General features: G+C 51.9%; 6 protein-coding genes across 15 annotated transcripts in view; 2 read left to right on the top strand and 4 right to left on the bottom strand.

The window, feature by feature from the left end:
- LOC148683731 (uncharacterized) overlaps positions 1-3,313 on the bottom strand; it is a 4,248-nt gene extending 935 nt beyond the window's left edge. Inside the window, exons 1-4 of the mRNA XM_088657272.1 lie at positions 3,247-3,313; positions 2,989-3,174; positions 2,756-2,884; positions 1,617-1,856 (exon numbers count right to left, since the gene is read on the bottom strand). Coding sequence (XP_088513398.1) covers positions 1,617-1,856; positions 2,756-2,884; positions 2,989-3,174; positions 3,247-3,313 — 622 coding nt within the window. The remainder of the gene's footprint in view (positions 1-1,616; positions 1,857-2,755; positions 2,885-2,988; positions 3,175-3,246) is intronic.
- A 14,411-nt stretch (positions 3,314-17,724) lies between these two features.
- Positions 17,725-85,949, top strand: CREBBP (CREB binding lysine acetyltransferase). Of its 7 annotated transcripts, none has more exons than XM_035130448.3 (31): positions 17,725-17,994; positions 20,639-21,354; positions 30,613-30,795; positions 37,242-37,491; positions 45,288-45,401; positions 46,893-47,135; positions 49,519-49,615; positions 50,265-50,387; positions 50,793-50,910; positions 51,441-51,633; positions 53,420-53,473; positions 54,643-54,737; positions 55,521-55,709; positions 57,404-57,817; positions 61,566-61,745; positions 62,156-62,330; positions 62,815-62,933; positions 64,370-64,609; positions 66,023-66,111; positions 68,790-68,870; positions 70,423-70,479; positions 71,811-71,888; positions 73,463-73,530; positions 75,728-75,878; positions 77,122-77,268; positions 78,267-78,380; positions 78,841-79,006; positions 79,620-79,787; positions 80,245-80,406; positions 80,579-80,860; positions 81,744-85,949. In XM_035130448.3, the coding sequence occupies exons 1-31, from the start codon at positions 17,910-17,912 to the stop codon at positions 83,982-83,984; spliced, it is 7,392 nt and encodes a 2,463-aa protein (XP_034986339.3). In that variant the 5' UTR covers positions 17,725-17,909; the 3' UTR covers positions 83,985-85,949. The 7 variants fall into 7 exon arrangements, with proteins under 7 accessions (XP_034986339.3, XP_034986337.3, XP_088513220.1 ...); XM_035130446.3 differs by having other exon boundaries at positions 17,740-17,994; positions 54,613-54,737; XM_088657094.1 differs by lacking the exon at positions 50,265-50,387 and having other exon boundaries at positions 17,740-17,994.
- A 1,472-nt stretch (positions 85,950-87,421) lies between these two features.
- Positions 87,422-98,510, bottom strand: SLX4 (SLX4 structure-specific endonuclease subunit). Of its 2 annotated transcripts, none has more exons than XM_035130450.3 (14): positions 98,258-98,510; positions 97,868-98,086; positions 97,408-97,549; positions 96,630-96,854; positions 95,600-95,805; positions 94,848-95,149; positions 93,255-93,471; positions 92,986-93,074; positions 92,393-92,539; positions 91,686-91,855; positions 89,970-91,531; positions 89,668-89,773; positions 89,124-89,561; positions 87,422-88,150 (listed from the first exon to the last, which is right to left on the bottom strand). In XM_035130450.3, the coding sequence occupies exons 1-14, from the start codon at positions 98,469-98,471 to the stop codon at positions 87,829-87,831; spliced, it is 4,359 nt and encodes a 1,452-aa protein (XP_034986341.3). In that variant the 5' UTR covers positions 98,472-98,510; the 3' UTR covers positions 87,422-87,828. The 2 variants fall into 2 exon arrangements, with proteins under 2 accessions (XP_034986341.3, XP_034986342.3); XM_035130451.3 differs by having other exon boundaries at positions 97,898-98,086.
- Positions 98,511-100,166: 1,656 nt separating this feature from the next.
- TRAP1 (TNF receptor associated protein 1) lies at positions 100,167-112,858 on the bottom strand. The gene is made up of 18 exons (XM_035131480.3): positions 112,744-112,858; positions 111,145-111,300; positions 110,933-111,015; positions 108,860-109,000; positions 108,389-108,460; positions 108,032-108,192; positions 107,531-107,640; positions 106,977-107,050; positions 105,997-106,152; positions 105,717-105,837; positions 105,537-105,606; positions 104,323-104,470; positions 103,927-104,112; positions 103,657-103,795; positions 103,343-103,428; positions 101,399-101,544; positions 101,029-101,101; positions 100,167-100,548 (listed from the first exon to the last, which is right to left on the bottom strand). The coding sequence occupies exons 1-18, from the start codon at positions 112,823-112,825 to the stop codon at positions 100,447-100,449; spliced, it is 2,106 nt and encodes a 701-aa protein (XP_034987371.3). The 5' UTR covers positions 112,826-112,858; the 3' UTR covers positions 100,167-100,446.
- Positions 112,859-112,929: 71 nt separating this feature from the next.
- Positions 112,930-123,267, top strand: FAM234A (family with sequence similarity 234 member A). 3 transcript variants are annotated; one of them, XM_088657092.1, is made up of 13 exons: positions 113,002-113,034; positions 114,161-114,329; positions 115,183-115,471; positions 115,565-115,684; positions 115,792-115,971; positions 117,317-117,447; positions 118,239-118,371; positions 118,526-118,667; positions 119,481-119,621; positions 120,045-120,120; positions 121,226-121,384; positions 121,986-122,091; positions 122,210-123,267. In XM_088657092.1, the coding sequence occupies exons 3-13, from the start codon at positions 115,216-115,218 to the stop codon at positions 122,419-122,421; spliced, it is 1,656 nt and encodes a 551-aa protein (XP_088513218.1). In that variant the 5' UTR covers positions 113,002-113,034; positions 114,161-114,329; positions 115,183-115,215; the 3' UTR covers positions 122,422-123,267. The 3 variants fall into 3 exon arrangements, with proteins under 3 accessions (XP_034987372.3, XP_034987373.3, XP_088513218.1); XM_035131481.3 differs by lacking the exon at positions 114,161-114,329 and having other exon boundaries at positions 112,930-113,034; positions 115,180-115,471; XM_035131482.3 differs by lacking the exon at positions 114,161-114,329 and having other exon boundaries at positions 112,933-113,034.
- Positions 123,268-125,659: 2,392 nt separating this feature from the next.
- RGS11 (regulator of G protein signaling 11) lies at positions 125,660-135,829 on the bottom strand. Its single transcript, XM_088657093.1, has 17 exons — positions 135,707-135,829; positions 135,427-135,523; positions 135,111-135,161; positions 134,853-134,959; positions 134,257-134,308; positions 134,065-134,123; positions 133,875-133,951; positions 133,690-133,771; positions 132,572-132,640; positions 130,858-130,887; positions 129,901-129,962; positions 128,461-128,574; positions 128,123-128,238; positions 127,531-127,618; positions 126,892-127,030; positions 126,699-126,781; positions 125,660-126,570 (listed from the first exon to the last, which is right to left on the bottom strand). The coding sequence occupies exons 1-17, from the start codon at positions 135,767-135,769 to the stop codon at positions 126,417-126,419; spliced, it is 1,443 nt and encodes a 480-aa protein (XP_088513219.1). The 5' UTR covers positions 135,770-135,829; the 3' UTR covers positions 125,660-126,416.
- Positions 135,830-137,038: the final 1,209 nt, after the last annotated feature.

Below are 137,038 nucleotides of genomic sequence, written 5' to 3'. Positions count from 1 at the left end.
CTTTTCCGTGTATAACACCCCACCCTCTTGCATAAGACGCCCCCTATTTCGGGGGGCCTCCAAATTAAGAAAATGGCCCACAGTTTTTTGAGAGGATGGCCAAAAGTTGTTGAACTTTTTGGGGGGAGGACTGGAGTTGTTGAGCTTCTTTTGGGGAGGATGACCCAAAGTTGTTGAGCTTTTTGAGAGGAAGTGCCACTCGCTAACAATCCCTCGTGTCTGCAAAACGTGTCTGTAAGATCACCAACAGCAGAAGGAAATCCCAAGCCCAATTGCAGCAGCAGCAGCAGCAAATCAACAACAGCCTTTGCCGCAGCCACCAATCACACCCCAACTCGCCAATGACAATCATCCTTCAGCGCCACCCACTGCCCATGTATAAAACGCCCCCAGTTTTTCGGCATTAAAAAGGTAAAGGTAAAGGGACCCCTGACCATTAGGTCCAGTCGTGACCGACTCTGGGGTTGCGCGCTCATCTCGCATTATTGGCCGAGGGAGCCGGCGTACAGCTTCCAGGTCATGTGGCTAGCATTACAAAGCCACTTCTGGCAAACCAGAGCAGCACATGGAAACGTTGTTTACCTTCCCGCTGTAGCGGTTCCTATTTATCTACTTGCATTTTTTGACGTGCTTTCGAACTGCTAGGTTGGCAGGAGCTGGGACCAAGCAACGGGAGCTCACCCCGTCACAGGGATTAGAACCGCCGACCTTCTGATCAGCAAGCCCTAGGCTCAGTGGTTTAACCACAGCGCCACCTGGGTCCCCTTTTCGGCATTATTTTAGAGTAAAAAAAACCTCGTCGTATACACGGAAAAGTATGGTAGCTATTAATGATAAATTAACATGTGCCATTAAGGTAAGATGGAGAATATGCAGGAGAAATGATTTTTAAGAGATATGCAGGGTGTTTGTAGAATTTGTACTGTTAAAACGGGAAGGGGTCAAACCATCGCAAGAGGTGCTGAAATTGTGGGAGGTTGGATAGTTACAATGGAATGGTCTTGGCGGGGCGGGGCACATTTTTATTCTTATTTATGTATGATTATTACTTTGTCAAAGTAAAGAAAAAAGAAAAATGTGCTATAGGGACTATGAGTTAGTGAGATAGCTTACCGAGGAAGGTGTCTGTGATCTGAAAGACCATCTCCATTGCTAGGACCTCATTGGGAGCGAAGTTCCGCAGGGGTGAAGCGGTCTTCCATGGTAGTTCCACTAGCCCTCAGAAGTATGGGGGAGTGTGGCCCAGAGGGCAAGAGAGAGTGGGGAGACAGGACCTTCTCTGTGGCGGCCCCCACATTGTGGAACTCCCTCCCTCCCTATGGAGATGCACCTGGCACCTTCATTGTGGGAGGTTTAATCTCTTTCACCTTAGCCTTTGCCATTTCTGTGGGACTCCTTTGGCTGAAATGTATGCTGTTCTCCACTGGGAACAGTTTTATCTGCCCAGCAAGGGTTGGACTGGATGAGCTCTGGGTTCCTTTCCGATTCTATGATTCTACACCTCTTTTTTATAACTGTATATTATAGGACTGTCACCGACCCTGGGGATAAGGCATCTTGTAAACGGAATCAAAGGGAAGAGCCACGGGAGGGAGAAGGTTCTGTCTGGTACTTACGCTCCTGCAGCTGGTGGGCCTCAATTTCGAGCAAAGTCTCCAACCCTTCTTGCAGGACCCTGATATCTGGCTGGAGGAGGGGCGGGGAGGGGGGAGGCGGGGAAAGCGGGTTGGCCGGGAGGGAGAAGCTGGAGGTGGTGGGGGTGATGGAGACCACCTCCCCAGAGCTGGAGGCGGAAGTTGACTCCAAAGTGGGCTTCAAAGAAGACAGGCTTGTGCCTGGGGAGCTTTGGCAGACACCTGCAAGAAACGAGAGGTTGGGGCAGTAGAAAGCATAAATTTGGCAGGCATGGAAGGCCAGCAGCCCCCACCATCCACCCGCTTGGCCCCTCCCTCCCGTTTATCATTTTAAGCTGTTTTCACACCACCAGAGGAACTTGGAGGCCAGCAAGACAGAAAGGAATGGGGCATTTCATCAGAGTCTAGCCAAGGATGTGTTAAGTATTGTTAAATTGTACATTGAAATGGAAAATTGCTCTGTGTGTCTATTGCTAAAGGTTTAACATTGGGAAATTCCATTGAGGTCAACTAGAGCTCTCAGAATGCCTAACAGGTTAATGGTTAGCTGCTGATGTATCTCTGCTGCTCTGACATGAGGTGTTTAACACAGATCACCTGAGAAAGGTATTCAGTTACAAATCTCCATTTCGGGTCTGTAAGTTAGGCTTTGTTTTCAGGCCACCAGAGAAAAGGGGTGTGCTTCGTCTCTCTTCAGGAACACAGCCTCCTGCTAAGGTAGTCCGTGTTTTGGAAACACAGAGCGTTGTTTTCAGTTCCAGGTGAAGTAATTTACTATTTCTAAGATGTTGTTCCTATGCTATGTTCCAAGCACATGATATTATGAAACTATCTGGATGTAACATTATTTGTTTTTTTTGTCTGTTTTACTAACAAGTTCTGTTAGTAAAGCTTTGGAACCATATTTTTGGACTGGACAGTTTTTATTTCAATAAGAGTGTGTTTTAGTTCATCCTATATATTTGAGTGTCAAAATGTGTGATTTGCAAAATAAGTGATTTGCAAAACAAAACAAAACAAACCCCCAAAAATGAAGCTACAATGTTAACATTATAAATCAAGAGGGTTAAAATCCATTTGGCAGATGATTGAAACCCGCAGCAGCTTCCGAAGAGGCTCACCGGGGCTGCTGGCTTGACGCTGCAGGCGGACCTCCGTGCGGATGAGCCTCCTCCGGGTGCGGCAGATCTGGAGGCTGGCAGCCCGCAGGGAGCGTGGGAACTGATGGCAAGCGCTGCGGATCTTCACTTCTGGAATTGGGGAGGGGGAAGGAGAGGAAAGGGATCAGGCCCCTGGCAAGCGGGTTCCCCGGTTGGGAGCTGAAGACCAGGAGGTACCCCTGTCCAAGACTTACCTGCCTGAAGGTACTGGCCCTGCATCTCCTTGAGGACCTGCAGATGCTTCTGCAGAAGCAACAGGGGGTCCCTGGTGGGGTCCAGGAGGGTCTCCGCAGGGGGGCTGGCCAGGAGCGGCTTGACTTCCTGCTGTTGTGGCTCTGGGTGCGGGGCAGGAGTCGTCGCAGGAGCAGCAGGGAGGGTTTCTGCAGGAGGCAAGAAAGGGGACTCGCAAGAAAGAGCAGGAGACAGCTAGCCCAGTGGGCTAAGGCCCTGACCTGCCTCCTCTGCAGCAGGGGGCAGGCTGGTGAGGGGCAGGCGGCATGTTTCCTTGGCAACCCCCATGGGGCAAATGTGGGCTGGGGCAGGGTCCCCAAGCAGAGCCCAGCATGTTGTTGGTGGGGTGGGGTATGAATTTGGGGGGGGTGATCTGGGTTGCTGTACTGGACACCCCCAGATCCCCACTCACCCCCTTCCTGTGGCTCCTCTTTCGTCTTAGGCAGCCTGGAAAGAGAGAGAAGCAAGGACTGCTCTTTGCAGCAGGAGGGCACCGGGAATGCCCCCCAGGATGCCAAGGGGAACAAGGCACCCCCTTGGGACATGCACAGCACCCCCCCCCAATGACCCCAGAGGTGGCCCTGGCTAGCTGGGGGTGCCTGCCAGCCTGCCCGCCCTTGACCTTCCAAGCGTGGGCAAGAGGAGCAGCTTCTCTTGCTGGACCCTCCAGAATCGGAAGCTGATACTTTCTTATCAAAGGCACATTCAAGGGTGTGAAAGAGCCACTCACTTTGTATCATTTTCAGATCTGCTCCTGTGGGAGGAGAAAGAGGAGGAAAAGGTTGAGGCAAATTTCTTGGAAGTAACTCTGGGGAATTTAATGCAGACAAATGCAGCTGTGCATTGGAATCGGGGCCGGATTGAGGTTTCCCCAGCCACTCTGGGCAGCTTCCAACAAAAGATTTAAAATACATTAAAACATCAGTCATTAAAAAGTTCCCTGAGCCTTCAGATGTCTTCTAAACGTCAGATAGTTTAGTTGTTTATTTCTTTGACATCTGGTGGGAGGGCATTCCACAGGGCAGGCGCCACTACCGAGAAGGCCCTCTCTGCCTGGTCATTGATGGACCTAATACAGTGATGGCGAACCTACGACATGCGTGTCAGATGTGACACGCAGAGCCCTCACTGCTGGCATGCGCCCCATCGGCCCATTCATGCTGTTGTTGTTCCCTCCCCCATTTGTTCTCCCGCTCCTCCTCATGCTACAGCTTGTCTCCGCTGTTAAAACCCGGATCCCTTTTTGTTGTTGCTGCTGCTGGTAGCCAGAGATTGGTTTTTAACCCTTTCTGTGCTGTTTTTTCTGGCGCTTTGGCAGATGATGATTGGGTGTAACAGCATTCATTTTTTAACCAGTTCTGTGCTGGGGTTTTTGGTGCTTTGGCAGACTATGTTGGTGTTGGTGTTAGTTCCAGCGAATGTATTATTTGTCATTTATTTCTGTTCTCTTTCCCCCCAAAAAGCACAGCAGCTTTGGGGCACCCCCCAAAAAAAGCAAAGCAACTTTTAAAAACCTCCAAAACTTTGGTCAACAGCCCCCCCAAAAAGCTCAACAACTCTGGGCACTTTGTGATAAATAAGGGGTTTTTGGTTTGGTTTGGTTAAATAATTAGTTTTGGTTTTATTAAATACCATTATATATTACAATTATACATTTTTGTTATTTAAACTATAAATATCGCAAAATTATGGTATATTTCTTGAAGTGACACACCACCCGAGTTATGCTCGTTTTTTTGGTGAATTATTTTGGACACACCAAGCTCAAAAGGTTGCCCATCACTGGCCTAATAGGTACCTAAAGCCATTTGCCCATGTTGCCCTGCAACCAGTCCATGCAGAATGTAGCCACCCTATATATAGAAATGAGCAAACCAGTGATATTTGAGGGAGCAGGCTAGCAAGCGGGGGCCATGACTTACATCACAGGAGCCTACACAACACAAAACACGGTTGCTGTAGGTAGGTTTTATTTTATTTGTTTTTTATCTTGTACTTTGGAAATGTACATCCAGTTTTTTTTCCTTTATTTTTTTTTGGGGGGGGCAAGAGAGTGGGGCCCTGAGCTAGAGCTTGTTTAGCTTATAGGTAAATCCGGCACTGGAGAACAACCAGAGCAGGGTCCCCAACCTAAGGCCCGGGGGCCAGATCCAGCCCAATTGCCTTCTAAATCCGGCCCACGGAGGGTCCGGCAATCAGCATGTTTTTACATGAGTAGAATGTGTCCTTTTATTTAAAATGCACCTCTGGGTTATTTGTGGGGCAAAGGAATTCGTTCATTTTTAAAATATATATATAGTCCGGCCCCCCACAAGGTCTGAGGGACAGTGGAGCGGCCCCCTGCTGAAAAAGTTTGCTGACCCCTGAAGTCTTTAAATCCTGGAGAAAGCTGCCAGGATGAGGGATCCGTGTGGTCGCGATCCCTCATCACTCCAGCAGGAGGAGTCAAAGGGTCCGTTTGCCTTTGCCAAGCAGTGCAATTTCTCTCTCCCTGAGCTCTGGAACCGAAGGGATGTCTGGCGGCTGCAGGCGCGCGCAAAGGACCTTCCAGCTGCTGCTAACATCTGTAATTTTGCTCTGAGTCGATCTCCTGTGCCTCGCTCTGCCTATATCCATACTGCACCGAAGGGCACAAGTTCCCTGTAAGTAAACCTTTCTCTTCTTACTTGAAAGGCCGCTCTGATTGTTTTGCAAGCGTCCGGAAAGAGGCTTCGCCGCCTGGTCCCTCCCTGCTGGATTGCTGGGCAAACGAGGAAACTCCGCGGCGAGAGGCTTTCAGGCGAGAGCCAAGTCTCGTGGATTTGAATGCAGGTCCCGGGGTTGTTGCAAATGCACGTGGGGGGGGGGGCAGCCGAGGTAGATTTAGGGGAGTGCAAGGGGCACGGAGCCTGGCCTGGGGGGCGCTGCTGCGGCGCCCCAGCTGTGCCTTCGAGAAGAATGCTGGATGCTGGCGCTGAAATTGGAGACCCTGGGATCCGCCGCTAGTAGCAGGGATCACTAGGAAAGCATTCAATATGTTGCTCAGTAACATCGGCCCATTTGCCCCGTTGAGGAAGGTCTGCCACTCCGTGGGGAGAGCATCGACTTTGCGTGCAGAAGGTTGCAGGAAAGGTTCCCCCTGGGAGAGAATCCTCCTCGCCTGAACCCCTGGACAGCGCCTGCCGGTCTGGCTTGAAAGGGCTGCGCTAGGGTAGAATTTATTCTAGATCTTTCAACATTTTTATTAAGTGCAATGGAATATTTATATCTTATAATATGTAGTTGAGGATCTATTCTTTTTATTTGTTCTTTGTAAACTTTTTAAATGAAATAAAGGGAAGGAAGGAAGGAAGGAAAGGAGGCTAGTGGATAGTGCCCATTACATCCTAGGAGCCTACACAACACAAAACACTCTTGCTGTATGTAGCTTTTATTTTATTTCTTTTTTATCTTATATTTTGGAAATGTGCATCCAGTTTTGTTTCCCTTTAAAAAAAATTGGGGCCCCCAAGAGAGTGGGGCCCTAAACTAGAGCTTGTCTGGCTTATTCGTAAATCCAGCACTGTTCAAGGGGACTGACAGCTCTTTGGTGCTTGTGTCACAGAGGACTAGCCCCTTGAATGCAATTTAAGACGCCGGAAATGCACCCGAGGAAGGAGCACCCAAGAGGGCAGCTGTGAGCCCTGCAGAGGTGGAGGGTGTATTTCAGGGCTGAGTGTAAGATGGGCTTCCAGGGTTTCTCATCCTATTTGGGGGTGGTGAAAGTGGGGGCAAGGGGGTGCATTTGTCTGAATATTTGCTGGGTTGGGTGGGGTTCTCCTGCAAATTGAACGGAGACGAGAAAGAAAACTCTCAGAATATTCACCAGGAAAACTTTTGTCTCCCGTAACAGCCAGCACAGGAGTTGTTGTTGTTTAGTCGTTTAGTCGTGTCCGACTCTTCGTGACCCCATGGACCATAGCACGCCAGGCACTGCCTCCCGCAGTTTGGTCAAACTCATGTTCGTAGCTTCGAGAACACTGTCCAACCATCTCGTCCTCTGTTGTCCCCTTCTCCTTGTGCCCTCCATCTTTCCCAACATCAGGGTCTTTTCCGGGGAGTCTTCTCTTCTCATGAGGTGGCCAAAGTATTGGAGCCTCAGCTTCAGGATCTGTCCTTCCAGTGAGCACTCAGGGCTGATTTCCTTCAGAATGGATAGGTTTGGTCTTATTGCAGTCCATGGGACTCTCAAGAGTCTCCTCCAGCACCATAATTCAAAAGCATCAATTCTTCAGTGATCAGCTTTCTTGATGGTCCAGCTCTCACTTCCATACATCACTGCTGGGAAAACCATAGCTTTAACTATACGGACCTTTGTCGGCAAGGTGATGTCTCTGCTTTTTAAGATGCTGTCTAGGTTTGTCATTGCTTTTCTCCCAAGAAGCAGGCGTCTTTTAATTTCGTGACTGCTGTCTCCATCTGCAGTGATCAAGGAGCCCAAGAAAGTAAAATCTCTCACTGCCTACATTTCTTCCCCTTCCATTTGCCAGGAGGTGATGGGACCAGTGGCCATGATTTTTTTTTTTTTTGATGTTGAGCTTCAGACCATATTTTGATGTTGAGCTTCAGACCATATCTGAGGTTGTTGATATTGTTGATATTTCTTCCGGCAATCTTAATTCCGGTTTGGGATTCATCCAGTCCAGCCTTTCACATGATGAATATAAGTTAAATAAGCAGGGAGACAATATACAACCTTGTCGTACTCCTTTCCCAATTTCGAACCAATCAGTTGTTCCATATCCAGTTCTAACTGTAGCTTCTTGTCCCACATAGAGATTTCTCAGGAGACAGATGAGGTGATCAGGCACTCCCATTTCTTTAAGAACTTGCCATAGTTTGCTGTGGTCGACACAGTCAAAGGCTTTTGCATAGTCAATGAAGCAGAAGTAGATATTTTTCTGGAACTCTCTAGCTTTCTCCATAATCCAGCGCATGTTTGCTATTTGGTCTCTGGTTCCTCTGCCCCTTCGAAATCCAGCTTGCACTTCTGGGAGTTCTCGGTCCACATCCTGCCTAAGCCTGCCTTGTAGAATTTTAAGCATAACCTTGCTAGCGTGTGAAATGACCACAATTGTGTGGTAGTTGGAGCATTCTTTGGCACTGCCCTTCTTTGGAATTGGGATGTAGACTGATCTTCTCCAATCCTCTGGCCATTGCTGAGTTTTCCAAACTTGCTGGCATATTGGGTGTAGCATCTTCATGGATCCTTCATGGATCACTGCCTTGTCGTGGTAAAGGGTTTGAATCACTCAGAGAGTTATGCCATGCAGGGCCACCCAAGATGGACAGTTCATAGTGGAGAGTTTTGACTAAATGTGATCCACCTGGAGAAGGAACTGGCAAGCCACTCCAGTATCCCTGCCAAGAAAACTCCATGGAGGAAGACAGCACAGGAGTTAGAGGAGTCAAATAACAATTCAAAGTGTTGGTGCTGAACTTGAAAGCCCTAAACGGCCCGGCCCAGTAGACCTGAAGGAGCATCTCCACCCCCATCGTTCTGCCCAGACACTGAGGTCCAGTGCTGAGGGCCTTCTGGCAGGTCCCTCCAGGGGCGGAGCAAGCGGGGGCGGGGGGCGGTCCGCCCCGGACACCGCCCTGGAGGGGGTGTGTCCATAAGCTTTAATTAGCTTGTGTTTAAGTAAACAACGTTACCGGTCCAGTCGCGCTTCCGGACGTAAATCTTCCCTTTCAGCAGAGCTTTTTTTAGCACAACGGCAAAGAGTAAGGTGAGTCAGCAAGAGTTAATTCAGGAACTCTGGAGCATGTTGCAAACTCAAAAGGCTTTATTTACAAAACGTAGCCAGGAGATAAGGCAGACATTCTTCATCTCTGGCCAAGTAAAAACTTAAACAAAACTGTGTCTCAGTGCACAAACTTGAGGCATCACTCCTACACACAGCAATCAAAACTAAGAGATAACGCTACTCAGAGAGAAAAAACGCTCCTAAGAGAAAGAACACATCAAGGAACTGACAATTTATACAGGCTGTCTTACATTCCCGGATGCTTAATTACCGGTAGGTTCAGCTGCTCAGTGTTTAGAGCGACTAGTGTAACTTAACCCTTTAATACCAACAGGGTGTCACTCGGGGCCATGCCCCCGCCCCTCGCCTCTGCACGGCAGCCTCAGGAAACAAACAAACAAAAAAGCTGCCGGCGCGGCCGAGCGATTGGCCGTCGCGTGGGTGCCTGCTGGAAGGGGAGGTGGCACTCAGGGCCGAGGCCCCACCCCGCAATCGGCACCTGAGCCTGGACGCTCTGTTTAGAAGTCGCAGGGGGCGCGATCCCCCTCTACCTAGCACACATGTGCAGCGGGATGCTGCACATGCATACAACGTACAGGGGATCGCATCCCCCCCCCATGACTTCAAAACGGAGCCTAAACGGAGCATTCAGGCTCTGTTTTGAATTCGCGGGGGGGGGTTGTGATCCTCCTCTACGTAGCGACCCATGCATCGTTACATAGCGGCGATGCCCCCCACCGGGGGGCATGGCAATTTGCGGCCCCCGGTGTTGCGGCGCCTCGCTACGTCCCTGGTTCCCTCCCTGTGAGAAGTGAGGTTACAGGGAACCAGGCAGAGGGCCTTCTCGGTAGTGGCGCCCGCCCTGTGGAACGCCCTCCCTCCCATCAGATGTCAAGGAAATAAACAACTATCTGAATTTTAGAAGACATTTGTTTAGGGATGTTTTTTCATGTTTGATGCTGTATTGTGCTTTTAATTCTGTTGGGAGCCGCCCAGAGTGGCTGGAGAAACCCTGCTAGATGGATGGGGTATAAATAATAAGTTGTTGTTGTTGTTGTTATATATATTATTATCAAAGATTGTCTTTAAAATCTTGCGGGGGGGGGGAACAAGGCTTCAGGATGTCTCCCCTCTCCCCCCTGACTTTACCTTCTCTGGCAGCAGGTGAAGCAGCCTGGCATGGTGCCACAGGGAGGCCGAAGCCCGTTCCCTTGGCTTTCAACAGATCCAAAGAAGACAGTTCTCCAAAGGAGACAGGTGTCAGAGATGTCAGCTGATCTAGGGGTCCTTTCAAACAACCCACCTGGTCTCCTGGGAAACAGGCTTCCGCAGCCTACTGTGAGGTCAGAGCCTGGCCAGGGATTGGCCCCGAGGGATGCTGGGCTCCCGGCCCGGGTCACCACTTGGTACCTTCAGGCCGGTGGATCTGGGCTCCCCTTTTAGCTATCTCCAAACGCCCCCAGCCTTGTGCCCCTCTGGGGCATAAAAGGAAATAAAGTAGACCACAACTGTTAGCCTCTGACCAGTGCCTCCTTAAAACTCACCTGTTCACCCAGATGTTGCCCGACTCATTTGTGTGCCAAAAAAATGGCTCCCTTCATTGAGAATGAAGTCTTATTCAACCTCTTTATCAATGACTTGGATGATGGGCTTGAGGGCAACCTGAGCAAGTCTGCAGATGACACCAAATTGGGAGGGGTGGCTAATACCCCAGAGGACAGGATCACACTTCAAAATGACCTTAGCAGATTGGACAACTGGGCCAAAGCAAACAAGATGAATTTTTAACAAGGAGAAATGTAAGGTACTACACTTGGGCAGAAAAAATGAAAGGCACAAATACAGGATGGGTGACACCTGGCTTGAGAGCAGTACATGTGAAAAGGATCTAGGAGTCTTGGTAGACCACAAACTTGACATGAGTCAGCAGTGTGATGCAGCAGCTAAAAAAGCCAATGCAATTCTGGGCTGCATCAATAGGAGTATAGCATCTAGATCTAGGGAAGTAATAGTACCACTGTATTCTGCTCTGGTCAGACCTCACCTGGAGTACTGTGTCCAGTTCTGGGCATCACAGTTCAAGAAGGATACTGACAAGCTGGAACGTGTCCAGAAGAGGGCAACCAAAATGGTCAAAGGCCTGGAAACGATGCCTTATGAGGAACGGCTTAGGGAGCTGGGTATGTTTAGCCTGGAGAAGAGAAGGTTAAGGGGTGATATGATAGCCATGTTCAAATATATAAAAGAATGTCATATAGAAGAGGGTGAAAGATGGTTTTCTGCTGCTCCAGAGAAGCGGACACGGAGCAATGGATTCAAACTACAAGAAAGAAGATTCCACCTCAACATTAGGAAGAACTTCCTGACAGTAAGAGCTGTTCGGCAGTGGAATTTGCTACCAAGGAGTGTGGTGGAGTCTCCCTCTTTGGAGGTCTTTAAGCAGAGGCTTGACAGGCATATGTCAAGAATGCTTTGATGGTGTTTCCTGCTTGGCAGGGGGTTGGACTGGATGGCCCTTGTGGTCTCTTCCAACTCTATGATTCTAGGATAGCATCCCACCAATGGGGCCACTGCAGAAAATCCTTCCCGTTCCAGCGGCAGAGGATGGGCTGACCCGTCTTACGGAGCCATCTTCTCTCTCCACCTGGGTGTGAACCTGCAGTCCCCACCTCCAAGGGAAAGTTTAGTTTCTGTTGGGCAGGTTGAGTCCCCAGGTGTTTTCTTTTCCTTTTTTCCCTCCCAGCAATTGATTAAGGTACGGCAGCCTCTGATTGGCTGAGGTTCCAGGAGGGGGAGTTGAAAAGGAGAGGATTTGGAGAGACAGAGTTAGTTGAGGGAGGAGGGTGGGATTGAGGTTGGGAGGATCGGGTAGGTCACAGGGGTCAGCAATCTTTTTCAGGAGGGAGACGGTCCACTGTCCCCCAGAGCTTGTGGGGGACCGGACTAGATTTAGAAAAGAAAAATGGAAAAATGCCCCACAAATAACCCAGAGATGCATTTTAAATAAAAGGACACATTCTACTCATGTAAAAACTCGCTGATTCCTGGACCGTCCGTTGGCCGGATTTAGAAGGCGATTTGGCCGGATCCGGCCCCTGGGCCTTAGTTTGCCTACCCATGGTATTTTAAAGGTTAAACCTGACCCTATATTCCACCGGGAGCCAGTGCAGCTGGTGTAGCACTGGATGAATGTGATCCCACGACGAGGACCCTGTAAGGAGCCTCGCTGCGGTTTCAGGGTCAGCTTCATGGGCAGCCCCGCGTAGAGCGAGTTACAATAATCAAGCCTGGAGGTGACCGTCACAAGGATCACAGTGGCGAGATCAGGGTGAGAAAGATAAGGAACCAACTGCTTAACACAGTGGGGGTGGGAAAATGCCACCTTTGCTGTAGCTGCAACCTGCGTCTCCATAGAGAGGGCGTCGTCGAGGGTTACACCCAGACTCTTGACAGAAGGTGCTGGCACGCATTGAGCCCCCGCAAGGGATGGGAGTTTACCCCCCAAATAGAGATGGGAAGGCCTGGGGGGAGACCTGGAAAAATGGGGGGCAGGTTTTTTTCTCCTGGAAAAATTGAAAAAAAATATTTGATATAGTTTGAATATTTCTCTTCTTCTTCTTCTTCTTCTTTCAAATTTCCTGAATTTTTTTTCCATCCGCCCCCCCCCCCCCCGGCTTCCGGGCACCCACACTTTGAAGCTCCCTTCCGACTGACACCAGGCAGGTGCTCTCACTGTCCTCTTTCCGGCAACTGCTCAAAACATTTTTGTTAGGGCAGCCCATCTGAACACGTAGAAGCTGCATGTGATTTACGTCCTTTTAACCCCTGCTGACTTTAATCATCTTTTGAATACTCTTAAATACCTGCCTTTAACTGTGTTTTAGCAATCATTTTAATGTTCTGCTGTATATTTTTGTAAACTGTTTAGAAGCTCTCTTACCATCATGTGGTTTATAATATATAATAACAAATTCAATTTAAAACACACACACACTCCTTTTCCTTTCAAACAGAGTTTGAGCCTGGGTGCTCAAATATAAATAAAATACCGGTATAAATAAAATATATAAATAAATATAAATAAATTATTATTATTAAACAACCTCAAGGGTTTGGGGATCTTTGAGAGAGGCCATTCTCGCAGTCCTGCCACCCTCAAAGGCACACTTGGTAAGGATGCAGGAGAAGGCCTTCTCGGTGGTGGCTCCTCCCAGACAACTTTGGAACTCCCTGCCTAGGGAAACCAGACTGGCTCCCTCCTTGCTGTCCTTGCGTTGGCAGACAGAGACCTTCTTGTTCAAACAGGCTTTGGGGATCTGACTGCTTTTAATGAAAGGGGTGGTCCCATGCTGCTTTTATTGTAATGATTGGTATGGGTTTAATATATTTTATATGCGTATATGTCACGGTCTGGTCGGTGGGCGTCAGGACCAGAGGCAAGATGGTGGTGAAGAAGCAGGAACAGGTGCAGGGCTGAGGGTCCAGCAGTAGGCAGTCGCAGGGTCAAGGAGCAAGGCAGAGGCGAGGGTCTGGGAGTCAAGGAGCAAGGTGTCGGCAAGGCGAAGGTCCAAGGAGCAAGGAGCAAGGAGCAAGGCGAAGGTCCAAGGGTCAAGGATCAAGGCGAAGGTCCAAGGGTCAAGGATCAAGGCGTCGGCAAGGCAAGGGTCCAAGGAGCAAGGTGTTGGCAAGGCAAGGGTCCACGTAGCAAGAATCAAGGCATCGGCAAGGCAAGGGTCCACGGAGCAAGAATCAAGGCGTCGGCAAGGCAAGGGTCCACGGAGCAAGGATCAAGACGTCGGCAAGGCAAGGGTCCAAGGAGCAAGGATCAAGAGGCCAGCTGCAACCAGGCAGAGATAGTGTTGCTGTGGCAAAGAGCTGAAGGGAAATGCTGAGCTTTTATCCCTCCCAGCTCCTGCCACCAGGTGCAGTGAGGTATCAAGTGGCCTCACCTGAGTGACCACTCCTTGCCTCTCCAGCACAAGCTGAGGTCTTCACCTGTGTGGCCACGCCTTGCTTCTCCAGCACAAGCTGAGGCAGGCCCCAGTCCTGCAAAGCACTACAGGCCCCAGAGCCTGACTCCTGCCCATACTCCTGACAGTATATAGTTTTAATTCTATCAACGTTTAATTGCTTTATGTCAGTGCTGGCAGGGCTGCCGCACACCCGGTACTTATCTCCACATGTGGTGGGAATGTACAAAAATCCAGCCTTTCTGGAATTTGATATTCCAATAAATTAACAAAATGAGAAAACTACCATTGGAAGTCAAACCAAATTTAGCTTTATGAAATATATTTCAAGACAACAATCTGGATTTACATAATAAAGAATTATTAACCATTTATTACAAGCAGTGAGAAGTAACATAACTAGACTGGAAAGACATTTCAGGGACGATGATAGACAATTGATACAAAACAGCTTGGGAAACAGCCCTTTTTGAGAGATTAGCAAATAGCCTACGGTTGACACACGGACAGATCAAGAAATATGGTTTTACTTTAAGATTTAATCAATAACATGCCAATATTCCAGAAAATGAACAATCCCTCTTCAGCATTTGGCTCAATCTAGTGGATCTAAATTTAAATTTAAACATAAATTATTATCTTCCCTTTGACCCCTGCTCCCACATTCATCAATATACCTTCATATTGATTCATTGGTAGCTTAAGAGGAAAAATGACTATTACTCACACTTCATCTAAGCACAACCGCAAGGGTTCCTGACTAGGCATTTAGCTATGCAATGCTGCATGTTATCTGTTAATTCTGTTCTATCCTGTTTCCCTTTTGGTTTTGTTTAAAACCAATTCACAAACCAAGAACTCACACATTGACCGCTAATAATGAGCCCTATGTTGCTGCAAATTTATCATGCTGTTTTTATGACACACAAACAACACAAGAAGACTTGGTCTATTAATTTGTGTCCTTTCTTATTCCTATGATCCTTGTTTATAAAACCCAACAAAAAGTTATTCAAAAAGGGGGGGACAAGAGGTCCTCAGGGTGACCCTTTCCCTAGTAGTATTCTCCATGTACTAGTTTGATTTTTAATTCCCTGCTTCTCTTGAGGATGATGAGATTTGCTCCATAGTTGTTCATTACAGAGCTCAGAGGGGGCAGGAAGAGATTCCTGGATGCTACCGAAATGCTGCAATGAAGTGTGGCTCTTTCGGATGCCCTGTTTTGGAGAGGGGCTTGCAAAGCGAATGTTTGGCTCTTGGAATGTAGTTTAGATTCTTAATTATATCCTTTTGTGTTAATATTCAGCAGAAGACAGTGGAGCAGCTTGCAGGACAGCAGGGGTACTGTGACCAAGAGAAGGCGAGAACTAGGAAGCATAAACAGCAGAGCAGCCGAGGAGTGTGAGGTTAGGAAAAGGTAAAGTTAGGTAAAGGTAAAGGGACCCCTGACCATTAGGTCCAGTCGTGACCGACTCTGGGGTTGCGCGCTCATCTCCTCGCATTATTGGCCGAGGGAGCCGGCGTATAGCTTCCAGGTCATGTGGCCAGCATGACAAAGCCGCTGCTGGCAAACCAGAGCAGCACATGGAAACGCCGTTTACCTTCCCGCTGTAGCGGTTCCTATTTATCTACTTGCATTTTGACGTGCTTTCGAACTGCTAAGTTGGCAGGAGCTGGGACCAAGCAACGGGAGCTCACCCCGTCACAGGGATTCGAACCGCCAACCTTCTGATCAGCAAGCCCTAGGCTCAGTGGTTTAACCCACAGCGCCACCTGGGTCCCTAAAAGTAAAGTTAAGTCCAGTCCAAGGTGACTCTTTATCTACTTGCACTGGCACGTACTTTCGAACTGCTAGGTTGGCAGGTGCTGGGACAGCAAGAGGAGCTCAACCCCTTGGAGGGGGGGCTGAAGGGTTTGGGCTCTACAAATGCACAAACTTTATGCCACCCTTCACCAATGGTCAGGTGAAAATAGCTGGAAGACATACAAAAGACAGTCCACAGCTGAACAAAGTGCCTAAACTATGGCAGTCACTCACTCCCATAAGAGCCACCAATTTGGATGGTTTTAGAAAAAGATTTGTCACGTTCGTGGAGGATGGGGAAGCTATCAGAGCCTCCTAGCCAGAGCCACGTTCTGCTTGGAGGCAGCGATGCTTCTGAGTCCCTGTTGCCAGAAACCGCAGGAGGGGAGAATTTGGATCTCAGGTAGGAACAAAGTTGACCAGGGGCTTCTGCAGAACAGCAAGAGCTGCAAACTGCACATTCAGGTCACAGGCCCAACTCTCCTGCAAGTCTTTGTGCCATTTGCACAAGTCTCAAACCCACTGCTCCCCTTAAAAAAACAACTGCCTTTTCTTCCTCCCAGAGCTCACCCCCTTGCCCGCTGACCTTCCGCAGCCCACTGCATCAAAGAGCGTCCAAGTGGTCCCTGCCTGCCTGCCTGCCACCTTGCCCAACAAAGTCCCAGGGTGGGGGGGGGGACCTTGCTGGCTACTTTCTGCTTCCCCTGGGAATCTGCTCGGCCACCAGGAGGTCAGGAAGTCTGGCCACATGGCCGGCTCCCCTGATGTTCTTAACCTCCATGTCTCTGGCCACCCCACAGCTTCCACACAATAACCACAACCAGCAGCTCTTTCCTCCTTCGAGGCCCCAGCCTTTGCCTGTTGCCTGGGTGGGCCTTGCGATGGATTGGCTGACTCTCCCAAGGCAAATCTGAAAAAATGTAGCATAATCACGACAACTGGGAAACACTGGCCTGCGAGCGCTCCGGTTGGAGAACAGCCTTGACCAAAGGTGTTATGGGCTTTGAAGACACTCGAACTCAGGACACAAGGGAGAAATGTGCTAAGAGGAAGTCACGCTTGGCAAATGTCCAGCTGTCCTTTGTCAACAACAAATTGTTGCTTTTTGTGTGTTGAATATAGTGTGCTTTATGTGGGGCCCATGACTTACATCCTAGGAGCCTACACAACACAAACACTGTTGCTGTAGGTAGGGTGTTTTTTTTTAATCTTGTATTTTGGAAGTGTACATCCAGTTGTTTTTTCCTTTACATTTTTTTTGGGAGGGGGGGCCAATAGAGTGGGGCCCTAAGCTAGAGCTTGTTTAGCTTATACGGTACGTCAATCTGGCCATGGCTGCCCCTCCAGTGGCAGAGAGTTCCGCCGGACTGGGCCGGGCGGTGTCTCTTGTCGACCAAGGAGCCTCACCAACTCGCTATGCCAGGAGCGGGACCCGACCCTGCCGGGCAGCCGGGGAACCAGCCACGCCCGCGACGGAGCCGCCCGTCCCTCGCCAGCCGCGGCTGCTCCCCGGCGGGCGCTCCTTCTTCTCCTGCCTCCCTCCCGCTGCTGCGCCTCTGCTCGCGCCTTTACGGCGGACGGCGGGGGCGTGTCCTGGCGCGCTGACGCCACCGCGCACGCCCCGCCCCTCCGTCTCTGGAAAAGAGAAGAGAAAAAACTTTTCTCTTTTTTTTTTAATTGAGGAATCAACAGCCGCCATCTTGTCGCGGAGCCGGAGCGCGTCGCGGGCGGGAGCCGGGCCGGGCCAGGCAGGCGAGCCAGCGAGCGAGCCAGGCGGGCCGGGGGGCGCGGGCACGTCGACGCGGACGCCGCCGCCGCAGGACACCACCCCGACGCCGGCCCTCGCCGAGCCCCAGCCGGGCCGGACGCCGCGCCGGGAAGGCGGCCAGAGACGCCGCCGCCGCTGAGGAGACGCCGCCCGGCCGCCCGCCCGCCTGCCTGTCCGGGGCCTGGTACCTGGCGGGCCGCCCGCCTGCCCGGCTCTCTCCCTCCGCTCGCCCGCCTGCCTCTGGGCCCGAGGCGAGGCCGCGCCGCTGGGAGGGGCGAGCGAGCGAGAGGGGGGGCCGGGGCGGCGGGGCGGGCGCCATCCGGGCACCTCCGGGGGGGCAGGGGGAGGGGCTCCCGGGCCTGCCTGCCTGCCTGCCTGCTTGCCGCCGGCCTGGGCCATGGGGGGGCAGCGGCGGCGGCGGCAGCAGCAGCAGCAGCGGGAGGCCCCTCCGCCCCCCGCGGCCGTGCAGCGCTGATCGCCGCCGGCGGCGCCGCCCCGAGGAGGAGCAGCTGCCTCCGGGCAGCTCCAGCGCCAGCGCTACGGGGACGCCGACGAGGAGCCGCCGCTGCTGCAGGCCATGGCGGAGAACTTGCTGGACGGGCCGCCCAACGCCAAACGGGCCAAGCTCAACTCGCCCGGCTTCTCCGCCGCCGACCCCGCAGGTGAGCCCGGCCCGACACATCCCACATCCCACATGGAAGGGATGCGGAAAGCCTCCCGGTTAGGGTTGGGCCACGGAGACCCGCCGGAGGGGGTGGCTCTGCCTGCTCGTCCTCCCTGGCCCCCCGGAGTAATGGGATGCTGCCCGGCCTCTCCCCTCGGGGATCCCGCGCAGGTGTGGGCAGCCGCCTGGCAGCCGCGCACATGGACTCACTCCCGGGTTCAGGGATGAAAGGAAGGCGGAGTTTCAGTGGGTGTCAGGAATGGATCGCCCTCGCTCTCCGCAGATCCCCCTGCAAGGGCAGAGCAGCGGTTCATTTGGTGGGGTTGCTCTGGCAGGTTCAAAGGGCACCGGGGCCGATCCAGCGTGGGGCTTGGGGATGCTGGGGAACTTCCCTTCTTTTCCAGCAGGTTGAGTCTTCTGGTATCTATTGAGGGGAAGTAACATTGTGGCCCTTCGAAGATGCTGAGCAAAGCTGTATCCTTTCGCCACAGCCGGATCGCTGTCCCTTGGAAGTTTTCTGTCCACACAATGTTGCGCTAATGCCAATGCTGCTATACAACTTCAAGGGTTGAGCATTAGATCTTACCGCCTGGGACAAAAGCTGGCTTGGTGTTGGAATACCAATTTTATGGTAGAAGGAGCTTCAGTAGGTGGTTTATCTGATGATGCCTATTCTTGCTGTATTTAGCTTTCAAATTACTAAATGTTTCCACAATTTGGACTGTACGTATTCCAATAGCTGTTTAACTCAGTGGAACGCCTCCATCAGAAATCAACTTTGTCTCAATGAAGGAGAGAGCTTGCTTGGCAATGTGGCACCCCAGCTATGGAATGCCCTCCCTAGAGAGGGACATCTGACGCCAACTTGGTTGTCTTTTAAGCGCTGGGCAAAATATTTTCTATTTATCCAGATGTTTAAAGCATTTCCACTGTTGTGACTATTTTAAACTGTCTCATCAGGTGGTGGCCTTGTATCTTTATTTTTGGTTTACTTGTTTATTGCTTTCAAACTGTTTGAAATATCGGATAAAATGTTCCATATTAATATTTTAAACAGATAATTTGGGCTTGAAATTATATAAAAATAAATATTTACGCTGATACCTAAATACTGAAACTATATGCATGCATTGTACACCCCAAACTCGGTTAAGGAGTTGGTTCATAGGTAATGCTTCGCCATGGTTTGGTCCTGTGCTCATGTGCCGCACTGTCTGGTTTTCAGCAAACTACTTTGCATGTAACAGCAAGCTAAACTATGGCATATTGGGACTATGCAAAGGTGCTGGCTCCCTGAGAGGAGCTTGGACCCTTTTATAGTCCTGTGCAGCATTGGCAGCAACGCCAAGGTATGCTTTAGCACATTGTTTGAAAACAGGATCATAATTAAGCGTTGTCTTCCTTAAACACCTTCCGCAGCAAAGAAAAAACCTCAGCTATAGATCATGGTTAGGGAAGAGAGAGCTTAACTACACTGCTGGGTCCAGACAACATGCTAAACCCTCCCTTGGCTTAGTTGCCACTGCCATGCCTGGCTGAGCTAAAAGGAGGAGCAAAGTGACTGGGATCTCCTCTTTGGGAGCCTTGTGTTTGTGCTAAGCCATGGTCTGCCTTAGTGTTCCATGTGAACGTGGCCATTATTTCCAACTGAGTTTGTGCAAGCCTTGGAAACTAGGCTTTGAAGTGGGTCTTCAAACCAAAAGTGGTGCTGAGTATGGCTTGGTGAGATACTACTAATAGGCTTCTACATGGAAAGGGTGTTGCAATATCTGATTCTAACATACTTTTCCATTGGCAATGTCTTGACATAAGCATCAGATTAGTTTATCCTAAATTTGTGTGTGCTGCTTCGTTCTTGATTGCTCTTTGTTTTGTTATGACGTGGAAGGTACATTAGTTCATTCCACATTTATCTCACCCTTCCTTCTAGACACTAAGGCAGGCATCCCCAAACTTGGTCCTCCAGATGTTTGGGCACTACTATTCCCATCATCCCTGACCACTGTTCCTGTTAGCTAGGGATGATGAGAGTTGTAGCCCCAAAACATCTGGAGGGCTGAGTTTGGGGGTGCCTGCACTAAGGTGTTGACAGGTCCCCACTCTCTCTCAAGGCTAACATACATGATTTGATTTAGATCTGAGTACTATCTTGAAGCAGTTCTACTGTGGAAAGAAGTTCATAAACCTCATGCATGTGGAAACTAGATTTAAAAAGAGAGGAAAGCGTTTGACAGATTGTTATTTGCTTAAAGATTTTGCTTCCCAGTCATACTTGAGTAGAGATAGTTGAGAGGACAACATTACATTCCCCCCCTTGCTCCTACATGCACCTAATTTACTGGTATTTTGCTTCTTGTGTACAAGGTATTTTTGCGTTATGCTAAAGTTAAGCCATATGGTGCTTTATACAACAATTTAAAACATGTTGGGCTGCTCAGCAAAGTATCAGAATACAGAATGGCTTCGCTTTTCTTTAGCAACTGCCTCTCAGTTATTTGGACGGGGAAGCTGTAACATGTAGGCATAGTTGCACACAGCAGAACTTGTCTTGAGCAGCGTTGCTGAGCAGCTGCATCAAGAAGGAAATCAACTGGGTGTGAATGTTCTGTCTCTTACACCAACCTCTTCTGTTCACCTTGCAGATTTTGAACCCCTGTTTGACTTGGAAAATGATCTTCCGGATGAGCTGATCCCTAATGGAGAGTTGAGTCTCTTAAGCAGCAGTGGGAACCTTATTCAAGATGCAGCTTCCAAACACAAGCAACTTTCTGAACTTCTGAGGGGAGGCAGTGGCTCTTCTCTTAATCCGGGAATTGGGGCCGTGAACTCCAGCAGCCCCTCCACGCCAGGAGTGAATAACCAAGTCCAGGGGCAGCCGAGCGGCGTCACCATTAGCAGCCTGGGGGTCCTGGGCAAGAACCCCTTAAGCCAGGTGGACGCTGCGGCATCGAGTCTGACCAAGCAGGCCGCCAGCACGTCTGGGCCTAGCACCCCAGCTGCTCCAGCCTTGAACTCCCAAGCCCAGAAGCAAGTGGGGATGGTGGCGAGCAGCCCAGCAGCCTCCCAGGCAGGAGCTGCGATGTGCCTGAACACTGGCTTCAACCAGGCTCACCCGGGTCTTCACAATAGTAACTCTGGCAGCCACACGTTAATGAACCAGGCCCAGCAAGGGCAAGGGCAGGTAATGAATGGATCCCTTGGAGCAGCTGGAAGAGGACGAGGTGCCGGAATGCAGTATTCTACCCCCGCCATGCAGGGAAATGCAAGCAGCGTGCTGGCAGAGACCTTGACGCAAGTGTCTCCTCAAATGACGGGTCATACAGGCCTGAACACAGCCCAGGCAGGAACCATGGCAAAAGTACGTGGCACTCGCTTTAGTTGTTTTTGTTATAGTGTCTCAGACTGATCTTACGGATGCTAAAGTTGAAGACGTTTGCTTCTGGCTTGGGTCCTATTTAAATGATTGGTCTCCGTGTGCAGCTATCAGAATTCTTGTAGGAATAAATACTACGGAATTGTCCTAAGCAGTCAAGGAATTAGCTGGGCCAGTTAAAGTATTGATTCTTTGTGTTTAGTGAGGAGGATAATGTTAAATCTTGCAAGTGTGCCTCTATAACCTTACTTTTAAATATGCGCCCATGTGTTATTGTTTCTCAAACACTGGTTTTCACAAGCAGCAGTTGTTGACAATTTCCAAGTAAGTCAGGATGCCACTTTTGTGGTACAGTCAAACCTTGGTTGTCGAACGTAATCCATTCCGGAAGCCCTTTCAGAAATGTCCGACAACCAAGGCGCAGCTTCCGGTGGGTTGCAGGAGCTTCCTGCACTCAAGCGGAAGCTACGTCGGACGTTTGGCTTCTGAAAAATGTTCGAATACCGGAACACTTCTGGGGTTTTGGTGTTTGGGAGCCGAAACATACCACCAAGGAGGCTTTCAGGAGCTGAGGTTTGAATGTACCTGGTAAACTTCATTTTTCTTGGAACTACACACTTACTTAGGGTTGTATCCAACTAAGCTCTACTCAGCATAGACCTTTAAAAATCAATGGATCTACTGGTAAGTTAATCATGTCCATTGCTTTAATGGGTCTTTCTTCTCTGAGTAGGACTAGCCTTGGATACAGCTCTTAATACTTTCAGGTAAATATTCTGTGTAAGGAGCCCTTTATTCTATTGCTGTTCAGGAAAGGATTTTGGTTGGACTTGAGCATCTCTACTAAATGCTGCCACCAGTTGCAGGGAAGAAGACAATGGAACAGAAAGCAGCCTTATATACCTGGGTGGGATAAAGGGGACAAGCAAGAGCAGCCCCCTCCCCAAAAACGTTCTGAGGGTCATATCATTAACTCAGCTTGCTTTACATTAACATTCAATGTTACGGTCTCGAACTTTGATCAACCTGAGGGCTGCTGTCCCCTGTGGAAGATCTGCTGGGGAGGGGGGCATGGCAGTGGTAGATGAGGCCAGAGGCAAAAAAGTTGGCAGAGCAATGGCTACGCAATCTTTTCACAGTAGAGTGTATTTCACCCTCACAAAGAAGCCGGGTTTATACACAAACAGCAACTGCACGTGAGGTGGATGTGGCCCAGCATAGGAGAGAGATGACCTGGGGAGATCCCAAGGGCCAGGCAGAGAAGCCTGAAGGTCCCTGCTTCTGCTATGGATCACAGATATTTTACAGTGTTGGATACCTCGTTTTCAGTGGAATTAAAAAATAGTTACATGTACATTTGTAACAGGGACCCAGGTGGCGCTGTGGTTAAACCACTGAGCCTAGGGCTTGCTGATCAGAAGGTCGGCGGTTCGAATCCCTGTGACGGGGTGAGCTCCCGTTGCTTGGTCCCAGCTCCTGCCAACCTAGCAGTTTGAAAGCACGTCAAAATGCAAGTAGATAAATAGGAACTGCTACAGCGGGAAAGTAAACGGCGTTTCCATGTGCTGCTCTGGTTTGCCAGAAGCGGCTTTGTCATGCTGGCCACATGACCTGGAAGCTGTACACCGGCTCCCTCGGCCAATAATGCGAGATGAGCGCGCAACCCCCGAGTTGGTCACAACTGGACCTAATGGTCAGGGGTCCCTTTACCTTTACATTTGTAACACTGAATTGTACTTAAAACCCAGAAGCCCAAATTAATCTCTTCTCCGCCTCAAAACGTCTGAGGGTCAAATACTGAAAATGTAATAGGCATGAGTTTCTGTATTCTAATTCCAGGTGAGAACAGCTCCTCCTCAGAGGGATTAGAATTGGAGGGTCTGCGGTGAATCACTAAAGTCTCTCCTACCTTGAGGAGTTGCATGCTCTTCCATCTCTCCATGGCAAAGCAGACTTTGCTGCCTTTTGCTTTTCATGCGAAATGTGAAGTTTTGACTTCAGGAGATAAAATTAGTGTGGCAAAAGAGTGTGTGTGTGTGTTTGTGTGTAGAGGTGATCTTTTCTCCCTTTGGACCTGGAAGCTTGTACTGTAATAGCTATTGTCCAGTTGTGGAAACCTTGTTTTTGGATGAGGAGCTGTAGAAGGTGGCGGAGATTCAGCTCCAAGTGCAGCTGGATATAGTGGGTTACCTGGGTCCATTTTAGTCCAGGTTCAGTGCTAGGTTTGATCCTGAGACAGTCTTGCCATGATGAATGACCATTGTTGGGGGAGAAATGGGAGATGTGTGACCCTGTTGATTCTCAGTGGCTTGGGCCATGTTATCCTGCTGTATCATCTCTGAGATGGGAGTCGGTGACTTTTTTTTTACTGGTTTGCTGCTTTTAACAAATATGTGATCTGGGGGTGCTTCTGCATCCAACATTGTTACTTATAGGTTCAGGTGGCCTTTTTCCATGTTCAGGTGGTTCATTGGCCATGACTGTCCCTAGGCAAGGATAGTCTCAGGTCGTAGTACCTTTGCTCTAGTATCCATCTGACTGCATTGCTGTGATGTGATGTGATGTGATGGATGTGGGGCTGCCCTTGAAGACGGTCAGAGAACATGAATTACCTGTCAGAATTGGTAGACTCAAACCAATTCTAAAAGAATTATATTGACTGCCTATTTGCTTTCAAGGCCAGTTAGAAATACTGTTGCTTACCTTTAAGAATCCTACATGTCTTGGGATCCAAATACTTTAAGGATTGCCTCTTCCATAGACCAGTCTGCCAGATTCTTGGGATCATCAAAAGAGGCTCCTCTTTGCATTCCACTGTTGGCAGCAGCTTGCTATGTGGTGATTTGGGATAAACCCTTCTCCTTGTTGGTGCCTTGTCTGGAATGACTGGTGCAAACTTTGCTATAACTTAAGTGGCATGTTAAGACTGACACATTTTCCCAGGCATTGTAAGTTGGTGAACATTTGGCCTGCTCTGCTGCTTTTAAGCTACATTTATTTGTTTTAATGGGTGTGTGTGTGTGTGTTGTTGTATGTTACATTATTTGCTTTGTATGTTCTGGTATCTCTGTAGATGAAGAGTTGGTTATAAATAGTTTAAAGAAGTAGCATTGGTCAGCAGCTAGTTTTGCTGGTGGGCCACTGAGATTGCATGTGATAAAGGACAACAGACCCAGGTGGCGCTAAGGGACCCAGGTGGCGCTGTGGGCTAAACCACTGAGCCTAGGGCTTGCTGATCAGAAGGTCGGCGGTTCGAATCCCTGCGATGGGGTGAGCTCCCATTGCTTGGTCCCAGCTCCTGCCAACCTAGCAGTTCAAAAGCACATCAAAATGCAAGTAGATAAATAGGAACCGCTACAGCGGGAAGGTAAACGGCGTTTCCATGTGCTGCTCTGGTTTGCCAAAAGCGGCTTTGTCATGCTGGCCACATGACTTGGAAGCTATACGCCGGCTTTCTCGGCCGAATAATGCGAGATGAGCGTGCAACCCCAGAGTCGGTCACGACTGGACCTAATGGTCAGGGGTCCCTTTACCTTTATCTCTGTAGATGAAGAGTTGGATATAAATAGTTTAAAGAAGTAGTATTGGTCAGCAGCTAGTTTTGCTGGTGGGCCACTGAGATTGCATGTGATAAAGGACAACAGACTTCCATAGGTATTAGAGAGAACTCCCATGGACTCCAGACTGTACTTGAGTCTCATGTACATTATCTAGGTGGCAGAAAGCCAAGATATCAGTTGTCCTTTTTACTTGGGTTAAGGTTTTGCAGCTGTTGCCCCACCCAGAAAGGATTTTAGGTCATTTAGCTTGGTGTTCTTGTGAATGGAAGTCATGTTGGCTCCAAATCCCTACCAGCAGTTAATGCAGGCTTCCTCAACCTCGGCCCTCCAGCTGTTTTGAGACTACAATTCCCATCATTCCTGACCACTGGTCTTGCTAGCTAGGAATGATGGGAATTGTAGTCTGAAAACAGCTGGAGGCACAAGGTTGGGAAACACGGCTCTACTCCACCTCCTGCAATGCAGGAATCTCAGCTAGGTCATAAATGACAAATCGCCATCCATCCTCTTCTTAAAAACCTCCAAGAAAGGAGAGTCCACAACCTTCCAAGGGAGACCGTTCCACTGTCGAACAGCTCTTACTGTCAGAAAGGTCTTCCTGATGTTGATTTGGAATCTCCTTTCTTGTAACTTGAAGCCATTTTATGACACTTTATTATTGTTTATTCAGTATTTTGCTGGAAGCTGCCCAGAGTGGCTGGGGAAACCCAGCCAGATGGGTGGGGTATAAACAATAAAATTATCATTATCATTATTGGTTCAAGCCCTACCCTCCAGAGCAGGAGGAAACAAGCTTGCTCCATCTTCCATGTGACAGCATTTAGATATTTGAAGAAGACCCTCATATCTCCTCTCAGTCTCCTCTTTTCCAGGCTAAACATACCCAGCTCCTTCAACCTTTCCAGACGCTTTATCATCTTGGTCACTCTCCTCTGCACACATTTCAGCTTGTCAATACCCTCCTTACATTGTTGTGTGCAGAACTGGGCACAGTACTCCAGGTGTGGTACAAGGCACAAGAGAGTGGTACTATTGCTTTCCTTGATCGGTTTTGCTGCTGCATCACACTGTTGACTTGTGTTCAGCTTGTGGTCTGCCTAGATCCTTTTCACATGTGCTACTGGCAAGCCAGGTGTCCCCCATCTTCTATTTGTGCAGCTGGTTATTCCTGCCTGTGTAGAATCTTACATTGTCTCTGCTGAAATTAATTTTCTTAGGTTGGGCCCAGTTCTCCAATCTGTTACGGCCATATTGAATCCCAATTCTGTTTTCTGCTGCATTAGCCACCTTCCGAATTTGGTGTCATCTGCCAATTGGATGAGCATCCCCTCAATACCTTCACTGAGGTTTATAAAGACATTGAACAACAACAGCCCCAGGCCAGACCTTCTACAAACATGGAACGGAATGGAAAACCCCAGGTTTCTTCCCCCCACTTTTCATTATATTCAGGGGGAATTGCAGTAAAGGATGTAATTTTAGACCTTTCCCAGTGTTGCTCCCAAACCGTTTCAGCACAAGGCCTTGTTACAGGCTGATCTGGTGTTTAATGGCACCACCACTAAACTAGAGGGCTCAGCAGATGAGCTACCAGGAACTTCCAGAGAAATGTGGGTTGAAACTGGGGGTGGGGACCAAACATCTGGGCCTCTGCCTGAGGTGGTAGTCAACTGCTCTGCTCAGACTGTACCTTCCGCTGAAATTGGGGTCATGTAAGCCCCTATGACACACACACCACACACACACACACACACACACGGGCAAATCATAACACCAGCACCACTAAGTGCAGCACAGAGATGATAAGCTTGCAACTAGCAGGAAGCACCCAGGTGGCGCTGTGGTTAAACCACAGAGTCTCTAGGGCTTGCCGATCAGAAGGTCGGCAGTTCGAATCCCTGCAACGGGGTGAGCTCCCATTGCTCGGTCCCAGCTCCTGCCCACCTAGCAGTTCGAAAGCACGTCAAAGTGCAAGTAGATAAATAGGGACCGCTCCGGCGGGAAGGTAAAGCGGTGTTTCCGTGCGCTGCTCTGGTTCGCCAGAAGCAGCTTTGTCATGCTGGCCACATGACCCGGAAGCTGTCTGCGGACAAATGCCGGCTCCCTCGGCCTATAGAGCGAGATGAGCGCCGCAACCCCAGAGTCGGACACGACTGGACCTGATGGTCAGGGGCCCCTTTAGCAGGAAGCACACCTTACACTGCCAGCTGGAAGACTGAAATGCCTTGGCCACACTTCTCCCCCTGCCTCCCACTCCTCAGGAGGAGCCCATCAAACCAAATCCTAACTGTCCTGTAAATCCCCCCAATGGCAATATCCTTTGGTCTCAGCCCTTTGGGGGATGACCTGACCACAGCCCCCCCTCCCACTGCTGGTAAGAGAGTTCTTACTACTCCTGCTTTGTTCACTCAGCCAGCAGTCAAATCTGCCACACTTTGCAGTCGGCCAGAAGACCCCTCTAACCTGCAGGCAAATACTAAGTGGGACAAGGCAACCAAGCAACTGAGGCCGACAAATACACACACTCACTCACTCTCCCCACCCCCACCCCCCTCTTTCTCTGGCCAGGAGAGCAGGCAGGCAGGGGCCAGGATAGTGCCAACCAGCCCCTTCACCTTCATCTTCCTGTGGGTCTGCTTCTTATAGCCAAGGCCAGGTTCTGGAATCTGGACCATGCCCACCCTCCAGCTGGGTTCATTCAGCCAGTGATCAAACAGTGCCACACTCTGCCCCTGTGGTTATAAAAACAAATAGCACCCTTGCAATTATAAAAACAAGTCAAGCCATTCTAAATGGAGCAGAATGGTACAAATTCAGCCAAGCAACTCTTGAGGGCCAGGGCAAAGAGGTGCGTCCTCAGCATGCTATGGAAACTGTACAGTGAAGGTGTTAGGAGGAGCACCTCGGGGGGGGGAGGGAGTTCCACAATTTAGGGGCTGCCATAATAATAATAATAATAATAATAATAATAATAATAATTTATTATTTATACCCTGCCCATCTGGCCAGGTTCCCCCAGCCACTCTGGGCAGCTTCCAACAAGATATTAAAATACAGAAATCCATCAAACATTAAAAGCTTCCCTAAACAGGGCTGCCTTAAGATGCCTTCTAAAGGTCTGGTAATTGTTATTCTCTTTGACCTCTGGTGGGAGGGCATTCCACAGGGTGGGTGCCACTACCAAGAAGGCCCTCTGCCTGGTTCCCTGTAACTTAGCTTCTCGTAGCGAGGGAACCGCCAGAAGGCCCTCGGTGCTGGAAAGCCCTCCCCCCCTGAGGGCCATTCCCCACACTTCTGAGCGTGGTGGAACTACCAAGAAACACAAACCCACCCACTCACCCAGAAAGAGAGCTAAACACCCATGAAGGTCAGTAGGGATGGAGGTGGTCAGATATTTGGGGCACAAGTCATGTACCTATTTTGAGTTTTTATCTTTTATCTTTATGTTATGAACCACCCTGAGATTTTCAGATGAAGCATGCTATACAAATTTAATAAACAAATAAGTAAAATGTAGGGCTTTAAGCAGTAATGGGAGCACCTTGACTTGGACTGTATAGGGTGTAGGGGACCACTGGCTCTCCAGATGTTGTTGAACTACAACTCCCATCACTGACATAGGCTCGTGTGCTAGGTCTGATGGGAGTTGTAGTTTGAAACTGTGGCTATCCTCAGGGTGTTGAGGGTGGGGATAGATGGAGGCACCTCTCTGCTCATAATGGACTTGGAGAACTCTTTGCTACAAGTAGCTTAGATGGGCTATAAGAAAATGATTGGACAAATTTGTGAGTGCTAGATGCAGGGTTCCTCTGCTTGCTAAATGTCAGGAACAAACAGCAGGCTTGGGAGTTCACATTGTGCCCTCCTTGTGAGCTGCTCAGATGTGTCTGGTGAGCCCCAGAACGGGAAACAAGGCTGGTGTTGATGGCCTTTGATTAGGTGAGATGCTGATGTAGCTTTTGATGTGGCCCAATCCTCAACACTTACAGGAGGGCGCAGTAAGTCTGATGATGTAAGGGCATTGCAAATAAAATGACAAAAAGGAAGAGAGAACCTCAAAAAGGTATGTCCCTTCCCACACCATGTGGGGGTGCGTATTCCATGTTGCAGGCACATGCTGCAACCCCCCCCCCTTTTCAGCAGATTGTAGCAGACAGTGCAATGAGGGCAAGGGCAGAGGCCAGCTTGGCTGTGTGGAACTGTGACCAGCATTTAAAGGCACGTCTTAACCCACACTGAAGCGAACAGAAGCATGTTTTTAATAATTGCTATTTAATTGACAGCAAAAGTGCTGGGCTTTAGTTAGAGGTTTGTCTAAGCTTTGCCCTTTGAAAGTTGCCTTAAGGCAACTTTGTTCAAGAATTTCACAGGGAAGGACTGCCACTCACTGGCAGAGCATGCTCTTTGCACACAGAAGGTCTCGCAGGCTCAGTTAAGACCCTGGAGGGCTGCTGCCTGCCAGAGTAGGCAGCATTGGTCTTAGGTGAACAAAGAGTCCGTCCTCTAGTGTAATGCAGCTTCTTATGTAAATCATTGTATTCAGCAACATAAGAATATTGGAGGAGCCTTGCTTGTCCAGACTAGTCACTTGAAGCTCTGCATGAAGACCAAGAGTCCTGTTCCACTCCTGTCTCCAGCAGCTGCTTTCCAGAGCCACGAAGGTGTGAGGTGTTGGGAGTGGAAAGTGAATATATAAAGTCTAATGCAAGCACACCAGCAGGGCCTAATATTGAAAAGGTGTAGAAAACTGACCGCCTACATTTTCAGATGCACTGACAATTTGTTTCAGGGAACAGGGCTAAAAAAGTTGAGGCTCAAGAATTGTTCCTTGGCACTGTCACTTTCCACAGTAGGATGCCTGGTAATGCCTCACACTTTGTATTTCTGCATAGCATTGTGCTCCCTCAGGACACAACTGAATCATGGCTTTCCTTTGCCACCGTTTGCTCCACTGGTGTCACAAACAGCAGAGAGTCTCAACTGGAGGAAAAATATGTTGGTGTTAAAAATGTGCATCCCATCTGATAATGAAAAAATTTGGTAGCTTGCTTAGAGAGAGCCATAAATCAGGAAATACAAGTTAAAAATACAGTACTCCTAAAGAGCATCACCTTTCGAGTGGCGAGGCAGCCACTGCAGCCTCCTGGACCTTGGTTGGCTGGTAGACTCAAGGGAGAGCAAAACAGCTGCCATTCTGCCCTTTTCCTTTGGCTTGAGGGGCAGGAGCTGCGCATTTTGAGCATCAGAACTGCAAACTCTTAAGCATTGCCTGTCAGAGTAGACAGAGAAGTTGCAATTTGCTCTTCTGCTTCCCACTTACAGGATGTGGTTGCAGCCCAAACTCTTTTGGGCAGAGCTTTAGCTATCCTTGGGCCATCACAATGAAGTGTTCTAAGCAGGAATAAAAAGGTAACAGGCAAGCAACTTCCCCTTTGTGGGTTGTGTGCTTAACCCCATGTTAAGTACGGTGGCAAATCTCATTTATTCAAAAGAAATATTTGCAGTTTGTGGCTGGGGTAAAGCAAAACCATACCTGTAGTTAGATCACTCACTTGTAAGATAGGGGCAGGTTATTCAGTCAGCTGAGACTCAGAGAAAGAGATAGCTTTCCTTACTGTCTGTACCCGCATTTGGTTGAATTCAAGGCACTAATGGTACCGTAATCCTGTTGCTTTCATTCCAGATGGGAATGGCCAGTAACCCAAGTCCCTTTGGGCAGCCATTTAGTCAAGCTGGAGGGCAGCAGCAGATGGGAGGAGCAGCAGGAGTCAACTCTCCATTACCAAATAAGCCAGGCATGGCAAATAGCTTGTCGCCTTTTCCTTCAGACATCAAGAGTGTTTCAGTTACCAGTGTGCCAAATATGGTGAGTTTTCTGCAGCTCACAGTTTTTCTCCATAGTTCTTGTATGTCTTGCATTGACACACAATTTCTAAGCCGGTAAAAATTGACCTGGAAAAGACAGCTTCTTATATTCAGTAGAAATTGTGTTGGATCTGTCATATGACACGGGGAAATGGGCACCCTGAGTAGCTTGGAGTCACAGCAGTCAGTTTTACCAGACTACCTGCTAAGATGCACATGTGCCAATCCTGCTTCTTAGCTGGATATTTGGCATCCTTGTGCACCATGCATTTCAGCCGTTTTCAGGAACAGCTCTGATGGTTTGTGCTGCTGGAGTTTCATTTGTTAAAATAAGGAAGCTAATGAGAAACATTAATTGTCATGCAACTTTTGGAAACATAACTATAAATGAAAGGGGTGTTTTTCAAACATATAATGCATATAATCTCTTCAGTCTCTACACCAAGGAAGGAATATACTTCTGTAAATGAGTTGGAGGGTTTTATCTGCTCATGCTTGGCATCTCAAAACCCTTTTTGCTTCTGAAAATATTGAGGTAGGTGGCAGTGCAAGACCATTCAGGATTTGGAAACCTCAGACTTTTAACCATAAATGCGAGTTGGGGTAATCTCTTGGAACAGTTTGCTATGATCTCTTCCTCTTCTAGCTGTCCCTACTAAGCTTTCCTCCTGTCTGCGTTGCTTGATGAATTGACCACCCTGCTGTCCTCCTCTAACCCTCCAGATGTGCCCACCTCATCCTGTCCTGTTTTCTGGGTTGCCATCTGTCCTGCCATTATTCTCCACACAATCAGACCCTTTGCTCCTTTTTCCAGCCCCATTTTGAATGTGTCAATACCTCCGTCCTCAAGAAACCATCTCTTGGTCCACCTTCCTTGTTTGGAGCGTGCTCCATCTGCCCAGGACTTTTCCTCCTCCAGCTTCTGCCCCCCCCCAGCATTCCCCTGCTTTCACAGAGACCACTGGCCCTCCACACTGCAAAATCTAAAACCTTCTTGGTACTTCAAACACCTTTGATACTTGATCACTCTTCCCTACTTGATTCCTTTTACACGTTAGGTTTCCATGATTCTCTTACTGAAGCATTCTTTCAGTTTTTGGGTAGGCATAAGCTCTTCCACTGTTTTTCTCCTCTTTCTGTCGGGATCTCTGCACACACTGTCCCTGGGTGACCTTATGTACTCCCCATGGCCTTTAGTACTCCCTGTGCAGAAGTGACCCAGCTCTGTGTGCTTCTGAACTGTCTCCCCTCGCACCAGTCTCACATCTCCAGCTGCTTTTCTGATGTTTCTGCTGGGATACATTGTTACTGTCTCCAACTCAACATGTCTCTGGCTGAACTTCTTATCTTTTCCCCCAAGCCCTCCTTGCTTCACATGTTTTCCTTCTCCAGTGGCAATGCTACCACCCACCCTCGTGAACGTGCACATAGCCTTGGCTTAGATCTTTGACTCTCTGTTCCCCATATTCAATCCATGGCCCGGTTGTGGCACTCCGCCCTTTTTGAAACGTTAGATCAATAGGGCTTTTCTAAGACCAGCCGTTGTGCCCTGCAGAAGCATGTCCAAAACAACCTGGAAAACTGAGGGAAGGCAAGCTTTTGAGAGGAAGCTATGTTATGCAAACAAGTTCACTCCCTAGAATTCCATTTGTGCCACAGAACCTGTTAGTGCCCAGGTCAAAATCAATAACCACATATTGACAAAAATAAAATTATTTATTCAGTTAAGACCAATATTAAGGCTCTGTTATGGATAAGGATAGGAAAATAATCTTTGGAGGGGAATCTTACATAATAAACATAGGTTTAGAAATTTGGGGTTGATATAAACAGTCTTTATCACCCAAAACATCCCCATTGGTTTCTTTATTGGAAGGTGAATGGTTTAATCTAAAACACCATTGAGCAAGTAAAAGCCAAAATGAAGATAGTCCCACCTAGATATCAGTATTTGCAAATTTTGACTTTGCTGAATAGGTGGTCTATTTGGAGGGATAACACTTGAGTTTGAAATAGGACTAGAGAGAAATAAACCAGGGTGTTTCTCAAAGATATATTGTTATTTTTTTAAAAAAAAGCATAGGAAACATAATTATATGATGAAATGCAATAAAGATCAAAATAGATGAATTCCAAGGGAAGTAAGGCAATTTTTGTTTCAATAGGCTCCAGTTTCTCAATTGGCACATCTTATAATGAAAACCATTTTAAAAAGGCAGTTAGGTAGTATTGGACTCCATGAAAAATAAAATGATCAGGAAAGAGAAAGTGTTGGATTTGTCATGAACCAGCACAGTCATTTTGGTGAATGGGCGTAGGAATACTTGGAGAATGGCTTTGGATGAAAGTAGATGCGGATCCATTGTTTTGCTTGTTGAATTGTACACATGCACAGGAGAGGGTTAAAAAGCATCAAAGACAAGTTTTTCATATAATGACCATTGTGAGGATACTGTGTGCTAAATGGGACACGAGTGGCGCTGTGGTCTAAACCACTGAGCCTCTTGGGCATGCCGATCAGAAGGTCAGCGATTCAGATCTGTCCCAGCTCCTGCCAACCTAGCAGTTCGAAAGCTCACCAGTGCAAGTAGATAAGAGAGTACTGCTGCAGCGGGAATGTAAACGGCGTTTCTTTTGCGCTTTGGCTTACATCACGGTGTCCCGTTGCGCCAGAAGCAGTTTAGTCCTGCTAGCCACATGACCTGGAAAGCTGTCTGTGGACAAACGGCAGCTCCCTCGGCCTGAAAAGCGAGATGAGCCCCTCACCCCATAGTCGCCTTTGACTGGACTTAACCATCTAGGGGTCCTTTACCCTTTTTACTGTGTGCTAAAACAGAATAGAGCACAAAATAACCCTGGACTTATAGGAAAATTTGGGCACAGTTAGAGACCACAAAACAAACACTGATAATGCACCCCTATAAAATTATTGTTATCATTTATTAATTAATTAAATTTGTATACCGCCCTATAGCTGTCGGCCTCAGGGCTGTTCACAACATTAGAGAGGAAATGGCTGAGTGGGTTGCGTGGGTCCCTGCATTAGTTTTGTTGAAAGAGAATTGGGTGTAATGACTGCAGGGGTAAATTACATGCTGCCATTAAGAATGTAAGCGACATGGAAAATGAGGAATCAGCTGTGTTCGTTTTTAAGATTGATATCTGCATATTTAATCCAGGGGTCAATTTTCCCATGCATGTATGTGTGTGTTATTGAATGTGAGCAAGTGGGGAAAAGATTTACGGATAGTTTTTTAAAAAAATTCAATAAATTTATATTTTTATCAGAAGAAAAACGTGGTGGGGAGGGGACCTTCCCTTTTTCATTGGTCTTCCGTTATCTTAAAATTATTCCTCGCCTCTCTTTATCACATGACCCCTGTCCTAAAATCCATTCCCAGATGTTGCTCCTCCCGCTCCTTGTCCTTGCCTTCAGAACCTTGCATGGCCTTTCTGCAGCTGTGATCTTTCCTTGCCCTTCTCCCTTGTGGCCACCAGGGCTTGGATTTCCTCGTGTTTTGCCACCTCTCGTCACTTAAACGCGTCTTCAAGACACATTTTCACTCCCTAGTTCCCATGCGCTGTGTGTCATCTTAAGCATGTGCAGCTGAAAGAACCACACATTGCTTCCCTCTTTTCTCGTGCCTCTCCTTGCCCTTTCTCTGCTTCTCTGCTTCTTTTTCTCAAATTTTAGAGGATTTGCTCCTGACCACAGGATGGCCTGTCCTCCTGTACTCTCTAAAGCAGATGAGCGCCGCAACCCCAGAGTCGTCCTCGACTGGACCTAATGGTCAGGGGTCCCTTTACCTTTATCCCTTGACCAACTACATTCTTTTTGCGGCGCCCGGAAATCCCAAATGTATGGCAACCCTGGCTTGGAAGCCCAATTATGTCACCCCAGTGCTGGCGCCTCCTCATACTGCCCCACAGGGGCCTGGGAAGAGGATGTCCCCAGCTTTACTGGTCCAGAGGTGAACATGAGGCCCTCACCTTGGGGGGGGGCGGCAGTGGGCGTTGCCAGGCCTACATGGCAGAAAGGCTCCCCTTCAGCATTGGGCACTCAGCTCCCAGGCAGGCCTTGCACACAGCAAGCACAAGAAAGGCCAGCGCACTGCCTTCCTACCTGCCGGATCTCCCACTAATCCAGGCATCCCCAAACTGCAGCCCTCCAGATGTTTTGGCCTACAACTCCCATGATTCCTAGCTAACAGGACCAGTGGTCGGGGAAGGTGGGAATTGTAGTCCAAAACATCTGGAGGGCCGAAGTTTGGGGATGCCTGCACTAGTCTGTCCCTCTCCAGCCACAAGGGCTGGTGGACTAGCTGGCTGGGCTCCCTGCCTTGCTTGCTTGCTTGCTTGCTTGCTTGCTCTGAGGCCGCCTCAGCTCCTGGCAACCAGCACCCCCTAGCCAGCCCCAGAGGCAGCACTCGCCTGCGGAGTTTGTAGCTGGGGCTGCTGCAATAAACAACTGTGCAAGCCTTTGGGAAGCAGAGACACAAGAGGACATCAGAGGAAGGAGGGAAGGAAAACGGGACAGAGGCCAGGGTTGCCCGTGGCACCCTTGACCATCATTCAAGGCACCCCAGGGTGCCACGACACACTGGTTGAAAGCCACTGCTCTAAAGCATCAGGCACACTGAAGGTGCTATATATGAACATAAATGATATTTGATGTTAAATCCAGTGCTGCTTTTGATTCAGCAGAAGGGCCTGCTGTCTGAGGAGGAGGCAGTGTTCTTCGTTTTCCTCTTCCTGATCCAGCCTCGCAGGCTTTCCCCTGCTGTTCTGCAGTGGCTCCCCATTTGTGGAATGCTCCCCCCAGGGAGGTTCTCCTGGCACATTCATTGCACACCTTCAGGCACCAGGTGAAAACGTTCCTCTTTGACCAGGCCTTTGGCTGATTGATACCCAATGCCCTCCTAAAATGTGTTCATAGAATCTCAGCGTTGGAAGAGGCCACAAGGGCCATCCAGTCCAACCCCCTGCCAAGCAGGAAACACCACCCAAGCATTCCTGATATATGGCCGCCAAGCCTCCGCTTAAAGACCTCCAAAGAAGGAGACTCCACTACACTCCTTGGCAGCAAATTCCACTGCTGGGGAGGGTGGAAGTTATTGGGTTGTGTTTGTTTTTGCTTTTATTATGTATCTTGTGCTTTTACACTGTAACCGGCCTGAGACCTGCAGGGAAAGGACGGTATACAAACTTAATAAAGAATAATTTAACAAGCAATAATAATAAAATAATGGCCAGGGCCTGAGGTTTTCCGAGACACTTGGCCTTATAAATGGAGCCAGTTCTGGTTGCTTGCAGGAGCCACCAATCCTTAAAGCCTTTTAAGCCACTGGGGAGCATTTTCCAAACCCAGGAGGAACCAGCTGCTGCTTTGGTAGAGTGAAGGAGAAATGTTGGGGTTCCCTGCCTTGTTCTTCTTCCACTTGCTAAGAAGGCAGGAGGTGGAGGCCCTAGCAGAGAAGAGCCCCGCATTGGTGGGGCTGCTGTGCTTGGCAGCTTCCCCATTGGGTCATTCCCACATTGGTCATGGGTTTGGGATGTGTCTTCAGAAGTGAAGGGGATGGGCTTCCTTCAGAAACCGCCTTGTATAAAAGAAGACCATGTTGGGCCAGTCAGTACCTGTTGATATGAGAGTGTACTGTTCTCTTTACCTGCAGAACATACTTAGCAAAGTCTGAGGAACAGTGCCTGCTTCTGTTAGGACATTTCTGTGCCAGCTATTGTTGGCCCAGGAAAAGCACTGCAGTTTTTGTTTGATATCTCTAATTCTTTGGGATGGCAGCGACTTTTTCTTTGCTGAATAAGCATGAATGCTTTGCCTGTTTCCCAAACTAAAAATGAAAGCTTTTTAAAATACCTGTTTTAAACTGACAAATGTGATCTGGAGAAGAGTGAATTGACCTCCAGGTATGTCTAAGGTGGTCCACATTGAACTGCTTGGAGTGCTAGTTATGATTTAGTGATAATTTAGCAAGAGAACATACTGCCTGCTGAAATATTACTAAAAAGGAAAGCAACAAATGTGGAAGGAGACAAGAACAGGTGCTTTCAGATGGAGGCAAAGTAGCTTAAACTGTCAGTCATTCTCATCTAATATCATGTGGATGGCAGCTGCATTGAAAGGAACGAGACTTGCATGCAACATGTTTAGAATCATGCACACATCTGATTCACAGCACACCTCAGGAGTTCCCATTGAATTTACTGGCACTTCTGAGTATTTATGTCCATAGTAGAGTGCATAAGCTATAAGTTCTCCCCCAAAGTAAATGCTAAAAATTGCATGGTGGAATCTTAGTGGCTGTTAGTTTTGGCAGATTAGTTTGAGATGGTGATCAAATGGATGCTCTTTAATAAGATTGCCTTGCAAGTTGTTCTGTCCTAAGTGAAGCTTTGTAAGGTGATACAACAATGTTTTGTCTTTCTTTTTAGTCTCAAATGCAAACCCAGGTACAGCAGGTGGGAATTGTACCAACGCAGGCGATGGCAGCCGGGCCAACAGCTGACCCCGAGAAACGCAAACTTATTCAGCAACAGTTGGTTCTGCTCCTTCATGCTCACAAGTGTCAGAGGCGAGAGCAAGCCAACGGAGAGGTGCGGCCATGTGCCCTCCCCCACTGCCGGACCATGAAAAATGTCCTCAATCATATGACACATTGTCAAGCTGGAAAGGCCTGTCAAGGTAAGAGCAAGGCTTTAAAACCATGCCAGGAGGTCTGCAGTATATGGTTCCCCAGTTGTTTGTCTTCTGCATGATTGTGTCCCTCTCTGGTTTGAGTGTCATGGCCAAGTTGACTTTATTGCAACAGGAGGCACTTCTCCAATTCCAGACCAGACCAGATACGGAGTTCAGGGCTTCTGGCATTGGGGGTTAATTCCCTCCCTTGTGATTTAGTCCTATGTTGTTTCTGAAACTGGCATCATGCCTCAGTTCACTTGGAAGCAGATGGGATAATAAGTAGAGATTGCCTCTAGAAGCACACCCGTTGGCCCCAGCAGAAGGTTCCAGGCTATTGCTGCTTTTCTCAGCAGTCCTCAAGGTCTTGCAACAAACCTGCAGCACAAGACGGGCAGGACACTCGGATCCTTTCAGAAGTACTTTGGCAGGCTGAGCACGTTGGGGTAGCAAGTCCCACCCTGGCCATGTAGGCATGTAGCTTGACCCCCTGCTAAAAGTTGGAGATCCAGAGCTAGAGTACTCCCCTCCCTACGCACGGCAAAGAGATGACTGCCCACCCTCTGCTGGAGGCCCCCTTTCCAGAAAACTGCTTCCATTGCTAAGCTGCTCTTACTCTTCTGAAGTGAAGCTGAAATCTACCCCATTGATCATAAACCTGTGTGTTCCCTCTTTGCTCTCTTCATGGGTTGGAAGAGGGCTGCTATGTCTCCTCTCAGTCTTCAACCTTTCCTGATAAGACTTGTTTCTCATACTACCGACCAACTTCATTCCCCTTCTGAATCTATCCCAGTTTGCCTGCATTCTTGGAAGTGTGGCACCCAGAGCTAGACTCAAGACTCCAGAACTCCAGATGCGGTCTTACTAATGCAGAATAAAGTGGACCTGTTAATTCTCACCCCTTAGAAACACTGGTTGCCATCTGTATGTCTCAGGAGACAGTGGAAGAGTATGCCTACAAGGGTGAAGTCAAACCACTGGAGAGTTACAGCACCTGCTGTGGCTGTAGAGGACAATATGGAGGGGAATATGTTTGGCTGTGGCTGGGGCAAATGAAGACATCTGCTTGTGCTGGTGCAGGTGTGCCATGATGTTTCTTCTGATAAACAGTGGTTCTACTAAAGCAGCCTAAACTTGTATTAGCCTATTTCTGTAGCTGCAGCAGACGACTCAGATGCTCTTTGCAAATTACCTCAATCCCAAGGTCCTTTTCATGTGTACTTCTGTCCGGCCTGGTATCCCCCACACTAGACCTGAGCAGCTAATGAATTTGACTATTTTGCTTGAATGCAGAACTCTGCATTTGTCTCTGCTGAATTTTATTTCGTTAGTTTCAGTCCAGTTTTCTACTCTTTATCAAGGTCATTTTGATCCCCGTCTTCTGAGGTTTGGTTATCCCTCCCAGTTTTGTTTCGGTTGAAAATTAGATAATGATTTCCTTCCTCTAAGTCAGACATGTCCAACCGGTCGACCGCAATCGAACAGTAGATTGCAGGAGTGATCCTGGTCGATTGCAGGATTAAATAAAGCAGCCAAGGAATGTTGCTGCCCCCAGCGCTGGGTCCCTCCGCTGCCGCAACAGCAGGGAAGGCTGGGACAGGCGGCAAGCACAAGGAATGTCACCCAGCCTGGCCTTCCCTGCTGCAGTGGTGGCCCTGGCGCTGGGGCCCTTGGCAAGGGGGGAGGAGGAGGGAGGGAGGGAAGGTGCAATTGGGATCTGCATCAACTGCACAGCTCCCTTTGACAGGGAGGGGGGAGAGAGAAAGGACTGGCTTGGTGTGGGGAGAGAGCTACTTGGGGGAGAGAGAGAGAGAAAGGGCTGGTTTGGGGGAGGAGAAGCTGACTGGCTTATCAAAGAGAGAACTTTTGCCTCTCTTCCCTTCCCCTCCACTTAAACTCCCCCCTCCCGTGTCCAGTTAGCCACCTCCTTCCACACACACACACCCATGCGCGCTCCTCGTCCCTCCAATGACAATGGGTAGATCACTGCCAGTTTTTTATACTGGGAGTAGATTGCAGTCTCTTGGAAGTTGGACATGCCTGGTCTAAGTCACTGATAAAAATGTTGCACAGCTGCTCCCAGGACAGCCCTGCAGCACCTCCTTGAAACTTCCCTCCGACATGATGCAGAGCCTTGATGGGCCTGCATCCCTCTGGAGTGCTCTCTTTTTTTTTTACCAGCTGTGAACCCACCGGGTGGTTTTCATCATCTACCCTGCCTTCAGTCCATGGCATGGAGATTTTTGTGTAATGCTTTGCTGAAACCAAGGTGAATTGCACTGAGAGCGTGATCACAATCCTTCAAAGGATACGAGAGCAAAAGGGGGAGAAGGCTGCTTTTCTGTGCCAGGAATGTGACTCTTGACTTCAAAAAGTTTGCCTACCAATAAGATGGTACGGTAGTCCAGGGTGAGGCCCCGGTCCCCGTTCGTGTGGTGGGCAAGGCTGGAACCTGCTGCTCTCTTATGAGTCCACCTGCAGAAGAGGAAACAGGGCAGGGCAGGCATTTCCCCCGCAGCTGACTAGTAACGAAAGGTTTGTAAGGCCCTCCTACAGCTGGATGCTGCCCCAGCAGACCCAACCTACCACTGTCCTCCCTCATAGGTTCATGGCAGCCAGAATTTGACCTACCTCTGAATTCTGCTTTTGCACAGGGACCTGTTTGGTTGCTCATTAAGGTTATCCATTGTTAGTTAAGCCTAGTAACTTTACTGTAATGGGTATAAATAAAAGAGCTCTGCAGAATCAGGCCAAAGACCCATGTGGTCCACCCCCCTGCTGTAATAGTTGCCAGTCAGATGCCTGTAGGAAGCCTGCAAGCAAGAGCAACTCTCCCCCCTCCTGTGGTTTTCAGCGACTGCTTTTCAGAGGCACATTGCCTCTCCCAGTGGAGGTCCAACAAAGTCACTGTGGCTGGTAGCCCTTGGCAGCCCTCTTCTCCTCCAGGAATCTGCTTAATCCTCTTTTGAAGGCCTCCACTCAAGTTCCTCCCTGCCTCTTGCAGGAGCAAATTCCATAGTCTTTCTTGTGCTGTGTGCAGAAGTCACTTCCTTTGTCTATCCTGAATCTTCCAACATTCAGCTTCATTAGTTGTCACTGAGCTCTAGTATTATGGAAGAGGAAGAAAAACATCTCTACTCATTTTCTCCACATCACAAAGTCCCCTCTCACTGGCCTTTTCTCTTAACGAAAAGATCCGATCCTCGCAGGGGAGCTGCTCCATTTCCTTCTTTGAACTCTTTCCAGTTCTCCTGTATCCTCCTTGAGATGAGGCAACCAAAACAGCACACAGTTCCAAGTTCCAATGAGAGCAGTAGGATACTGATAGTTTTATCCTTGGTTCCTTTCTTAATAATGATCCCTTGTATGAAATCCGCCTTTTTCACAGCTGCTGCAGACTGGGTCGACCTCTTCATTGAATGACCCACTTCTGGCCCCAAAGTCTCATTCCTGGTCAGTTGCTGCCAGCTGAGATCCTATAAACGTATATGCAGAGATTGTGCATTGCTTTGCATTTGCTTCCATCGAATGAGCATTGAAATGGCAACTGCAATCCACACAGTTTGGCAAGATCCTTTTGGTGCTACTCACCATCTCTTTGTTTTAACCACACTAAACAATTTTGTTATCATCAGTGAACTTTGCTACCTCACTGCTCACACCTAACTCTAGATCATTCATGACAGGTTAAAAAGCACGTCCCAGTAACAATAATTTGGGAACCCCATTTCTTACATCCCTCCATTGGGAGAGCTGTCTATTCATATTCCATGCTTCCCATTCCTTAACTAGTTACTGATCAATAAGAACAACTTTCCCTCTTATTCCTTGACTGCTGCGCTTACTCAGGAGTCTTTGGTAAGGTACTTTATCAAACCTGTTTTGGTTATGAATGTTGCATTGATTATGAAAGGCACAAATACAGGATGGGTGACACCTGGCTTGAGAGCAGTACATGTGAAAAGGACCACAAACTTGACATGAGTCAACAGTGTGATGCAGCAGCTAAAAAAGCCAATGCAATTCTGGGCTGCATCAATAGGAGTATAGCATCTAGGGAAGTAATAGTACCACTGTATTCCGCTCTGGTCAGACCTCACCTGGAATACTGTGCCCAGTTATGGCCACCACGGTTGAAGAAGGATACTGACAAGCTGGAATGTGTCCTGAAGAGGGCAACCAAAATGGTCAAAGGCCTGGAAACAATGCCTTATGAGGAACGGCTTAGGGAGCTGGGTATGTTTAGCCTGGAGAAGAGAAGGTTAAGGGGTGATATGATAGTAAAGGTAAAGGGACCCCTGACCATTAGGTCCAGTCGTGACCGACTCGGGTTGCGCGCTCATCTCGCATTATTGGCCAAGGGAGCCGGCGTATAGCTTCCAGGTCATGTGGCCAGCATGACAAAGCCGCTTCTGGCAAACCAGAGCAGCACATGGAAACGCCGTTTACCTTCCCGCTATAGCGGTTCCTATTTATCTACTTGCACTTTGACGTGCTTTCGAACTGCTAGGTTGGCAGGAGCTGGGACCAAGCAACGGGAGCTCACCCCGTCACAGGGATTCGAACTGCCGACCTTCTGATCAGCAAGCCCTAGGCTCAGTGGTTTAACCACAGCGCCACCTGGGTCCTGGTGATATGATAGCCATGTTCAAATATATAAAAGGATGTCATGTAGAGGAGGGAGAAAGATTGTTTTCTGCTGCTCCAGAGAAGCGGACACGGAGCAATGGATTCAAACTACAAGAAAGAAGCTTCCACCTCAACATTAGGAAGAACTTCCTGACAGTAAGAGCTGTTCGGCAGTGGAATTTGCTGCCAAGGAGTGTGGTGGAGTCTCCTTCTTTGGAGGTCTTTAAGCGGAGGCTTGACAGCCATCTGTCAGGAATGCTGTGATGGTGTTTCCTGCTTGGCAGGGGGTTGGACTGGATGGCCCTTGTGGTCTCTTCCAACTCTATGATTCTATGACAGTTGATAGGGCAATTGCAGTCTCCGCTCCGTTTTGCAAGTTAAGAAAGAAAAACATGTTCTCTATGTGCAGTGTGCATGTTGGAGTTGCACTCATTTTCAGAAAAGTCTGTCTGAAGAATTCCTCCAGTTCTTCTCCAAATGGATAACAGTCTTCCCAGAAAAGTTAATGCTCTGACTTCTGTACAGAAACCCATTGTGGTCCGCTTCCATTTTTCTGGCACCAGAGGAAGCTAAGCACCAGGCAGAAGGTGATAAGAAATGAGTACTAAGCAAGATGTCATTCACAGCAGCCTATCTTGCAAATGTCAATCTGTCAGGGACTGGCTGGACACTGAGGAATGGTGGGAAGCAGCAACTGGGGAAACCCCAAGGGAGGAAGGCTCAGAGTTTGGGGGTTGGTGGTGGGACGACAGGGAGTCATCAGAGGGAGAAGAGGGAGCAGAGATAGGCATGTCAGCGGAATCTCGGATTGGGGGTGGGGGGGAGACTGTGAGAAGGCAGGGACCTTCAACCTCCAGAATGCCTCTTAGGGGCAAGAACTGCTACGAAGAGTTGCTGGCCTCCTTAGGCCTGGCACTCCAGATCAGACCTTCTTTCTTCTAGCAAAGAGTTAACTTCACTTACTCCCTGACCCACTCTCTTATCTTATTCCTGACCTGCTCCTGACACAATCTCCCTTTGAGCAGAATTTCAGCTCAGGCCATTGCTATAGGCATGACAACTAGAGGGCATTTGTTGCTCCGACCGTGGAGCGCAGGCGCCTTGTGTGGTAGGCCTGCCTTGTCAATGGGCTCAGCAGCTGTGCTCAGTCACCTGCTCATTGAACTAGCAGGAGCCTGGAAAAGGTCTCCACCATCATCCATGCCAAAATCTAGCTTGATACTCCTCCCGGGGCTTTCTGCACTACCCTTCAGCTATCAGCTATGCCAACATGTGCCTGCAAAGAGTGGAAGAGGAAGAAGAAGAAGTTCCTTACCTGTAACTGATTATCTTCTAGTGGCTTCTCACAGGCACAACACAAAAGCACAGCTTCCCCATTGCAGGTGTCTTCATATTTTCTGTGTATATAATTTTTTACTAGTTGGGGAGTAAGAAAGTAGGGAGACACTTTCACATCCATTTTGGCATGTGGCCAGTACAGGAACCTTGAGGGACTGCCTGGTCCTGGGTTTTAGCTCTGGAAAGTTTCCCCAGCTGTGATCTGCCTAAGGACAGATCTCACGGGTATAGCTGGACCAATTGCCTCTTGGAACAGCATCCGTTTCTGTGGTTTATTCTGAAGGGTGGTAGCCTTTCTCCTTGGCAATATAAACAGGGAACTGGAGTTCGGTGCTTTATCTCTACAAAAGCAGGATGTGCATAATTTGTAAGGATAAGATGGCCCTTGAATCCGGCTCAGGCTTTCACCCCGTTGTGATTCCTGTTTCAGGGTTTGCAAGATCCAAAACCACAGGGAAGAAGTGTGGCACACAGCAGGTGTTTGGAGAGCATCTCCGGGATGAGTTCTCTTAGACCAGGCGTTGCTGGTGGGGGGGGGGGTCTTGAAAGGCTTGGAGAATTTCTGTATTAAACTGTCTCTCTAACCTTTGGGGCTTCCCGCTGTCCCAGTTCACTGTGATGGGGGGCCGGCAATGGAGGAGCCACTTCCTGGGCACTGCAACCCAAGGCCAACTTTGCAGGCCATGACACGGAGGGCTTTGACTTGTTCTATTATTGTTGTTGTTATTGTTTGTTTGTTTAAATTTGTATACCACCCTTCATGCAAAGCTCTCAGTGTAGTTCGTAACAAAAAAAAATACATAATAAGAATACATAATAAAACAAAAACTGCAGTCAGCCCAGGCCCTGCCCTCCTAGTCTAGGTGGAAGTATTGCCTGAGCGGGGGGGGGGGAGGGTGATGTCTGGACTTGAAAACATTGCCTGCTCTCGATTTCCCTGCTCTGGATCTATTTGCCCAGGAGAAATGGACTCGGGGCTCCAGTGGAGGAAGGAGAACTCCCTCTACAGTGTCTGTAGCCTTTTCCTTCACAATGTTCACATTGCATTTATTCAGGGATTAATGGCTAAAGTGGGGTGTGTTGTTGCTTTGGAAGAACTGTGGGAGGCTGAGGTTGCAGGATGGGGCATGGTCTTTTGAGGTGCAATCTCTACTCCCTTTTTGGAGCGTAGTTGCAAAAGCCCTAGGAGCGGATTTAAGTTCAGTTGGCCTTCTCTCGCTAAGAGTTCTGAGGTTTACTTTTTCTATTTCTGGTGGCGAAGCATCAGTGCTGAGCCCATGTCTTTGGGATATCAGCCACTGTGCAGTGGGTACAAATTGCATTTCTTGTCCTTTCCGTCAATTGTAATTGAGTGGCAGGTTGAGGGTTCTGTTATTACAGTCATGGAAGGTGGATTTAATGTTGGATAGTCTTATTTCAGTTTGCCATTTATGCATTTTTAGATATATCCTTTTACCTTCTGAGAACCTCTAAATTGCTTTAAATAGGCGAAGCATCTTTTAAATATTTCATTTTTATAAGTTTCTGTTAGTTACCTTTGGTAGGAGAGCATTTAGTTATGAAAGCCTTTTTTAAAAGATAAAATAGAATAAGGAAATGATTTGTGTCGCCCTTATCTTCATTAGTCTAGTAGATGACACTGTCAGCGTTCAGTTTCTACACCAATGTAGAATGTTCTCCTGCTGCATTGTCTGCTTTGCTTTTCCCAGTAATGCTCCTTGTTCATAGATGTGAACTTCTGCAGCATTTGCAGGAGAAAACAGGTGACCTCAGAGTGGAAATGAGATCCTTCGAACCTATGAAGGTGTTGCTTATGGCTTCTCTTCTTGTCCTAGTTGCCCACTGTGCATCGTCACGTCAGATCATATCCCACTGGAAGAATTGTACGCGGCACGATTGTCCTGTGTGTCTCCCGTTGAAAAATGCCAGTGACAAGAGAAACCAGCAACGTACGTATTCACCAGTGTTCAGAAAAGTCTGGTTTGGAATACATACTTAGGAGATTCTGCCCTGAAGAATTCCAGCGTAAATGTAATGCCAGCCTGATTCCCCTTCTGATTATTTTTGTGATTTGCTAGTTCACTAACTTGCGTCAGCAAGTTGAGATTCTTCTTCTTTGGCGATCCCTCGTAGCTGAGTAAGATTGTCTTCCATAAACACGGTTTTAACAATGAGTCCATAAGCGACTGTGGAGGCCAATTCTGGATCCACACGTCCTTCCACAGTGGGGACATTGGTTTCCAGGTGGGAGTTGATCACGGTGTGGATTTGCCAAGCGTGCCTTCCTCTTAGCACATTTCTCCCTTGCATCCTGAGTTTGAGTGTCTTCAAAGCCCATGACACCTTTGGGAAAGGCTGTTCTCCAACTGGAGCGTTTGCAGGCCAGTGTTTCCCAGTTGTCAGTGTTTATACTACATTTTTTTAGCAAAATAAAAAAATTCCTTCAGTAGCACCTTAAAGACCAACTAAGTTTTTATTATGGTATGAGCTTTTGTGTGCATGCACACTTCTTCAGATACACTTCTTCAGGTGTATCTGAAGAAGTGTGCATGCACACGAAAGCTCATACTATAATAAAAACTTAGTTGGTCTTTAAGGTGCTACTGAAGGAATTTTTTTATTTTGCTTCGACTCAGACCAACACGGCTACCTACCTGTAACTACATTTTTTTAGATTTGCCTTGCATAAAACTGTAAGGGTGTATCTCATGCTGTCTCTACATGAGAAGGTGCAATGGGATCTCTCCCCCTGCCTTCAGCACCCCCCCTCCAGCACCCCTTTACAATCTGCTGTGGCGGGTTGAGGGACCCCACCTCCCAAAAATGGTCTTTGCATGCTTGTAAGACTGCAATGGGGAGGGGAAAGGTGGGATCTCGTTGCACAAGTCCACTTCCACAATGTTGGATTTCACTCACAGCAGTTAGAAGAATCCCTAAAAAGATCTCTTTGTTGCCAGGCGTCTTGGATGACAACTATAGCAAACGAAACACAGGCTGAGCAAGGGTCAGTCAACGTGCCTGCTCCTCCGTCGTGTGGGGCAGTGGGGTGTAGTTCTTCGCCTTGGCCCAGGTCTCTCCAGTCTGTAAAAAGGCAGTTACAGTGGTACCTCGGTTTACAACCACAATTGGTTCCGGAACTCTGTACTTAACCTGAAGCGAACTTCCCATTGAAAGTAATGGAAAGTGGATTAATCCGTTCCAGACGGGTCCGCGGCGTTTGTAAACCGAGGTATGACTGTATTTCGAGCCCCTTGCCATCTCATCCTAACCTGCATCCCAGGGTTGTTGTGAGGATAAAGAGGGTGCAGTACACTGCCACAAGCTTCTTAGAGGAAAGGCCATTCAGGAAAGGTTTTAAGAATCCAACCCTAATTTGGCCAGGTTCCTCTGCTCTGTCCAAATGTATTTCATGCTTCTTCTTTTCTCCTCCTCTTTTGCAGCACTCCTTGGTTCCCCAGTTGGTGGCATCCAGAATTCTATTGCCTCTGGGACAGGACAGGCAACGACTCCTGCTTTGAGCAACCCAAACCCCATTGACCCCAGTTCCATGCAGCGAGCCTATGCAGCTCTTGGCCTGCCCTATGGCAACCAGGCCCAGCAGGCGCCCCTGCCGCCCCAAGTGCAAAGCCAGCCAGCCGCCCAGCCCCAGGCTCATCCGCAAATGAGAACCATGAATGCACTGGGTAGGTGGGGGCGCATGCAGGAGGGGGGCGGGGCGGGCTTCAGACAAATGTTAACTGCTTTAGGGAGGGCATGGAGGGGAAGGGGGAACAAATCTTAGTAGAAATACAACAGCAAATGTAACTGCAGCCTCATTCAGAAACTGCATAAAAGTGGAGTCTCCCCTTTTTGTGTTTGGTCTCTCTCTCTCTCTCTCTCTCTCTCTCTCTCTCTCTCTCTCTCTCTCTCTTGTCCTCCTTGACACCCACCCTTGTGCCACAGATTCCTCCTTCCTGGTGTAGAAATTGCGGGGGGGGGGGGGTGGAATAACAGTTAACAACGACAAGGGAAATATATGAGATGAAACGGGGTGGAATAAAAGGATATGCAGCAGAATACTGTTTGAGTAGAATGCCAAGACTGGGAAGTCCTGAGAGAGGTGATTTGTGAGGGAAAAGGCATAATGTATATACTATAACTTTGGGAAATGTATATATATATACCGTGTTTCCCCTATTTTAAGACGTAGTCATTTTATAAGACGTAGCAGGATTTTTACACTTTTGCGGAATTAAGCCATACCCCGAAAATAAGCCATACCCCGAGCCAGCAGAACCCAGCATGCTGGCCGCGGCAGGAAAAGGAGGGCTGCTGGGTTGGTGCCCGGAACTGGCTACTGCTGCTGCTGCTGCAGCGCCGCTTAGAATGAGACCGCCGAGCGCCCCAGCAGCGGGACCGACAAAGTGCCCAGCAACACAGCACGGAGCGCCCCAAGCGCCCCAAGCCACAACAGCAGGAGGAGGAGGTTTCAAAGGGCTATAGAGCACCGCTGGGTCCCGGAGACTCAGGGCGTTCCGCGCGCCGCCTCCTCTTTCTGCCGCGGCTCGGCACCTGGAACTGGTTGCTGCTGTTGCTGCTGCTGAAGCGCCGTGCAGCTCTCTATCCGTCCTCGCCCTCAACTGCTAATTTCTCCCTCACACACGGGCGGGGGGGGGAGAAACAGGAGGAGGCACAAGCACCGCGCGCTCGGCCCTCTTTCGGTGCTCGCGCTCGCCGAGCTGTTGACCTGAAGCACAGAGGAGGCATGCACACGCACGCAAGAAAGGATGGGTGGGGGGAGGAGGAGAGCGGTGTTTGTGACACGCTCGCGAAAGAATGGCTGAGCAGCCGTGCGCACGGAACGGTGTCTCTCCCTCTGTGTGTGTGTGAGAGAGAGAGAAAAGGCGGGGAGCGAGGAAAGGAGACAACTGGGGCGGGGAAGAGGAGGAGGAGGCTTTCCGCAAGGCGGAGGACTGAGAGACGCTACCAAACAGGAAGCGCTGCCACCAAGCCAGGAGCCGCTCCGCGCTTCCCTCGGCAAAAAAGGCGCGACCTGCAGCTGTCACAAAAGCCTCCCCGAGCCCAGCTGACTGGCGGCTGTCAGAGCGCAGACAAGGAAAAGCCTGGCGAACCGCTGACAAGCGGGTTCAAGCCGCTTGTCAATGGACTCAACAAAGGAGGGGGAGGGAGTGGAAGCCTCCGCACACAACAGCACCCCTCCAAAGGCGCCACAAGCCAGCCCTAAAACTGGACACGTGGCCTGAGGCGCGCGAAAATGGCACCCTGCCGCCCAAATACCGGTAGCTGGCGGCGGTTAGAGCGCTCCCGCTCAGAGCGCTAGCCTAGAGCACGGAAAACATGGCAAAAGCTTAAAATTAGCCCGGCCACTAAAGCGCTCTCGCTCCCAGCGCAAGCAAACGGAGCGTTCTGGACTGCTCCCCCTTCAAGCAGCTAAAAAGCCGCTCGACGAAGCCTATGCAACCGAAAAAATTACCCCCCCCAAGCCGCACCCCCCAGCAGGGAACACGCAGTGAAGGTATGGCTCTAGGAGGATGAGGGGGTGGGAGTGGGGGTGGGGAAGGGTTAGGGTGGGACAGGGCGGGGATAAGAAGGGATTAGGAAATCAAGGAAACACAAGGGAAACAACGATCCAGCAAGCCTCCTCCGGCTCCCAGAGGCTCGGGGCGCTCCGCGCGCGCTGCTGGGCGACAACCCGGCAAGCCGCCTCCTTGTGTTGTAAGAAGACTAGACTCAGCAGCAGAATAGAAATAAATGCAAAACTGCTTGCACACACCAAATATTTTCCTTATTTTGTGTATCACTTTGCATCTTACTTAAGACACCCACCGAAAATAAGCCACCCTGTGGTTTTTTTGAGGAAAAAAGTTATAAGACGGTGTCTTAAAAAAGGGGAAACACGGTATGTGTATATATATTTAAAATAGTGAATCTGGTAGGACCACTATTTATACAGTTAAAGATCTTGCTTGATTTATCTCACAGTACATATAAAAATGTTAGTGATTTAATGGTGTGAATTGACTGGTATTTCCTCTGAACTAAATGAGGGATCATCTTATTCCACAGGAACTAATCAAATGAATCTGACTGCTGGAGGAATAACAGACCAGCAACCGAGCCTGATCCCAGAAACCGCTCTTCCGACTTCACTTGGGGCAGCAAAGTAAGAAATGTTTTGGAAGGGTCATTGCGTGTTTACATGTGATTCCTATTTTCAGTTGTAGAAATAACTAGTCCTTAGTAACACTTTTTCTCACAGTTGTTTCATAGTCCCCTTTTCCAAACAACTCCTCCGTTCTTTGTTTTCTATTTTCCCTTCAAAAGCAAAATTGTACTTGTCACGGTCCTTGTTTGGCTACTTCTGAGAAACTCGTACCACAGCCATTCTGTCTTTAAGGCTTTTATTTTGCCTGATATTTACAATGTGATTCAGTATCAAGAATACATGTCCGATCAGTCTGACGAAGATTCCTGCCCTCCTCCCTTTGCGCCTGCGCACCTTGGAATGTCTTAAGTCAGGCATGAACTTAAAAGGGCGAGGCATCTCCCCGCTGGACACTTCCCCTGATCCCTCCCCCTGATATCCTGTCTGAGGTTGCAGTAAGGGCTCTAGGATGCTGCCTGAGCCAGGGTGCCTCTCTTCTGCAATTATCAGGGGATGCTCACTGCTAGAACAATCTCTGACAGTACTTGAATTTCATTACCTGCTTTGTTGTAGTCAGTTACTGGATAATTTCTTAGCCTTAAAAGCAAGACTTTTCTGGAATGCAACAGAGAGCTTCAAGAGTTTCCCTCGCTGCCTTTTCTTTTAGCTCCTTAATGAATGATGGCACAAATTCGATGCCCACAGCTGCACCACCTTCAAGCACTGGGGTGAGGAAAGCCTGGCACGAGCATGTCACTCAGGACCTGCGCAATCACTTAGTGCACAAACTGTAAGTGTGTCACGTGGGTGGACCCAGATTGCTGCGGGACAGGGCCAGAGTCTTGCCAGAGCTGCACCCCTGCTCCTTGCCTTTGGGGGGCTTCATGAGTCTGAAGGCTTCAGGAGGGGTTGGAGGGTAGCAGTCAGAACTGGTTTAAGAAGATTCTCCATTCTTTCCACTTCCATTTTTATTTTCAACAACCCGACCCTAGACCCACATTTCCCCCCAGGTAACTATCATCGATTTCAATTATGCCATCCTAGGGGAAGACTGAATCTCTCCCAATTACCTGAAAGCTGGGCTTTTGAAATCATTTTGCATGGTGTAGGGCACTGTAGGCAGAGAGGGGAAGGTAAGGTTTACCAGGTCTTCCAGCAGCATTCGTGATGGAATTTATGTCTCTTCTTTCTGCAGCGTGCAAGCCATCTTCCCAACTCCTGACCCAGCGGCGCTGAAAGATCGCCGGATGGAGAATCTGGTGGCTTACGCTAGGAAAGTAGAAGGGGATATGTATGAATCGGCTAACAGTAGGGTAGGTTCTGTGCTGGACAAGAGCTTGGTCTTGTGAAGTCCTGTGTGGCTGAAAGCGGCTCCTTTGGACTGTGCTCCTCAGTCCACTGCAAGGCATGCCAATGCTTCCATTGCAGGTTGTGTTGCTTTCTAGCAAGCAGCTCTGAAATAGACTGGGATTAGTACAGTGTATAATTCCTGAAATCTTGAGTGCTGCACCTCCTTTGTTCAACAAACCAAGGAGCGCCTCGAAGTGTTCCTAGTTAAAGAAAATACTGTAATCTTACTGGGGATAGCCTTCATAAATCGGCAAAAGCTGGACTGGCTGTGGCCCTTCCAGGCCTTGTTATTGCCAATTTAGCCATTGTTCCTTTTGTCAAAGAGTCTGCTTGTTGGTCAAGGTCTTCACAGCATAGGCACTCAAGTTATGAAGGAGAACTCTTCAGATCACTTTTCACACAAAATAAAATTTCAGCCAGTATTAACCAGTCATCCTTGCTGCTTTTTTCTAATATATTCTAAAACCTAATCCTAACATTTTCCCCCTTCTAGGATGAATATTACCATTTATTGGCAGAGAAAATATATAAAATACAAAAGGAGCTAGAAGAGAAGCGGAGGTCTCGTTTACATAAGCAAGGGATCTTGGGTAATCCGCCAGCCTTACAGGCTCCCGGGACTCAGCCTCCTGGCATTCCACAGGTGGCGGCAGCTGTGGGACAAGCCCAGCCTGTGAGACCTCCCAGTAAGTACTCCCCAAAGGAATGGACAAGTGAAGCAAGGAAGTCTTGGTCAGCTTCTGTCTCTATGGTGCACCATTCAGACTTTCATGAGACACAGAAAGTGGGTTACAATAAGAACACAAAAGGAAAAAGCAGTATTGAATAAAATCACCCCAGAAAGGAAAATACTGTGTCTATAAAGCCATGTTGAGCAGCAGCATGCTTGCATCCCCTAGAGCCCAAAGGCCCTCTCAGGCAGAAGTACTTTACCGCCTTCTAACAATCTGAAAAGAAGGTGCCACAAAGGAAAAGGCCCTGCTCCTTGCAGATGTACAGGTAGCTTCTGTGAAGGATGATATGTGGAGAAGGTGCTCTTTGAGGGGGCCTGAATTTAGGGTGGTTTGTTGTCAAGATCAAAAGCAACATATTGAATTGACCAAGATGCAAACTGTTAGCCGGTGAGCTTCTTGCAGGACTGGCATTGTCTTCCATACTTGTAGGTTCTCGCAGTAGGTTGAGGGGTTTTTTGCCATTCTGAGCTGTCATCAAGTACGCTGCCCCCCCCCCACATTACAGCAGTTCAGCTGAGACACTGTGGAAGGTGTGGTAGTGACAGGTTCCCGTCCACCAAGGAGAGAATGCCGTTGGTGCACCAGCCAAAACCGTGAGAATTATATCTAGGTCTCCGGGGGGCAGCAGCCCCAGAGAGATCACGGCCAAAATGAAGACGTCCTCCTTCAGAGGCCAATGTGAGCAGAAGCAGCTCACTAGCTCAAACCCTGACCATCCCCTCTTCCATGGATGGACCTGGTTTAGCATAAACCCCATTACTGTCTTCAGACATCATTTGGGAAACCGCTCACGGAGGAAAAGAGAAGTAAATAGGTGCCATCAACATCCAGAGACTTCCCTCAGCAGTTTCATGTACAGTGGTACCTCGGTTTACAAACACAATTGGCTCCGGAAGTCTGTACTTAACCTGAAGTATACTTAACCTGAAGCGAACTTCCCATTGAAAGTAATGGAAAGTGGATTAATCCGTTCCAGACGATCCGTGGAGTACTTAAATTGAAGCATACTTAACCTGAAGCAAACTTTTCCATTGAAAGTAATGGAAAGTGGATTAATCCGTTCCAGATGGGTCTGCAGAGTACTTAAACTGAAAATACTCAAACCAAGGCGTACTTAAACCGAGGTATGACTGTAGATGTTCAACAGTGTGGGAAACAAGATTGAACGCTGCAGCACCCCACAGGTTACTTTCCTTGGAGTGGAGCAACTATCTTCTCTCACATCCTTCTGGAACCATCATTCCCCCCCCTCCAAACTAGTAAGCCCAGGGCTGCCGTAATAGAATGGCCCCTCTCCACACCAGGCAGGTAAGGAGGACACCCTGGTTGGTGGCCTCGGAAGACAGTTACAACCCCAAAGCTCACCTGGAGCCCCAGTTGCAGGGCTGTTTGTTGATTAAAGACCTCTGAGTTGATTGTTCAGTGAGTTTTAATCATTTTAAATTGCCATATGCCTAAAATGCGTCTGTTGCACCATCTTGGAAGAGGCATCAGCTGTAGTTTTGATAGGCTCTGATATTAAAAATAGGGTTTGTTTTTGTTTGTTTGTTTTTTAAAAAACAATGCCTAACTTGGGTGACTTTCTATTTAATTGAAATCTATTTTAATCTACACATTCTTTGAAGTTTGCAGCCCTGTTGGTTTGATTTCTAGCATTTTGATTTGTCTGTTAAGTGAAGATTCTGCTGAATGAAGCCGCCAAGGGAGAACTGACCGTGCTGCTTTTGTCCTCTTGCAGGTGGGCCTCTGTCCATGCCGAATGGGCCTCTCAGCCGCATGCAGGGCTCTCAAGGTATTCCACTTGCGCTCACCTGCTCCTTTCCTTAGCCCCACTCTTGCGAGTCTCCTATTTTGGGGGGGATGAGGTTGTATCCTGCCTCCTCTGTGCCACACTTTCACCTGAGCCTTTGTTCCAAGGGAGCATGCCACAGGGGGAGGGCACGGCCATTGAGGCAGATACTTCCCCCAACCGACAGCAAACCAGGCTGCAACTTGGTAGCAGTCTTGGGGAGAAACACCAATCCTCTCTCAACATGGCACTACTGGATGGCCCAGTTGCTGGGAGTGGTAGAGGGGATGGAGGTCAGCTGTTAGTGGGGGTGGGGAGGGATGCCCAGGGCTGGGAGTGTCTGTGGCTAGACCTGCGCAGGACATATCCCATGTGGGGAAGACCACTAAGACATGCCCTAAACGGCCTTGGTCCAGTATACCTAAAGGAGCGTCTCCACCCCCATCGTTCTGCCCAGACACTGAGGTCCAGCTCCGAGGGCCTTCTGGCAGTTCCCTCATTGCGAGAAGCCAAGTTGCAGGGAACCAGGCAGAGGGCCTTTTTGGTGGTGGCACCTGCCCTGTGGAACGCCCTCCCATCAGATGTCAAAAAGGAAAACAGCTACCAGATTTTTAGAAGACATCTGAAGGCAGCCCTGTTTGGGGAGGCTTTTAATGTTTAAGAAATTAGTGTATTTTAATGTTTCTGTTGGAAGCCGCCCAGAGTGGCTGGGGAAACCCAGCCAGATGGGCGGGGTATAAATAATAAATTATTATTATTATTATTATTATTATTATTATTATTATTATATGCTTGGAGAACAGTGTTTGCTGACAGTAGCAACTCTTCTCCCATCCGGGCCCAGGCATCGCTCAAGAACAAGACAAGGGACAACGAATGTCCCTGTGCTGCCCTTTAAACAGAGTAAGAAGAAGAAGAGAGCTCTCCACATTTAGAGCTTTCTGTCTTTAGTCCCTCTGCTAAGTGTCTTCTGGCTGCATCTTGACTTCTGTGGGTTTCCTCCACAGTCACTACTGCAAAGAGGGCTTAGCTCTCCTCTGCTCAGCTGCCCTGCAGGCCAGGCTGGAATGGGGACAGGAACGGGGTGGGCTGATCTGTGTGTCGATCCTCCTAATGAGCTCTTCTGGGGGTGCATTTTGCAGGAGTGAATCAGTTTAACCCCATGTCCACAGGGAATGTCCAAATGTCCCAGGCATCGATAGGACCCCGCAGCACCCCTCCAATGAACCATCCTGTCCAGATGAACAACATGGGATCCATTTCGACGGTTTGTAGCGCTCTCTCTCTCTCTCTCTCTCTCTCTCTCTCTTCTTCCTGGCAATTTAAAGCTTAGGATACGTCGAGAGAAATAAATTCAGGTGCTGGTTACCTCATGTTGTTTCCGGTATTGCATCATTCCGTTTTGGATTAATTCGGTCACTTTATTTTATTTCATAAAATTTATGTACCGTAGGCCTGCAACTTGCATGGGAGTTGTGTTCCAGGGTTCTGCACGCAAAGTCAGGAAGGCCCTGGAACCAGTTCTCCATGTGATCCCTCGCTTACTGGGCTTTCTGGAAGGCTGTGGGTGGATCCTGCAAAATCTGGGGGGGGCGCCTTCCAACACTCCCCACTCCCCCATTCTCCATTTACTTATTTAGTTTCCCACCACCTCTGCAAATCTGTAAGTTGTGGGTGTACTGAACCCTCAAAGCAATTCAGAAAAAGAATAAAACAATGTTGTTTTTAGTTAAAAACAACTATTTAGAACGTTTAAAAAATAATTAAAATCAATGATAAGCTGGAAACCAGGTTAAAATACATGTCAGCTTTCTAAATTAGACATTGTCAGGGCAATTTTCTGTTTCAGTTAGAAATAGAAATCAAATAAATACATTGGATGATTCAGTGTAGTGAAAATGTAAGAGGGTAGCCTGGCGGGAGGGAAGAAGAGACTGCAGCTGGCGAGCCGCCTGGTGCCTGTTTTTCCTCTCTTCTGAAACGGATTCCGTGAGCACCGAACTCTCTTGTGGTCCAGACCCTTAATGCGCAGGGCCTGCTTTCTTTGCAGATGGCTCTGTCTCCCTCCCGGATGCCTCAGTCGCAGAACCTGATAGCAGCTCATTCCAACAGTCTGATGGGTCAGGCCTCCGCCCCAAGCCCCTTCCTGCCACAGAACCAGTTTTCTGCCTCCAGTGGAGCTTTGAATGTGAACAGCGTTGCTTTGGGGCCAGCAGCAGCGCAGGCAGGAGTAGCACAGGTATGGCTTGTGGTTTGCTTTCTCTTACTAGCCTTGGTATAATGTGGAATTCCAGGTTTTCATCAAAACGGTGAGGGCCATTCGCTCACTTCAGATATTTGTGTCTGCACCTTAGCATTCCTGTGGCTTCCACCATTTCCCTGAATGTCAGAGTCAAGGCCCTGTTTCGCTGTGGGCCTGCTGTGAATGTTTGTATGCAAGAGAACCCCAGCAATGCCGTCTTGTGACGGTGGTGGAGGAGCTGAGCTCTCAAGCCCAGCCATGACTCTGACATGGACCACAGCCACTTGCTTCCAGGCCTCATGAGTAAATTCTAACCTGGGTGATCTCAGGAGTTGTCTACCGAGCTTACCTAATGTGCACCTCTTCCCTCAGTCTGTTCTCCTGGCAGATGGTGAGCCAGCCCCTGTGGGCCACGTCATAGCCTGTTCCCCCAGCCCGCTGCAAAATCCTGGTGAATCTGCATATCCCCTTGCTCTGTGCCTTTGCAGACCTCTCCTTTCCTCCTCGGTCCTGCTTGTGCCGAGGTGTAGCAGTATCTCTCTTCCTCTCTTATGTGGTTCTTTCCTTGCCCTCCCATCTCCTGGGGGGACACCCCACTTTTGCATCTCCCCCTCCCACCTTTCCTCCTCTCCCCCAACCTCACTCTGGCTCCAAGGCAGCAGAATCCAATGCAGCCTCTTTCCTGGCCGCTCAGGCAGCTTCCCATGCAAAGCCCATGGGCAACATGGCTCAGCCTTCAGCTGCAGCATGCAGGGAGCAGCACACCATGCCTCCCTGGCCCAGCAATGCCTCCAGCCACATCTGGACGGGGTGGGGAACTCCCAAGCAAGAAGAGGGTGCAAATGTACCAGAAATGGCCTCAGCACACACCCGCAGGTTAGACAACTCCTGAGAGGAGCCCCTCTCCTCAGTCCGCCAACCACCCACACATTCACAGCCATGGAAAATACAGTCCTTCAAGCACTAGCACAGACTCCCTTGAACCTCTTAGGGCTGTGCTTCCTGCTGGTCATCCCAGCCAGGCGAGTTTTAGAGCTCAACACCCTCTCCGGAAGGAAGGAAGGAACTGTTTCTTCCACAAGCCCAGCATGACATTTGCATACAGACCTTGCCTTTATCCAAAAGGGAAGAGGGAATCCTGCTGTTCCCCCCCTTCCCATCCTATAGAGAGGACCAGGGAATCCCCTGGAGGTTAGAAGGGCACTTAGGAGTTCCATCAAGAGCACTGAAACAAACAGTGGCCTTCTCTGGCAGGCAAGGGAGCTGGCCACCACCCAGCCCTGCATAGCAGCTGCTCACCACAAGTCTCGCCAGGCCTCAGGATCCGTCCTTCTGCCACAGCTGTCTGTGTCCATCCACTGATCCATCTGTCAACTCAGGAACTGATCTGACCAAGCTTAGTCACAAACGGAAACTTGAAGGGGAGGCAGGAGGAGGAGGTTGGTGCAAATTAATTGAGTTTCCCATTTTAGTGAAACGCATATGATGTAACTCACAGTGGCTGGCTCACCTGCCTACCCAAAAAGCGTACTTTGTGCCACATGGGATATTTCCCGTTTGAGTACTGGTAACTCTTGGGGAAACGGTGTGGCAGAGGGACGCAGCCAGACTGGCGCTTGGTCTCCTTGTGTTGCCGACTTTTGCCCAGAGGAGTTTTTGAATGCAGCACTAACAGCGTCTCCTTCCGGCAGGGGCAAGTTCCTGGAGCTGCTCTTCCCAACTCCGTGGATATTCTGGGACCACAAAGCCAGCAGCTCTCATGTCCTCCCGCGACCCAACCAGCCCTTCACCAGCCCGTGGCTCCTCTCTTGTCCAGCGTGGCGGCTGGCATGCCGCCGGTCCAGCACCAGACGCCGCCAGGGATGACGCCTCCACAGCCTGCAGCGCCTGCCCAGCCATCCACACCGGTCTCCGCAGCGGGACAGGCGCCCACTCCAGCAGCCGGCTCCGTCCCCAATGCCACGCAGGTGCAGAGCACGCCTTCAGGGCAAGCTGCAGCCCAGTCGCAGATTCCACCGCAGCCTCTGACCCCAGTGCAGCCCCCACCTGTGCCAACCCCACAGCAGCAGCAGCAGCCAATGTCTGCCCAGGCCCCTGGCACTCCGGTGAGTATGTGGCCTTTTTGCATTACTGGGCGCAGCATTTGCACCCGGGAGCACTCTGTCATGAAGGACAGCGGTGCTCTCGCAGCCACCGTGCAGCAGAGGGGATGTTTCCTCACCTTCGGAGCAGCGTAGGAAGCCGCCTTGCCCTGAGACAGGCACCAAGCAGAATCTCTCCTAGTCAGGGACAGAACCGGGAGCCCTTTGTCTCTCCCACTGAACTAGGGCTTCTCTATAAGCTCTGCCTTCTCTAGAAGCATGGTGCGTAGTTTCAGAACTGAAGGAGATCCTGTTCCCAGGTTGCTTGCAATCCAGATTCCATCTAAGAGGATTAGGAGAAGAACAAAAAGAAGAGAAGATCCTAGGATGGGCTGGAGAAACTGTGGCCCTTCAGATATGCAGGCCAAATGGTCAGGGTGACAGGGGTTGTAGCCTAACAACATCTGGAGAGACGCAGGTTCTAACCAGGTGCTAGTTCGCAGCCCAGATGTTTCAATAGCACATGGTCTGGCTTAGAGTGGCTGCTGAAGAGCAGAAGTATCTCTCCCACCTGGGAGGGTAAGCCTGCCTGCCTGCCTTCCTGCCTACTCAGGAGACAGCTCAAGTCTTTTAAGCCTTCTGATGTTGGAAGATGGGCAGAAGAGCATGTCTTGTTCACATGTTCCCCTCAGGCTGCTCTTCCTTTGACGTTGGCGGAGTGTGGCTCTTACTGTGACACAATCATATCCCAGCCTTTCACCAGTTGGTGTGCTCTCAGCAAAAGGCAGCCCCCTATTTTTGTACCGCCAGGAGATGTTGATGTTGGTGTTGATGTAATAATTGTGTTTGTATAAGGGGAAAGGCCACAGCACCTCAGCAGGCAGCACTGGGTGGAGAGGTAAAGCAAGCTCTGAGGAGGAGGCCAAGACTAGTGGTGTTCATGTAGGTCAGCAGTGAGGAACCTTAGGCCTGAGGGCCTCAGGAGGCCCCACCCCACGAGGCCATTGTGGCCAAGAAGACATGAGCCCACCTGCCTACAAGGGGAGACAGGTAAAGAGCGGGCTGGAAGGGGGCATTGTGGGCAAAGTAGCAGCTTAGCAGGGGCACCTGCAGAACCCCACATCGAGCGCTTTGCAAGTTAGATAAGATAAGATAAGATATCTTTATTGTCGTTGTCCCCTTGCGGGAACAACGAAATTACTCTGTTGCTACATCCACTCAGATAAAGCATTCCGCATAATCCAAAATTACAAAAACCTGATTAAAAACAGTAAATATAGGGTGCGTTGGATCTCTTGATATATCTAGTGCTTTTCTATGGCACCTGGTGGTGTAAATTTGTTCTAAGGTGGTGAGTGAGCAGCCAATAATGCTCTCTGCTGTTTTAATAATTCTGCACAGCCCAGCTCTGTCCTGGGAAGTACAGCTTCCATACCACACACATAAACCGTACGTGAGCACGCTCTGTATGGCACAGTGATAGAAGGCCAAAATGGATCACCCAACATCATTGTGACCTCAGGAGGCCCTTAGGAAACTGAGCCGGCCTGACTAGGGGGAGGCCGGAAGGGACCACAGAATGAGCACAAAGATAGCAGAGACAACTCCTGGGAAGAAAAGGCTCCGTTTAGGAGGAACGGAATGGAATGTGTGCGCTTAGAGAGCACAATGTTAGGGCTGGCTGGAGAAGCTGCATGCGCCAGTGGAGTCCGGCAGAGGGGAGCTGAGGATGGCAAGAAGCAGCCTTGGGACATGGGGGGCCACTTTTGTTGGGCATTTTCAAGGAAGGGTTGCTTGGGTGAGCTTGAAGAAAATAGGGTGTTCCGTTAGGGCAGGAGCAATGGCATGGAGGCAACTGCAGAACAGGCAGGGTTCCGCTCTTGCTTCTAACTCTGGTGGGAATTGTAGTCCCCAAACATCTGGAGGGGCCGGTTTTGGAGATGCCTGTGTTAGCCTATCAAAACTAGGAGGAGGGTATGGAAAGGGTTGCAGTGCTTGAGGAGGGTCCCTGCTGCTCTTGTGTGCAGAGCAGAGGAATGTCCGAATCCCACCTCTGGCCCTGAGCTTCCCTCTCCTGACCAGTAAGTGCAGAGATCGGCCAGCTGAGGACACTCTTCAGGCCTCTGACAAAGTGGCCTCTAGGCAGGGAAAGCTTTGGCCACAATCAATGTTAATATTTAATACCAGTATCCTGTCCTCTGAAAACTTTTCCCAGGGCTGCTCACAGGCTCCTGGGTGTGTTGAGAAGTTGTTTGTTTTCTGTGCATTGGGATCCCTCTTAAGAGATCACAACCAAACTTTGAGGGGTGGTTGCTGAGATGATCGAGGAGCAGGTTTTTGACTGTTTGGATGTACAGCAAACTCAGCTCTTCCAAATCACTGGCTTTGTTGGTTTGTTTCTTAAAATTCCCGAGCAAAGCCGGGCTTGAGACAGCTATTGAAACATAAAGCAAAGTAGTGAGAGGGGAGAGGAACAATCCAAAATACAACTAAAAACCACCACCAAGAGTAATAACAGGCAGCAGACAAAGAGCAAGTGAAAAATAAAAGCCAGGCACCAGAATGAGGTTAACATGGGTGTCAGGGAAGCTCTCTTTGTGAGAAGCATTTCATATTCAGAACACCAGCACACCACTTGAAAGATTCTATCTCTGAGAAGTGGAGTCCCCAGAGAGTAGCCTCTTCACATGACTTTTCAGTTGCAGGGAGGCTCAGGTGGGGAAAGGGAACCGACCAGCACCCTGATCCTAAGCTGTGCAGGGTTGATCCAGCAAAATCATGGCGCTCCCAAAATCATTTGCACAGCAGAAGTCCCCACCCCTGCACCCCACTAAATCTGCCCCAGGGGGCTTGGGGTGCCTTCAGAGCAGATATTGGGGGGGGGGGGGTGAGAGGAAGTTCTGTTCCCTGAGCACAGCAAATGCACAACCCTTTTTGGACTGAGCTTGGAAATGGATCCTGCTCCTGGTCTCTGCACTCTCACAGCCATAGCTTGTTCTAGCTGCAGAATATTTTCCAGGGCAGCCTCAGGTATAATGCCTGACTATCCTCCAGCTTCCAGCACCATGCATAATGGATCCTAGGGTATTTTTCAAGACTTTCTTTATAGTTTGCTATAACACAGCTGCCCTTCCAGTATTTGCAGCCATGCTATGGGAGACACTTCTTGAGTATTCCCCATTTTAGACTATTAACAGTTATTTACTGATTAGATTTCTACACCACCCCTCAGATAAATTATCAGGGCAGCTTACAATAAGAAGCTTAGGAGGCGGATGATTCCCTGACGGTTATGCTATAACATCCTGTTAGGCCTCTTGTTATCAGATGTGAATTCTAGGCAGGGATAAACTAAATGGATTACTCATAGTATTATAGAAGGTACCCCCAAGGGTCACCTAGTCCAACCCCCTGCAATGCAGGAATCTCAACTTAAGCCTCCATGACTGATGGCCACCCGACCTCTGCTTAAGAACCTCCAAGGAAGGTGATCCCACTGTCGAATGGCTCTTACTGTCAGAAAGGTATTCCTGGTGTTTAGTCACAATCTCCTTTCTTGTCATTTGAATCAGTCGCTTTGGGTCTTGCCCTCGGGAACAGCAGAAAATAAGGTGGCTCCATCTTCCATGGGATAGCCTTTCAGGTGGCGTGCTGGGTGCTGTTGGTGATGCCCCTGTCTTCTGACCTGCCCTTTCCTCTTTTTTGGAGTTCTGCACTGGAACATGAGGCTTCCATGTCTTCAGTGTCTTTTTCCCCCCTCCCCCCCCACCAGCTATCCCAAGCAGCAGCAAGCATCGACAACAGGGTGCCCACACCAGGCTCTGCCGCCAGTGCCGACATGAATGCTCCGCAGCTGGGGCTGGAGACCCAAACGCAAGAGATTAAGCAGGAAGGGAAGGTGGAAAAAGCAGAGTCGGAATGTGGTGAAACTCAACTCGATCCAAAATCGGAGGTAAGCAAGGGCCCAAGGGATAGTGCTGTTCAGGGACACAGGGGGGAGGAGGAGTTTGGTGCCCACCAGATATTGTTGGGCTTCTTACCTCCAGCATAACCTGTAGTTGGGGCTTATGGGAATTCTAGCCCAGAAGCACCTGGTGGTTCCCCATATTGGGATTAGGCAGCAATTTCTAGCTTTCGGGAGGAAACGGTAAGGAAATAAAGCCTGCCCTTTGTGGGATAGAGCGGAGGAGACCCACTGCCTGGTAAACTAGAAGGAGAATTGACAGGGAAGGGAAATCATCCAGAATATTGGATGGATGGATATTAACATGTTAAATATTCCATTCTCTCTTGCTTTGCTGGGGGAGCTGACCTGCGTGGCTGCCGCGGTCGTGACTCCTCACTGTGCCATGTGCTTTTCAGGTGGAGGAGGACGTTCCAGGCCCCACACAAACCAAAGAAGAAACAAATGGGGTGGAGATCAAGCAGGAGCCCATGGAGATAGAAGGGAAGAAACCGGAGATAAAAGAGGAGGAGGACGGAGGCAGTAGCGGTGCCGCTTCCCAGTCCACGTCACCATCTCAGCCACGGAAAAAGAGTAAGTCTACATCTGTGTAGCCCTCAAGTCTGTCTGTCTGCCACTAGCTTGTGCTCCACTTTAATGTTCTCCCCGTCTTCTTAAATTCAAGTAGGAAGCTCAGAAGCATCTTGCTCAGTCGGGCTTCCCTAGGTTATCGATGGCAGTTTGCTGTCCCTCAGCCTCTCCTGAGCAAAGGCATTCTGTCTCTGAAGAGGGAGAGACTTCTTTTTTACCTGTCACAGTTCAAGACACTTCTTTCTTCCCTGTGAAGTGGTCCAAGTCTTCTAGTTGTTATTGTTATTTAAATTCATATACCGCCCTTCGCCTGTCGATCCCAGAGCGACTCCCTGCATAAAAACAAAGCGCCACATCTTATAGATTGAATTCCACCAGCTCTTTACGAATTGATGACGAAATGCTGCTTATTTCATGAATGAGATGACTGTAGATAGAATGGACCTGTGGTTTTATTTACGTTAACTCATTTGGATGTTTTCAACAGTCTTTAAGCCTGAAGAGCTGCGCCAAGCCCTCATGCCCACCCTGGAAGCTTTGTATCGCCAGGACCCAGAGTCCTTGCCCTTCCGGCAGCCTGTGGACCCTCAACTCCTGGGGATTCCGGTAAGTGAGAAGGTGGGCCTTCCCAGGAACCAGTGGGTCAGTCCTGGCACCATAGCCAAGTAACAATCTCAGGCAGATTGGATTGAAGCCAGTTGAGCAGCAGAGTGTTTTGCAAGCAGGTCACAGCCATCTCTCGCAGGGTGGGGGCCGTTGGGCAGTCCTTGGACTGGTGGCAATTCTTTTGGGTTGAGGTTCTCAAGTAGTCCATGTGGTCTTGCTGCCCAGGAACTCCTGTAGCTCCCAGAGCCAAGCACTTAGTTTATTAGTCTGCCCTGCAGCCAGAGTCGTCTTCCACGTCTGTCTCCAAGTAGACAAATACTGTACAGGAAATTAGAATTTCTTTCAAGTGGGGACTGTTTTCAAGATTTACTGTACCTTTCTGTCTAGGTCATTACAGTATTTTGTGTAGCACTGCTCAGAAGTTGGGAGAGTTGGCTTCAGTATGTGGGGCGAGGATGTGTGAGCTGCTTAATGGCTGCTGTTGCTAACGGAGATTTGGGCATCCGTTGATTCAGAGCTGTAGGAATCCAGAGGGTGGTGATGTCATCCCACCCAGAGGGCAGCTCAGCCCAACTCTCTCTAAACCCGGACAAGGGGTGATTTTTGCAAGAAACATCCACCTGTGACAGCACCCTAATTTCAGGTGCATCAGACTGGTCAATAGTCATTTTTGGGAAACTTTGAATTTGAGAGCTTGAGAGCAGTACATGTGAAAAGGATCTAGGAGTCTTGGTAGACCACAGACTTGACATGAGTCAACAGTGTGATGCAGCAGCTAAAAAAGCCAATGCAATTCTGGGCTGCTTCAATAGGAGTATAGCATCTAGATCAAGGGAAGTAATAGTACCACTGTATTCTGCTCTGGTCAGACCTCACCTGGAGTACTGTGTCCAGTTCTGGGCACCACAGTTCAAGAAGGATACTGACAAGCTGGAACGTGTCCAGAAGAGGGCAACCAAAATGGTAAAAGGCCTGGAAACAATGCCTTATGAGGAACGGCTTAGGGAGCTGGGTATGTTTAGCCTGGAGAAGAGAAGGTTAAGGGGCAATATGATAGCCATGTTCAAATATATGAAAGGACGTCATATGGAGGAAGGAGAAGGATTGTTTTCTGCTTCTCTAGAGAAGCGGACACGGAGCAATGGATTCAAACTACAAGAAAGAAGATTCCACCTAAACATTAGGAAGAACTTCCTGACAGTAAGAGCTGTTCAGCAGTGGAATTTGCTGCCAAGGAGTGTGGTGGAGTCTCCTTCTTTGGAGGTCTTTAAGCAGAGGCTTGACAGCCATCTGTCAGGAATGCTTTGATGGTGTTTCCTGCTTGGCAGGGGGTTGGACTGGATGGCCCTTGTGGTCTCTTCCAACTCTATGATTCTATTCTATCATTCTATGAATGCCCAGCTGACGCTGTGTTTCTTCTTTTTTCTAATTTGCAGGACTATTTTGACATCGTGAAGAATCCCATGGATCTTTCCACCATTAAGCGCAAGTTGGACACAGGGCAGTATCAAGAGCCCTGGCAGTACGTGGACGATGTCTGGCTAATGTTCAATAATGCCTGGCTTTATAATCGCAAGACGTCACGAGTCTATAAATTTTGCACTAAGCTGGCTGAGGTCTTTGAACAAGAAATCGACCCTGTTATGCAGTCCTTGGGATACTGTTGTGGACGCAAGGTATTCATGGTTTCTTCACAGCTCTGGTCTTTGAACATACAAAACCTGTGTGTTTCATATTCACAGTGTGCATTTATCAGAATACGTGCATTTATCAGAACTTTCTGTTTGAGAAGCTGCTTTTATGAGATTTACTTTAAATGTCATTGAAAAGAGGTTGTATCCATTAGGCATAATGACCCCCTGAAATTAGTGGACCCAAGTTAATCCTATTAATTTCAATGGATCTACTCTGAGTAGGGCCAGCAGATCCTTATTTTCAAAATCCCTGTGTTGAATTTTGACTAATTCTTATATTATACTTAAAAACTTTGACTCAGATATATGTGCAGATATGTGTTCCATTTGTTACAATTTGATGAGAACTAGATTGACTTCATATGCGCAGCACATCATGCTCTAGAACTAGTAGAATTGTGAAAGTGTGGGCTTCTTTTGTGGCTCCTCGCAACAGGGGCTGCATGCTTCCCTCAGAATGAGGCCGCAAAAGCCGCTGAGTATCAGTTGGGGCGGAGCAGCAGCAGGAGAGAGGGCTTGTGATCTCATGCCCTGCTTGCAGGCTTCCCCGATGCGCCTGGTTGGACACTGTGGGAAATGGGGTGTGAGACCAGAGGGACCACTTTGGTCTGATCCAGCAGTAGCCAGGCTTTTTTAATTCTTCCTAAAAAGTGCTCTTCAATTTTTAAAAAGATGAGCCGCTGTCATGTTTTTGGAACACATGGATCTTTCTCAGGGAGATCTGTGTGTGAACCTTCCTGCCTTGAGCATTTGGTTATTGATTTTAGGGTGCAGATCGTGAGAGCAAACATTTTAAGGTATTGTGCTTTGCCAATATGATGCAGAATGTTGCAGTTGTCTACTGTCTGTAATAAAGTGAGCCAGCAGCTAACACTATTTTAAATTCATACATAAAGGTCAGAACACAGAACATTCTGCTTAAAATATTTTTTTAATACTACAGATTTTAGTTAGATGTTGCATTATGCTCAATCTCTTACTGTTTTCTGTGAATTTCAAACTTTCTGGATTGATCTCTTTTAATGAGAGCAAGCGCAGCCCAGTGTGGCTGTGTCTCCTTCCTGCTCTTCCCAGAGGCAGCCCAGCTGTGCTCTTCAGCCGCCTGTCAGTTCCAGGGGCTCAAACCGGCCACTTTGCACCCACCCACTTTGCTTTTCCAATTGGCACATGGTATTCAGTGACTGCTGGCTATGCTCTCCATACAGGACTATTTGTTGAGGGGAAGGGGGTTGTCCGCTTGGAGAGAACAACAGTGAACAGTGAATTGAAACCCTAAAATGCTGAAACTAAAAAAAAGTGCTGCCTCTGCTGTAGAAGAAATTTGTGCCACACAAATGTGTGCCCATAGGTGTTGCATATAGTCATCTGTTCTCTCTGGCTTTTCTTCTTTTTCAGTACGAATTTTCTCCCCAGACCTTGTGCTGTTATGGGAAGCAGCTGTGTACTATTCCACGGGATGCCGCCTACTTCAGTTACCAGAACAGGTAAGTCTGGGCCTTCTTAGGACTCAGAGTGCCGTAGTATTTTCTTAGAGCAGGACCTGAGCTTAGAGGCGGCTCCTCGCCCCGCAAGAACACGGACAAGGAGTCCCTGGAAAGTTCCCACCAAGACTTACTGGCCCCCGAGGGGCTGCAAGTGGCATATTTTGATGTTTTCAGAAAAGCTCCCCAGCCCACTTCAGGCTTGGGCTATTGCGGTGATTTAGTGAAGGTACCCCCTGGCAAGGTCCTTGGCTGGTGGGCTGCATGTAGCTTGGAAGCTCATGAGTCAAAATAAAAGAGAGAGAGCGAAAATCAAGAGAAGGGGAAGGAAGGAGAGGTGGCAATTTCACGTTGGCTTATTTACAATACAGTGGGACCTTGGTTTAAGAACAGCTTATTTTATGAACAACTTGGATTAAGAACGCTGCAAACCCGGAAGTGCGTAGGTGTTTTGGTTTGTGAACTGTGTTCAGTGTGTTCCATTTGTAAATTCTGCTATGGGAAAGCACGCCTTGGTTTAAGAACAGCCATATGTCAAGAATGCTTTGATGGTGTCTCCTGCTTGGCAGGGGGTTGGACTGGATGGCCCTTGTGGTCTCTTCCAACTCTAGGATTCTATGGTTTAAGAACGGACTTCCGGAACGGTTTAAGTTCATAAACCAAGGTACCACTGTACCATATTGGGACTAGCAGGTTGTTCCAAAAAACTTCCAGGAAAGGTGGGTTTTTAGGTTGCAATCCTATAAATGCTTACCTAAACAGCCTCAATCCTGCATACCTGAAGGAGCGTCTCCACCCCCATCATTCAGCCCGGACACTGAGATCCAGGGCCGAGGGCCTTCTGGCGGTTCCCTCATTGCAAGAAGTGAGGTTACAGGGAACCAGACAGAGGGCCTTCTCGGTAGTGGCACCCGCCCTGTGGAACACCCTCCCAGCAGATGTCAAGGAAATAAGCAGCTATCCTATTTTTAAAAGACACCTGAAGGCAGCCTTGTTTAGGGAAGTTTTTAATATTTAATGCTGTATTGTTTAATATTCAATTAGGAGCCGCCCAGAGTGGCTGGGGAGACTCAGCCAGATGGGCGGGGTACAAATAATAAATTATTATTATTATTATTATTATTATTATTATTATTATTATTATATTACCTGGGAGCAAATCAGCTGAACTCAACGTGGATTACTTCTGAGCAGGATGTGCTCTTATATTGTCCAAGAATCATGGAGTTATATATTTTTTGTAGTTATTCAGTGACTGCACACATAGTCAGAATGTAAAAACGTCAACTACTGAATGGAGGCCTTGGGCAAAGTCCTGGTTTTAAAAATTCCTCCCTCTGGTTGCTGTCAGTTGTGCCCCCTGCTCTCGAGGCCACCCAGCCCTCCTCACTTGCTCACGGGGTCCCCTATGGAGGAGCGGGTGCCTGTTCTGCTGCCTGAACAGATGCTCCTTTCAGCACCGGCCCCTGATTTTATGAGTAGCTCTTGGTTGCGAGCTTGTCTTCCGGGAACAGACCTGCTCCCTTGAACGAGATAGTCCCAGGAGACTCTCGGCCTGTGGACATTGGTGTGCTTGTGTTTGTCAAGACCTCCCAGGAAACGGCTTTCTCACCTCCCCTTGGTTGGTTCATTGTGGTGACCAGAGTGGAGAGCGGTGGCGTTTGGACGGCGGAAGCTGCTGCCACGGCTGCTCCCACCTGCTTCCTCCCTTTGTGTCTCTATGGATTGCCCTAGCCTGTGTTTCTTACCTTCCTTGGTGTGTCAGTTCATACCCTTTCCAAACATTTAGTCAAGATTGCCTTAGAAGGGGATAGTTTGGCTTCCAGTTTACCCAAAGCAAAACAAGAAAGATGGACTTGGGCCTTATTCGAGCGCAGGTTGTGTCTGAAAGAGACCTTTGCTTTTAACCTCCTTGGATTACTTAAAAGCAGCAAGGGATGTGGAAGGCTGACCAGTTCAGTTTGGTTCACAAAATTTTTCACAAGTTCCTATTTCAGTTTGCAAAGTCTTGATCTATTTTTTATTTTTGGTCTATATTGTATTTAATTACAATATAAACGATGTAATTCATAAAGTTTACATACGTGACTGGAAACACAGTGATAGAAATGCATTTCTGTTAAATGTTTGTCTAGAGTATGAATTGGGTGTCATTTGTGTTCTACTACATTTTAATTGAGCAGCTGGTCACATTCGACGCAAGGTTATCAATCTTGGGTGCATGAATGCATTTGGCAATGTTAAAATTCTTCCTGCTTCTGTAGCTTTAATAAAATAATGGCAGTCTCATGATTCTGGCTACCGTAAGACTGCTTGCTTCTTTAAACCTGGCCTGAGAATTGGATCCAAATTCTGAAATGGATGCCCTTGGAAGTCTGCTCCAGAGCCTCTTCTGGTCACCGGCGGTGGCCTGTGGCGGCTGGAATGCGACCGAATGCTCCCCTGCGCTCTTGGCCGTGCCTGTCTGCTCTGCCGTGTCCTGGTGTTTGTCTCTTACTACTTCTGTCTGTGCTGTTTGTCCCTTTCCCTCCCCTCTGCTCCTCCTCAATCGACCAACCAACGACGCTCCCCCTCCTCTCGCCTTGGGGATCTCTGCCCTGCTCTGATTGGTGGCTCCCTTGCTGGGGTTGCTCTGTGTTTTGATGGACCAGTTCACCCAAATATGGCCTTCTTGCTGACAGGTATCACTTCTGTGAGAGATGTTTCACTGAAATCCAGGGGGAAAACGTTACCCTTGGGGATGACCCTGCCCAGCCACAAACGTAAGTCATTTCTTTTCTTTAAATGCTCGGTAAATGTCATGAGAGGACACGTTCCGTCGTGCCTCGGGTGAAGCGGGAAGAGATGTGCTCATCCCTCCAGGTGCAACTTCTGCTTGGCTGTGGAGTCTTGTTCACTCAAGGAAAGCGGCATCTCCCGGCCTTTGCCTGGAACAAAGGAGCATGGCGCTTAGAAGTTCCACAGGGTTCACGCGGAAGGGCCCCAGTTCACACACTCGGCGACCTCACTTGGGAAAACCCTTGTGCTTCAGCCTTCAGCCCTGTGTTCTGCAATTTGTGGTTAATAATCTAGGCTGGTTGAAAAGATTTCGAAAAGTGAATTAAGTGCAGATTTTCAATGCCCAGGCAAGATGCCCAAAACGTAGCTTTTGTGAATGTTGTTTATTCTCCGTAGGTGATGTGTTTGCTTAGGTGGCCCTCTGACCTGCAAGGCCCTTCCCTGCCATGTCCCTTGGCAGCTTGGAATGCAGCTATTGTGATTAACCTACATGATAGCCTAAGTGGTTTCTCAAATTGGGTTCAAGAATTGAATAGACTTGGGATCTGTTCTTACTCCCTGATAGTTAGCCTGCCATAGCTGGTGTGGCATATCTGGGCTGGCAATTATTTAGTTCAAAGGTTTGCTTGTTTAAAAAGTTTATGGCCCTCTCTTCCTTCAAATAATCCCAGAGCAAGGTACAATATAAAATAGAGACTCTAAATTATACACAGCAATAAAAGATGAATATGTCAATAGCACAAGTCACGTGGATCCAGTGGGAAGGCGTGCTGTCTCTACCCATAAAAATTAGCCAAGTCCAAAAGCTTGAGCGAATAAATGCTGCAAACACTCCAGGGTCAGCCACCCCCGAGAGAGGAGGGTGCCTCTATAATGGGGACACCAGCCCTGAGAATGCCTCTCCCAAGTTGCATCCTAACAGAGACTGCAAACACAGAGTCCTAGCAAATGAGCAGGTCCACATGGGAGCAAGTGAATCGTCAAATATCTAGGTCCTGAGCCGTGAGGGAGGGGCTTTGTGTGTTGGAACAAGCACCTTGAACTTGGTTGGGGAGCAAACCAGCCGCCTATGCAGCTCTTTCAGAATGGGTGTCCTGATTTCTTGGCGGGCTGCTGCTGCTGAGGCTTCTGGACCTGGTTCAAGGGATGCCCCACAGGGAGCACATTGCAGTAATCCAGACACGAGGTACCAGTGTGTGGATTGCCATAGCCAAGCTATCCCTGCCCAGGAATGTCAGCCAGAGCCGATAACAGGCCCTCCTTGCCTTGGAGCCCACTTTTACCTTCTTCAGACACCTTGGATCCAGGGGTGCCCCAGGCTATGACCCTCTTCCTCCAGGGGGTGTGTGACCCCGTCCCAAAGCAGCAAACTGCCCAGTTCCCAGACCTGGCAGGCAGCTGCCTTCTCCCCACATCCTTGCTCTTGGGAGTGTCCTGAAGGAGCCCGGCCTGCCTCAGCAGGTGCCTTTTTAGGAAGAGGATGAAGCCAAGCGAATTGCAAGACTTCCCTTCCTTACGCTGTGTCTCTTTCTGCAGAACAATATCAAAAGAACAGTTTGAGAAGAAGAAAAATGATACACTAGACCCAGAGCCGTAAGTATCAAGACATCTCCGCACGAAGCCCTTTTTCCTACTTTTTTAACGTCCTTGGCTAGAATTAGCATGAGCCAGTCAAAGGAATCGCAGAGGCAGGCAGGCAGTTTATTGTATCACATTAGCCTTTATTTCGTAAAGACGCATTAGCGCATGTGGCTCCATGGAGTGAGGTATTTCGATTCCAGCAGCTGTTGCTGTTCAGCTGCGGCCCTTCCCTAGCAGCCGTTGCTGCTTAAACCAAAACGAACTAATTCAATATAATTTTGCCTTTTGTGCTGCTGTTTCCCTATTGCATCCTCCCTGATTACTAGCCACACACAACTTTAGTATTTCCTCTTGTGGTCTGAGTAATGTCGCAGGTGTGGATGCTCATTACCCAGCCCAAACAGAGCTGCTGGGGGCCTGATCCTGATTCATTTGGGAGAGATCCCCGCCTGCATCATGTGTGCTTTTTGCCTGGTTAGCAAGTGCAGGACACCTGCACACAGCCTCTCTTGCCATCTGGGCCTAAGCGAGAACTGCTTCTGTTTCCGTTTGCCTCGTGGTGGCACTTTGTCCTCACGTAGCAGATCTGCTCTGCGCTCTTTGTGCCAAATCTGTTGTCTTTATACCATCTACTGATGGGTGCAAGTATTGCAGCTTCACTCCCAATGTTTCTGCAAGAGCCAGTTTCTAATTCAACTACTCCAGCAGTTTCCCAGGGAGTCAGTAAGAAATGATGCTCTAGGCTGCAAACAAGGGACAGATTTAATGGGGTTTCCATGAAATGCCCATTCCTGCCTACCACCTTTGAACTTTTTCTTCATGGCTTTAGGTATATAGTGCAAAACATAAGCTGGACATGATATAGTCGTCGTATTTCATATTTATTGTCCACTGAGGTTCCCCAACCCTTTAAAAATCCAAATTCCAAGAAAACTATATTTTTTAAAAAAAAAAATACTGGCAATATAAAATACTACACATTGCTCAAATCACCCTTTCTTATTCTTGGTCGTAGCATAGCATAGCATAGCATAGCACCATAGCATGGACCATAGACCTGCCTGGCGTGCTATGGTCCATGGGGTCACGAAGAGTCGGACACGACTAAATGACTAAACAACAACATTCTTGGTCGTTAAAACAAGTGAAAGGTTTTGCAAACTTAGGGAGGAAGTGAGTTAATAATCTCCTTATAACATTCAGACATTTAAAATATTATTATTATTTATGTTATTATTTAAAGTTTTGTGGCCAGGGAAGTATTCTCTGGCTCCTCTTTGTGCTTCCACATTTTCGCTTTAAGAAAACCAAGGCTTGTTCTCTTGCCTGCTTTCCTCCCTCAGCTTTGTGGACTGCAAAGAATGTGGCCGGAAGATGCACCAGATCTGCGTGTTGCATTATGACATTATTTGGCCTTCGGGGTGAGTAGCTTCAAAAGGTGCCGAGGTTTGGGATGGTGAAGCTCTAGCAAACGTCCTGGGTTCTGTTTCAGTTCAAATGATTCGGAACAATAATGCCTGCACTCTGGCCAAGATGCAAAGTTTTAATGGGAAGCTCAGCATTTGCCCAAGCGCCTTGGGGTCGAGTCCCCTTGGGGTCTTGAGCCAGAGGCCTCCCTCTCATTTTCTGCTTTCCCACGGGATGCCCAGTCCCAGCCCTCTCGGCAGTTTCTCCCTAGCATTCACTCTCTGCCTCGCTGCCAGCAAGTTTCTAAAGGTATAGGCTTTTGTGCGCACTTCGTCCATTGCCGGAAGGGGGGCAGATGAATGGGTCGGAGGATTTCGAAGTAAATTTTTTACCAAAAATTTTAACTTTTTTGGGACATACATGTAATATGGTCAACAAAATAGCTTTGACCATATCATTGCAGAAGTGTTTTACACAATAAAATGAACAAGGGCTCTGAGATGTATTTTGTTTTTTATTATATAATCAATAAAACTTAATTTTCAAAATACATCAAATGACATTGTAACGTAAGAGGGTACAATTTTAACTATTCTCATGAATGTGTGAGTTATTTCAGGGTCAAAGAGACCTTAAACCTGTCATTTTTTTGTAAAAAAAAAATTACTTCAAGATCAATCTATTTTATAACCACAAAAACACCCTCCTTATTTTTACAACATAACAAGTACATGGTTAGCCTATTCTACAACAAAAGTATGACACACATGTTAGGCATGGTTTGCGCGCTATGGCTTATTGAACCTACCAGGAATAAAATGACAAAAATTCACTTTGAATGGTCGGTGACACTTTTCTGTGGCGCTTAGTACCATTTTTATACCTTATTTTGAAAGAGACCACAACTACCTTTATTTTGATACCAAAATAAGCCCAATCGATTGAAAAAGAAGCGAAACAGGAGGTTTTTTCTAAACTGATGCAGAAATTGCATTACCCAAAATAATGTGAAAATCGAAATTTTCAAAAAAATTCCCCTGCGCCCAATTTTGAACCAAAAAAATCTTTTAAAATGAATTTTTGTAAAGAAAATCTGAGTTGTGAGAGCACATGGCACCAGGTGGTTTGGTATGGAATGATCCCCATGTGACCTCTAAAGGAAGGAAGGGGAGAGAGGTCTTTGGCCCCCCTGGTTTCTCTGCACTCGGGTGCTGTGGCCTCTTCCCTCCGGCAGAACTGCCCTGCCAGGTGCTGGATGTGCCTGTTTGGGAGAGCTTGTCAGAGCTGCCGCCAGGCCGGGTTGAGGTTTGGTGTCACCCAGTGGTCAGTAGGCAACATGGCAAGCTTGCCCATGGACTGCCAGGCAGCACCAAACCCAAACCCAATCCTGCCCAAGATGCCCCCCTGAAAGCCAGAAGGGCTGGAGCTGGAGCCCCCCGAACATGGGCTGGAGCCCCCCCCCCGGTGGTAGGGCCAGGGCCAGGAAGAAGCGGCTGAAACACCCAGAGATTTGTGTCTGCCACTGTGCTCACTGTGTTTGCGTCTATATTAACTTTCATAACTTACTAGCTCTCCGTTGTGGTTTTAGCTTTGTGTGTGACAACTGCTTGAAGAAAACTGGCCGAACACGCAAAGAAAACAAATTCTGTGCCAAAAGTAAGTCTGTGGCCTCCTTAGTTGTATATATGAAGATGCTATTAATGCAGTGTCTTGATGCACCTTTCTAAGATCTCTATTTTTGGAAAGTAAGCTTGCGGGGGAAGGGGTGCTGTCGGGCTAGATCCTGCGGGGAGGAAAATCAAGGGTGCCGTTTTAAAACTCAAGTAAAAGCATGTAGTCTGTTACAAATAAGCAGAATATGCCTAGCACTGGTATGTAGATTACATCAAATGTGTCGTAAGTTGACTGTTGTGATGTACTGTTAATCCCGTGGACACTCTCCAAAGGCTACTGAGTAGATGTAGCAGTCACAGAATCAGAGGGCAGGACTCCTCTTCTGGGCAGGAAGCTGGTTAAAGAACAGGAAGCAGGAAAGACAGAAGGAAACAGACATTCTCACAAATCAAGGGAAATAGGAAGTAGAGTCCCCGAGAATCTGTTCTGGGGCTGGTGGTATTTCACATGCTCACCAATGATCTTGTCGGGGATGAGCAGTGAAGTGGCAAGTTTGCCGATAACACCAAAGTATTTAGAATTGAGTTGGGACCTTTTAGGATTTACATTGGGTGTCTAGGTAAGCAAGTTAGTACCAGATAGTTGTGGGATAGTAACTTATTTTGGAGGCTGTGGTAAGGTTAAGGGAAATTGCTCGAATAAGTGGGAAAGTTGGTTAAACAAGGAGAATGCAGTATAAACATGTTTAGGATTCAGAAGGTGGTAGATCTTGAAAAGGGAAATGTGAAAAGAATGGCCCTTGATACTTGCCGGGAGGGCAAGATTCACTATTTATGCATTGTGCCACTTCAGCAAGTAGGCAGGACTCATAGAATCATAGAGTTGGAAGAGACCACAAGGGCCATCCAGTCCAACCCCCTGCCAAGCAGGAAACACCATCAAAGCATTCTTGACATATGCCTGTCAAGCCTCTGCTTAAAGACCTCCAAAGAAGGAGACTCCACCACACTCCTTGGCAGAAAGTTCCACTGTCGAACAGCTCTTACTGTCAGGAAGTTCTTCCTAATGTTTAGGTGGAATCTTCTTTCTTGTAGTGTGAATCCATTGCTCCGTGTCCGCTTCTCTGGAGCAGCAGAAAACAATCTTTCTCCCTCCTCCATATGACATCCTTTCATATATTTGAACATGGCTATCATGTCACCCCTTACCCTTCTCTTCTCCAGGCTAAACATACCCAGCTCCCTAAGCTGTTCCTCATAAGGCATTGTTTCCAGGCCTTTGACCATTTTGGTTGCCCTCCTCTGGACACGTTCTAGCTTGTCACTATCCTTCTTGATCTGTGGTGCCCAGAACTGGACACAGTACTCCAGGTGAGGTCTGACCAGAGCAGAATACAGTGGTACTATTACTTCCCTTGATCTAGATGCTATACTCCTATTGATGCAGCCCAGAATTGCATTGACTTTTTTAGCTGCTGCATCACACTGCTGACTCATGTCAGGTTTGTGGTCTACCAAGACTCCTAGATCCTTTTCACATGTACTGCTCTCAAGCCAGGTGTCACCCATCCTGTATTTGTGCCTTTCATTTTTTTTGCCCAAGTGTAGTACTTTACATTTCTCCTTGTTAAAATTCATCTTGTTTGCTTTGGCCCAGTTGTCTAATCTGTTAAGGTCATTTTGAAGTGTGATCCTGTCCTCTGGGGTATTAGCCACCCCTCCCAATTTGGGAGTCATCTGCAAACTTGCTCAGGATGCCCTCAAGCCCATCATCCAAGTCATTGATAAAGATGTTGAAGAAGACTTGGCCCAAGACAGAACCCTGTGGCACCCCACTAGTCACCACTCTCCAGGATGAGGAGGAGCCATTGATGAGCACCCTTTGGGTTCGGTCAGTCAGCCAGTTACAAATCCACTGAAGGGTAGCATTCAACATGCCTTTGCTAGCCAGGTAAATGTTCTTATTCCATGGAGCCTTCAGACACAAACACTTCCCTGCCTTCCCCTTTGCTTCCTGCTCAGTTCTTCTCAGCTTGGAACACAGACATCGTTTTTCAAAGCTGGCTTTGAACCCGACCCAAACTATCTTTCCCCATTGGTTTCCAAGGGAGCACAGCAAAGGGATCAAGCCTTACATTTTCCCAAGTCTGACCTGAACATGCTTGGAATCTGGATGCTCTCTTTCTGCCTCCCAAGGGGGACTTCCTCCCACAGCTCATTCCTTGCACTTTCCCCTGTAGGGTTGCAGACCACGCGGCTAGGAAACCATTTGGAAGAGAGAGTCAATAAATTTTTGCGACGGCAGAATCACCCGGAAGCTGGCGAAGTGTTTGTGAGAGTGGTGGCCAGCTCAGATAAAACGGTGGAAGTGAAACCGGGGATGAAATCCAGGTGAGTTCTGCCCTTCCTCAGTGGGCACACACGGCTACCAAACTATTGAAACAGTTGTCATCTGCACCATTTCATTTATTCTGACTACATAAATATTAATTCTTAATTATACTATACTATTAGCATTTTGTCTCCATAGAACCTTTTTTTAATGTGCTTTATAGGCAGGTGAGGAGAAGACCTGGTTGAGTGCATAGCAGCAGCACATAGAGCTGGAATCAGCTTGGGGGGGGGATTCCCAAAACATTGTCATTTTCAGCTGTTTTCATGCAAGATACTAGCCAGTGGGCTGGATTGAGCCCAGTATCATAGAATGGCAGTTGCAAACGGTGCCGCTTGGCTGCCCGGGGCGGCACCCCCTGGGGACGGGGCGAGGCGTCGCTCCACAGCATGCATGCGTCCTGACATCACGACGCACGACATGTGTGCCAGGACAAGCCAGGACGGACTGCGCATGTCCGCACATGCGCAGTCTGTCCGGGTTGGCGCTGCTGCTCTGCTCGGCCGGCACGCTCTGAAGCAGGGCGGTTGCCACCCAGCAACCTGCTCCGTAGCGCGCTCTGCTTCTTCCTGCTCGGGCAGAGGAGGCGAGGGGCAGGCCAGGGGCCGGGGGCGCTGCCCCCGCACGCTGCCCCCACCAGAGTGGAGCTAGGGGCGGCCCGCCCCCTTCACCCCTCCCTTTCTATGCGCCTGTAGAATGGTAGGGTTGGAAGGGACCCTGAGGGTCATCTATTCTAGGACAACCCCCTGCAATGCAGGAATCTCATGTAAAACTTCCCTGAGAGATGGCTGTCCAACCTCTGCTTAAAAACCTCCAAGGAAGGAGAATCGGAGGAAGTCTGTTCCACTGTTGAACAGTTCTTACAGTCAGAAAGGTCTCCCTGATGTTGAGTCGGCACCTCCTTTCTTGTAACTTGAATCCTTTGGTTTGTGCCCTGCCCTATGTAGCAGTAGGAAACACTCTCGCACCGTCTTCCATGTGACAGCCCTTAAGATAGTTGGCTATCGTACCTCCTCATTTCCAAGCTAAACATTCCCAGTTCCTTTGGTACAAAGCCTAACTGGCCTATTCCAAAGCTAGCGGCCTGTTTCCAGTCTAACTTTCCCCATAACTTAATCGTATAGGAAGGTTTCCTTGAGAATAGCAGGGGCTCTGTTGCCGTTGATAATCAGCCCATCCTAATAGTTCCAGAGGAGTATGTGTGCAATGAAGTGTCTGGTGACAGCATTCTCTTTCCTTCAGATTTGTAGACTCTCGTGAGATGCCCGAGTCGTTCCCCTATCGCACAAAGGCTCTCTTTGCTTTTGAAGAGATAGATGGCGTGGACGTCTGTTTCTTTGGCATGCATGTGCAGGAATATGGTTGGGATTGCCCGCCCCCAAACACCAGGTACGTGGCATTGCTTCCTGTAGCGTTCTGGGTGCAAAGGAAGAACTAACTGGACTCTGGTTAAAGTAAAAGAAAGAAGACAGACACGAGGCTTGACCAGCAAAGCCTCTGGGAGCAAGTGCGCCCCCCACTCACTCACCGCCCAGGGCTGTGTTTTTATTAACAAGGGAATTTCCACACAGCATTTGTAAGAACCAATCAAATCCTCTCTGGACATTTCAAAAAATATCCCCACGTGGGACACAAGTGACGAAACTTTTCGATTACAAAGGCTACTTTGAGGTATGCCTACATAATCAAAACAGATAAACAGGAGGCAAGAAGGGATGCACTTCGGAAATCCCGGAGGCAAGACAAAGGTAGCACTTCCATGCTGCAATCTATTTAGAGCTTACAAAACCACATCAAAGCTATCTTGTATCTTTATGGTAGGAAGGATGCCTTGAAAGGATGCCTGGCAAATGGTCTGCGGTATGTGACTGCTTTGTGCTGCTTTGTACGTGATTGTCATGCTTTGAGAAAATGACATAGCTGCAGAGGCTTCTGGGATTTGATCAGAAATCATGTCTCATGAACCCAGACCCAGTCGACACAATGGCCTGCTTCAGATTCATAATTCCTCATAGTAATTCCCTATGGAATTATCCCCACACTTCCAGTGGGGCTCCAGGAAAGGAGGGGCGGTGGTTCTACTTGCCTTGCCAATGAGACACATTTTCCTCAATTTTGCCTTGATTCCTCTCCTTGGTTCCATTTTTGTCTCTTTCTCCCCTTCTCTTCTATCTTGTTCTCAGATGTCAAAAATTGTGTTGCTTAGGTCTGCATGCAACTTAGCTCTGCCCACGCATTAAAAACACATGGCCTGAAATTGTAGGTCATTTGAATTGTGATGACGATGAGGCCCAGCAGGCAACTCTCCTTCCAACTCTGTCATTTTGGGGACAACCACGTAGCTGCCAAGCGCAACTCCACAAACTCTCTCTTCCCTTTTGTCACAGGCGTGTTTACATCTCCTACTTAGATAGCATTCATTTCTTCCGCCCAAGATGCCTGCGAACTGCCGTCTATCATGAAATCCTTATTGGGTATCTGGAATATGTCAAGAAACTGGGGTGAGTGTTTCGTTGGGGCCTCTGCATCAGCACATCCCGGGGGGGGGGGCTCTGCCTCATTACGTGCTGCTTGCTCCTGCGTTGTGAAGTAGGGTCATGTCTGAAGGCATTTCAGTGCAAAAAAGTGTGTTGTCTGGTGCGCTAGCCGCAAGGTCACATGCACTAGTTCTGGAAACGTTGCAGGGCTGCTTCAACTCTGAGCCACTGCAGAAGCGGCCAGAATGTTAGAGCTCCACCAAGGTTGTGGTGGCTGATAGTAGAGGCTGATGGGAGGGGTAAGGCAGGCCAAATGCGTTTTCCAAGCCTCCCTCTGGTCCTTAGATGTTCCTGTCCGTAGGTGGCAATACCTTCAGGTGTGGGCCCAAGGCATCTCTCGGCCTCCAACTGAGCAGTTTCCCAGCAGTGGCCATCCTGAGATTCTGGGTGGGACAGTCCTTAACCGGGACGCTTTTGCTTCCAGGTACGTGACGGGCCACATCTGGGCCTGCCCCCCGAGTGAGGGGGATGATTACATCTTCCACTGCCACCCTCCTGACCAGAAAATCCCCAAGCCCAAGCGCCTGCAGGAATGGTACAAGAAGATGCTGGACAAGGCCTTTGCGGAGAGGATCATTCATGACTACAAGGTGAGGGGGAAGGGGAGCTGGGGAGACAGGCTGGCCAGGCCTCTCTGAGCTGAAGGGTCACCTCCTTCAAGCTAAGAAGGGGGTGCTTGTTTTTAAGCATCCATATTGGAAATTTAAAATACTGTACGGCTAATTTGGCATTAGTATTTTAGGGGATTTTTTAAATGTTTGATCATGTTTTTAATATTCTGTTGGGAGCTGCCCAGAGTGGCTGGGGAAACCCAGCCAGATGGGCAGGGTATAAATAAATAAAGTATTACTATTAATATTTATTTATTTATTTATTTATTTATTGTTTTAAATGAAAAGGAGTGTCTATTTTATGATCTTCAGCACAGTGGCATGTGTTTTTTTCACAAATGCCTGGTGTGTGATAGACTCTGGCTGCAATCCTAAACCCATCTGCTGGGGAATAAGGCTCATTTAGCAGAGCAGACATTCAGAAGATCGTGAACAAGCTGAGATGAAACATAGGAAAGAGCCTGCAAGTACTAGGAGCCGGATTGCGCTAAAGGAGCCTCACTCTGTACGTTCCTGGGCCTCTGTTGCTGCATCTGCTGGGGGTGTCATCCTGTCCGCCATTGTAACTAAGCCTCTCGTGGTGTTTTTGCAGGACATCTTCAAGCAAGCAACGGAGGACCGGCTGACAAGCGCCAAGGAGCTGCCTTACTTTGAGGGTGACTTTTGGCCCAACGTGCTGGAAGAGAGCATTAAGGAGCTGGAACAAGAGGAGGAGGAGAGGAAGAAGGAGGAAAGCACGGCAGCCTGTGAAACAACGGAGGTGACTGGAGTCTTGAGGGCTGGGGGTGGCTGGGGGGTTTGGGCTGGTCTGCTGATCAGAAAATCCAGTGCCTCCCCTTGCCCTTTGCTGGGCAAGTTCTGGGCTGGAGGAGCCTGCTGGAGCCAATGGGGTGGGCGGGGGCGGGGTATCCTGAAGCCTGAACAAATCAGAATGCCACCCTGCAAAAAGGGTGTTTAAGAAATTCCTTTTACCTGGCTTTCCAGGGTGTGGGATACCACAACAGTTCCTCCTCAAATGTGATTAAATGGGAAATTGTCTTCTCTGGGCAGTTCCTCCTGCCCCCGCCTCTATTCATTCCAATCTCTGTCCCACTTGATTGCAAACCCTCCTGTTTCTATGGGAGCGAGAAACGGCTTCTCCCTCCCCACGCTCCTTTGCCTGCCTGCCTTGGCGGGAGAAGGTGCTGAGGCCTTTCTGCGTCCGCCTTGCCTTGCAGGGCAGTCAGGGGGACAGCAAGAATGCCAAGAAGAAGAACAACAAGAAGACCAACAAGAACAAGAGCAGCATCAGCAGAGCCAACAAGAAGAAGCCCACCCTGCCCAGCGTCTCCAATGACTTGTCCCAGAAGCTGTATGCCACCATGGAGAAGCATAAGGAGGTACCTGCTGATGCCCTTCCTTCCTTCCCCCCCTCTCCCTCCCTCCCTCCCTCCCTCTGCACTGACTTGGGGCATCCATGGGGAGGTGGGGGGGGGGCAGGGAGCTCCTTCCCCAGGCCCCGCCTCGGAGGTGTCTTTGGGCTCACCTGTCACTTTGCCTGCGCACCTGCAGGTCTTTTTTGTCATCCACCTGCATGCCGGGCCCGTCGTCAACACCTTGCCCCCCATTGTGGATCCGGACCCGATGCTCAGCTGCGACCTGATGGACGGCCGGGACGCCTTCCTCACCTTGGCCAGAGACAAGCACTGGGAGTTCTCTTCGCTGCGCCGCTCAAAGTGGTCCACGCTCTGCATGCTGGTGGAGCTGCACACGCAGGGCCAGGACCGCTTTGTCTACACCTGCAACGAGTGCAAGCACCACGTGGAGACCCGCTGGCATTGCACTGTCTGCGAGGTGAGTGCCTGTCGGCTGCTGGGGGGGGGGGCTCCCGGGATGGCATCCCATCCTTGTTTGGGGAATGCAGGAAGCCATCTCAGTCAAGGGCACGGACAGGAATGTGTTCTGCCTTCTGCTGTGCTGTAGAGAGACTTCCCTGCGGTGTCCAGGTTCTGCGAGGCAAGGGAGCCTCTGGACATTTTCATTCCTGTTTTCTCAAGAGCATTGCTCAGTAGGAACGAAGCCCTTTAATCCTTTATTCTCCCCATCCCAGTCCTGTGCCTCGGGGCATTTCCCTCGGGCCAGACCAGACAGCCTTCTGCATTGCGGAGAGAGAGGGGGGGGGCTCATGGGCCTTCGTTTCCCCTTCCAGTGTCCTTGGCAATTAACTGGGTGGCTCCTATGACAAGTACAGACAACCTGCTTTGTGTGGAATGCTGTCTGTTTCAGGGGGACAGGTTTTGTTGCCATATTTTAAAAGCTGACCACAAGCAGCTACATGTCGCAGTTGTATTTGGCTCTGAAGCCCACAAAGTTGACTCCCTTGGGACGTTGTGGACTCTCCTTCCCGGGAGATTTTTAAGCAGAACTTGGATGGCCATCTGTCAGGGATGCTTTAGCTGAGATTCCTGCATTGCAGGGGGCATAATCCCATGAAATAAATGTGCCTCCTTATCTAAAGGATGTGCATCTTGGAGCTCTCTTGGGTGGTTGGGATGCGTGTCCACATGGCCACAGACAGGCCCAACAGGGAGGGTGGCCCAGCCTGAGACCCCACATTTGTGACGGACGGGGTTTGTGGACCCCCAGGCCCCCTCGGCGGTCTGGTCTCCCTTGTGTGTGTCTGCGAGGTGAGCTCTGTTCGAGCTCTGACTTTTGCCTCCCTCCCCTCCGCTTCCAGGATTACGACCTCTGCATCAACTGCTACAACAGCAAGAGCCACGAGCACAAGATGGTCAAGTGGGGCCTGGGCCTGGACGACGACAGCAACAGCCAGGGGGAGCAGCAGTCCAAGAGCCCCCAGGAGTCTCGCCGCCTCAGCATCCAGCGCTGCATCCAGTCCCTGGTGCACGCCTGCCAGTGCCGCAACGCCAACTGCTCGCTGCCGTCCTGCCAGAAGATGAAGCGGGTGGTGCAGCACACCAAGGGCTGCAAGCGCAAGACCAACGGCGGCTGCCCCGTCTGCAAGCAGCTGATCGCCCTGTGCTGCTACCACGCCAAGCACTGCCAGGAGAACAAGTGCCCCGTGCCCTTCTGCATCAACATCAAACACAAGCTCCGCCAGCAGCAGCTCCAGCACCGCCTGCAGCAGGCGCAGCTCATCCGCCGCAGGATGGCCACCATGACCACCCGCAATGTGCCTCAGCAAAGTTTGCCTTCTCCTACCTCAGCCACGCCGGGGACCCCCACGCAGCAGCCAAGCACCCCGCAGGCGCCCCAGCCCCCGCCCCAGCCCCCGCCCGTCAACATGTCGCCAGCCGCCTTCCCTCCTGGGACAAGGACTCAGCCTCCACCCCCCATTTCCGCTGGAAAGGCTGCTCCCCAGGCCCAGGCCCCCCCGCCACCCGCCCAGCCACCCCCCGGAGCCGTGGAAGCAGCACGGCAGATCGAGATTGAGGCTGCCCAGCAGCAGCAGCAGCAGCAGCAGCTCTACCGGGTGAGCAGCAACGGCTTGCCTCCTGCCCGCGCTGCTGCAATGGGGAGCCCGGCTGTGGGCGCCGTGAACCCCCTGCAGGCAGCTGGCATGAGCGTGCCCCGGGGGCCCAGCTCTGGGAGCGGCCCCCTCATGCCCAGCATGCCGGCCGGGCAGTGGCAGGCAGCCGCCCTGGCCCCGCAGCAGCCCCTGCAGCCCGGCATGCCCCGGCCATCCCTGCCCCTCGCCACTCAGCAGGCGGGGCCCGGCCCCCGCATGCCGGGCGTCCAGCAGCCCCCTCGCAGCATCCCCCCCAACGCCGCTCTGCAGGAGCTGCTGCGGACTCTCAAGTCTCCCAGCTCCCCCCAGCAGCAGCAGCAGGTGCTCAACATCCTCAAGTCCAACCCGCAGCTCATGGCCGCTTTCATCAAGCAGAGAACAGCCAAGTACGTAGCCAACCAGCCGGGCATCCAGCCCCAGCCCCAGCCCCAGCCGGCCCTGCAGCAGCAGCCCCCGCCGCCTCCACCCCCGCCGGCAGGCCTGCACCCTCCGGCCGGCTTGCAGAACCTGAGCGCCCTGCAGGCAGGCGTCCAGCGGCCAGGCGTCCCGCTGCAGCAGCCGGGAATGGGGGGCTTGAGCCCCCAGGGCCAGCCCATCAGCATCATGAACCCCGCCCACGGCGCTGGCATGGCCAACATGAGCCCGCAGTACCGGGAGATGATCCGGAGGCAGTTGCTGCAGCAGCAACAACAGCAGCAGCAGCAACAGCAAGGAGTGGCAGGGCTGCCTGCGCACGGCCAGTTCCCGCAGCCGCAAGGCCCAGGGGGAGGCTACTCGCAAGCCATGCAGCAGCAGCGTCTGCAACAGCAGCAGCAACAGCAGCAGCAGCACCTCTCCATGCAGGCCGGGGGGCTGGGCCAAATGGCTCCCATGGGACAGCTGAACCCCATGGGGGGGCAGCCCGGCCTTGGCGGGGCCGAGGGCAGCACCAACCTCCAGCAGGCGCTGCAGCAGCGGATCCTCCAGCAGCAGCAGCAGATGAAGCAGCAGATGGGCTCCCCGGGGCAGCCCAACCCCATGAGCCCCCAGCAGCAGCAGCAGCAGCAGCAGCACCTGCTCTCAGGACAGACGCAGCCAGCCCCCCACCTCCCCGGGGGGCAGCAGCAGCAGCAGCTCAGCGCCTCCCTGGGCAGCCAGGTGCGGTCGCCTGCACCAGTCCAGTCCCCCCGGCCCCAGTCGCAGCCGCCACATTCCAGCCCGTCCCCCCGGATCCAGCCCCAGCCCTCCCCACACCACGCCTCCCCGCAGACTGGCTCCCCCCACCCGGGGCTGGGGGGCGTGGCGGCCCTGGCCGGCCCCCTGGACCAGCAGGGGCACCTGGGCAACCCCGAGCAGCAGATGCTGCCCCAGCTCAACCCGCCCAACAGGAACGTGCTGCCCAGCGAGCTGTCCCTGGTGGGCGACACGACGGGGGGGGACACGCTGGAGAAGTTTGTGGAGGGCTTGTAGCAGCAGCCGCCGCCACTGCCGCCGTCCTCGCAGGCCTGGACCTTTGGCTCCCCAAACACTCGAGGGCAACCCTGGATGGGGCTGGTCGATCCTGAACCCACGGGAGGGTGAATTGCTGTTAAAAACAAACAAAGAATATATAAATATATATATTTTTTGTTAAAGCCAGCCAGGTGTGGTTAAAATATCTGGTCTCTCTTTGTTGTTCTTGTTGTGGGGGGTTTTTTGGTTGGTTTTTTTAGTTGTTACTGTTTGTTGACTTTGCTTTTTTAAAGGGGGAGAACAAGTCCATTTTAGTCATATTTTTATTTGTACTTTCAAGACTAAGCATTTGTGTTTTAACAGAGAAGAACAATAATATTCAGAAACGGATTCCTCAAATAATGCCACATTCTAATGTATCCTGCTCACTTTCTGGCGTTTGGCAGAAAGGATTTTTAAAAATTCTATACTGAACTCTGCAGGTATTTGAAGTATTATCACCCCTGGGAAAGATGAGAACGGACTCTCGTGCTCGCACAGACACCGAGATACCTGTCTTGCAATGTAGAAATCGTTGCTTTGTTTCTCTGACAAAAACTGGTTTTAGATTTACAAAGAAATAAAATAAAATAGGGATGATCACTTCTTAGGCCATGCTAATTTTAATACAGAAGAAGCATATTCTTTTCTTTAATTCATCGATGTGAAACTTGAAATGAGGAAAAGCAATTAGAGTGTAAATCATGCAAGTTCTAGAATTACTATAAATATGAAAAATGCAAGAAGATTCAATCACTGTATAGAATGTGGGGGGGACAAAACTCATTTCTTACTTCTATAGCATATTGTTAAATAAACTGCAACAGACAAAAGGGTGGTCCTTCTTGAATTCATGTACATGGTATTAACTTAGTGTTTGGATTTTTTGTTATGAAAAATGCTGTTTTCAACATTGTATTTGGACTATGCATGTCTTTTTTCCATTGTATATAAAGTATTGCTTCAAAGTGATATAAATTACTGAAGTTTTTAACATGTATTCTGTTCTTCAAAACCCATGTAAGAATGTTTAAGGTTTTTATTTATTTATATATATATTTTGGATCATGTTCTTTGTAAGACATGGCTAATTATTCACTCATCACATAGACCCAGCCAGCGGTACCTTGCAAACAGCATATCTGGTCTACAGAGCCCATCGGTGTGTGCCTACGAAAGGGATGGAGAAGGGCAGCCATAGGTTCCACAGTGGTTTAGTATTTGGAGATGTGCATAAGTGTTAAGTGGAATAAAAAAAATCATCTTTGCTTTTTCTAAAAATCAAAAGCATTAATTTTGGCAGAGGCCGCCAATTGGGAGTTAAACATTAATTTTAGGATCCAGGAAATTTGCCCCATACAAATTCCTGATTTGAAAACCAAGGGCAAAATCCAGGGCTTTCTGTGCAGGAACTGATGCAAGCAGCCCTCTTCCATTTTCTCTTGCTTGTTGGACAAGCCAGTATCACTTGGGAGGCTGCTGCTGCTGTGAGCCTCTTGCCTCATCTGTAGAATCCAATTTTTTGGCCAGGAAATGGTAAAAACAAGTTGCCTTTTTCATGTGTTGAACATCTGACCTGCTTGGTTTTGAACGTGAAATACGGGCTTCCTTCTATCGTTTGTGTTGGAATAGGAACCCAAACACACCAGTGTTTCCCAATGCGAACTGCAGTCGCGTCGTCTCTGATTTCCTAAACTGGACATCTGCACACCAGACAGTTGGAGCTCTGGGCTCGTCTCCCTTGTAACAATCTTCTTCAGCAAGCAAGATGTCCAGTCTGAGCTGTGGTCAGTGGGTACAACCCAAGACATGTTTAAAAGGATGGAAAGCCCTAATGCTGTGTCATATTGTATACGTAAAAAGAAAAGCAAAAACCTATATTTGTGATCAAAAAGGAAGAAACTTGAAATGTGCTGGTGTTTCTAATAAAGCTGGTAAAAAATGTGTCAAGGGTGGTTCCAAGTGGCTCAGTGCCCTATTGGGCCAAGTGGAGATTTGCTGGCAACTCGCTCTTCCGGCGGCTATTTCTGCCTGGCTTCTGATGTTGAAGCGGAAAAGATCGAAAGCGGCAGCCACTGACTCCATGCAAGCTACCATTTCCCTCGTAAGTAGCACATCTCCAGCCTTTGTAGATGAAAGCAGCCCACGGCTGGACCCTCGCCAAGTTTTAGTCCTATGGAGTTTTTAGTTACCTTTTGGGGTTGCGGCTACAAACACCCAAGCGCATTTGATGCGAGTCAGACCTCTTGCATGCATCAGGGCATGTTTCTGCCTTGAAAAGTTTTAAGTGCTAGTGTGAAAAAGAAAGGGTAGATTCCTCATCAACTGCCGTTGCCCCCCCCCCCAAAGAAAACACTCAAACTTTTTTACTGGTTAAAAGGCTGCTTGTGTGTTCTATATAGAATCCCTGATAGAAATAGTTAAAAGTCCACGAACAAGTGACAATTGGCAGTGCTCTTGGCCAGAGAGACATCACAGCTTTACAATAAACAACTTGCACTGAATGCTAGTCATGTGAAGGGCATCTTAGGGAGTCCACCAGAGTTCGGTTTTCTGCTAGAAAGAGCACAAGGCCGAAATGGCAGTCGATTTGATTCTGAGCTTCCTGTGCTCTTCCCTTTGAGATACGCCTGTGCAGGCCAAGGGGCCTGTTGCAGAAGCACAGCCACTGGGAACAACGGCAGGTGCATCATTTAAAAACAAATCCAGGCTCCAGTGTAGACTAAACTGCAAAAACACTCAATAGAAAGCCTCTCTCCTGCTATAGAGTAAGCTTAAGCCATAGAATCCTAGAGTTGGAAGAGACCACAAGGGTCATCCAGTCCAACCCCCTGCCAAGCAGGAAACACCATCAAAGCATTCTTGACATATGCCTGTCAAGCCTTTGCTTAAAGACCTCCAAAGAAGGAGACTCCCGCCAACCTGTTTTTGTGCACAGTACAAACACTTCAACTTCAGCCTTATACTGTACAGTCAAACCTTGGTTCTCAAAACTGCTCTGTTTTTGAACGTTTCGGCTCCCAGACGCTGAAAACCCAGAAGTAAATTGCTCCCGTTTTCAAACGTTTTTTGGAAGCTGAACGTCTGATGTGGCTTGTTTTGAGTTTCCCTATTGAATTGAGGCTTCTGCTTTCAGTTTTTGAATGTTTCAGAAGTCTTCTGGAACAGATTACGTTCAAAAACAGGTTCCACTGTATATGAGCAGCTAGAAATGCCAGCCCCAATTCTCCCGCCTTGGGACCAGCCCCTAGCAGCACCAGGCCACCTTGCAAAAGATGTGGGTTGCACAGCACTTGCTGGAGCTGACGGCAGTTGTCCAGACAATGGGGAAAGCAGCACGTTGGGGGCAGGCTGAGGAAACCTCTCGCTGCTCATCCCAATCGCTTTCAGTGAAACATTTTTATTACACAGGCATGTTACACCCACATGTTTAAAACTTTAATGGTCGGCACAGATCAATGGGTACAGAGGGATGCTCAAGCTGAGCCACACCTAACTCTCAATCTTGGCCAGCGAACACAGGTCGAGATGCGGCAGCAGCTGCACCTGCAATGAGGATGCCTTGAAGCAACTGCAGTGTGTTTCAGCTTCTCTCTTCGCTCCCCCTCAAGCTGCTCCAGGGACCTCTGTACACATTTGAACTGACTTCCAAGGAAGCGCTTTTCTCCCAGTTCAGTCTGAGTGCATCATCTAAGTGGAAGGCTTAGTCGTGTCTTTGCCGCAGCTCTTCCAGTCAAAGAAAAACCACACACAGGGAAATGAGAAGAGGCGGCTGAGTGGGCAAAGCACCAGCGGTTCCACCCTCAAGGCCCATAGCAACCCCTCAGAACCGCCGCCTCCTCTTTTTGGAGTGCCGTTGCTTCTCCCTCCGGGCTTCTGCAGTAGTGAAGGTGATGCAGTGCGCATCGAGGAAGTCCATCAGCTTGCCCATCGCAATCCTGATGCCGCTTTCCTTCAGTTCTGCCTGCAGCCCAGCCAACTCAATGGGCTGGTACAGGAGGATTTGGCGGCAAAGAGCTGGCTTTGAGGCGAGGTGGCGCCGCAAGGCTTCTAGTTTGTGTGCCTCACGGGCTGCAGCCTGAGAAGCCGGGACGTGCTCCTCCTCTTCCTCCTCAACCAGCGAGCCAAATTCCATTGAAGAAGAGCTGAGAGAGAGAGAGAGAGAGAGAGAGAGTCAGAAGCTCTTCCCTTAGTCTGGGACCAGGCGCCACAAAAGGAGAAAACATAGGAGGCAGATTGTTGGCTATCTAGCAGACTGGGAAGCAGGTATTGGGGGGTTAGGCAGGAGTTATTTACTCATTTCATTAAATGTATACATCACTAGACTGTAAACCACTTTAAGGTTTTTTTAACAAACGGAATAAAAAAATAAAATTATCAGTAAACGGTAAACAAACCGTTTACTGGTAATAATATTAACAGTAAACCATTCAATAAACTAAAACCAAATTTAAACACACACCCCTCTTCTGCATCTAAAGAGAAATGTTTTCGGCAGGTGCCGGAAAGAGGACCGTGAAGGCGTTTGCCTGGTGTCCAGAGGCAGGGAGTTCCAAAGTAGGTGGAGCCATGCTAAAAGATTGGAGTTCTTGCCAAGACAGAACAAGATGCAAGGGATTGAAGGTGGGGACTTCTGCATGCAAAGCAGCTGCTCTGCCCTTCCCTTCCCAAACCCTGTTGCAGCCAAAGTAACTGCCTGCCTAGGCACCCTTGGGAAACCACTCCAGCGTGGCTCTGGGCACACAATCCGCTTCCCAAGTCTCTCTGCTCTCAGTGTGTTTCTAAAGAAGCCCTGATTCCACCTGGGACAGCGATGTTCAGACAGGCAGTGGGCTGAGGCTGCTGTGGAAACTCAAGAGAGGAAGGAAGAGCAGCTGGATGGGACAGGGTGGGTTGGTTGCAGCTCTGAGCAAATTCCCACTGAGTAGGAAAAGGAGAACAGATTATGTGGAGACACAGGAATGCCTTTTCATCCACAGGACACACTTTCAAGGGGTGAGAAAGGCTGGGTTTGGGCTTTGGCAGCCTGGGCATTGTCTGAGCAGCCCTGTTCAGTGGCATTTTCTGGCCAGAGGGAACCAGCAGGAAGGAGCGTGCCACCCCCAGCCAGCCTCCTACCTCTGGGACACGACAGACACATCACTGCCAGTCCCTGAAGACGCAGTTGATTCCTGGGAAGCTGTGGGTGCCGAGTCCTTGGTGCTTCCTCCAGGGGGAAATCCTGTTGGGAGTGAGGCTGTCCCCTGCAGCCGCCCTGAAGTGTGAGGCTCGGACACCTGCCCAAGCCCCTCATCCCTGAAGCCGCAGACCGTCTGGCTGCCCCGAGCGCCCTGGCGAGGCTCAGCAGATCCTGGCAGCCACTTGCCAACGGGGCTGGAGGCGACGGCCAGCCTTGGCTTCCTCGGGACTGGCTGGGCTGGGCTGTGGGGCAAGGTCCGCTGGGAGGCCACAGCCGTCTTTTCCTGGGGGTTGGCTCTGGCCCCTTGGTGAGTGTACTGAAATATTTCCTTCAGCTTCAAGATCATCTTCCGCTTGGGGAGAGCACGGACTCCAAACCTGAAAAGACACAAAAGACAGGCGGTCGCAGGGGCAGAGGCCTTTCTCTCCTCGGCCGTTCTCCCTGCTGGAGGGGCCTGCCTCCCCCCCCCCGGACAGCACCCACCTGCGCAGCTCCTTCTTCAGCTTCGGGGTCTCCATGATGGAGTAAGATGGCATCGGGGTGGGTGGAGCTGCGCTCGGCGTCTCACTCCAGGCCTCAAAGGCAAGATCTGGAACAGAGCAAGGTGGAGGCAACCCTTGGGAGGAGGTCAGCTGGGCAGCCCGACGAGGGGAAGGTGACCAGCAAGGCCAAAGGGGGTAGCACTCCAGGCAGCAAGTGACCAGAGCCCCAATGCCACACAGCACAAGCACAGAGCCCCATGCCCAGCACTCACCACCCTCTGCTCCCCCAGAGCGGCCACTTACCAGGCGTTCTCTGGGTCAAAGGAAAGACCTCGCTGCTATCAGAGTCTTCTGTCGAGGCGCCTCTCTCTCCTAGGTGGGGGGCAGCTGCTCCCCCAGCCATGGGACTCCTAGCTGGGGGGCTTTTCACACCCAAGGCTGGTGGCGGAGTCCCCAGTGGGGCTGGGGCATTTGGTGTCAGACAAAGAAGGCTGTCACCTTCCTCCTCCGAGGGACACAGGGAGTCCTCCCCAGGCACAAGGGTGCCACTCTGGGGCAAAGGAGCTGCTGAATCGAGCTCCTCTTCGCTGTCGCCCACGATCACCACGGGGCTGCTGGAAGGCTTCTCCTGGGCAGGCGGGGGTCCCAGCAGAGGCAGCCTGGGAGTGGAGCTGTGGGTGGGCAGGCTCTCTCCAGCCCCTTTAGAGCCCTGCTCCTCAGTCCCAGGCGCCAAGGTGGGCTTGGCCAGCTCTAGGCGGCTCGAGCTGTATCCGCCCAGCAGTGGAGTGTCTGGCACCCTCCAACTGGAGGCCTCCTCCCAGCTGTCCTCTCCATTGCTGGCCAGCCTCAGAAGCAGAGGGCTTCCTCCACCAGCATCCCAAAGCTCCCCAGGGCCCACCTGGGCGGGGGACAGGGCGGGCCTCTGCCCACTGGAAACACCTGCCCCCCCTTGGCTCGACTGCAAGGCCCCTGTGCATGGCCCAGAGAGGGCCGCTCCAGCAAGCAAGACAGCGGCCTCTGCCTGCTCTGCCTCTTCATCAGAATCCAAGAGCACAATGGGGCTGCTCTCCAAGGTCCCACAGCCACCTGGGCTGCAGCGAGGACCTGGGCTCTTGTTCCGTGCAGGCCGCTCTAACTCGCCGTGCGGAGGGGGAGATGACACGCCCAGGGTGCTCAGCCCTGGCGGAACAAGAGAGAGGACTGCCAAGGGGCTGGTGGGCGATGCTGCGCTCTGTTTGGGAGAGGAGGATCCCAGGGGCAAGAGGTCCCTCGGTGACCCCCGGAGGAGGCTGGGAAATCCCTGAGATGCAGGGCCTTGGCTGGCTGCATTGCCCTTCTGCTCCTTGGCGCAATGGCTCTGCTGAGAGAGCCCAGAGCAGTCGCCCTGGGTGGCAGGAAACAGGACAGCCGAATGCTCGTGCTGCTCTGAATTCTCCTCCTCCTCCATCTGGGGAACGCTTCCGGTGGCAGCTCTGAGGGGGGGCCCTGCGCCCCTGGCGGCAGACTGGGACTGTTCCGGGCAGAGGCTTCCTGTCCACTCTGCCATGGCTGCCCTGCTCTCTGCAGGCTCCTTCCTGGGGCTGGCGGCTCCCTTGCGGAAGACAAGCCCATCGTGGGCAGCTTTGCGCTGGGTGGCAGCAAACTCGTAGATCTGCTCCAGTTCCTGCTCGCCCACTTCCTCGCTGTCGGCTTCCTCCAGCTGCCCGCCCTGCAGCAAGGCTTCTTCCTCTTCCTCCAGCCACATGGATTTCAGGAGCTCCTCAAAGGTCCCGGCCCTGTCCTCTCCTGACTCATCTTCGGCTCCAGGAACCCCCGGGCCAGGCTGGCAGCCGCGGCACACGCCAGCCAGCTCCGTCGCTCCGAACCTGCAACGAAAGACATGTGTGCAAATGCTCCTCCAGGAAAGGGGGGGTGTCTCCATCAGGCTTCAAAGTGGAAGTCAGCCTGGGGGGGGGGGCAGAGGGCAGGGCCCAATCCAGCAGCACCAAGGAAAACACCAGGAAGCAGCAGCCCACCAACCTCCTGGCCAAAGCAGCCACTTCTGACAGCACATGGCGAGGGAAGGAGACGTCAGCCGTATAAAGGTAGCTCAGGAACACGCCCAGGGCCTCCTTCGACACATCGCTCAGCAGCACCCGGCGGGTCCCTGCGCCCCCTTCTTCAGCCACGAGGAAACCTTCGCAGCCCACCTGGCAAGAGACGGAGGACTCTGAAGCAGCCACCAGATTGGGGGGGGGGGCACCTGCTTTGAGCACCATTCCCTCTTGCCAAAGTGCCCCTAAGCAGCCTGGCTGCAGGCTCACTCTTCCTCCTTGGATAAAAGGCAAGCTCCAATCCCTCTCTCTCTCTCTCACCCTTTTTGGCACCCGCTTCCCTCGGTCCTCCCTGCCTCCTCTCACCCCTCAACCCCACACCCTCCTGCACAAGGAGCTCTTGCCTGCAACAGCGCGTGGCTGCTGGGTGCTCCGCGGAACAAACCCTCCTCTCCTGTGGCTCCTGCGTTGGAGCGACAAGACCCAAAGGCTGCAGGGGAATCCATCGCCCTCGCCCTCACCCTGGCTGGGCTTCCTCCTCAAAGCCAACATGAAGAGAAAACGGCAAGGGCAAAGTATTGCTCCACGGCTGAGACCCAGACCCAGAACCCAGGCCAGGAGCAATGAGCAAGGATCCCCCTCCATTTGTTTGAAGTGCCTGTTTACACCAACCCCCCAGCTGCTCGTCCTTACCATTTCCATCAGCTGGGGGCACCGGGCATAAAGCACAAACAGGTGCGCGTAGAGGACCTCCCCAGTGTCCACCTGAAACTGGATGTCGCTCAGGTGGGGGTTGTTCACCATCCCCCTGAAGGCATCAGCCAAGGAGCCAAGCGGGAGCTGAGAGAGAGAGAGGAGAGAGAGAGAGAGAGAGAGAGAGAGAGAGAGAGAGAGAGAGAGAGAGAGAGAGAGAGAGAGAGAGAATGGCCACGCTCCACCTCCTGCTCAAGCTCCTCCCTGGAAAGCAGCAGGGGCCACACGGACCTTGAGGAAGGACTGCAGTGGGACTCAACCCCCCCTCACCCCCCCTCCTCACGCAGAGGCACCCAGGTTCCCCTTGCACATCCTCCCAGGGTGTCGCCTCTGTTTTCAGAAGACATCTGAAGGCAGCCCTGTATAGGGAAGTTTTGAATGTTTGATGTTTTATCATGTTTTTAATATTCTCTTGGGAGCCGCCCAGGCCAGCCAGATGGGCAGGGTACAAATAATTATTTTTTATTATTATTTTTATTCCCAACTAATACAGTGCCCCCCCCCTCCAACAAAGCATGAGGATCTAACCTTACCATTTGAGGACAGATCCTTTGGGGCAGCTGCTTCTCCAGTGGTTGGAGAAAACTGCTCTGCTGAGCGTCACCAGGAAGCCAACCTTGACCTGGAGCAAAGAGAGAAAAACACAGGCCCACAAGAAGGAGCCTGAGGACCTGCCCTGGGTCCAGGGCCCAGGCAAGTCTCTGCCCCCGTCCGCAGCCCAGACTCCCCGAGGGGATGGGCCTCTTTCCAGGCTCACTTCTACGCTTGCCGGCCCCTTTTCCCCCAGGAAGTCCTTCCTCACCTGGCCCCTCCATCTGCCACTGGGTGAGGGTCAGCCCTTCTCCCGCCAGCTCCACCAGGTCCTCCAGGGCCTCTGCATCGCCCGGTCGGCAAGGCAGCCTCTCCCGTGAATCTCCAGGGGCACTTCCTTGGAGAAGCACAGCACCAGCCAGCCCTTGCTCCCTCTCTGGCGCTCTGGCGGGCCCCGAGGATGGCAAAGCCACGCCCAGCACAGCTCCCTGGGAAAGGAAGGGGGTTTGGGGTGCAGGCAGGAAGTTTAGCCTCAACATGCCAGAAGCCAGTCCAAACGCCAACACTTCCAGCATCTCTCAACCCATATATATATATACTCTCTCCCTCTCTCTCTCTCTCTGTGTGTGTGTGTGTGTGTGTGTGTGTGTGTGAGAGAGAGAGAGAGAGAGAGAGAGAGAGAGAGAGAGAGAGAGATTTTTATTAAATTCTCTGTTTTACAATTTAAAGTACTCATTTTTACATCCTTAAGATATCAATGACTTCCCTTCTTTTTCCATGGTTCATTTTGCATATCATAAATCAGGCATCCCCAAACTGCGGCCCTCCAGATGTTTTGGCCTACAACTCCCATGATCCCTAGCTAACAGGACCAGTGGTCGGGGAAGATGGGAATTGTACTCCAAAACATCTGGAGGGCCGAAGTTTGGGGGTGCCTGGCATAAATCCCTGCATATTTGACAGAAACTATACCACAGGAATCCATTATCACAACCATCATGACTTATTTACACTGTTGAATTTTATCTTAATGCTGCCACCCTTTTCAGCTGTACACAGTTATTTCCCATATATTCAATAAACGTTTTCCAAATCTCTCTAAACATATGTTCTTCTTGTTCTCTTATTCTATGTGTTAAGTCTACAAGCTGCGCACATCCCATCAGTTTAAGTTGTCCTTCTCCTTTAGCTGGGACCTCGCTCCTTTTCCATTTTGGGGCGGCATCTCTCAACCCTTGTCCAGCCTCCTAGGATGGAGGTGTCTATCTCCTATCTGCCTGTGAGCAGCCAGCCCCAGAGCACCCAGGGGAAGAAGCTGCTGAGCGAGGCTGGCCCCAAACCAAGGGGGGGCCATTTCATGTCCAAAACACCCCACCCACCTCCCCTACCCATTTGCCCAGAAACGGGACCCAGCAGAGGAGGGGGCTGGGGGTCACCTGCTCCTCCCCACCGCACCTCAGGGCAGAGCATCCTGGGCCTGCTGAGGCCCCCTCCGTGGTCCAAGTCCCCCCCCCATGCCCCAAAAGGCAGCAGCAGGAAGAGACTGGGAACCATGAGAACAGGCAGCAGAAGGAAAGAGAAACAGAATGAAGCAAAAGTGGAGGCCCCGGCAAATGATGGGCGCAGATCTGGCCTCAACAGAGCATCTTGAAGCCACGGGCGGCACTTCTGGGAAGCTCCTCGGCGGGGCCAGGGGGCCAGAACCCGGGAGTCCCGGGCTCCATTGCTCCCTGGCTAGACAGTCCCAGGAACGCCAATGGGTGGATGAGATTGCCTGCACCTTGCAAACCTGAGCCCCGCCACTCTGCCTGCACCGAGGGTGGGAGGGGGACCCTTATAAGCCCCCACAGACCCAGACACCCACCTCCTTGGGCGTTTGCAACGAGGCAGAGCGGGCAAAGTCCGTGGCCTGAAAGCTCCCCGGAGGACAAAGTCTGGCCAGTGAGCTGGCTTCCCACAGAGATCCGCCTGCTCCCTGGGGCAGCTCAGCATCCATGAGGCGGCTGGGGGGGAGCAGGGGGGTGCTGGGGAACTCCTCCCCCTCCGCTTCGGAGAGCAGCTGCGCCACACGAGCCTCAATCCGCCGGCGGGTCTCCTGGGGGTCCTGGGGCAGCAGCAGAGGCAGAGGAGGCAGCGGGAGGCCCAGCTTCGCTCGGCTCTTCTTCTCTAGGAAGCAACACACAGGGAATGGGGCTGTGAGCCGCCAGTCTCCCCACGGAGGAAGCCCCGGCCTGCCCCACAGCAAGCGTTGCCCAGGCCTCCGAAGGGCAAGGAGGAGAAGCAGGGGGAGGAAGCAGCCCCAATGCAGCGGGGGCCACAGCCGTTCCCCACATCGCCCTCTGGGAACAACGGCACTTTGTCTGAGAAGCTTCTTTTGAAGGATGCTGGCAGGAGAGAGTCAGGGAGGGGGAAAGAGACCCCAGGGGTCATCCAGTCCAACCCCCCGCAGTGAAGAAATCGCAACCACAGACAGAAATGCAGGAAATGGACCTGCGTCTGGCCTGGAGCACATTTCGAGAGGACATAGAAGACACCTGCCTGTTCCCTTGAGCCCAGAAGCCAGAGGCAGCTGCCAGACCTTCCCTGGGTGCCAACCACCTTCCACCTGCAGCTCACCTGCTTTTCGGGGCTTCCTGCTTTTCAAAGCGCCATCCTGCCTGCTCCCAGCCAGCTGTTTGGCCTTCCCCTCCTCCTCCTCCAAGAGAGAGCGGGACATCGCCATGGCAACCAGCAGGTCCTCCGTCGCTCCGTCCACCTCGGCCGCCACCTTGCGCTTCTTCGGCAAGCGTTGCGTGGAAGAGGCGCCTTTTCGCTTGGACCCGCTGGACGGGGCAGGAGAGGTCGGTTAACCCACCTCAGGAGCTGCAGTGGGCAGCAGCTGCCCCCCCCCCCAATCTGAGCAGACCACCCTAAGCGCCCTGCATCACTCATGTCTACAGACCAGGCTGCCTTTCAGAGGGGAGATGCTCCTACCTCGGCTGGCCAGGAAGCTCCCTCACGTCAGGGCAGCTCCGTCTCTAAGCATCTGAACCACCTCTTCTGATTCAAGCAGAGCTACTGGGGAGATCTCACTCCTGCCCTCCTGACAATGACAGCTCCCAGCTGCTTCAGACAGACATCAAATAGGGCAAGGAACAAGAAGGGAGCAGGAGGCCACAGAAAGTGCCCCGTGGTACCAAGCAGCGCCCTTTCTAAAAATGGTCCTGGAGGCAGCAGCAAAATCACTGGCCTACGATGTCCCCAGTGCCCACCTCCCTGGGCCGCTCCAGAAGGACAGCAAGGTCCCCAGCGCCAAAAGACCGAGGAGAAGGAGAAGAGTGAGCCTTCCCATGACAAGTGTGACGTCCCCAGCCAGGGTGACCAAGCCACTTCAGCACCACTGAGCAAGCCTGGAGGCAGGGAAGCGCTTTTCTCCAAGTCCCAAAAGGAGGAGGGTTGCTCAGCACTTGGGGGTCCAGAGAGGTCTTCTCAAGAAGGGGAACGGGCGCAGCACCCCCCTCCTCCCCTTGGCCCAAGTGAGGCATTCATTGCGCCCCAGGCCCACCCTGTTAACTCCAGAGGCCAAGAGGGGAAAGAGAGCAGGACAGCTTCCCTGAGCAAGACTCCACATCCATTGGGCTATTGCTTGGTAGGACTCTGGACTCACCTCTGGGCAGCTGGGAGGCCAAGGAGCAAGGTCTCCTGTTGCTGCTGCCGCACCGCCTGAAGGAGCAGCGTGGGGGGGACCTCCATCCTGGCTGCGCAGCGCTTCAAGTGGCCGCCCCGGCTCCTGAGGGAGCTGAAGCCCTTTCCGCAGATGGGGCACTCGGGAACAACAGGGCCCCTGGCAGCAGGGGGGGCAGGAAGGGGGCCCTCTAGGTCATCCAGGCACCTGGAGGAAAAGCAGAGTCTCTTCAGGCAGGAAGCCCTCGGAGCAGAGGAGACGCCCCCCCCCCGCCCCCCCCAAGTCAGCTTCAAAAGCAGCCTTTTGTTTTTTATTTAGATTTTAGTCATATTTGGTTGAACTCTTTACAGATTAAATAGAAAAGAAAAAAACATGAAAATGTAGTTTGTTACACATACGTATGTATGTATAAATGTATATATATGTACATATACGGTATGTATATGCAATGTATATATAAATAGACCTGTTTTATTCCCTACATATACATTAGTTCATGAGTCACTCTGGTTTTGATAAATGCTTTTCAGCCTTTCCCAAAGAAATGAAAAAAAGGCCTGGAGCCACTGCCTGCCAGGCTTTCTGGATGTCACTGTTTCTCAGCAAGGCTGTTGAAGGTGAGGCCCAGGAGAAAATGCAACAAGCCGAGCCAGCAGACACCGAGGCAGCCCAGCCAGGCCTCTCTCAGGCTGCCACTCAAAAGCAGGACGGCTCACCTGGCCAGAGTCTCCCAGCAGTGCCCAAACCAAGGAGCCCCCACCTGTTGACATGCTGCTCCCTCCGGACGGAGTTCATGGCAGAGAGGTCCTTCTGGCAGATCTGGCAGAACACCCAGCCTGCCTCCTCCAGGCTTCCTGGCTGCAGCTCCTCCGGAACAGCCCCCTGGCACCCCCAGGACTGGTCTAGGGTGGAAGAAGAGAGTCAGCCCCAGGCCCCCTGGCTCCCTCAGAGCAGCCTCACCCCCGGGACACCCTGGGCGGGGTGTGTGGAGGAGGGCGGTGGTCTGGCGCCTGGGACACGGCCGGTGCCTCTTTGGACCGTGACCCACCGTGGGAGCCAGACCTTAAATCCAGCAAGCAGGCTTGGACAGGATCCTGTTTTCCTTGGATGCAAACACTGTGTCTGAGCTGGGGGGGGGGGGGTTGAAGGATCTGCCCATCGCCAGCCCCCCACACACCGCCCCGAGCCGTGGCAGGAAACAGGGCAGTCCTGACACTGACCACCCCTCAATGCCTCCTCCTCCTCCTCACAAGCGGGTGGCCTCCTGGCATGGTCCTTCTCCTCCTCCTCCTTCCTGGCTGAGGCACCTGGGAGTGCCAGGGGCTCCAGCGTCACCTGCGCGGATCCCTGCGCCTGCTCTTGGCAGTGGCGGCTGCCCCTTCCTCCTCCGCCGCTTCCTCCTTCCTCTGCTGCTGCGTCTCCCGCTCCTGGAGGGGCTCCTGCCAGGGAAAAACCAGACTGCTGCTGCTGCAAAAAGAGGAGCTGCCCCAGGTGTGTGTCCCCCAGGTCCCCCACCCCACCAGAACCCCCAGAAACAGGCTGAGACACCCACCCCCGCATCGCTTATTGGTATGACCCGCCTGAGCGAAGCAAAAGGAAGGGGGCCATACCAAGAAGCGATGCGGGGGGGAGTCCAGACGCCCCTGAAGGGGCCCCTCCGCCTCCTTCTCCGCCATCCTGGGTCTTCCCGGGGGCCTCCGCCTCGTCCCCGCGGGCAGGAGCAGGGGGAGGTGGCCGGCGGCGGAGGCGGCGACCCCCCTGCGGACCCCCGGCTTTGAGGCGCCCGCGGCGGGACTCCCGGAACTCGTCCTCGGAGTCGCCCATGGGCGGCGGAGTGCCTGCCGCGCATGCGCCGCTCGCGGCCGGAGGACTCGCCATAGAGACGCAGAAGGGGAGAGCGGCCAGGATGGGAGGTGGAAGCGCCGCCCCGCCCCCGGAAGGGGTCCGGAGGCGTCGGGTGGGGGCGCGGAGCATGCCGGGACCCGGCCTGGGAGCCGATGGGCGGATCCACCTCCGCGCCGGATGAGCGAGACGGAGGGAGGGCCGGGCTGTAGTTTTCGGACTACAATTCCCATCATCCTTAGCTAGCAAGACCAGTGGTCAGGGATGATGGGAATTGTAGTCCGAAAACTGCTGGAGACCCGAGTGGGAAACCCTGGACTGCGGTAGATGACCCCGGGACCCCCCCTCCCCTTCCAGACCCCCAGCTGATTCTTGCTCAGGTCCAAGGGCAGCAGAAGGCTGGCTGCTTGACTTGCCCCTCAAGGAGGCAGCTGCCTCGGGGTAGCCAAGGGCCAGGCGAGCTCTGCAAAGCGCCCGGACTGTGACGGCGCTGCCCCTTTTGCAAGGCACAGCGACCAAGAAAATTGGACCCCCGACACACACACACACGAGGAGTCTCCGCTGCACATTACCACACCAGTCCCTCACACACATTTCCCCGCCCTTCACCTGTCAAAGCAAATCCTCCAGTGTCAAGAGAAAAGAACAGCAACATCTCTGCAAAATAAAAAAATTCCTTCAGTAGCACCTTAAAGACCAACTAAGTTCTTTAAGGTGCTACTGAAGGAATTTTTTTATTTTGCTTCGACTCAGACCAACACGGCTACCTACCTGTAACTAGATCTCTGCAAAGGCATTGATTGCACCTGCAAAGGGAGCTCAGCTCAGGAGCCTGCGGTCTCCAACAAAGGAAAGCAGGGAAAGTGTCAATACCAAATGTAGCAATTCGCTGATAAATGTATCTATATAGTGGCTCAATGAGAAAACTTTAGAAATTCATAAGAAATCACTCGTATCAATCTTCTCCGTTCCAATGGCATTTAGGACCCAGGGAAGTGAGGTATAAGGTATAAGGTATAAGGAGGATATCCTGCCCCAAGAGTGTCAGACAGGTAGCCATCTCAATCACAATGCCTACCCACCCCATGTGGATGAAGCCCCGTCAAGACAAAGGGGTGTATTTGACGTGACTCGGGACCTGGAAACTGTAAATGCTTTCCTTTGTACTGTGATGGAGTAAGTGTGGAAGGCTATACAGTATTTGAGTGACAGGGGCATGCCTCAGGTTCTACCCGAGACCGCACCTTTTCTGACATATCTATGATGTCTTGATGATGCATTCTGGGAAACTTTGGGAAACTTTGAAATGAGATGTAACCCATTGATCGGGGCTTCTGTCTGCTCCTATGTTGTAGCTGGGAGCTTTGTTGCAACAATAAAGATCAGGCCTCTTGGCTGCTGGCCCGCTGCTTTGTTTCAGTTTCTTGGCTGTAGTCCATTTGACCTTCCAACCTAAGCCTGCGGAACTCACTGCTGCAGGAAAAGATCTGCTCCTTGCATCTGCCACTGGGGGCGGGGGGAGTTCTGTGCATGTTTAGAAGCACTTCGTCCTAACTGCCAGTACGTTTTGTGAACAGTGCGGAGCCACTCTCTTCCCAGGTGCACTGTAGAAGGGATCCAAGGACCACCCGCTCCCAGACAGGCTCAGAATAAAAGCAGGGCAAGACATTTCAGAACTGGGGGTTGAAAAGTCTTTACTTAGAGGTACTGCCAACACACGCAGCCTGAAGGGAAGTCCAGAAATGCACACTCTGACAGCCGGCTGCACAAACACACGTTTTGAAATAAAGGACAACGGCTCCACGAGGCTCTACTCTGACCCCTCTGCTCTTTCCAACGGGCCAAGAGCCGGACGTGGGACCCCAGGCCAAGAGCTTGCCCAAAGAGCAGGCAAGCCAGGCCAGACCCCCCTCTGAAGACAGGCAGAACTATCGCAGCTCTGCTCCAGGCAGGACTCTCAGTGCTTCTCCAGGGCTTTGGCAAGGAGCTCGTTCAGCCGGTTCACCATCGGCCGGGGGTCATCATTCAGGCCTGCTGCTATCATGGCGTTGTCGTAGATCTGCCAGCAAAGGAAGGAACAATGAAGCGGCTTGGGGTAGAGTGGGCTACCTTGTCTTGCTGTGTCCCAGGGTATGGCAGGAGCACCAAGGGACAGAGATGGGATTCTGCTGAATGCCAGCCAGGAGTGGGCAAGGAGAACATGACAGGAGGGACCCATTCCCCTCAGTAGCTGCTCTCCTAGGGGGTTGGAATACATGATCCGCTTGGCCCCTTCTATGATAATTCTATGATTCTTGTGCCCACCCCTCGAAGGCTCTCAGAGAAGCCCCAGGGAATCCACGTGGGGGTGGCAGGGGGTTACATTGTTCCCTGCTTGTGCAGGTGCCAATTGTTTCAGCTCCAGACATTGCAAAGGCACTGGATGCCTCCCCCCCCTTCCACTGCTCTCCTAGGGCATGACAAGACCCTGGCAGTCCATGTGTCCCTCCCTGTGTGTGCCTAGGCTTCTCCCCTGAGGAGGAAGCAGAAGCTAGCTCACCTGGTCAAGCAGCATAAGGGCCAGATCAGGCTGGCTGGAGCGGAGCTGGTTGAGCTTCTGGATCAGAGCATGCCTAGCAAGAGAAGGCGAAGGGGAAGATTGAGCACTGCAGCAGGCAGAGCGCATGGGCTTCCTCCCCCAAAGCCTCCTCTTCACCTCTCCCCAAGGAGAGCCCTTGCAGAGGCCCCAAAGGGAGGCGTCCGAAAGCAAGATATCCGGGTGAGAATGTGGTCCCCAGGGCATCACATCCAGGGCTGGAGGAAGCCCACAGGCCCTTCAACCAGCACCTGCTGGAAGGCAGATGTATTCAGAGCCCCCCTTCCCCAGGTCCAGCTCTGCCTGCCCCCCCGCCCGCCCCCAAACCCAATACCCGGTATTGATCTCCAGTGTGGGCTGCAGGATCTGGGCTCGCTCCTCGGTGGTCTTGGCCAGCTGCTGCATCCGGAGGAAGTGGCGGGCGGCACCCATTTCCAGCACGGTGATCATGGCCGGGTGCATCTCCAGGCGCGGAGTCACCTGCGGGAAGGAGGGCTGGGGCGTCAAGGCCAAGCTGCCCCTTCTGCCTCCCCACCAGGTCCCAGGAAGCAAGCCCCCCCCCCCGGCTGCTGAGAGGAAATGGCAGGCCGGTACATGGGTTTGCCCAGGTCCCCCCACAACCGCCCTGCTTCCAGTCATTTACGCTCTCAGCCCTTCACACAAACAGTCCCCACCATCCTGACACGTCACACTGTGGCTGCAGAAAGAGCTCCCAGTGACGGCCAATCCTGGAAAGGCCTCCCTGAAGCCCAAAGTCTTGCCAGGCCCAGCCAGGGGGCTTCCCGAGACCCAAGCCCTCAAGGTGGCCAAAATGTGTGCAAATGCAGGCCTCCCTCTCAGGCAGAGTGGTGCATGCTCTGCTTATCTCCTGCTTGGACTCCTGCCATGCAATCTACACGGGGCTACCTTTTTATTACGGTATTACAGTATTATTATTATTAAAGGTTTTCTTGATTGACAGAAATATATGCAATGTCTCTCGTAACAAATTGGTTTCAGTTTTGAGACACTGGGAAGAAAGAGGGGGATAGAAGGAGATGGGGGAGATGGGGGGGTCAGGTGACGGTGTTTCTATTTTACTTAATATAAGTTGGGGGGTTGTCAGCGTCGCTTGTGCAGGTTCTCTGTTGTTCCCTTGTGTTCCTTTGGTGGTGAGAGAGGTTGGGATCGGCCAAGGGTATGGTTGTTCATTTGTGGTTGGCTGTGGTGGTCTTTGTTTCATGTGTGAGTGGGGTGGGTGGGTGTTTTGGATCAGGTAAGCCATATTGATTTGTATGCTGATGGTGGATTTTTGTCATTGTCTTGTTGGGCTGTGTATGTGATAAAGGGGAGCCATACCGGGGTGAAGTCGTCTTCTTCTATTTGTCCCCGTCTCAGTTTCAGCTTATTGGTTAATTTTTCTAGAAGAGCTGTTTCCCATACTATTTGGTACCATTGGTCCATGCTTACTCCTGACAGGTCTTTCCAGTGTCTGGTTATGGTGCTTCTGGTTGCGGAGAGTAAGTGGATTATGAGTTCTTTGTAGTGTACTTGGGCATTGTTGTCTTAGAAAATGTTTAGAAAGGCCAATTATGGGGTCATTTCTAATGTTTGCTTCATTATTTTACTTATTTCCCGTATGGTTGTTGTCCAGAATAGTTGAATTTTGGGGCACTCCCACAACATGTGGAAATATGTGCCTGTTAGGATGCACCCTCTCCAGCACCCAGAAACTGCAACTAATCCAGAATGCAGCCACCAGGACCATATAACACTGGTTCTAAAGGATCTTCACTAGCTCCCAGTATGTTTCCGAGCACAATTCAAAGCGTTGGTGCTGACCTTGAAAGCCCTGAATGGCCTTGAAAGACCCTGAAAGCCACTATACCTGAATGACCTTGAAAGACCCTGAAAGCCACTATACCTGAAAGAGCGTCTCCACCCCCATCATTCAGCCGGGACACTGGGGTCCAGCTCCGAGGGCCTTCTGGCGGTTCCTTCACTGCTAGAAGTGAAGTTAGAGGGAACCAGGTGGAGGGCCTTATTGGTAGTGGCACCTGGCCTGTAGAACGCCCTCCCATCAGATGTCAAGGAAATAAACAACTATCCGACTTTTAGAAGACATCTGAAAGTAGCCCTGTATTGAGAAATATTTTGTGTCTGATGTTTTACAATGTTTTATGTGCTCTAAGCCACTCAGAGTGGCTGGGGAAATCGAGCTGGATGGGCAGGGTATAAATTATAAAATTATTCTAATTATTACTTACCCGCCCCCCCCTCCCCTGCCCTGGACCCTCACCTTGATGGCAGCAACCCGTGGACCAAGCGCATTCCTCATCCAGGCCAGGAGCTCCTCTGCAACCGAGGCACTCAGAGACTCTTCTCCTGCAGGAGGAGGAGGAGGAGGAACACAGTGGAATGGATCAGGGTGGGGGAAGAGGAGAGACACCCCTCAATCACAGCCTCAAAGTCCTTCCTGAGAGGGTGGGGAGTGCTGACAAGAGGCCAGCCTCTAGGACGCCTCCTGGGGTTTTCCCACCTCCTCCAAGCTAGGCAGCCAACTCTGCTTGAAAAGGGCTCACACCCTCTTCCCGCCCCACAGCAGAAGCCCACCTGGGTGCTTCTCCTCAAACTTCTCCTCCTTGTAGTGGTCGACGACGATATCCGTCTCCACAGACATCAGCTTCTTCTTGTCAAACTCCCGGAGGTGCAGGAGGGTCAGTTCATCAAACTGCTCGTAGCAGAAGAGCACCTGTGGGGCCCAAATGGGGGGGGCGGTGCTCAGTTCCAAGGAAAGGAAGAGTGGCCACCCCCCGGGCACAGGGCTTCCTCCTCTGAGCCCAGCGCCCAACCCTACAGGCCCCTCTTTGCTCTCCTGCTCACCTCCACATCCTTCTTCTTCATGGCTTCGTAGTAGGGCGAGTGCTCGGCCAGGTGGCGGTTGGGAGAGCACAGGTAGTAGATGTTCCGGCTGCCGGCCTGCATGCGGCCGGCGTAGTCCGAGAGGCTGGTCAGCTGGCCAGCGGGCAGTGCCGATGACTCGTAGCGAAGCAGCTTAGCTATGTCTTCCTGCGAAGGAGAGTCCCGCCGGTCACAGGGCAAAGGAGGCAGGCCCCTCGCCCCTCGCCCTTGGGGCATCCATTCCCCAAGTAAACCACTTTTGAGGATGTGTTTTACAATCACATTTTATGAAGTAGGTGGCACCACTCCCGGTTTCCCACCTCCCTCTGGAAACTTGGCAAGGAAAAAACCTCACCCACCAGCTGTCGGCCAACACACCTTGACATCCTGCTCAGCGATTGTGACAATCCCTTCGCGCATGAAGAGCCCGTAGTCCTCAAAGAACTTGGCGTACTTCTCAGGGTCCTTCTTGCTCTGCTCAATGAAGAACTTGATCAGCCTCTGCTGCAAGACTCCCCGGAGCTTCCTGCAGGACGACACCCAACATCAGGGAGACTGGGGGCAGGGGGAGAGAAGTGCCTGGAAGCCCCAAAGATCAAAAGAGGAGCAGGAGAGGCAGCGGAGGAAAGAAGCACCTCTGGCTGGGAGGGGGGGTTCTATTCTTTCCCCCCTTTACCAAGAGATCTGCCCAGGTGCCATGTGCAATCTCAATGAAGCTGGCATTGCTCTGTGACCAAGAAGCCTCCCTCCGCCTGCCGGGATCCCAACTCCTGGCATTAGGCACACCAGGTGCCAGGGCTGATGGGAACAGGAGTCACAGCAACACTGGGAGGGCCCAATCCCTGCTCCCTGGTGACCAAGCAGGGAGCAGGCCTGCAGGAGGAGGTACCAGGGCCCAGCCCAAAGGAGCAGGCAGGAAAGGGGGAGCCAATTTTTCTGGCAAAGGGTGTCTAAGGAGATAACAGAAATCACTGGGATAAAGCTGACCAAAAGTCCAGAGGTAGCATTATTATCAGTTTACAATGGGGTGGAAGGTTCGCAGGCTAGGAAAGACTTGCTCACAAATTTATTGACAGCTGCACACATTATTATAGCTAGGAAGTGGAAGGGGCAAGCAGAATATAAAATGGAAGAATGGTATAAAGAGGTGTGGGATATAGCTATTAATGATAAATTAACATGTGCCATTAAGGCAAGACGGGGAATATGCAGGAGAAGTGATTTTGAGGAGATATGGAGGGTGTTTGTAGAATTTCTATTGTTAAAATGGAAAGGGGTCAAACCATCACAAGAGGTGTTGAAATTGTGGGAGGTTGGATAGTTACAATGGAATGGTCTCAGTGGTGGGGTGCATTTTTTATTATTACTTTGTCAAAAAAAACAAAAAGGAAAGGGGAACCTTGGAGGGCCACTGCCAGTTAGAGCAGCCGACACTGGGCAGGGCAGATCAACAGCCTGTCTTGGGGGGAGGCAGATCAGCGAGCTGAGCCTCACACTCCCCCTTGCAGGCCACAGCAGAATTGCTTCCAGGAAAGCCCCAGGGCAGAAGGGTGGGCAGGCGCAGACACCGACACGGCCCACAGGTAGCTCACCTGACGAGTGCGCTCTCCTGGAGCAGCTCCCGGCTGAGGTTCAGAGGGAGATCTTCGCTGTCCACAACTCCTGCACCAAACAGAGGGAGGGGCAGCCTCAGGGGGGGGGCAAGGGGGAGCTGGGGCCCAGAAGCAACCCCCTTGCCTGCCCAGGGCACCTGAAAAGGGGAGGGTGGCTACCTTTCAGGAAGCGGAGCCATTTCGGCAAGATGTCTGCGGCTTTGGTCAGGATGAGGACCTTGCGGCTGTAGAGAGAGACGCTGGAGCCCAGCTCCCGGCTGACGTCAAACATAGAGGGCTTCTGGAGGCACAGGAAGTCATAAGAATGATGTTATTATTTGTACCCATCCATCTGATTGGGTTGCCCAGGTTGAAACCGGATATTCTGCCAGCCAGGAGGGACTTGGCTCAACCTCCCTTCTGGGGTGTGGCTGCCCCCCTCCTGCAGACCACTCCTCACCGCCTCTGGGACATAGAAGATGCTGCGGATATTGATAGGCGCATCTGTCTTGTAATGCAGGACGTAGCGCGGCTCGTCGTAGGCCTGAGCAATGAAGCGGTAGAACTCCTTGTGCTGCCAGTCCCCGATGTCCTTTGGCTCCAGGGTCCAGAGGGCCTGCGCAGAGGGAGGGGGAACAGGGGGGGCTCAGCTCCTGCCAAGGCCAGAGGGATTCGTGGGGTGGAGGCTGCTGAGGCATTCAGAAGGCGCAAGGGACCAAGGCCAATGCTGTCAGAAGGAGTTTGGTAGAGGCAAGCCCAAAACACCCGGAGGCTCCAGGAAGACCAGCAAAGAGGAGCCCAGAATCATTCTCCTCCTCCTCCTGCCCCCAAAGCGGACCAAGTGTGGGACTAGGAGGGCATTAGCAACCTTCTCCAAGCCACTACCCCACCCTGAAATGAAAAGGCCACGGGAAGAAGAAGCACGGCATTGAGAAGCACGTGAGAATAATAATAATAATAATAATAATAATAATAATAATAATAATAATAATATATTATTATTATTATTTATACCCCGTCCATCTGGCCGGGTTCCCCCAGCCACTCTGGGCGGCTTCCAACAAAACACTAAAATACAGAAATCCATCAAACATTAAAAGCTTCCCTAAACAGGGCTGCCTTGAGATGCCTTCTAAAGGTCTGGTAATTGTTGTTCTCTTTGACCTCTAGTGGGAGGGCATCCTCCACTGTCCTTTTGGGAACTCACAGGAGAGAGCAAGCGCTGCCCCTGTGCTCCAGAGAGGGGGCTGCTCCTCTGAGCCACTTGCACAGGACCCCCACAAAGCCCAGGGTGGAGGCAAAATCCCAGGCAGGCCTTTCCTAAGCCTTTCCTCTTCCTGACCAGCACCTTGTTCTGAGCTGGGCGGAAGAGGGCAGAAGAGGACCCTGGGGCCTCTGCACATTCAAGGCCCAGGCAGCACAAGTCGGCAGCCGCCTTACCTGCATGGCGTTGACACGCCGACCGTTGAGGAAGAGGGGGTAGCCAACAAAGTTGCTGTACTTTGTGATGACCTCTGGCGGAAGAAAGGAAGGAAGGAAGGGGTTTGATGATCAACCTGGGTCAACAGCCCTGCCCGGGATACCCAAACTCCAGAAGTGCCCACTGGCCCACCCACCCACCCAAGGGGGGCCCAGAAACACTCTGGAACAGCCCACAGCAGCCCACTAGGAAAGGAAAGGCGGGGCTGGATGCTGCGGAGATCCTGGAAGGCGGAACCGTGAGCGCATGGAGGTCCACCGCAGACATGTTGCACGTGGAGGACCAGAAGGGGTCAGAAAGGCCCCCCAGCCCAGTTAACAAGCCCAGAAGCCAGGGACAGCAAATCTTTGGTGGTGGCAGCTCTTTGGATTCTTGATCCTCACAGGAGATGCTGCCAGAGACCGAAAGTGGGAGCTTCTCAGTGCAAAGCCTTTCTCCCACCCCCACGCACATTCCCCAAGCCAAAGCCCGCAAAGCCTCCCTGGGGAACCCCAGCTAGCTGCAGGGGGATCACCTTTGACGCGCTCCTCGTTGGCGAACTCCTTGCAGTCTTCCTTGAGGTGGAGAATTATTTTCGTCCCTGTTTGAACTCCAGAGGCTTCCAAGATCTCAAATGTCCCAGATCTAGAATTAGAAAACCATTTCCTTAATAACAATTTAAACAATTTATTTAACTAAATCATTAACATTATAGGATATGTATCCGTGTTTGTTAACTGAGGTGGTTAAACCATTTTTTAAAATAAAAAAACCCTAGACTTGAGCTTTAGCACACATGAGAAACTTAAAACGAATCCTTCTTTCCTGATAAATAGCCTTTGGGCTATAATGAAACTTAAATGGAACACTACCTTTAGAAAGATTTTTCCTCTAAAAGCATTTTATTTTAAAAATCCAATTTAAATGGTAAAAAAATGATTTAAATTTAAAAAATATCCAAGATTTCTGCCCCCAACCTGCACTTCCTCCTGCCCGCCCCCTAGTCTTGCCCAGGTCCCTCCAGAGCACCACTTACCCATCCGAGTGCCAACAGTACCCAGGGCTGCCTGGCTCTGCGGACTGTGAGAAAACTTCCACCCGATCCGCTACCATGAAGGCCGAGTAGAAGCCCACTCCAAACTGGCCAATGATCCTGCTGCCGGCTTCTGCCTGGTTCCGCAGCGTGTCCAGGAAGGCCTGTGGACACAAAAGCCCCTTGCTTGCAGCCAGGCTGCCACGACAGATGTCTAGCCACTTCCCAACAACTCAAAGGTGGGTCACAAACGTGCCAGAAGCCAGTGCCCCCTCTCCTTGTAGCCTCAGGGATCGCTCCACCCTGGAACAGTGGCAAGCCTAGCTGCACCTGCTGTCAAAAACCCTTCTGCCCCGTTACCTTGGAGCCAGACCTGGCGATGGTCCCAAGATTAGAGATTAGCTCCTCCTGGGTCATCCCGATGCCTGTGTCCTGCAGGGAAGAGAATGGCAAAGACATCTGTGTCATGTCCTAGCCCCCACTCTGGAACAGGAAGGGCAAAGCTCTCTCATCTCCACAGACTCGGGCAAGAGAGAGATTTTGTTTCTAGCTGTTTATGAAAGATCAGCTCTGACCTGAGCAAAGCACAAGAAGGTTGCTCTATGGGGTCCAGCACTAAGGTCAGAAGTTAAGTCAGGGCCAAATCCCACCAGACACCAAGCTCATTGGGTAGCTGCGGCCAAGGCTACATCTCAAGCCAGGCAGTCTCCGCACACCAGTCCCCCTTGGGCCAGAGGCAGCAAAATCTCTCCGGTCCAGAGACCTTCCTTGGTAGCCCTGGCCAAGGAAAAGGAACACAGGGAGCACAAGGCACCCTCCCAGCAGCAGTACCTGGATGGTGATGGTTCCTTGTTTGGAGTCTGTCTCAAGGTGGATTTCCAGTTCTGGCAGGACCTCCCCTTTGGACATCATCTTGTGGCGCAATTTTTCTAAAGCATCACTGCAGTTGGAGATCAGCTCTCGGATAAACACCTGCAGGGAGAGGCCACACTGAGGCAAATGGGCACCACAAAGACAGCAGAGACTAGCCAAAGACAGGGTAGACTTCACACACCCTAACAGCAGGCATCCTCTAGAGCAGGCACGTCCAACAGGTAGATCGTGATCTACTGGTAGATCACTGGCTCCCCCCAAACTTTAGCTCCCGTAAAAAAAAAGCTCAAAAAGTTTGTCCTGCACCCCCCAAAAATGTGGCTTTACTCCTCCCTAAAAGGTCAACAACTCTGACCTGAACCCCCCCCCCAAAAAAAAACAGGGCTTTCCTCCTCCCTAAAAAGCTCAACAACTTCAACCTGAACCTCAAAAAACAGGGCTTTCCTTCATAGAAAAAGTTCAACAACCTGAAACGGGGGTAGATCACTGCCAGTTTTTAACTCTATGAGTAGATCACAGTCTCTTGGGAGTTGGCCACCCCTGCTCTAGAGCAGAGCTTTCCAAACTGTGTGTCGTGACATGTTAGTGTGTCAGCTGCAGTAATGCTGGCGGTCAACGAAAGAGGTTTAAAGACTGTCTCTAGGCAAATCTTTAAAAATGTAGTATAAACACCAACAATTGGGAAACCCTTGCCTGCAAGCGCTCCAACTGGAGAACAGCCTTTCCCAAAGGGGTCATGGGCTTTGAAGACACTTGAACTCAGGACACAAGGGAGAAACGTGCTAAGAGGAAGGAACGCTTGGCAAACCCTCACCATGATCTACTCCCACCTGGTAACCAATGTCCCCACTGTGGAAGGTCATGTGGATCCAGAATTGGTTTCCACAGTCACTTTCAGACTCATTGTTAAAACCGTGTTTATGGAAGACAATCTTACTCGGCTACGAGGGATCACCAAAGAAGAAGAAGAAGGTATGTCACGTGAATGCTCTCTACACTCATCCAGAGCCGGAAAGGGGTGAGTTTAACCTCCGGTTTGCTAGTAAAACTGGATTGCTCTGTTGTGTAATGTTGCACGTCTAAAAAGTATGTCACCAACATGAAAAGTTTGTTGGAGCTACCCTGGATTTGCAAGCACACTGCACTGCTGTCCCAATCTGATCTGACTCCTCAAGCCCTTCAACTCACTCCCTTTCTTGGAAGCCTGTTCTGGTTCTTGCAGTTCCCAGGAGTTGGAGGGCTTCAGGGAAGCTCCACGGACTATGGCGTGTGCTGCTTTGAGGAAAGACATGTCGGGCAAGCCCCTACATCAGCCATATCCCCTAAGACAGGCATGTCCAACAGGTAGATCGTGATCTACCGGTAGATCCCTGGACGTCTGCGGTAGATCACTGGTAGATCACTTGCTCCTCCCAAAGAAGCTGAACAACTGTGGCTGCCCTAAAAAAGCTCAACATCTTTGCCCTGCACCCCTAAAATGACCTGAACCACAAAAAACAGGGCTTTCCTTCCAAAAAAAAAGAAGCTCAACGTCACTTTCTTCCCTAAAGAAGCTCTTTGACAAATTTTATGTGAACTCCCCAAAACAGGGCTTTCCTTCTTAAAAAAAAGCTCCACAACTTTGACCAGAACCCCAAAAAGGGGGTAGATCACTGCCACTTTTTAAACTCTGTGAGTAGATCGCAGTCTCTTGGAAGTTGGCCACCCCTGCCCCAAGAGGTCCAAGGACTGTACAAGGACTGCTTCCCGACTGAGGTGAGAGGAGAGTCGAGTCTGTAACAAAGCGCGCCTGCTTTCCACCAACCTGGGGAAACTAACCAACCCACTGCAGAAGAGGTGCAGTGATTCCCTCCAAATGTCTGCATGGGGGAAGTTGCTTCAAATTAAGGCAGCAGCCCCTACCAGGGCTCAGGATCCTCCAACGAGGAGTTAGGGTCAAGCCACCTCAGCAGGCATGAGCAGTGGCAGGCCCTGGTTGCAGCCCTGCAAAAGGACCCTTGGGATGCACCAGGGCAGGAGCGGCTAGCCTACCTCCTTCTCCGAGTAGAGCGAGCGGGCCACGATATCCAGCAGCTCCTTGGTCTCTGCTTGAAACTCGTGCCTGGAGGCAGAACCTGCAAGATGGAGAGGAGGGAGAGGAAAGGGCTGCTGCTGCTGTTCTCAGCAAAGGGCTGCCCCTTTGCCCCCCCACAGCAGGGTGCAATATGGAGCATAGCTTGCCTCCAGGGGAGGGGGAGCCTGACCTGGGAGTGCCTCAGGGTTGCTGGTCAGCCGGTGCAGCGGAGGGGCCTCCTCATCGCTCTGGGCAGCTTGCGAGCTGTAGTTCTTCCTGGACGCCCAGCTCAGCCCTGGAGGCAGCAGCGAAGGGGCCGGTCGGGGCAGGAGTGCAGCCCTTGGACCTGAAACGAAGAAGCATTGGGCAGTGGGCAAGGAACCCTTATGAACACGGAGCTTTAGCGGATGCTACCCACTGTTATAAGAATTCTAAGGCCTCCAATATAGAATGAATGTTCATAAATGTACAAGGCAAACACATATGTAAGTATATAAACCACATCTGAAATAGTACAGGAGAGCAATCCTGAAGCCATTTGTCTCTCCCAAATTGACCTCAAATATTTCTCTGCAAGGAGGAAGGAAATGGGAAAAGCTTTCCAATTGTCTTTGGACTGTAGGGGCTGAAACATCCCGGCAGGCAAATACAGTCCAGCAAGTATCTGTTAAGCTGAGCACACTATCAATATGCTTAAGAGATTCAGGAACTATAGTATTGATGATCTCAACGGAATGGCCAGGCTACCCAAAACATGCAATCAAGAAAGGCATTTTCAGGTATCTTGGCAGACAGGCGAGAAGCAACACACTCAAATCTCTGCTGGAGGCTGCCTCCTTCTGTATGATGTTTTTTTGGGGGGGGGGTCTTGGGCTAGAGGGTGCGCAATTTCAAAAGTCTTTATAGATGCTTGCACACCATTGTTCTGGGAATCCTGTTGCAACAGTTACTAGCCACTTTGCTTCTCAATATACTCTGGTTGGCCTCTGCGTTCTCTCCTGAGGGACTCTAGATACCCCATAAGGCAGGGATGTCCAAGAAGTCGATCGTGGAGCACCCCTGATTGATCATGTGATCCTAATGGACCCCCCCCCCAAAAAAGCTCAACAACTTTGGTCAAAGCAATGGGTAGATCACTGCCAGTTTTTAGTGGGGGTAAATCGCAGTCTCTTGGAAGTTGGACATCACTGCCATAAGGGAATTTGAACCATGGTTCCCAACGTATGGCCCCACGGGGTGGGGGTGGGGCAATTTGATTTTTAAGAGGGGCAATTCGAGAATGAGTTATTAAGAGTGAATGGCCTTTCAGGCTTCCTCCACGTGAATAGATCATAGAATCATAGAGTTGGAAGAGACCACAAGGGCCATCCAGTCCAACCCCTGCCAAGCAGGAAACACCACCATATGCCTGTCAAGCCTCTGCTTAAAGACCTCCAAAGAAGGAGACTCCACCACACTCCTTGGTAGCAAATTCCACTGCCGAACAGCTCTTACTGTCAAGAAGTTCTTCCTAATATTTAGGTGGAATTTAGGTGGAGCTCACTTTTTGAATAATAAGAATTAAATGTCACGGGGGGGGCGGGGATCAGGATTTGAGAGATGCTTAGGTGGAGCCTGGCCAAGAAAAGGTTGGCAACCCCTGAATTAGACGTGTTTTTCTTGTAACGGGCCAGATCCGCGGCGGGGACGGGGCCTGCGGGGTCAGAGGGTCGCGAGGGTCACGCGGCGCCCAGGGAAACAGCCGCCGCCGCCTCCTCCTGGGGCCTCGCCAGGGCCCGGCCTCCCTCACCTGCTCCCGCCGCCGCCGCTCTCGGGCGGACCAGGAGACGGAGGAGGCATCGCCCGCCGCGCAGCACCTCCAACCTCGCCATCGCGACTTCTCTCACGCCGACCCGACTTCCGGCGCGGGAATAGCGTCATGCGAGCAGTAGCCGGCGCTCCCGTGACGTCGATTCTCCTCAGCCCCGCCCCCTCGCCGGGCTCCGGAGCGAGGCGGCGCTTGGCGCATGCGCTCTTCCCGCGCTCGCCAGGCCCCGCCCCTCGGCCGGACCGGTCGGAAGGAGCGCCGGCGCCCCCCGAGGTAAGCCGGGACGGCGCCCCTGGGCATGTGCAGAGCGCCGCCAGGAGGGAGGCAGCGGGCACTGGAAGGACCCCCGGCGTCGAGGCGGAGGGAGGGCGCCGTCGGGGCAGCCGAGGGGCTCCGGGCCCGGCTCCGCTTGGGTGCCCCTTCCGCCTTCCGGGGCTCCGGACTACAGCTCCCAGCAGCCCCGGCAGGGCGGCCCCAGAGGGGGCCGATGGGAGTCGTAGTACGAAGCGCCTGCAGGCCACGGGGGGGCGGAGAAATACCCAACTGCAGCAGGGAGCCTGCCCCCTCCGCCTCGCTTTCCTGCTTCCCCGGGCACAACACTCCCAGCCCGGGACGCCCCCCCCCCGGTGCCTCCGCGGTCCCGATCCGGGGGCTCCGTCGGTGGCAAAGAGAATTAGGCCCGTTCCTGGAGCAGAAGGACGCTGCTGGGGGCTGCTAGGCGACTCTCAGCCGCCTCTAGCATATCATATTATCATTATTACTAATGTTGCTATGATGAGTATTATCATTAATTATTTCAACCCCTATAACGACTATAATTATTAATTATTAGTATTACTTGCAGGAAAAAATAGGAATCGCTAAAAACATAAAAAACATAAAAAAGCAATAATTTATAAAGAAACTAGCTGGCCTGGCCATGTGTTGCGGTAGCTTGTCCCTGTGACTACTCCCACCCTGTTCTGACCTATGACCTATTCTGCCCCCCCCCATGCTGTGGAGAGGGAAGCTTTCCTAGCTGCAGTACCAGTGTAGCCATTGCTAGTACCAGTGTAGCCATCGCTAGAGGACTGTTTTGCAACCTCTCCTGTGCTCCCAGCATCCCCGGCTGTCGTGAGTTTTGTGTTCAGGAACAATGGGTTTTACCTGCCATAGGTGTGACATGTTAAGATTTCCTCCTAATGAGCAATTTAGGTGGCTCATTCGAGGCTTTGCCAACCTTCCCACAGTCCAGCCCGCTTCCTTAGTAGCTGCGGACCTTGGCAAAGATAGCAAAGTAAATCATCTTCTGTCTCTCTTCTTGCGCAGCTGGAAGTCTGCGTGTGAACTAACAAGAAGCAGCACACTAAAAATCACAAAGAATAGCTTCTGTCTTCTAAACTAAAAGCTTTATTTACAGAGCAATAAACAACAGCCCTGGCGAGAGACAAGGCATGACTGCTCTCTTCGCCAGGCAAAAAACGAAACTGAACCATGTAGACTCAGAGAACAAAGAATTGTAACATGATCCCCCTTTGCTCCCTCCTTCCCAGTGATCAGGCGACACAGCAAAACAGCTCAACCCTTTAGTGGGTCTTCTGCTACTCCTTACATGACATCTATCTACACAAACTGTATATGGTCAGTCGCATTCAGTGGTACTTCTACTTACAAATTTAATGCGTTCCGAAGGCACATTTGTAAGTCGAATCCCATAGGAATGCATTGGGAGAAAAAAAATTGTAAGTCGAAGCAACCCTATCTAAAAATTCGTAAGTAGAAAAAATCCTATCTAAACCTCATCCAAGATGGCAGACGGAGCGCCGTTCATAAGTAAAAACATTTGTAAGTAGAGTTATTCGTAAGTCGAGGTACCACTGTATTTGCTTGGGACGTTGTGCCCAAATTTGAACACAATCAGTCAAGCGGTTTCAGAGAAAAGTGGAGACACACCCACATGGTCAGTTTACATTTCTTTTATATACAGTACAGTGGTACCTCGACTTACGAATGACTCGACTTACAAATGTTTCGACTTACGAATGGAACTCCGTCTGCCATCTTAGATGCGGTTTAGATAGGATTTTTCTGACTTATGAATTTTTAGATAGGTAGGGTTGCTTCGACTTGCGAATTTTTTCTCCCAATGCATTCCTATGGGATTTGACTTACGAATGTGCGTTTGGAACGCATTAAATTCGTAAGTCGAGGTACCACTGTATATAGATTACACATTTTAAAAAGCAGCTGTGCACAAATGAATTCTGTGCGGACCCCACAAACTGTAGCAAGGAAAGCACCGCTCTGAATGCTGTTTGCTGGGAAAGGCGAGAGGGCTGTTGTCCTGCTTACAGGCTTTCTGCAGGAGTTGGGTTGGCCGCTGTGGGTCTGGGCCAGGGCGGCATTTGTTTGGCCTGATCTAGGCTCCCTTGCGTGCAGCAGGATCCAAGCCCCTTGCCCAAAGAGTCGGCTAGGATGGAGAGCAAAGACCTGGAAGCCGAGATCCACCCGCTCAAGAACGACGAGGGCAAAGGTCCCGAGGGCCTGGCCAACTGCACCCAGAAGGAAGCGGCCCCCAAGAAGCTCAAGCGGCTCTCGCAATGGCGTACGGCAGCCTTCTTCCTCTCCCTGTTCCTGTGCCTCACGGTGGTGTTTGCCTTCTCCTTTATTATCCCATGCCCTGTGAGGCCCATTTCCCAAAGGATGTGGAGCAGAACGTACGAGGACGCAGGTGAGTGCGTGGGCGCAGGGGCTGCAGCCGCTCCTGGGACCCACGGGTGCTTGCGGCCCATTGCTGAAGCCGCCCATTCTGGCCTCTTTGCAGCGACCTACGCATTCCTGGCCTTGCGGGACGTCAACAAGGACCGGGTGCAGGATGTCCTCTTTGCCTTCAAGGCTACCAATGCCAACAGCAACAGCACCAACAGCTCTTGCTCCAGCCAAGGTGAGGGTTCCTGGGGCTCAAGCAGGCTCGGCTCTGCAGGGGCTGCTCCTTGGGGGAGAGAGGGGAGGAGGCCGTCAGGGCTGAACGGGCTGCTCCTCTTCCTCCAGGCTTGGCCTCCCCCTGTGCCTTCCTGGCCGCTCATTCAGGCACCAACGGCAGCACGCTCTGGCAGAGGCCTGTCGCCCAAGAGCTCCTGCTGATGGACTGCTCTGGGGAGCATGAGCACACCCCAGCCTGCCTCATTGTAGGGGAGCCGGACATCCTGGAAGCCATCAGCTTGGAGACAGGTAGGCAGGTGTCCAGCAGTCCCTTGCCCAGAGCGTCACGGCAAGAGGGCAAGGGACAAGGGGGTTGTGGGGGGTGTCTTGCCAAAGGCAAGGTGGTTCTACAGTGGTGCCTCGCTAGACGAATTTAATTCGTTCCACATGTCTTTTCTTATAACGAAAAATTTGTCTAGCGAATCCCATAGGAATGCATTGAAAAAAAATTTAAATTTTTTTTTTGGCCATAGGAACGCATTAATTGAATTTCAATGCATTCCTATGGGAAACCGCGATTCGCTAGACGAATTTTTCACAAAACGAATTCGTCTAGCGAGGCAACCTCCGCTAGAAAAAGCCTTTCGTTAAGCGGAAATTTAGTTAAGTAGGGCATTCGTTAAGCGAGGCACCACTGTATTAAAATGAGATTTGTGAGCAATACAAAATACACAAGCGAGTGGGAAGATTAAAAATTACATTCTAAAATATAATACATACCAAGCACACACTTCAGCCTGCCACTTGGAAACCCTCAAGAAGCGGCAAAGCGACTCCCCCAGGTAGCCTCCACTTGCATGGCCCTGTGGCCGCTCAGTCCACGTACAAGCTTCAGAGAAACTCTTCCCAAACTGTCTGATTTTATAGATAGCCACCCCCTCCCAATGCCTCACTTTTTCAAAACAATGTCCAACATCAAAGAAGGTACCCATGTGGAGCTTCTCCTCCTCCCCACGTTCCCAGGACATTGAAGACTGTTTTCACACCATCAGAAAAGTCAACAAGAGGGGGAAGGAACAGAGGAGGCAGGAAGGGCTCTGTGTCAGATCACTAGCTCCTCAATATAGTTTGTCTTCCGCATGCACTTCCCATTCTCATGAAGGAGTGAAGAGTACCCATCCCACTGGTTGGGCGCCTTTGCATCCTGCAAGTGGGCTGGCACTAAGTGAACTGGACGCAGCTTTGCTCTGGGCAGCACCTGTCAGATTCCATTCTGCTCCGACAGACGAGAGCTGCCTACAGGATCACCCACAGATCTGTCTGCCTGGATCAGCCACAGGAGGGATCAGCGACTGGGTGGCTGCTGGGCCTCTTGAGTCTAATTCCATTGGGTGCCAGAGCCTGCTCTGCTGCAGTCCACTTTGATGCCCAAGCCAGGAGAGCCTTGGAGCTCCTGACTTCTGGACATTTCTATTCTAGCCCATATTGTGTGTTCCAAAACAGAAAGTGGGCAAGAGGGAAGGAGAGGCAGAGTTGTGGCCGGGAGTGTGAGTTGGCTACCATGGCAAAGGCCCCCCAAATGCTGGGAACTGCGGTCCTTTATCCCCTTCCTCCCCTTACCCCACAAGGCCCTTGCTTCCTGCTTATTCCTCAGGCCAGACTCTGTGGAAGGAGCCTGCCGACCTCAGGCCTAATTCGACAGTGCTGAGTCCATTGCTGAAGATCCCAGACGTCAACGGAGACGGCACTTCTGACCTTTTGGTCTTCACTGAGATGGAAGAGGAGGTGAGCTTGCCTGCTGGGGCAGCTAGAGGTGTCCCCCCTCCAACCGCCCGGGGAAGGGTGGGCCACTTTCCCTCTCCGAGGGAAAGAACTATAGATAACTAGCTGGCCCTGCACGCCTTGCTGTGTGTTGGTCTGTGAAATGGAGGGTAATAGTCCCCCGTCAGATACCCCTGAGCCTCAGAGTCCCCCTGAGTCGAGGTGAGATACTGTGGAGAGGGCAGGTTTCATCCCTGTGTCTCCCCCCACCCTGTTCTGACCCATTACGTATCCCTGCTCCCTATTTGCCCCCCCCCCCGGCATCCCCTCCAGGCAGGCCCCTACCTCCACTTGGCAATGTTGGTTATTTGGTGGTGGCCTAGGGGTCTGATAATGGCCGCCTTGGTGGTTTCAGTTGCTTGGTTGATGATGTCATTTGGTTTGTGGGTGTGGCTTAGATTTCACAGGAAGGGAGGGGGTGGGGGAGGGTATTACGCCACTTGAGGGCGCTGTTTGACTTGGTGGAAAACCAGGTCTATACCTGCCCAGGTGTGTGATTTGAGGGATTTGAGTGGCCTGGATCGTTGTGTCAAAATTTCAGGGCGATCGGTCAAGTGGTTACGGAGAAAAGTGGAAAACGCAGTTTCACGATTTTTACATTTATATATATATATATAGACTATAGCAAGGAAACTTGGCATTTATTCAGCTTTGCCATGCAAGCCTCTTTAAGGCTGGGCAGGCAATGGCGGCAGCAAGGGAGCTCAGCTTCCTCCCCAGGAGCGAGAATCCCATGGCCTTCGCTTGCTCTGCAGATTCAAGCCCACTTCTATTCAGGGAAACATGGCACCCAGATTGGATCGGCTGGCACCTTGCATCTTCTGGGACATGTCAGCTACCTCATGCAAGTCACTCCGAAGGGCTCCTACTATGTGCTCCTGTACACAGGTGAGTCCTTCCGCCTCCAGAGACGGGCCCTGTCTTGGCCCAGCGGTCCCTGGCGAGGGCGGGGTCCTCTCTGGAGAAGGGCTGTCCTGAGACGCTCTTTGGAGTCTGGCAAAGACGCTGCTGCTTGGCTCACCTGACTCCCTTCCTCCCCCAGCAAAGGCCCTTTATGCCTTCTCTCTGAAAGCGCTTTGTGAGATGGCGTTCATCTCTCCTGTCCACAGCAGCTCTGGTCTGACAGAAGATCCCCACTGGGAGATGGCCATCAACAGTGCTACGCACCAAATCACCTTGCTCAGGTACCGCTTGTAGCTCTTCCAGCAGGGGCGGGAGGCGGGGTTGACCATTGGGGGGCTTGGGGAGAATCCGTAGGATGGGAACTTGGGAAGAACTCAGTTCATAGGAAGGGGGACGCCTGAGAGCAGCAAGTGGGGTTGAGAGAGAGAGGTGGTGCTGCTCCTGTGAGCCAAAAAGTCGCCAGTTCAGCTGGTGACCTTGTATTAGGAAGCCCCAGTGCTTTTTTTCTTAAAAAATGTTTAGGGCAACCATACCCTAGGCTGAGCCCAACTTCTCTCACCACCAAACACAAGGGAACAACGTATATTAAGTAAAATAGAAACACCGTCACCTGACCCCCCATCTCCTTCTATCCCCCTCTTTCTTCCCAATGTCTCAACAAATGAAACTGATTTGTAAAAATGTTATGTAAATCAAGAAAACCTTTAATAAAAAAAATGTTTAGGGGTACTTTCACTTTGACTCAAGAAATACGGCAAATGAACAAAAGTGCAAAGAACATGCATTACAGCGGGAAAGGAAAGGAAGCCTCCATCGGAGGTGGTAACAGCAAAACGGACCGATCCCTGTGCTAGATTCCAACTCCTACTTCACACATTAAACGCTCGCTTCGCTTCCGTCTGAGACTCAGGAAATGAGGCCACCATCGGGGGGGGGGCAGCAACAGAACTGACGATTCTCTTCTGGGGGTCAGGAGGGTAATGCGGGTCTCTCCCCACCAGCCTCCTCTTGCCCTCATTGGTGTCAGCTGGCACAAGCGCCCCCTGCAGGCCCAGCTGAGCAATGACCAGTGCTCTTGGTCCCTCCCTCTTTAGCACGGGAGAAATCCAGTACCTGACAAAGATGCCGGTGACTTCGAGCGCCGATTTTCTGGTTTCAAGATCGAACATGCTTGAGCTGGTGGACGGGCAGCACTTGGGCTCGATGTGGGTCACAGAGACACCCCGCATCCTAAGGTAAGGGGTGCCTGCCAACAACCATGACCTGTGGGGTCTGACTCTGGCTTGTGCCTCGCCTTCAGTGGTGCAGGGAGAGTGGCCTGAGCTGTGACTTTGCACAGGAGGGAGAAGGGGAAAGGAGGGCAGGCCAGCCGGTGGTTTTGCCATGTGCAATTACCGGTAATTACAGGTGGGCTTAGCAGACCCGAGGAATTTGCCAATGGTGCTTCTGAGCGCAGGCAGACTGCCCAAGGAAAGAGAAGGGCTTGTGCAACTGGGAAGGGAGGGGGGCTTCCCCACAGCTCTCTGGAGATAAATCCCTCTCTCCGCTTCCCGTTTTTCACCAAAGATTTCTTCCCCCTTTTCTGGAAGGGTGGGGTGGAGGAGGGAGAGGGCTGCTGGGAACGGCTTGTTCAGCTCCTCCTCGTCTCCCTCTTGCAGCAAACCCGTGCTCGGATCCTACAGGAAGGACGAGGTCGACGTTATTCTTGTGACCAGAGAGTCTTCCAGGAAGAAGGTTTGTTTAAAGGCCCTTGCAGAAAAGGCAGAGTTTTATGAGGCTGATCGATTTCTTTTATCAATTAAATTCCAATGCTGCCTTCATCTGGGGATCACAGGGTGGTTTACAGCAAAAAGAGCAGACCTGTTCAGGGAAGTTTTTTCATGTCTGCCATTTTATTATTTTTTATATTTTGCTGGAAGCTGCCCAGAGTGGCTGGGGCAACCAGCCAGATGGGCAGGGCATAAACAAGAAAATCATCATCATCATCATCATCAAAATGCACAGCACAATAGCAAGCAAGAACAATGCCTTTGGCCCCCTGCGGCCCTGCCCCCCCCCATTAAAAAGGCGCCAGGCAATCCTTCCTGGGGAGAACATCCACATCGGGAGTCCTTGTGTTGCCCCCCTCCAGACTTCTTGTGGAGTAGGGCTGTGGGCACAGAAAGCAGGGCCTTGGGTGAGAATCGCAGGGTCTCGGTCGGTTCATATGGGGAGAGACAGTCCTTGGGGTATTGAAGGCTTTTAAACCAGTACTTTGAATTGGGCCCCCAAACTGATTGGCAGCCAGTGCCGTTGGGCCAGGCTTGGCAATGCACGCTCAGACCGTCTTGCCCCGCTGAGCATCGTGGCCACTGAATTCCAGAGTGTCTTCAGAGGCAGCCCCAGGTGTACCGCCTTGCAGTAACCTAGCCTAGAGGTTACAGGAGGACAGGTGACAGAGGTTGGGCTGCCCCAGTGCAGGTGGGGGCACAGCTGGACCACCAGCCAAAGCTGAAGGAGGGCCCCAAGCAACAGCAATGCACCCAGGAGGACCCCAGGTTGCGTACCTGCTCCTTCAGAGAGAGTGTCACCCCCTCGAGCAGGACACCTCCCACCCTCAGGACTTGGGTGGCTCCTTAAAGATGGCACAACCTCTGGTGAAGTAGAGTCCGCTTGATCAGTTACAGATAGGCATGCATTTTATAGGCTTGGTCCTGGCCTGCCATGGAGCAGCTTCCGGGTGCTGAGAGCTTTTGCATTGCCCAGCACCCCGTGGCAGAAGGACCCGGAGGGGCTCCTTGGGGGCAGGGGCTGCTGAGAAGGCAGCACCCTCTAAGGCGGGCCTCCTCCCTCTCTGCAGGTCCTGGTCATCGGAGGCACCTCTGGAGACACCGAGTGGGAGGCCGGCCTGCAGCTGCTCTCGGGCGCTGACACCCCCCGGCCGGCCACCCTGCCCACTGCCGACCGCAGATCGATCTTCCTCTTCTGGGGCCTGTACCAGAGGGATGCAAACGGAACGGTAAGCGGAGATGGCCGGGGGGGGGGCAGGCAGCCTTCACTGCAGGGAGGGGGGCATGCTGGAGCTGCAGGGAGGGAATGCAAAGAAAGTGTTTCTTCTGCCAGCTGGCTTTGGATGGGGAGGGTTGGCTGAATGGAATTTGCCTTTGGGAATCTCTAGCTCAGTTGGCAGAGCATGAGACTCTGAATCCCAAGGTCGTCGGTTTGAGCCCCACGTTGGGCAAAAGAGTGGACTTCGCATGCAGTTGGACTAACGACCTTTGTGCTCCCTCCCAACTCCACTGCGATTCTATGAATGCCTTCTGTACCCCAAAAGGAGAACCCCAGCCTTCCCCCAGATCTGGCTTGGTGTGCCCGGGGCGACAGTCGCGCTGGCACGGAGTTGCCCGGTGCCCCTGCCCCTCTCTTCTGCCGCCATGTAACAGAATCACTTTCCCTAATTTCCACAACCTCGCCAGGGCACATTTCAAGCAGGGAATGCGCTGCCTCTGCGTGTTTGGGGGGGGGTCTTGTTGGCAGGGCCTGCTCTGCACGGTTTGCCCAGCCTGGGCCGCCCTTGCCTGGCGCCTGGACTGCAGCGCTCTCTTCTCTCTTGGCGCCAGGGGTCCTGGGACGGCGCCCAGCAGCACCTGTACCTGTTCCACCCCGCCTTGCCCAACGTCCTCCTGGAGGCGAGCAACGGCACGGAGCACATCGTGGCCTTTGAGGGTGAGTCGGGGGCCTCCCGGGACCCTTCCCCAGGCTGGCTGGGTGGGTGGCTGCAAGGAGGAGGGGGGTGCCGCTGCTGCAGCCTATCCCCCAATCCCTCACCCTCTTTCACTTCCAGGGGTGCTCTTTGAGCGGAGCCGCCATGCCTGCTATGTTCTCCTGACGGGGCCCCAGGTGGGGCAGCCCCCTGGGCAGGTGGTGCTGTCGAAGCAGAAGCTGAAGGAGGCCATCGCCGGCAGCCGCGTGATCTGGCTCAACCAGGTGGTGCAGGACAGCGAGCAGAACGTCCGGGAGCACTTCCTCCGGATGAGGTACCGCAGCCCCCGCTGAGCGCCGGCAGGGCAGGGGTGCGAGGAGAAGACGACCCCCCAGGACCCGAGGCAGCGCCAGAAGGCAGAGAGAAGAGCTGCCGTGAGGCTGACGATGGGCAGGGGGGGAAACGGGCAGGGCTGGCATGGCGGAGGGGGCCTTCCCAGCGCTGCTCCTCACCTGAACCCCGGGAGATTCCTGCAGGAAATGCTCCCCTCTGTCTTTGCGGAGGCCTGGATTGGGGGGCAAGCAAGCATGTGGCCCCTTGACTGGCGCTGGAAGGCTCCTCCACCAATGGACTCTCCTGGGGGGAGGAGAGGGCTCGGCACCCCCCACCTCACTGGGGCTGATGTCAGCAGCCCCCACTCCCTTGGCTGCCCAGCTCCTCCTTCCTCCCTCCCTCGCTGCTGCCTCCACCGGCAGGGAGCCAGGGCCAGTCGCTTGGGTGGGGGGGCCTTGAGAGGTCAGGGGGACCCTGGCCCGCAGCCTGGGAGGAGGCTGTGGGGCTCTCCCTTCCTCCCCCTTCCCCAGGCGCCTGCCTTGCCCCCCTGCTGGCCTTGGCTTCAGGCCCCACCTGGCACAGGGAGGAGGAAGGGGGTTGGCTGCTTTGCAAGGGGAAGGGCCCGAGACTCGCCGCCCCCAACCTCCTTTACGCAGGCAGCCCACCCCCCACTCTCAGGACTGGAGCCAATGGGGCTGTTTTTCGGCCTCCGGGGATTTCTCGAAGTTTTTTCCTTTGGTGGTGGAAGTTTCGCACGCAGGGCCACTTCTTGTGCCTGAGGCGGTGGGGACTTAGCCAGCTCGCTACTGCTGCTGCTGCTGTTGCTGCTACTGTGGTTTCAATAAATCCTGGTTCCTTGTCCACGACCTCCGTTTTCCGTCTGTCTCGGGGCTCCTGCATTTGGTCGCCAGAATGAGCCGGGCCCCCAAACCTGTGGCATTCACTTGGGGGGAAGGGAGGAGGCGCCATTGGCAGAGGCACCTCCCCTCGACACCCTCTCCCCCTGCACATGCTCTCTCGGGGATGAAGAGGCTCAAATTCAAATCCCCAGGACTGGCAAGGAGAACCCCGTGACCTGGTTATATGCCAAATAAATGGGGGGTGGGGGTTTCAAAGAGAGGCCTCTGTGGCAGGGAAGCCCCCCCCCCTTCGCCCCAATAAGCCCTTAGGGACTTGAAAGCGTCCCTTGACATAAGAGGGGAGTGTTTGCGGTCTTGCCGAGTCCTTGGTCGGCCATACCCTTGCTGGAGACCTGCCTGCCACCTCCTGGACTCAGCAGCAAGAGGACCTCTGCCCTTCGGCAGAGTTGATCCTGCGCAGGTTTTCGGTGAAGGACTGGTTTGCTTTCTGCCATGTCAGACCACTGGTTCCTAGAGCCTGCTGCTGCCTACACTGCCAGGCAGGAGACGTCCAAGGAGCCAGAGCTTGGCCGGGAGAGGCTAATGGGAAAGGACTTCTGGAGGCCAAGCAGCCGCTCTGCTCCTGCACTTTGTTCCATGCTGCATCCCCTGGGAGCAGGAGCTGGAGGAGGAGGCCCCCCTACGTGAAGCCTGCGGCGAGCACAGCCGCACCAGAAAGAGAGCTGCAGCAGGGACTGCAGAAGAAGCGGCTCTTGGCCCTGGCACCAGGGGCTTGGCTTGCCCCCTCTCAGCTGTGCATGTCCCCCCCCCCCTAGCAGAGCAGCTCCTGGCTGACTTCCAGCCCTCGGCCCCCATCCATCTGCTCCCAAAGTGCTTTGCTGGCATCCGTTCAGCAGAGGCGGCAGCGCGCCACGCTGGGATTAGTGAGAGGGAAACGGCAGCAGTGCCAGGCTAAGAGGATGCCCTGCCCCAGTTTCCCCCAGGCATGAGGACGGTGGGCCAGGCAGCAGAAATGTGGGGGGCAAAGCGGCCCTTTTGCGGCCCAGGCCTGCCAGGGGAATGAGGGAGACTCGGCTGCAAGCCTCTGCTCAAAGATGGGGCCAAGTGGGGCTTTCAGGCTCTGCAATGGAAGAGCGGAGCTTTGCAGCCCCTACTAATCTCCTTAGTGGGCAGATGGCAAATACCTCCCAAGCCCCAGAAATGCGGAAAGATCCTTGCAGGGGATTTGGGGCTGGGGGGGGGCATGGAGCAGATGGACACAGCTGGTCCCGGAGCTCTTTGATGATCTGCCCAAAGCCTCAAGGTTAGGTTACTGCAATGCCTTCTACGTGGGGCTGCCTCTGAAGACGCTTTGGAAACTTCAGCTGGTGCAGAATTCAGCGGCCAGGTTGCGCACTGGCTGCCAGTTAGTTTCCGGGCCCAATTCAAAGTGCTGTTTTTGACCTATAAAGCCTTAAACTGCTCAGGATGGCAAGACCTCAAGGACCGTCTCTCTCCAGATGAACCTACCCGGACCCTGAGATCATCTCCTGAGGCCCTCCCTGTTTGCCACCTCCTGAGAAGTCTAGAGGGTTGCAACACGAGAACAGGGCCTTCTCTGCAATGGCTCCCCGTCTGTGGAATGCTCTCCCCAGGGAAGTTTGCCTGGTGCCTTCATTATACACTTTTAGGCGCCGGGCCTTTGGATGATCCAAATTACATCCTATGCCCTTTTAAAATGTGTTTTTGGTGGGGGGTGGGCTATTGGGTTGTTTTTATTTTTACTGTATTAGGTATTTTGGGGTTTTATATCTTGATTTTGTTTTGTGAACCACTCTGAAACCCCCGGGTATAGGGTGGTATATAAAGAAGAAGAAGAAGAAGAAGAAGAAGAAGAAGAAGAAGAAGAAGAAGAAGAAGAAGAAGAAGAAGAAGAAGAAGAAGAAGAAGAAGAAGAAGAAGAAGAAGAAGAAGAAGAAGAAGAAGAAGAAGAAGAAGAAGAAGAAGAAGAAGAAGAAGAAGAAGAAGAAGAAGAAGAAGAAGAAGAAGAAGAAGAAAGAAGAAGAAGAAGAAGAATTGGAAGGGACCCCCCACACCCAGAAGGGTCATCCAGGCCAGCCCCCGCAATGCAGGAATGGCACTGTGAGGGTCTCATCCGCTGCTTCTCTCCCCCCCCACCACCACCATTGCAGGCCACCTGACTCCATGCATCTTCCCTGCCCAAGACATGGCTGCCCCCTCCCCTCCCCCTGCTCAGACCCCTGCCACCCCCTTTGGGGAAGGAAAGGCACTGGGGAAAAAAGGCACTGGGGGCTCCTGAATGAGCAGCCTTTGCTCCCTGCCCTCCACCCTTTCTCCCTGTTGACTGCAAATCCCCCCCCCCCGGTTCTTTGGGGTGGAGAAAGGAAGAAAAACTGACCAGCCCCCAGGCAGCTCTGCTGTTCCTACGGGTTTTTATTGGATTCCATCTTTGCCACGAGGTTCCAGGGTGGTTTCTTAGACTGCAAGAACAGATAGATCCTGCAGCTCCTTCGCACATCAGACAGGTGCTGGAAGACATCTGGAGGGGCTGAGTGGGTGCAGGGGGGGGCGCAGAGCAGAAGAAAGTCTGGCCCTTCCGGCCTTGCACTGCCCCCTCCCCTCGGGCAGCTGCGGGAGCAAAGGACACCCCCACCCTGCTCAGGGACCCATCTGGTCAGGGGTGGGTGGCATCCCTCACAAACCACGGGAGGAGGACGACCCGGGGGGGGGGCACACACAAGGCCTTCCACCTCGGGGGTTTTATGGACAGCCTGAGTCAGTTGTGCATGGAAGGGAGGGGGCCAGGAGCGCTGCTCAGCTGAAGGAGGGGGGCTAGGAGCAGGGGGGCGCTGTAGGCAGGGAGGGGGGCAATTCCTGAGGCAAGACAGTGTCTGGGGGCAGCTGTGCTCCAAGAAGCAGATAAGGCAGAGGAGGTGATGCGACTTTTGCTGGGCTCCTGCCCGGCCGCCAGCATCCTATGGCTTCTTTCCAGTGGGGGGGGGGACAGGAAGGTCAGTTGTGAGGGTCAGTCGAGGGACGTCCAGGCGAGTCAGCAGTACTTGTCTAGGGGGGCAAAGGCAGGCCGTTCGCCTGCCTGTGTGGATGGTAAGGGGAATGGGGGGGGCAGGCTCAGCGGCAAAGCCCCGCCCCACCCCCTAGGTGCCGGCGTCCTCTTCGCCCCCCTCCTCCACCGGGGCAGGCGGCCCCGCTTTGCTCTTGTCTTCGGCCTTTGCCTCGTGGTCCCCCTGGGGGGGCGGCAGGGCAGGGCTGGGGCTGGAGTGACGCTGCTTCCGCATGAAGGGAAAGACCCTGCGGGGGGAGAGGAAGGGTCCGGTCGGACACTGCAGAGAGGCAATCTCACCCCAGCCCCGCCGTGAGCACCCTCCCTCTCCCTGGAGTGGGGGGGGCACTTGCGGACCCCCTCCCCATCCGCTCACCGCTTCTTAGTCTCCGGGGGGATGACGGCCTCCGCCAACAGGTTCTTGTAGAGATCGGACTTCAGGAAGCGAGGGTAGGAGTCCTGGCAGGGAAGGGGGAGAGCTCTGGGGTGACTGGTGGGGGGGCGGCAGTGGCCAAGGCAGCCCCAACCCGGCCAGGCCCTGAGCACCCACCCCCGGAAGGGCTCCGCACCTTCTTCATCAGCATGTAGATGTGCATCTGGGCGTCATCCATGACGTAGCGGTGGGGGGTCTTTATCCCTTCCAGGGTCCTCTCCATTGTCTTGCTGTCGATGTTCACCCAGCGGGTGGCCCCGGGGGCCAGGAACTGCCTGGAAGGAGCAAGAGTGGGGGGCAGAGAGCTGCTGGGGTGGGCACTGAGCAGAGGCGCCTGTGTGGGGTCTGGGAAACACAAGCCCCGCTTGGAGGTCCAGGTTCCTCGGGGGCTGGGAGCAAGGGAGAGGCGAGGGCTCTGGAGAAGTGCCAGATGGCCCCATTGGAGCCCCCTAGAGGTGAGAGGCCATCCAGGGCCGGCCCTACCATGAGGCAGCTACCTCGGGCGGCAAAGATTGAAGACCAGTCAAGTGCAGGGAGCTCCGGGTGGGCGAGTGCTTTGCAACCCGTCCTGCACCCGCTAAACTCAGCCGCTGCCTTTTGGGGTGCAGCAGAGGAGGCAGAAACAAGAGCCGAGGGTCCGCTGAGATTTCGCGCATGGAATGGGACAGGGAAGGGGCTGCTTCTTGCCCTCGCCCTCGGGCAGCAAAACGGCTTGGGCCGGCCGTGCACCCCAGGCCTGTGGGAGCCAGCGAGGGGAGGAGAGCAAGGCGCTTACTGGTAGATGGAGTCCACGATCTCCTCGATCCGGCCCTGCTCTCCGTAGCGCAGCTCTTCGCAGGCCTCCCAGAAGCTCAGGTTCTCGGCTGGAGAAGCAGGAGAGGAAGAGGAGAGAGGTAAGAAGCCAAAGAGGCAGCAGCACGATAGGCCCCAGGGGGGAAGGCAAGTGGGTCTTCCGAGCACAATTCAAAGTGTTGGTGCTGACCTTGAAAGCCCTAAACAACCTCAGCCCAGAATATCTGAAGGAGCATCTCCACCCCCATCGTTCTGCCCGGACACTGAGGTCCAGCTCCAAGGGCCTTCTGGCAGTTCCCTCACTGAGAAGTGAGGTTGCAGGGAACCAGGCAGAGGGCCTTCTCGGTGGTGGCACCCACCCTGTGGAACACCCTCCCATTGTCAAAGAGATAAACAACGATCCGACTTTTAGAATACACCTGGAGGCAGCCTTGTTTAGAGAAGTTTTTGATGTTTGATGTTTTATTGTATTTTTAGTATTTTGTTGGAAGGCACCCTGAGATGGGCGGGGTATTAAAATTTATTATTATTATTATTATTATTATTATTATTATTATTATTATATCTGGACCTACCACTGAACTCCTTCTTGAGGAACTCCAGGAGCTGCACCCGGCCCAGGGTGTCCCCGATCAGCTCACTGAAGCCAAAGCTCCAGCGCTCCACTCGCAGCTTGGTGGGGGCCGTCACCCTGCAGGCAAGCGGGGGGGGGAGAGGTCAGGGTGTAATGCAAGCCCCCAGAGGGACCCCTGAAAGCCAAGGGGCCTTTCCCCAAAGAGAGAGGTGGAGGGAAGGCAGGCAAGGGGAGCCCTGTCTGGACCATGGCCCTCCTGGTCACCTTCCCAGCACAGATGCAGGAGGGGGGGCGGGCAGGCATCTGGGGCTCCTCCCCCAATTGGGAGGGTGCACTTACGTGGGGGCGTTCATGGCCCAGTAGGTGGTGTCGTCTGTGATCCAGGGATTACTGGGGAGGCAGCCGGACATGATGGGGTCGTGCGGCACATATTGCTCGTTGAACTTGAGGTACCTGCAGAGACAGCAGGAGGCCAGTGGGGGGGTCATGGGGGGGAATCCCGGGGGGGGGCTTCTCTGCTGCCAGGTACAGCAAGGTGGCTAAGCCCACCCTGGGAGTAACAGGCAGAGAGATGCAAGGATTCCCCCCCCCCAACAAGAAACACGTATGAAAGAGGCGACTCACATCACCCAGTAAGGCTTGGAATCAAGGAATGGGCAGAACCCGGCTTCCCCCCCTCCACCTGCCCCTCCGTCATTGTCAGTGTCAGATTTATGTATAAGCTAAACAAGCTCTAGCTTAGGGGGCCCCCCACTCTTGGGAGCCCCAAAAAAATTTAAAGGAAAAAAAACTGGATGTACATTTCCAAAATGTAAGATGAAAAAAGAAATAAAGTAAAACCTACATACAGCAACCGTGTTTTGTGTTGTGTAGGCTCCTATGGTATAAGTCATGGGCCCTGCCTGCTTGCCTGCTCCCTCAAATATCCCTGGTTTGCTCCTTTCTATATATAGGGCGCCTACAATCTGCATGGACTGTTATGTTCAAATGGCTTGAGGAGATACCTATTAGGTCCATAAATAGCATCTGTTAGGTCCATATATAGCATATATTCAGGGACCCAGGTGGTGCTGTGGGTTAAACCACAGAGCCTAGGGCTTGCTGATCAGAAGGTCGGCGGTTCGAATCCCTGCAGCGGGGTGAGCTCCCGTTGCTCGGTCCCAGCTCCTGCCCACCTAGCAGTTCGAAAGCACATCAAAGTGCAAGTAGATAAATAGGGACCGCTCCGGCGGGAAGGTAAAGCGGTGTTTCCGTGCGCTGCTCTGGTTCGCCAGAAGCAGCTTTGTCATGCTGGCCACATGACCCGGAAGCTGTCTGCGGACAAATGCCGGCTCCCTCGGCCTATAGAGCGAGATGAGTGCCGCAACCCCAGTCGGACACGACTGGACCTGATGGTGAGGGGCCCCTTTACCTTTATAGCATATATTCAACACAAAAAACAGCAACAATTTGTTGTTGACAAAGGACAGCTGGACATACCAAGGGCCCCATTACCTTCAGGAGCTGAGGGCCTCATCAAACCTAAATCTGACCCTGGTCATTGCCACCTGCCTTTTAGATTGTAAGCCTGAGGACTGGAACCAAATGTGGCTGGATGAGGCAACTGTGAGGTGGATTTGTAGCTGGTTCACTGAAAGAACCCAAAGATTGCTCATTCATGGTTCCTCATCCTCCTGGGGGAAAGTGGGCCTGTTGTTGTTCCACCTGCAGAGCCCCAGGTGAGCCCCACCTGCCCTTGGAAGCCCCATGCCAGCTGGGAGCCCTGGCACTGCCACTCACCCTTCCAGGCAGACGGAAGACTTGACCCTTGTCCTGCCCATGGCAGCGCGGCAGTAGCGGATCTGTGTCCAAGAGAGCGGGGGGGGGGGGTCAAGGAGCTGCCTGCAACCCCCACCACCCACTCCAGCTGGCCCAAGGCATCTCAGCAACAGCCTCAAGGGAGGCAGGATAGGGCAGGGCACCTCCGGATCCGAACCTGCGTCGCTCTTGGCCCACCTGCCTCCCATATTAACCCTTCAAGAGGTAAGGGGGGGTCTCCCCCCATCCCTGATCCCTGACACCCAGGAGCTGCAGGCCTGACTGGGCAAACTAGGAAGGAAACACAACCCTCCCACGTTCCCCAGACCGAGTCTGGAACATGGTGTCTCCACCCCCATGACCCTGAGGTCCAGATCCAAAGGCCTTCTGGCAGTTCCCTCCCTGCGAGAAGCGACGTTACAGGGAACCAGGCAGAGGGCCTTCTCGGTGGTGGCGCCCGCCCTGTGGAACACCCTCCCATCAGATGTCAAGGAAATAAACAACTATCCAACTTTTGGAAGACATCTGAAGGCAGCCCTGTTTAGGGAAGTTTTTAATGTTTGAAGTTTTTTGCTGGAAGCTGCCCAGAGTGGCTGGGGAAACCCAGCCAAATTATCATTATCATCATCATCATCATCATCATCATCATCATCATCATCATCATCACTGCCCTCTGGAAGATAAAGCCAGTTTGTTTTTCTCCTGCTCTGGAGGGTAGGACCCAAAAGAATGGCTTCAAGTTCTAAGAAAGGAGATTCTGAAGGTGGTGGGCTCTCCTTCCTGGGAGGTTTTTAACCAGAGGTTGAATGGCCGTCTGTCAGGGGTGCTTTAGCTGAGACTCCTGCATTGCCGGGGGTGGGACTAGAAGACCCTGGAGGTCCCCTCCAACTCTACAGTTCTGTGATTCCTGTATCCCTCCCCCCCCCAAAAAAAACTCACCTCCCGTTTGTAATGATCTGTGTTCTTTTCCTGGGAAGGGAAGAGGGAGAGAAAGAGGTGAGGAAATCTCAGGGGCTGCCTTTGCCTCGCTGCCCCCCCCCTCATTTCCTCAGAGAGGGTCAGACTCCAGGGTTGCTGCTCCCTTCCCCCCCCCACTGGCCTTTCCCTCCCCTGCCCCCCAGCTCCCTTTAACCAGAGATGCCCACAGTTGAAGCAAGAGGGCAAAGCGGCAGGCTCAGACCTCTCCCGATGGGTGGGCCTGCCTCCCACCCACTCAAAAGGCTGCATGGGGCTAAGGGACCCTTCCCACCCACCTCCGAGCTGAGCCCACCCCCAGCCCCAGCCCAGCGGCAAACAGTGAGTTAGTTACATGGCCGTGTTAGTGACTTACGTGGACGGACAGACGGACAAAGCGGCAGACAGAAGAGAAGAAAGCAGACCCCAGTGGTCAGTAGGGAGGGGAGCACAGGCAGACAGAGCAATATGAGACAGACAGACAGACAGACAGACAGATGCAGCTCTGCCCCCCCTCCCAGCACACAAACAAGGGGGGAGGCCCTTCCCTCTGTCATCATCTCCCCCCTTCGCAGCCCTTCTTGGTGGGGATTCAAGGAGGGCCTTCTCGGTGGTGGCTCCTCCCAGGGAACTTTGGAACTCCCTGCCTAGGGAAGCCCGGCTGGTTCCCTCCTGGTACCATATCGGCCCGAATATAAGCCACACTTTTCCCCCCAAATTCCAACTGTGAAAATTAAAGTGCGGCTTAAATTCATGGTCATACAAAAATTGGCTTTTTTGTGAAATCGCTGCTGAGACAGACATATGGTCAAAGGGAACGGGTGTGAGTGCCTGCGGAATTTTAAGGGAGCGGCTTATATTCAGGTATTGTCTTTTTTCTTTTTCCCGCTTGAATTTTAAAGGTGTGGCTTATATTTGGGTGCAGCTTATATTCAAGCCGATATGGTATACTGTTTTACTTCTATGAATGTTCAATTATTTTTTAACAACACACCCCCCCCCGGCCAGCTTTATAGCAGTTTTTATTTGCATCTGTAAGCCGCCTTGAGTCCCATTAGGGGAAAAGGTGAAATATGAATAATTATATTAATATTATAAGCTGCAAAGCACGGGGGGGGGGGTCTGCCGAGGGGGAGAAGGGAGCCAGGGCAACAGGCAGGGCACTCTCGAGCAGGTCAGGCGCCCTGGCGCTGAGGGGCGGAGATCGCTCTGGCGCCCCCGTCCTCACAGGGCGCAGTATGGTTTCCGCGTGGCTTTGCCGCGCAGCGCCCCACCTACCGGCCTGGCGCCCTGGCGCACCGCACCACCGGGACTCTACCTAGAGCCGGCCCTGCCAACAGGCACCTCACCAAAGGGGATCCCGCAGTGGGGCCAGGCACAGGTGGGGGTTGGCAGCCCCACCCTGGGCCGGGCAACTCACCCACTACAATGGAGGAGCAGGGAACAGAGAGAACCCCTTCCATGGAAGCCAAAGGCAGGCATAGCTCTACCACCAAGCAAAAGCAGGCGGTAAGGCTGGCACAAAGGGTGCCCCCCACCATGGGTGAACAAGAGGCAGGCACTGGGGGGGAGTGTTGCTGGGAGCCAGCAAGCCCTGCCAGAGGCTCCTAGCACAGAGCCCAGAGCAAGGGTGGCCCAGCAGTGCGCCCATCTCTCACCACTGCCCCCCAGATCTGCCATCCCCTCCCCCTGCGCTCACCAGCTGGACTCGGGTGCTCTGGCAGTTCCTCCTCTCAGGCCCTTCCTCCATCACGTTCAGGCTGCCAGGCTGCAAGCAGGGGAGAAAGGCTGGATTTTACTTTTCCCTCCCAGAGCGGGAGACCCACCCTGCGCCCGGTCTCTGCCGCCAACCTGGAGGCGTCCTGTGGGTGCAGGATAAACCCTTGGCCTGCCTCCTGGAGCGAGAGGGGTCAAGGAGGGGCCTCCAGGGCCTCCTCTGCTCTGGACTGGGCAAGGGAAGCCAGCGCTGGAGAAGGAGGAGGAGCTCAATGGCCAGGAGATGCCAGCCACCCCCTCTCTCTGCAATGCCATTCTGCCTGGAAGAACAGGGCCGTGGGAGGCAGTAAGGTAAGATGGCTGGGAAAGGGAGCCAAGAAGCTCATGTGGTGCCTATTAGCAATAACAACCATATAGGCCAAGGACCCCTGGGTGGTGAAGTCCAGCCCAAGGCGACTATGGGGTGTGGGGCTCATCTCGCTTTTCAGGCCATTTGTCCACAGACAGCTTTCCAGGTCATGTGGTCAGCAGGACTAAACCACTTCTGGCGCAACAGGACACCATGGCAGAAGCCAGAGCGCACAGAAACGCCGTTTACCTTCCTGCCACAGTGGTACCTATTTATCTACTTGCACTGGCGTGCTTTCAAACTGCTACATTGGCAGGAGCTGGGACAGAGCAATGGGAGCACACACTGTTGCACAGATTCGAACCGCCGACTTTCTAATCGGCAAGCTCCAGAGGCTCAGTGATTTAGACCACTGCACCACCTGCATCCCAAATAGCCACACAGACCCTCCCTGTTCATGGGCAGTCTACCCCTAAACACCAGTTGCTAGGGGGTCACACTGTTCAGCTCGTGCCCCACTTGTGGGCTTCTTAGGAGGCATCTGCCTGGCCTAGAAGGGCCTTTGGTCCAATCCAACGACAGGTCTCCTCTGGAGTCCTTCTGACAGCTACACTGGAAGTGGAGGGATGCGAATTCAAATCCCGGCTCAGCCATAAAGCTGGGGCTGGTGGGCATGGCTGGCCGACAGCAGCCCAAAGCCCCTGCCCCCATGGGCCCCTGCAAGTTAGCACAAAGCCCCTTCCCCGCCTCACCGGGGGCCTGTTGACGAGCCAGTAGGCCTGTTCCTGGCACTCGATGACAATCCGGTCGCCTTTCCGCCGCTGCTTGGCTGCCCTGGGGGGGTCAAGAGGAGGGAGGGAGGGAGTTTCAGGGCCTCTGGCTTCCCAGCCCTGCATCCCACATGGCTGCCCCCTCCGCCTGCCCCCCACAAACTCACCGGAGCTGCTCTCTGGCCTGCATCACCACAAAGTCCCAGGTGTGGTTGATCCTCTTGTGGAGCTGGTTGTAATCTTCCTGCAGGGGAGGCCGTCATTCCAGAGGAGGGGAGCCAGGAAGCATGAAGAGGGGGGCTGCACTTCCCCCTCCCCCTCCCCCACCTGCCCCCACCCACCATGCCCCCCCTTTACCTTCTCATGCTCAATGAGCTCTCCCTGCTTCCGGATGTTCTTCTTGGCCAGGTAGATGGCTGAAAAGGGGAGGGTCTGTCGTTGGCCAGGGAACCTGGGTGGGGCTTCCCCCACTGCCTGGGGTCAAGCTGCCCAGAGGGCTCCTGGGACTCCCTTGACTCTGGGGGGGCCAGGGAAGTAGCTCGCTCTCACCATAATCCAGGTCTGTCGCTGGCCACTTGGTGCTCATCCAAAAATAGGGGGTCTGTGGAGCCCAGAGAAAGAGGCCGGATTAACTATGAACCGAAACCAGCACCTGCTAAGGGCATCAAGGAAAGAGGGGGCACCACAGACATCTCCCGCTGCCGGATTTACCATGGACTTTGCAGATAGAAAAAGTATGGGATCCCCCCCCCCATGTAAATAAAGTATATGAAAATGAATGTTATTTTCCATTTGAATGTAGGTTTTGTTTCATTTCGAAAAACAAAAATCTATTCTGCAGTTTATTATAGTTTATATCTTGAATTAGATATCTATTGGGGGGGCACCCAAATCTTCGAAGTGCTTAGGGCCTCTAGAGATCTTAACCCTGCCCTGCCTGATTCGGGGGAGTTGGGGGAGGGGGCAAGAGCCAGCCAAGCCCCTTTGGCCCGCAGAGGCCGCGCTGCCCCCCACCCAGCTGTGCTCCAAGGCCCTCCTGGAGGGCGATGGTGCTCCCCCAGGCTTCCTGGAGCCTGAGAGGAGGACCGCCCTCCTCCTCCTCCTCGTCCTCCTCCCTCCCCCGAGATGCTCTCTCGCCGACCCACCTGGAAGCGGTAGGGCGTCTCGTCGACGCGCAGGGCGAGGCTGCGGGGCTCCTTCAGCGGGTAGATGTAGCCGTGCTTCACGATCAGCTTGCCCAGGTGCAGGGACTCTGCGAGAGGGACGAGGGTGGCGAGCAGACCCCCGGGACTGAGGCGCCCCCTGCCCAGCCGCCCCCTACCCGCCCTCCCGCAGCCCCTCGCCCCAGCAGCGCCGCGCCCTAGAGCAGCGCCTCCGCGGGGCGCGCGGCGGCAGAGACTCACCCTCTTCCGAGAGGCCGTATTTCTGCAGGAGCCACTCCACGATGTCGCTTCCTGCGGGGAGAGGGAGCCCCCCGGTCAGCAGGGAGCCCCCCGCCGCCCGCCCCCACCGGCCCCGTCATTGCTGGGGCAGGGGCGCCACGGCGGGGCTCAGACAGACCGGCCCTCCCGCGTCCATCCATCCATCTCCAGAGGCAGCTTTGCGCCGCCGGCGCCGCCGAGATCCCCGCGGGCGGGCGGGAGGCGCCGCTGCCGGGAAGGCGAAGGGGCGGCGGGCGGGCGGGGCGGGCGCCCCCTCGGGGGAGACTCAGTCACTCACCGGTCATGGCGTGCGGGATGACCGTGAGCAGGAGGCGCTGACTGCGCAGCTTGATGCCCATGTCCGGGTCCTGCATGCCCAGCACCACGCGCTCCATCTGCGGGGCGGCAGCCGCTCAGAGTAGACCCAGACCTCCGGGCTCCCTCCCGGAGGGGCAGCGCGGGGAGTCGGGACCCGGCCGGGGCTCCCTCCCCCACCCCGACCCGACCCAAGGCAACCTCCGGTGCCCCTCGGGCGTTGCAGGCGCGCGAGCAACCGCCCTCCGCCCGCCCCCACCCACCTTGGCCAGGCAGGGCAGCTGCAGGCGCGGGCTGCCCCCCGGGCGGAGCGCGCTGATGGTCATGGCGGCGGCCCCGGAGCGCCCGGGCTGCTGCAGGCGGGCGGCGGCGGCGGCGGCGCCAAGTGGCCGCTTCTGCGGCGGGGCACCGTCGTCGGGCCGGAGGCCGGGCGACTCTTGGCTGCCCCCTGCTGGCCTGCACCGCCAGGCTTAGCTCCACCTGACGCCCGGTGCCTCTGCGCGCGTGCAGAGCGCGGCAGCGGGATGCGGCCAACCCTGGGAAGCCCCGCAGCAGCGGCGGGGAAGCGCCCCGTCCGGCTCCTTCAGTTTTGCGCGGGGCTGGTGCGGGGCCAGCAGCAGCAGCAGCCCGGCGGGCGAGTCCCTTCCCTCCTCTTGGCCGGACCGCCGAGTGGGCCGGACGGTGCGGAGTCGGACAGGAGCAGAGGTGGCGCCTTGGGTCGCCGCCGCCATCCTTCGCGGCCCCTTCTTTGCACTTCGAGGCCGCTTTTGCAGAAAGCTCGTTCCAAGCGCCTCCCGTTCGAAGGAGCCTCCGCTCCCTCGCCCACTTCTCCCTGCGAAACCTGGCCCCCGACGCAGCAATCAGGCCCGAGACAGGCGGCTGGCTCTTCGGCTCTTTATTGGGAAGGGATCAAGACAGGGGCTGGGTCCGCACGGCTAGCGCAGGGGGCGCCGTCGAGGCCGCGCGGAGCGGCGCGGGGCCGTCTTCAGCGGGCTGCTCCGCGCGGACTTGCGCGAGAAGCCACGGAGCGGGTAGGAAGACGTGGAGGTGCCCAGGCCAGGGTCTCCCGCGGCGGCGGCGGCGGCTGCCGTTGGCCCTTCCCTCGACGGCCGGTATCTGCAGCCGGGCGACTTGCACAGGCAAGCCCAGCGGCGGCCGTTCGCCTCCCAGAAGCGCTCGCCGTAGTCGAACCTGCGAGGGGCAGAAACGCCGCCGAGTGAAGACGGGGCGCCCGGTCCCCTCCTCGCCGGGGGCAAACTGGGCCCCTCCCGCCGCCCCCATTCCGGCAGGGGATCAGAGGAAGCATCGGGACGGGACCGGCTCTCGCCACCCCAGCTGCTGCAGCCAAAGTGCTGCTCTGTTCAAGGGCGGGGAGGGCCCTGGAGCAGGCAGAGAGCCACGTCTCCGGCGGTTGCCAGGCGCCCATGCGGGAGTGGCTGAAGCCCCCGGGAGGCCACCAGCAGGTGGCGCCAGAGCCGATGACGGGCGGAGCCAAGTGGCTTGGCTCCAAGCAGCGCCTCCTCCCGGCAGAGTCTTCCAAGGGCAAACCTGAGACCGAAGTCCGAGAAGCCCCCCTCCTGGCTGGTTGTAAGTCC

This window comes from Zootoca vivipara, chromosome 13, assembly GCF_965207765.1.
Source record: "Zootoca vivipara chromosome 13, rZooViv2.hap1.1, whole genome shotgun sequence".
NCBI lineage: Eukaryota > Metazoa > Chordata > Lepidosauria > Squamata > Lacertidae > Zootoca > Zootoca vivipara.
Note: the sequence above shows the minus strand (reverse complement) of the source record. Positions and strands in the feature narration are given on the sequence as shown.

Excerpts from the sequence above, each read along its gene's own strand:
- CREBBP (XM_035130446.3), top strand. The coding sequence starts at position 17,910 with ATGGCGGAGAACTTGCTGGACGGGCCGCCCAACGCCAAACGGGCCAAG. Across the intron at positions 61,746-62,155 it reads AACTCGATCCAAAATCGGAG|GTGGAGGAGGACGTTCCAGG; the intron begins GTAAGCAAGGGC and ends TGTGCTTTTCAG. Across the intron at positions 79,788-80,244 it reads CAGCCTGTGAAACAACGGAG|GGCAGTCAGGGGGACAGCAA; the intron begins GTGACTGGAGTC and ends CTTGCCTTGCAG.
- SLX4 (XM_035130450.3), bottom strand. The coding sequence starts at position 98,471 with ATGGGCGACTCCGAGGACGAGTTCCGGGAGTCCCGCCGCGGGCGCCTC. Across the intron at positions 97,550-97,867 it reads GGAGGAGGCATTGAGGGGTG|ACCAGTCCTGGGGGTGCCAG; the intron begins GTCAGTGTCAGG and ends CTTCCACCCTAG. Across the intron at positions 95,806-96,629 it reads GGCCTCCCAGCTGCCCAGAG|CGGGTCCAAGCGAAAAGGCG; the intron begins GTGAGTCCAGAG and ends TGCCCCGTCCAG.
- TRAP1 (XM_035131480.3), bottom strand. The coding sequence starts at position 112,825 with ATGGCGAGGTTGGAGGTGCTGCGCGGCGGGCGATGCCTCCTCCGTCTC. Across the intron at positions 108,461-108,859 it reads AAGGAACCATCACCATCCAG|GACACAGGCATCGGGATGAC; the intron begins GTACTGCTGCTG and ends TCTTCCCTGCAG. Across the intron at positions 104,113-104,322 it reads TCGCTGAGCAGGATGTCAAG|GAAGACATAGCTAAGCTGCT; the intron begins GTGTGTTGGCCG and ends TCTCCTTCGCAG.
- FAM234A (XM_035131481.3), top strand. The coding sequence starts at position 115,216 with ATGGAGAGCAAAGACCTGGAAGCCGAGATCCACCCGCTCAAGAACGAC. Across the intron at positions 115,472-115,564 it reads CAGAACGTACGAGGACGCAG|CGACCTACGCATTCCTGGCC; the intron begins GTGAGTGCGTGG and ends GCCTCTTTGCAG. Across the intron at positions 115,685-115,791 it reads CAGCTCTTGCTCCAGCCAAG|GCTTGGCCTCCCCCTGTGCC; the intron begins GTGAGGGTTCCT and ends CTCTTCCTCCAG.
- RGS11 (XM_088657093.1), bottom strand. The coding sequence starts at position 135,769 with ATGACCATCAGCGCGCTCCGCCCGGGGGGCAGCCCGCGCCTGCAGCTG. Across the intron at positions 135,524-135,706 it reads AGCTGCCCTGCCTGGCCAAG|ATGGAGCGCGTGGTGCTGGG; the intron begins GTGGGTGGGGGC and ends GCCGCCCCGCAG. Across the intron at positions 130,888-132,571 it reads AGAGCACCCGAGTCCAGCTG|GAAAAGAACACAGATCATTA; the intron begins GTGAGCGCAGGG and ends TTCCCTTCCCAG.